Source organism: Perognathus longimembris, chromosome 1 (genome assembly GCF_023159225.1).
Source record: "Perognathus longimembris pacificus isolate PPM17 chromosome 1, ASM2315922v1, whole genome shotgun sequence".
NCBI classification, from domain to species: domain Eukaryota; kingdom Metazoa; phylum Chordata; class Mammalia; order Rodentia; family Heteromyidae; genus Perognathus; species Perognathus longimembris.
Genome location: NC_063161.1, coordinates 159,811,656 through 159,913,310, shown reverse-complemented (window position 1 = coordinate 159,913,310; position 101,655 = coordinate 159,811,656). Strand labels below are relative to the sequence as shown.

Sequence of the window (101,655 nt, the reverse complement as noted above, 5' to 3'; positions counted from 1 at the left end):
GAATCGGGCTCGTCTGATTTACACCCCACCAATCAAACTCCCGCGTAATGAGGGACAGGGAGGTGACAGGCTCTGCGGGGGGAGGAGGGGAGGGGCGGGCAGAGAGAGCGAGTGAGGATGCACACAGCCATGCGGTTCAGTTACACGCACGCACATGGAACAACGAAACACGCTGAAATTATCCTAACAGGAAGTGGGGACCGGGCACACTGGTGGCTCACACCTGCGATCCCAGCTTCTCAGGAGGCCGAGATCTGAAGATCATGGTTCGAAGCCAGTCCGTCTGGACAGAAAAGCCTGCGGCTCTTATCTCCACATGATCACCAGGAAGCCAGAAATGGAGCCTCGAGTCAAGTGGCAGAGCAACGGCCTTGAGTGAAGAAAGCTAAGGGCACAGCACCCGGGCCCTGAGTTCAAACCCCAGTGCCAGCACACGAAAGGAAAAACGAGAACGAGAGCAGGAAGGAGGGGAAGGGGAGTGGACGAGGAGAGTGATGGGGAGACAAGAGGGTAACCGCCTGCATCCTTTACGTGTGGAAACATCACAATGAAACACCCCCCCCCTTGCACAACCAATGACAAAGACAGGCGGGCCATCACCCACCCAGGAAGCCGTTCAGATCAGTCTCCCGGGCTCACGGGACACGCAGTGTTCTAACAGGAAGGCGGGAAAGGTACGTGAGTTTCTGGGAGTATGTGGCTCACATCTGTAACCTGTAATCCTAGGTACTCAGGGGGCTGAGATCTGAGGATTGAGGTTGGAAGCCAGGCTGGGCAGGAAGGTCGATGGGACTCTTATCTCCAACAAACTACTCAGAGAAAAAGGTGGAAGTGGCGCTGTGGCTCAAGTGGTAGAGTGCCAGCCTTGAGCAAAATAGATCGGGGACAGTGCTCAGGCGCTGAGTTCAAGCCCAGGACCAGCACTGAAGAAACGTGTGCAAGTTTGTATTTTTAGTGTGCCATAAAAATGGAAGGCAACCAGCTTTTGACACTAGAGTTGTGCACTGTTGGATGGAGTGGCTGGACTAAGGGTCTGCAAATGTCTGCAAGCTATCTCTCATTTTGAAAAGGTGTATTTTATCCTTGTTAGGGTTGTAATAAGTGAAGAAACTCATACAACGTCCAAGAAAACTGCTGTCAGCGCCAGCGAAGAAGCTGACGGGTCACAGGAGACAGCGTGTAAGCACATGAAGAAACCTACAGGTGTGGTACGTTGATTTTTTTGTGCCAGTACTGAGGCCTGAACTCAGGGCCTCAGGCTTGAACTCAGGGTTTTGGCCTTTCCACTCAAGGCTAGCAGTCTGTAGCACTCCAGCCACACTGCCTCCACTTCTAGCTTTCAGGTGGTTAATTGGAGATAGGGGTCTTGCCCAGACTGGCTTTGCACCTTGCTCCTCAGATCTCAGCCTCCTGAGTAGCTAGGATTACAGGCTGAGCCACCAATGCCCAGCTTAAACCTGTATTTTTAATTGCATACCAGGCTTAAATACTCCTAGTGCTATCAGTCTTGAATTTATAAATAAGCCATGTCTTGTGTCCGGTCTGGATAGCCTCTGGAAACATGCCTAAAATAGCTTAATAAGATCTCTTGTTAACTGGCAAAAAATTAAAACTGTAGCATATTTGTAATGGCTTTTAGTGCGTTGTCAAGGAATGTTTGTTCCTTTGTTCAAATAACTGCTGTAAAACTCAGTGGCTTTTTTTGTGTTTATTTTGCTACTGGGGTTATAATTTTATTTATTTACTTATTTGCCAGTCCTGCCTGAGCACTGGTCCCTGGCTTTTTTCTTGCTCAAGGCTAGCACTCTACCACTTGAGCCACAGCGCCACTTCTGGCCGTTTTCTGTATATGTGGTGCTGGGGAATCGAACCCAGGGCTTCATGTATATGAGGCGAGTGCTCTTGCCACTAGGCCATATCCCCAGCCCCTGCTGTAAAACTCAGACTGAGTAGTTGTTTAAAATGTTTTAACTTTATGGGGTATATTTAAACTAATTTCAAAAATGAGTTGCAGGGCTGGGGATATGGCCTAGTGGCAAGAGTGCTTGCCTCCTATACATGAAGCCTTGGGTTCGATTCCCCAGCACCACATATACAGAAAACGGCCAGAAGTGGCGCTGTAGCTCAAGTGGCAGAGTGCTAGCCTTGAGCAAAAAGAAGCCAGGGACAGTGCTCAGGCCCTGAGTCCAAGCCCAGGACTGGCAAAAAAAAAAAAAAAAAAAGAGTTGCAGCCAGGATCTGAAGCTGTCATTTCAAAGCCAGCCTGGGCAGAAAAAGTCTATGACACTCTTATCTGCTGCAATTCAAGCAAAGAGCCAGAGAGGTGAGGTTCAAGTCACAGAACCCCATCCTTGAGGGGAAAAGCTACAGGACAGCACCCAGAGCCTGAGCTCCAGCCCTCAGGACTGGCGTGAGTGAATGAGTGGCTTAATGCGAGTTAGCCTATGACAAGATCCCTGGGCTTTTCATTTCTGACATGTCCTTATGCTAATGATACAATTAGAGCATCGGGTTGAAATTGACAGTCTTTTTTGATCAGCTTTATTTTAGGTATTCTTCAGTTTCATGCTTTTTTTTTTCTTTCTTCCAGTCCTGGGGCTTGACCTCAGGGTTGGGCACTGTCCCTGAGCTTCTCTGTACTCAAGGCTAGCACTCTACCACTTGAGCCACAATGCAATTTCTGGCTTTTTCTGTGTATGTGGTACTCAGGAATTGAACCCAGGGCTTCATGCATGCTAGGCAAGCGCTCTACCACTACCACTTAGCCACATCCCCAGCCCAGTTACATGCTTTAATTTAAAAAAAATATTCTATCACTTGTAATTTTTGAAAACACTTCGTAAAAATAGATTTCATGTAAATCCATCACTGTTTTTCTGATTCCTTTCCTCTCTCTTGGATGAAGGCATCATTGAATGTACTAGATGGGTCCTGGGTAATTCCATGTTTGGTAGTGTCTAGCGATGTACCACCGGGATCCTCACACGTCCTGAGAGTTACACTCAGAAAATGATCATATTGGCATACTGGAGTCAATTCAAGGGATCTGGGGAACATCTTACACGGGCTTTGGTGAAAGAATAATTTTTGTCTTCTTAATATAACAACCGTTGTCAATTGAAAAGGAACATATTTAATTTCTATAAAACTTCCAAATAGGAAACAACTTTAATTCACTGGAGAGCCCCAGGATCTTGAGAAACAAAAGGAACCAAAACAAGTCAAAGAAGAAAGAAAGGGGAAGGAAAAGAAGGGAAGAAGAAAGGTAGAAGGAAAGAAAAGGAAAGGAGAAAAGAAACTTCTGGGTGTCACTAAAACCAGTGGTGTGCCAGAGGTGATCTCCAAAGGGCAGGTGGATTCTGCCTTGTCCTTGGGTAACAACTTTATGGTAGACACCAAGGAAGTCTGTTAGTGAAGCAAAGAAAATCAGAGAGAGAGAGACAGCGCATGACTCACACAGATACTGCGGGGCTGATAAGCTGCAGCGATCTTGCATGCACAGGGAGTATCTGTGATGAGCTAGGAGGTGAGTTTGGCTCAAATTCACCAAGTGCTACTCTTTAACAACTGTGTGTGTGTGTGCGTGCGCGTGTGTCATTCTTTTATTTACTTATTATTTTTTTGCCAGTCCTGGGCCTTGGACTCAGGGCCTGAGCACTGTCCCTGGCTTCTTTTTGCTCAAGGCTAGCACTCTGCCACTTGAGCCACAGCGCCACTTCTGGCCACTTTCTGTATATGTGGTGCTGGGGAATCGAACCCAGGGCTTCAAGTATACGAGGCAAGCGCTCTTGCCACTAGGCCATATCCCCAGCCCCGCGCGTGTGTGTCATTTTTGTGGTTAGAGTGTTTGGTCAACTAGACCCAGGGAGTTCAAGGTTGGTTCCCTTGCTCAATTTGGATCATTACAACACAGATGTCTGAGTATACCTTTAGATAAAGGATGGATTGTACTTCCTTCAACACAGGTGTCCATCCTTATAAAAAGTATTTTCCGGGGCTGGGGATATAGCCTAGTGGCAAGAGTGCCTGCCTCGGATACACGAGGCCCTAGGTTCGATTCCCCAGCACCACATATACAGAAAACGGCCAGAAGCGGCGCTGTGGCTCAAGTGGCAGAGTGCTAGCCTTGAGCAAAAAGAAGCCAGGGACAGTGCTCAGGCCCTGAGTCCAAGGCCCAGGACTGGCCAAAAAAAAAAAAAAAAAGTATTTTCCGGGGCTGGGGATATGGCCTAGTGGCAAGAGAGCTTGCCTCGTATACATGAGGCCCTGGGTTCGATTCCCCAGCACCACATATGCAGAAAACGGCCAGAAGTGGCGCTGTGACTCAAGTGGCAGAGTGCTACCCTTAAGCAAAAAGAAGCCAGGGACAGTGCTCAGGCCCTGAGTCCAAGCCCCAGGACTGGCCAAAAAAAAAAAAAAAAAAGTATTTTCCTTGCTTTTTTTTGTTTTTGTTTAACCAGAAGCATCCTTTTCTCAAGTTTTTCGTTTTGTTTAGTTTAGGGTATCCTGGCTCAGTTCCCAGCACACACTAATTATTTGGACAAACAGCCAAGGTCAAAAGGAATCGGGCTGCTTTTTTCCTTTCCTTTTAAATAAAATCAAATGTCGCAACTTTTTGAGAAAGTGTAAGACTTAATGAGGCCTGGGAACCAGAGTCAGGAACGCAGCGATAAACACCGTGTTACGAGAAACCCCTGTGCCCTCTCCTCTCGCTCTGGAGTTGGAATTCAGGGCCTTGAACTTACTGGCTCAGCTTGCTCCCTTCAATTCCCCTCTGCTTCTAGCTCAAATCCCTGCCATTTAGATTCTAGCTCAAATCCCTGCCGTTTAGATTCGGAGCCTCTTGGACTTTTCTACCCAAGCTGGCTTTGAACCTCTGCTCAGACTCTGGGTAGCTACGATGACAGGCAGAAGCCATAGGCTCCCAGCTGCCTGTGTGCTTTTAACCGGGATATTACTCCTTTACTATGGTGTTGACCTCATTTCCCCGCTCTACCTGCCGCATTAGTTGATGAGACTCTGCTTTGTTCTTATACCTCCATGTTGCTCCCAATGGTCCACCGACCACCCTCCTGGGCCCCCCTCCTGGGTCTCAGTCAAACCTCGCCCCCGTTCTTATCTGAAAGCACAGGACTGTCCAATCAGGAGGATACCCCACCATAAAACCCCAACCAGGTCAGTCTGCAACACAAACTGCAAACAGGACAGTTTGCACAGTGAGTCCCAAACAGGACGGGACAAAGATATGTCAGAGATCTCACCCTCCTAAAAACCTACAACCCCACTGTCTCCCCGGCTCTCCTCTGTGGTACACGGAGTCCCTCTGCAGCCAGGATCAAAGGCTGTCCTGGCCTGCTGCGCTCTCTGCCTTCTGCTCTCCTCTGTCCACTTGACCTTTCCTGACCCTCATGACTCAGTTGCCTAACGTGGGGTAAGAGGTACTTGGAAGCTGCTCCACTGACCTGTACTTGGGATGGCAAATTAACTGAAAACAGGAGAAAAGCTGTTCATCTCTGCCTGCCTCCATGCCCCTCCCCCATTATCCTACATCTCACTCCTCGGCAATTACCTGCAAATACTAGATTTGAGCAAGGAAAGGCTGATCAATAACATCTTTATTACCGAAACCACCTCCTCCCAAGGGAAAGTGCAGTAGAACCTCACCCCACCCCATGTCCCACCCCCCGGCCCCCTCAAAAGGAGGTCATTATCTCCAATGACGTTACAGCACCCTGGAGCAGGAGGAAATGGCTCACGCTTACCAGAACCAGATTGCGCCCATAAAGTAATTAATGACAGTGGTAACGCAGGTGACGCGCCAGGCCACACCTGTGACTGGGATGCTATGCATACCGGTCATCCTGTTTCCAATTCTTCCTCTACTTAAACTTAACACTGTGTGTGTGTGTGTGTGTGTGTGTGTGTGTGTGTGTGTGTGTGTGTGTGTTCCATCCTGGGGCTTGAACTCAGGACCTGGGTGCTGTCCCTGACCTCCTTTTGCTCCAAGACAGCACTCTACCACTTGAGCTGTAGCACTACTTCCTACCTTTTGGGGGTTAATTGGAAAGAAGAGTCTCACAGATTTTCTTGCCCGAGCTTGATTTGAACCACCATCCTCAGATTTCAACCTCCCAAGTAGCTAAGATGACAGGCGGGAGCCACCAACACCCAGCTAAACCTAACAGATCTAATGTCCCGCAGCCTGAAGATGATTCTGAAGTACTTTTCTGCTCAGACCAATAAAACCTCCTTTCTCCAACCTTCAGCACCTCAGGGCCGGACCTGACATGTGAAGGACGCCTGAGTTAGGCCACTGGCCTAGCACCCTGGCTCCACGCTGGGAGGAACCTCGGGAAGGCCTTGGCCGGTGAGGGTGGGGTGGGGTCTGGGGTGAGGGGGGTCTGGAGTGGTTTCCCCCCCCCACCCGCTCCCCCTTCCTCTCCGGATGCTCCCCGACCCCCAGGCGTGTCCCTCCAAACGGCCGGGCACACACAGACCACATCTACCCCGGGCCCACGCGGGTTCTCGCGGTGACTTCCGTCCTCGGGCCCCCCCCGGGGCTGATGACGGCACCCTGGCCGCCGTTCCCAGGGCGCCCGTTCTCTCGGTGAGCGGCTCCCGGGTCCCCGCGACGCGCGCTCCGCTTCGGCCGCGTGCGGAGCCCGCCGGCGCCCCCTTCCGGCCAGGGGCGGTCCGCGCCGGTGCCACCTCGATGGCGGTCCCCCCCACATCCCTTCCGGAGTCCCCGCTTCTGGAGACCCCCCCCACCCGACACACACACACACACACACTCCCGGTGTCGGGGGCCCCCGGGACTGTCCCGCGCGCGTCCTCGGTCGCCGGCCCCGGCGTCGCCCACGAGCGCGGCAGCCCCTCCCCGTGCCCACGGCTTCGCCTCGCGCCCCGCCGCGGCGAGCGCAGCCGGCGCGGGCCCGGTTTCCGGCGGGCCGCGGGGAGGGCACTTCCGGCGCGAGCGCGCGGCGCACGTGGGGCCACTTCCGGGGTCGCCGCCGGGTCTCCCGGCCGCGTCGAGCCGCGGCATGCGGGCCAGGGCCCCGACGGCCGAGCGCGCCCCGCGCCCGGCCGCCCGGACGGCCCCTCGGAAGAAGCCCCGGACGCGGTTCCGGAAGAAGAAGGCGCCGGGCGCGAGCGGGGCCGCGGGGGCACCGCCCAGGGCTCCGGAAGACTTTTCCCGGAACTGGAAGGCGCTGCGGGAGGTGAGAGCGGAGCGGGCCGGCGCGGGCGCCGCCTCGCGGGCGGGCCGGGTCCCGGGAGCTGGGGGTGGAGGCCAGGCTGCGCGGGGTCTCCGGTTCCCCCGTCACCGCGGTCTGCGAGGGAGAAAAGGCCGCCTGAGCCGTCCAGGATTTGAACCCGGGTAGTCTGGCCCTGAGGTCCGGGCCGTGGGCGCCTGCCAAGGGTGCCTCGGTTTCCTGTCCCCCTCAGACTTGGAAGCTGTTCCTAGTCCTTTTTCCTGGGTGAGGAAGCCGAGGCCGGGAGAGCTTGAGGAACTTGGCTCGTAAAGAAAGGCAGAACCCCCTGAGGGTACCGGCTCCTCCTTTCTGACGTGAGCTGCACTCTGTGCTGTTCCAAAAGCAAACGGTCGAAGCTGGGTGAAGAAGAGTGAGAGAATAAAGAACTTCCCGAGTCCCCTAGCACGCTGCCTTGGCATCTTAGTGGGGACATTCCCGATAGTTTCCCCGTCTTGATAGAGAGGAGCAGTCGGACCCCCCCCCCCCCCCGCCCCAGTCCCAGGTTCCGTGTGATTTCCTAAGCACTGGCTCCTCAGTAAAGCCAAATTAAATGAATGTTAAGAGCCAGATTTCCGGGTGCATGCCTGTAACACTAGCATTGGAGAGGCAGGAGGATCACTACTGGATGCAAGCAAGACTTCTCTAGAAGTAAAGAATGGAGGCCTACTATAAGGGAAACTCGCGATTTCTGCAACAACAACAACAACAAAAAAACATCATTTAAGTCCTTTAACCATACTGGGAACGGTGGGAACCCACTTCATCATCTCAGCTGGCCGCGTTGTGCCAGAGCCTCACGCTGGGTCCAGAACAGCGGGGCTGGGGATTTGAGCACAGGGAGGAGGTTGAGCTCCAAGACCTCAGAGAGCCCCTGCTGGAGCGAAGTGGGAGCTGTGGCTGCTGGAAGCTCACCAGCCACCTCCGGTGGGACAGGCACCTTCTAGCCATCCAATGTCACACGTCTGCCCCCCCAGGGACGCTGAGCAACAGCGAACACAGAGGTGGTGTGAAGGAAGTGGTGATTGTGTTCCACAAAAGAACAAACTGGACTGAACGCTCAAGTTACTTAAGTGAAAAGGAGCTGCTGATCTTCCACCCTCTCCCCCCTCCTGCCTCCACGCCACCCTCCCCACTCACAGTCGGGTGTTCTGGGGCGTTTGGTCACCCAGCAGGCACTTATAGGGTAGAACGTGATTGGCGTTTTGTTAGGAATGAAGGAGCATGCGGAAAGTAATGCATTGCGATAAGCAAAGAAAAAAGCGTCTCATCACCAGTGGTTAAGAGTGAAAAGGGGTTTCTCAAACCTTGAAAACTCACATTACCAGGCGCTGGTGCCTCACACCTGCTGTCCTAGCTGCTCAGGAGGCTGAGATCTGAGGAGTGTGGTTTGTAGTTAGCCTAGGCAGAAAAGTTCATGAGACTCCAGTTAGCTACTAATAGCCAGAAGGCAGACTGTGGCTCAAGTTAGAGAGCGCTAGCCTTGAGCAGAAAAGGCTCACAGACAGTGCCCAGGACTGACACCAAAAACAATATTCAAAAAAGGGTGGGGGCTGGGAATATTGTCTAGTGGTAAAGTGTTTGCCTTGTATACATGAAGCCCTGGGTTCAGCCAGAAGTGGCGCTGTGGCTCAAGTGGTAGAGTGCTAGCCTTGAGTCAAAAGAAGCCAGGGACAGTGCTCAGGCCCTGAGTCCAAGCCCCAGGACTGGCAAAAAACAAAACAAAAATCCATGATGCTGACAGGAAGTGTCTATAGACACGATAGATGTGTGTGTGTGTGCGTGCGTGCGTGCATACACATATTCATACATATGCTTATGCACAAGGTTTCAGTCTATTGTATGTCTTTTCCAAATTGTAACATGGCTTATGTTTTTCGTTCCACTAGCTGCTGAAACAAAAATCTCAGGCCCCCGAAGAACCTCTTGTCCGTCAGACAGATGTGAAAAAGCAGCCCCAAATCGTCCAGCGGAATGGAAAAGAGAGCTCAGATGCATCAAAGGGAGGCCACTCACCGCCTAGGAGAGCCCAGGCGGCCGCGGGGGTCTCCGTTGCCTCCGCCCGTAAGAAGGACAGGCTGTCACGGGCACCTTCCACCGAGGCAAGCGGGGCAGAGCGCCAGAAAGGAGCCAAGAGGAGGACAGATGGTGCTATCTTTTTGCAACAAGGGGCCGTGAAGCCTAAGAAGAGGAAAGCTGAGGAGGCAGCCGTGGCCCTGACCCCGGCCCCCCCCACTGAGTAAGCGTTAGTTAGTCATCCCTGCAGCCTCCTCTGTGGTGACTGACACAGGCTGCCTGCTGTGGCCCTAAGTGCTACTACGCCTGGCTGCCCGGCCTCCGGCATCCCCACAGCTGAAAGGTGCCGAGGCATGGGTGGCCCTGCCCGTCTCCCTTGCTGTGTCTGGAGTCTGTTCCCTGTTACTTGTTTCCTCTGGAGTGTGGGATCGGGAAGGCAGAACTTGGTTCACCGGCTGTCTCTGGGGCCTAGCACAGAGCTCAGCGCTTGGTAAGCACCAGCAAAAGCTGAGTTTGGAGGAGTGGCTTGGGTAGAGCACTAGCCAGTGAGCAAAGGTGTCAGATACTGAGCTCATGTCTCCATCTTGGACTCTTCCCCAAAAAGCTTGTGGCGTTAGGGCTCAGGCATGGCTCTGAGGGCCTGAGCTCGATCCTACTACAACCAAAACAGACACAGACTTGCATCACGAACAGAGGCCGGAGCCAGAAAGACCTGTGAAGCCTGGTGACTGGGTTCCCAGCATGCCCTGCTCCATGCTGGGCCTGGTGCCTGGCAACTACTTGACCGGAAGGGGTGGTCTCGTGTGGAGGGCGGGGAGCGGGCTCGCTGGCCCCCTGTTGGTTGCTGCAGGTGGAAGGGAGAGGGTCGGGTGCCCCCTGTGTTGTACGGGACGGGCTGTGGAGCGGAGCGGCTGGCCACCCCTGCCTCCTGTGCTGCCCTAAGCAGAGGCGCAGGCCCCTGCTGCAGTGACTGCGCGCGTGGGGTTGGGTGGGGATAAAGCCGGAGCGCGCCAGGCAGCCAGGTGGCAACGGTCAGTGCCCATCCGGGTCTCCTGCTCGATAATCCTCTGTGTCATTACAGAGGCGTCAGCTGTCATTCTGCTGAGGCAGGCCGCAGGGTTTTGTGTGTTCCGTGGCTTCTGGATCCTGGATACTGAGTGTGTTTGCTCACTGGGAAGGGTCAGCGGTGGGAAAGTGCCGAGATAATCCCACAAGTGGCACAGCCAGGCTGTGTGTGCGTGTGCTCGCTCGGGCAGGGCACAGTCCCTCTGGACAGCCCCGCACCCTCTCCCCCCCCCCCCCCCCCAGCTCACCGCAGCCTTTGCCTTCCAGGAAAGACATCTGGTTTGATGGTGTGGATCCCGTGGATATCGAGGCTGCCATGGGCCCCGAGGCGGCCAGGATAGCGCGGAGACAGCTGGGGCAGAAGGAGAGCAGCGTCTCTCTGGTGAAGGAGCAGGCCTTTAGTGGGTATGCCGGGCTCCGGCCGGGTCGCCCAGAATGTTCTTTTGGGGGTGGGAGTCTTTGCTGCATTTGAGCGGAGCAGGCAGAGCCCCACCCAGCCCCACGACTGTGCAGCTCGGCCGTGGCAGAGCCGTGGTGACAGTGGGACCTGGAGCCCCTCACCGGCGCCTCTGATCCCCCCAGCCTGACGAGAGCCTTGGCCATGGACTGTGAGATGGTGGGCGTTGGCCCCACGGGCGAGGACAGCATCGTGGCCCGGGTGTCCCTCGTGAACCAGTACGGGAAGTGTGTTTACGACAAGTACGTGAGGCCAACCGAGCCCGTGACGGACTACAGGACAGCCATCAGCGGGATCCGGCCCGAGGACCTCAAGCAGGGTGCGTCCCTCCCGGTGCTCCCCACGGGCCCCGAGGGGGAAGCACAGCACCCCGTCCCCCGGCTGCGAGGGTGTGGCCGGGGCTGTGTCGGTCGTGCGTCCCACCCTGCCCGCCCCAGGACTGAACTGTTGAGGGGCGCGTGGGCGGGGGTGAGGGGGACCGGTGGGGGGGGCACGGGGTCCCCCCGAGTGAGCCGGCCGGGCCTGGCTCTGGCCGTGTGGCTGTGGCACACAGCAGCGGGGGACAGGGCGGAGGGCCACTGCAGCCCAGCCCTACAGCGAGGCTGGGGGCGGGGGGGGGGGGGCAGGACAGGACAGGAGCCTCCGGAGGGACTGCTTCACCCTCAGAATGGTGGCTCAGAACTGCCGTGCTGGTTTGACTTTCAGGGGAGAAACTTGACGTTGTGAAGAGAGAAGTGGCCGAGATGCTGAAGGGCAGAATCCTGGTGGGGCACGCGCTACACAGCGACTTGAAGGTGCTGCGTGCTGTGCCCGCCCCCGCCCCCTCCCGCCTCCTCCCTACTGACCCCCCCCCCCCGTCCTCCCTGCCTCCTGCCTCCCCCCTCCCCGTCCCCCCTTCCCCCGCCCCCATCCTTCTGGCTCCAGAGCATCCTGCTGTGATGTCTCCCTCTCTCCCCCGCGCCGGGGTTTGGACTCAGCACCTTGCCTTCTCTGGGCTTGCTTGCTAGGCCGGTGCTCTTACCACCTGAGCTATGCTTTCAGGCCTGCATTTTGCTAGTTATCTTGGAAATAAGTTTCCTGGATTTTCCTGCCTGGGCTGGCGGCTTTGAACTGTGGTCCTCTGGATGTCAGGATTACAGGCACGAGCCACCAGCGCCCCGCACTGTGGTATCTTTAATTTTTAAATTTGTGTCTCATGTTGGAAATCTTATGTCCAGTGCCACTTACTGAACCCCTGCTGTGTTTGAAGGGCCACGCTAAGCCCTTGTTTGGGGCGTTCTGGCAACGTTAGGGCTCCAGAGCCAGCCCAGCCAGCGGCCCTGCCCTAAGGGGGGTGAAGGGCTGACTGTGAGCTCCCATGGGTTTCACCTGGCGGAAGGCCTGATACCCAGGTGTCAGCCGTGTGACCGGGGCTCCCTTACCCCAGAAACTCGCTTAGGCTGGCTGAGTCCTTGTGGTTCTAGGCCTGTGTCCGGTTTGTGCCTGCTGGAGCTTTGCTCTGATGCTGCGAGTCCGTCCTCGTGTTTTTCCCCAGACTCCCGGGGAATCCCAGCCTGCTCACGGGCCGTGGGTTATTGCCTGGGGGTGGGGGGAGACCAGTCTTTGAAGGCCATAAGCTGGAAATAGCAGCGGGGGCCTGTCATTAAAGCTGTGTGGACGGCCTGGAGGCAGGAGAATCAGAAATGAAAGATTTTTATCTGAAAAGTTAAGCCTTAAAAAGGGCTGGAGTGTGGTTCAAGTGGTAGGGTGTCTGCCTAGCAAGCATGAGGCCTTGTGTACAAACCCAGAATTGTCCCCCCCCCCCAAAAAAATGCAGAGAGAATAGTTTAGTAATAGAGGCTGGATTTCATTATCCTCAGCACCTGAAAGATAAAAGATAACAACATAAAGTAAGGGTTAAAACCATTGAATCCCCTTCCGATTCTACCAGTGGGTGGCGTCTCCTCCCACCCCCATCGGCAGGCGGTGTCTCTCTCATCTCCCCTTCTGCCCCCCCCCGCCCCCCAAAGAGCATTGCGTGTGTCTGCCGCTTGCTGAGCTTGCAGGATCGAGCCATTGAAATCTCTGCTTCCCACGGTGTGAAGGAAGCAGGGCCCGAGGTGTGGCCCACGTGCTGGAATGCTAACCTAGCCAGCACAGCCCTGGGCTCACACCTCCAGGCCCGGGGGCAGGGGCGATCCACGTCCGTCCCGCGTGTGCAGCACTGGGGGGCCGCAAGCCGCCGTGGAAATGGAAGATGGAAGGGCTTGTCGTTTCCTGCCCCTAGGTGCTGTTCCTCGATCATCCAAAAAAGAAGATCCGGGACACCCAGAAGTACAAGCCGTTCAAGGCTAGAGTGAAGGTACGGGCGAGTGCTGCACGCTGCGGCCCTGGTGAAGGGTTTTCCCTCCAGCCGCCCGGCAAAGGAGCCCCGGAGCAGGAAGCAGGGCGGGCACGGCGCCCTGACGGGGTGCGGCGTGCGGGCACGGGTCTGGGTGCGGTCCTCAGCACCGCAAGAAGAGAAAAAAGGAGCCTTGTAGTTGTTGCCAACCTGAAGGTGGGCGTGAGCGGCCGCGTGGCGCACACTCATCTCCGGGAGGGCACCAAGCCCCCCACTGCCACCCCCTCCCGTGCTGGAGCGGCCCCCCGGGAGTGACGGTGCTAAGTGCCGCCCCGCCGGGGGCCGGTGCACCACAGCCCACCCGCCCTCGCCCCTCCACTGGCGCGGGCAGGGGGCTTCACCAGCCGAGAGCGCCCCGGGGGAGCGCGGAGGACGCGCCCTCGGCCAGCGCCGGGCAGGCGGAGGCTCCACCCCCAGCTGACGCGGCCTCCCCTCTGCAGAGCGGAAGACCGTCTCTGAAGCTGCTCTCCGAGAAGATCCTGGGGCTCAGAGTCCAGCAGGCAGAGCACTGTTCCGTAAGTGTGTCCTCGGGGGGAACGGCCCTCGGGGGAACGGCCCTCGGGGGAACGGCCCTCGGGGGTGGGAGGAGAGGTGGGGTCCTCCCAGCTTCCGGCTTAGAAGAGACAGCAGAGTGGGCTTAGGAAATGACATTCCACTAACGTCCAAAAATGCGCCATAACCGTGTAATGAAATGCCTGGCTGAGCACTTTATAGACGGGACATCCTTGCAGTGAGGCCTTGAAGCAGTCACGCTGCTGCAGTGGTGGGATCTGTGGGAAGGGGGGGGATCTGCGGAGGAGAGGGGCGTCTTGATCATCACAGAAATGACGGGGACCTGGAGAACTAGCTACCTGGGCCTTCTGAAGTCTCTTCCCCACCCCCCCCCCCGCCCCCCAATGACCTGTTGTGCTTCAGTCTCAAAGGTCCCACACCCAACACTACCACGCTGGGGCCCCTGAGGGCCCCTCCTACCCCCCCTCTTCCCCCCCGCCCCCCACCCCTGCCACACATGGCCTAGTCTCCAGCGCATGAGCCCTGGATGCAGAGCGCATGTAGACCATGGCAGAGACCCAGACGCCAGCCCTGCCTGCTCCTACGGGCTCCGCGAGCCGCCTCTGCTGCGGGGGTGGGGGGTGGGGGTGGGGGTGGCCCCACGTGACCTGTGGCCAGCTGCTGGGTGGTTCCCATCACTGCCTGTCTCCAGGTCCAAGATGCCCAGGCAGCCATGCGGCTCTACATCATGGTGAGGAAAGAGTGGGAGAACACCGCCCGAGACAGGCGACCCCCGGCGGCCGCCCCCGCCCGCCGCAGGGACGCCGCCTAGCACCACCCTTCCCGCCTGTGGCATGGGGACCCGCCCCGACCAGCCAAGTGCCAGACGGTGACAGCGGTGAAACGTGGCTGCGGGTCATGGAGGTGAGCCGCCGGAACTTGTTCTCTGGCTCGGCCGTGGACCTGGTCTTGCGGCAGGCGGTGTCCTGGTGCGGCCCGGAGCTGGGCTGACGGAGGAGGGACGGGCTCTGCACGGCTGTGGCCGCGCTGGCAGAGGGCTCTGGAAGGATCCAGGTCCCCCCGAGGAGGAAGTGGACAAATGAGGCCAGGCCAGGCGCCCACGGGTCTCCTGACGCCCGGCAGGCCGGCAGTGTCTGCCTCACGGGGAACTTTGCCACGGCCCTTTCCCACTCGTGTTTATCTACTTTGTCTGGCTTTCTGGAGAGTCAGTACCTGCAAAGACTCCCCCGACCACAGTGGTCTGGAGGTTGTCTCCCCTCTGGCCCAAGCTTCGTGCGGACCTGAGGCTGTTGACCTGGAAGACTGAAATCTGGCCACCCTGTGGCTCTCTGGTCTGGCCAGCGTCAGGAGTGGCCAGTTACACTAGCCAGTGACTCCCGGGCTTGGGGAGTCCCCTGACCCCTGTAGGAGAGGGGCGTGCCCAGAGGATGTGACTCTCAGGCAGAGGGCTTGCCTGGCCTGAGGCCTGGCTCCCTCTAGTGCAAAATAAAGGAGATGGATCGTTGATGGAGGCCTGGCTTCTTTCAACATCTAGAACCTTCGGAAGCCCCATTTTGTCGGCCGGAAACAACTGGGCACGCCAGGGAGTGGCCTTGGAATCTTTATTAGTCCTAAACGGGGTGTGAGATGGGCGCACTGGCCCCGTGACCCTCCCCCCACCCCCAACACAGGGCGGTTCCGCTTCACGGGGGGAGCGGGTCCCCCGGCAGGCCCTTGGGGACCTCCATCTCCGCCAGTGCGGGACTGGGCTCCTCGGGTGGGACTGGGCCCAGTCTCTGCAGCACCTCGGTTGCGTAGGAAACCACCTCCTGGCAGGAGGAAGCAGGCGCCCTGATAGCTTCGGATAGGGGCGTGGGAGGGCAGTCTTGGGGACAGGGTGGCAGGCGGCAGGTGGGAAAGGGTGGCAGGAGGCCCTCCCTGCCAACCACTCACCGGGCTGGAGGTGAAGCGTTCCACCATCTCCTGGGCCAGGGCCCTGACGCCCCCGGACTCCAGCTCTGATACGACCTCCTCTGGGGGAGCAGAAAGCATCCTGAGGGCCCAGCCGGCGGGGTGGGGGGTGGCCTTCCAGGGCCACTGGGGGCCCCCACACTGCCCTGGGGGCCTGGGGGAAGGTGCATGGGGCTGGGCGGGAGGCGGGGGCCCTCACTGTAAGAGGCGAGGTCGGCCAGCAGCATGCCCAGGTTCTCCGCCACCTCGGGGTCGTCCTTGTGGTGCTGGTAGATGTCCCGCAGGATGGCGAGGCCACTGCCGTTGTCCTCCAGCACCGCCACCCGGAAGGCCACCAGCTCTGCGGGGGAGGCGGCCGCACGGTCAGCGCGCAGCCCCCGCTGGGCGGCAGGGGGGGTCCCTGTGCTGCCTGGAGAGCTGCGGGGGGCCCCCGGCGGGCTTTGCACACCCCTGGCCCTCGGCCTGTCGGCGGGCGGCTTCTCCGAGTGACCTCCTGTGCCCCGCCCGTGCCCTCGGCTGCCCTGGGCCTCGCGGGCCTCGTGTCCCGTGCCCACCGGCAGGTGCGGCTCGGAATGTTCTGTAGGTGGGTGGCAGCTGTGGTTCTCGCCCTGGCTGGCTCGAGCTCCTGCTCCCTTTTGTCTGGGGACCTTGGCCGCCCTCAGCTAAGTCACGTCTCTCCTTGCCCTTGGGCCTCAGGCTGGGACGCGGCTCTGGGTAGGAGGAGCTTGCTACCCAGGGAGAGAGCCCCACACAAGGCCCAGTCCGCAGGTGGGAGGCCGACAGGGGCCTCTCCAGCTCTGCACCCCCATCTAGAGTTGGCAAGGGGCCGGCTTTTCCCAGACTGAGGGAGAGGCTGCAGCGACAGCTTGGGCGGCCCACGACGCTGCCAGGAGCCAGCAGACAACCCCCCAGCACCTCGGGGTGGTTGCCCCCGGGAAGGCCACGGGGCCCACCCATGAGGAGGAAGGGCTGCAGCTTGGCCTCCACCCTGCACGGCCGCTGACCACGGCCTATCCCGGGCCCCAAGTGTCTACTGCAAGGCTGGAGGACACCCGGGCCTGGCTGCACAGGAGGGGGGCCTGGGGCGTGCCACCGAATGCTGCTGGGTTTGTGTTGTCGTGCACGAGCCACGTATTGCAGAACACGCGTGGTTGCACGGAGAAGATGGCCGCTAAACAGCGCTCGGGAAACGCTGACGGTTACCCACGGGGGTGCCTCCTGGATGCTGGGATTCGAACCATTTTGCTCTTCCTGCTTTTTTATGTTGCTTTTCTGATGCTGGGATTGGGACTAGAACTCAGAGCGTGAGTGCCGTCCCTTAGCTTTTCTGCTCCAGGCTGGCTTTCTACCCTTCCATCTCCACGTCTGACTTTTTTCTGGTTAGTGGGAGATGGGAGCCTCATGGGCTTTCCTGCCCGGGCTGGCCTCGAACCTTGGTCCTCCGGAGTGCGGGCGCCGCCCCGGGGCTCACCTGACATTTTGGTGAGGCAGGCCAGGCCTCGGCAGGCGTTGTTCACCAGCAGCACCCGGTCCCGGCACAGCCGCAGGCTCCGCAGGAACAGCGTCACCACGGGCTCAAACTGCGACTCCTTGACGCAGCCTGCAGAGTGCGGTGGGCCTCGGTGCCTGGCCTTGCCATGGGGTGGGGGGGCAGGGGGTTCCCCCCCACCCCCGCAGGCCACGGGCTGCTCACCCAGTAAGGACAGCAGCCAGAGCACCGCGCAGCCCGCCTCGGCCATCTCCCCGTCCGCGGGGCGGGCGGCCAGGTGCTGGATGACGAGGGCCGGGATCCTGTCCAGCAGGCCTTTGTCCACAATGACAGCTGGACGAGGGGCGGGGCGGGAGACGCGCAGACCCTGAGCGGGCAGGCCCAGGGCGCGGGCGCCACGCACCAGAGTGGGCGGGGCTCCCCAAAGCAAGAATCTGGGGGTAGGAATTCCCCCTAAGAAGCTTGGGGATTGTTTAGAGTGTCTGGGGCTTTTCTGGACTTGCTGGAACCTTCCTTTGGGGCACGAAAAGCCTTCAGGCATTAGAATGCCAGGTAGGACCTAGAGGAGGGGTTGACACGGCCCGGGGCTCCTGTCCTGTGGATCAGAGCCCGGGACAGACGTCGGGCTTCCTGGCTGGCCCCCAGAGCCAGGGCCCGCCACTGGACGCGGCCTACCGGGCCTCCCTCCCTCTCAGCCCTCTTCTCCCTCCGCTTCCCATCGGGCTCTGCACCGTGGGGGCTGTTTGCCATCGTGAGGACGGGCAGGCCATGGCGGGCGCGTCTCACCGTCCACGAGGAGGGCCCAGAGCAGGCCTAAGACGCCGAGGCAGATGTCCCTGTTCTCCGCATGGCGGTCCAGGTGCTCCAGGAGGAGCTCTATCCCTCCTGCCTTCTGCATCTCCTCAGAGGCCGCGCCTGCGGGCAGAGGGCACGCCTGGAAGGAGACACCCCAGGAGCCCCACCCTCCCCCGGCGCCCTCTGACTTGCTCCTGGGGGCCGGCCCTGGAGACGCTGCCCACCTCCTGGCCCCCGCCCAGCAGCCCTCAGCCATTTCCAGGCTGCGTGCGGCCGCTCCCCAGTGGGTCGGCAGATGCCCAGCGTGCCTGGCCGCTCTGGCCCGTGCCCGCTTCCAGAGCCCCCCTCATCCCCACGTGTGCTCCGTGATCAAGGGGGAAGCTTTGGGCGTGGGGTGAAGGGAGCAGACTGGGGCCCTGCCCGGCTGCCCCCCCCCCCCGCCCCCGGCCCCTGGGACTCTCGGCACGTGGCCTTGCGCTCCAGCTGCTGCTTTCTGAGGGGAGATCGGTGCCCGCTCACAGGCCGAGGAGAGGGCAGCCTGTGTGAAGCCCACGGCTGGGCCCGTCTGTGGAGGAGCCGGTGGCTATCAAAGTGGGGTGTCACTGAGAGAGCGCAGGAAAGTGCCCAGCATCAGAGCAGAGCCACCGAGCACTCGAGTCCTCGTGGAGAGCGGACGGGGGGGCACGCACACCTTGGCTGGAGATGATGGTGAGGATGCTGTAGCCCATGGTGATGAGCTGCATGGAGGTGGGGTGGCTCTGCATGACGCTCAGCAGGTAGGCGATGATGGAGCCGTTCCACTCGGTCGGCAGCAGCTGCCCCTCGGGGTCCTGCATCAGCGCTGCTCCGCCCGGAGGGGGAACCCGAGTTAACCCAGTGCCGGGAGGCTGGGAGGCAGCCGGGGCACGCGGGGCCCTCCCTGATGGGGTGCGGCACCTCCACTTTACTGTCGAGGAGCCAACCTCGCCACAGGCGGGGCCGCCCGGGACGGGGGGCCGGGGGGGACCCTGGCCTGGCCCTCCTGCGTCTGGAGCCCATGCTGGCATCGGGGGAACGTTTAGCAGGACTCGGGAGCCCAGAGAGCTTGCCAGTGTGCACACGGGCCCGGGGCCGATCCGTCACGACTACTGTCGAGACACCAAACCGCCGAGACATCCAAAAGTCCTGTGGAAGTTAATCCTCTCGTGTTTAAACGAGAAAGGTGGCTACTCAGCTGGGCACAGGTGGTTCACACCTGCAAGCCCGGTTACTTAGGAGGCTGAGATCTGAAGATGGCAGTTCAAAGCCAGGAAAGTCCACGAGACTTCTCTCCAGTTAGCCACCAGAAAACCGGAAGTGGCATTGTGCCTCAAAGTGGAAGAGCACAGGGGCAACAGGGGCAGCACCCCAGGCCCTGAGTTCAAGCCCCACAGCTTACCAAAAAAAAAAAAGATAACTAGGTTTAAAAATCAAAGTCGGGCTGGGAACATAGCTTAGCGGTAGAGCGCTGGCCTGGCATGCACAAAGTCCTGGGTTCGATTCCTCAGCAGCACAAAACCAGAAAAGGCTGGGAGTGGCACTGCGGCTTAAGAGGTAGAGTGCTAACCTTGATCCTTGAGAAGCCAGGGACAGTGCTCAGGCCCTGAGTTCAAGCCCCAGGGCTGGCAAAAAAAATAATAAAGTCAAAGGCAGTTTTGTAGAGAGCTACATGTGCACAGCTTAGTCACAACCGTACCTGCCGGTCGCCGTGCCGCCTCAGCTGCCCCCACACCGGCCGGGGTGCCCTGAGGCACAGCCCATGTGGGAGTCGAGGACCCCATCTTACCCAGCCCCTCACGGCGTAGCTGGGAAGCCAGCCAGGGGCAGAGGCCACGGCAGGCCCCGCACGTCCAGATACCTGGCCGGCACCTGCCATCTGGGCTGTTGGCATTCAGGTTCTTGGGGGTCACTGTTGGGGGGACCAGAGGCACCAAGGGTGTCCCCCACCCCACCCCCGGCCGGGCGGGCACCCACCTTTCCCCAGGATGTGCAGTAGCAGGGAGAAGGTGTACAGCTGCAGTTCCAGGATCCTCTGATGCTGCTTCATGGCGTCCACCACCACCATCACCAGCTCCATGGGCCACGGCATGCCTGGCAGGGCGGGAGGCACGGTGGGAGCCCGCGGGGCACCAGAGGGGACCCCAGTGGGAGGGCGCGGGCGGGGCTGGCCGCCGCCCACGAGTCTCACTGACGCTGCCTCCCCTTCTTAGAAGATGGGAGTCTACGGCCCGGGCTGCCCTCCAGTTCCCGGGCTCGGGAGGCCTTCCCCTCGGCCCCCTGCCGCCCCGCGTTGGGGGCTGGGACTACGCCCTCTTCCCGCGGCTCAGTGTGCAGGGCCTTACAGCCGGGGAAGCAGACGCCCAGTGGGAGGAGAGCCCTTGACCTGGAGCGGCAGTGTGGACCCGGCCTGACCTCAGGGCCCACCGCAGAGACGGCCTTGAGAGTGGGAGTCTGCGGGCTGGGCTGAGAAAGGGGCTAGGAGGGCCCGCGAGCCCTTCTGGGGATGGAAGCGGCCTCCAAGGAGTAAGAAGGGCCCCGGGTCTGTCGTAGAAGCAGCCTGGGCAGGCATGGGGGGGCGGGGGGGGGGGACGGGGGGGCGGTTTCTACCTTGCTCATCCTTGGACATTGTCATCAGTCTCTTTATGGCTCTGAACTGGACTTCGGGGCTGCTGGAGAAGTTCTGTATGACCTCTGCGGGGACAGGAGGCATGGGGGAGACGTGCTGAGGGCCAGGCCATCGGGGACCCCCCCCTCCATGCCCGGCTCCTGGCTACGCCACCCCTCCCCAGACCCACATGATCAGACCACATGCTGCCTCACCCGGCCCACGAGAGGCACGGGCTGAGTGGCGGCGGCGGAGGGCCAGCCGCGCTGGGGTGCCAGGCACGGGGCTGGGCCGTGGCGATGAGCTCTGCTACGGGGAACCGGCAGCCACGGAGGGGGTCTGGGCAGGGCCGTGGCCTGAGCAAAACAGCCTGGAAACTACCCCTGCCCCGGGCCAGGCACGAGGAGGGGGAAGCCAGCCCTCCAAAAGGGAGCCCCAGAGGTGGAGGCCCCGCGGTCACCTAGAATGCTGCCCAGGTTGCCTTGGAGGAGCGTGTCGGTGATGGCCGTGGGCGCCACTTGCTGGTACAGGGTCAACATGACGGAGGAGGGCCTGGCCGAGCTGCCCCCGGCGAAGGTGATGTATATGACCTGCCTGGCAGAGGAGGAGCGTGGCGGCCCCCCCTTCCCCCCCAGCCCCGAGCTTGGGGACGCCCGGCCTCTATGATGCCCCTGTGTGCCCAGCAAGTGCCCTTCCGGTTCCCCTCCCAGAGCGCCGGCTGTGGAGGCCCTCGGTGCTCTTGGACCCTGTCCCTTCGTATAAAAACACACAGAGTCAGGCTGGACGACTCTGTTGCTGTAGAGACTCCCCTAAGCCAATATGCGTTCATGACTTTCTTCTGTTTTTCCATGAACCCCTAAAAGTGTTGGGAGTTCTCTGGGGCCATGCCTCCTGTGCGTGATGGAGTTGAGGGGATGTCTGCTTCAGTGTCCAGAGACCAGCGCTCAAGGGCTCCGCTGGGCACTGCTTGGGGTGTCCGAGCTGTATCCATAAACCAGGATGTAGTCAGGATGGTGGCAAAAAAAGTGGGGGGGCTGGGGATATGGCCTAGTGGCAAGAGTGCTTGCCTCCTATACATGAAGCCCTGGGTTCGATTCCCCAGTACCATGTATACAGAAGTGGCGCTGTGGCTCAAGTGGTAGAGTGCTAGCCTTGAGCAAAAAGAAGTCAGGGACAGTGCTCAGGCGCTGAGTCCAAGGCCCAGGACTGGCAAAAGAAAAAAAAAAGAGCCAGCCATCATATTTATGCTAAGGCGCAGACACTGAAAAATAAATTCATCATTAAAATAAAAACTCAACCCTGCCAGGCATCCGCAGCTAACACCTGTCGTCCTAGCTGCACAGGAGAGATCAGAGAATCGTGGTTCAAAGCCAGCCTGGACAGACTCCAATCAACTACCAAAAAGCCCCAAGTGTCAGTCTTGCTGGAGTGGTGGAGCTCTAGCCTTGAGCAAAAAAGCCCTGAGTTCAAGACCCAGCACCAGCGCACCAAAAGCAAAGACAAAAGCCCTATGAGCTCACCTGATAGGTATGCGGCTGGCTGGGTTGATCTGCAGCATGAGGGGCAGCAGCAAGCAGAAGGTGTCGGCGTCGGGGACCTGCCTGTCCACCATGGCCCTGAGCACGTCCTTCAGGCCGCCCATGTGCTTGTGCAGGGACTTCCGCAGGTGCATGGCCTCGGTGCTCTACAAGGACCCGGGACCCCGGTTTGTGCGTTTTCGTGACTGAGTGGAAGTCACGCACAGAGGAGAGTCTGGGGACCAGAGGGAGGACCAGAGGGGAGCTGGAGGGCACTGGAGCCCCCGAGCTCTTCTAGGAGGATGTGCTCAGAGAAGCAAGCGGCCATGTCTCTGGGCAGAGGGTGGCCAGGGGCCAATGTGTCGCCTCCGGTCCTGCCAAGAAGGCCCCTGATCTGAGAACCCTAGGAATGGGGGGGGGGGGAATCCACCCCTGTGCCTGGCACTATTGCGTGTCTCTCTCTCTCTCTTTCTCTCACTTCAGGGCTCAGCTGCCCGCCTGCCTCCTCTCAGGTGAGGGGGATGACAGGGACAGGAAAAGGCACCTCGCGCCAGCCTGGCCCGTGTGGCAGACAGCCCTGGAGCATTTAGGTCCAGTCCACTCCAGCCAGCGGTCTCGGGTGGGGGGATGGCAGCCATCAGGGGCAGAGCTGATGGCAGATGCCAGGACCGTGGCCCCTGCTGCCCTGCCCCCCCCTCCCGCTAGAATGGTGGGGCGGCCGTGGGAGGGCAGGCCCTGTCCCCAGCACACAGCTCACATCCAGGAAGGAGCAGCTGGTCAGATCAAGGATGATGCAGCCCAGGGCCCAGATGTCAGCTTTCTGGCTGAAGGAGAATTTGCGGGCTTCTGGGGCCATCCACGATTTCTGACAGGGGTCTGTGGGCAGGAGAGAGGCGAGGACACTGAGTCCCAGGCTCCCCAAGGGTGGAGGCAGGACAGGGCCCTCCGAGCCCACAACTCTCTCCTTCTTAGTGGCCTCACGGAACGGGCATGAACTGCCAGCCCCTCCTGGGAGAGGCAGGAAGTTCTGGCTGAGGGCGGTAGAAGCCATGGCCTAACTAGACCTCTGCCTTGGCAGTGCCAGGGGGCCATGGTCCTGGCACGCTGGCTCGGGTGTGAAGGAGCCATGTGCCAGGAAGACCCAATGTGCGCCTCCTCCAGCAGCTTGTCCCTCTCACTGTCAGGACCTTGGGGGGGGGGGGGTTCTGGCTGCCATACCCTATTTCTAAACTGGCACTCCAGAGGAGGGTTCTAGTCCAGCTCCATTAGTCTCTGCTTGTCCACTAGTCTGGACCTCCACTAGCCTTTGAGCCTGCATTCCCCCAGGCAAACGGCAAAGGGCAGCCCTCGAAGATACCCGTGCCCTCTCCACCTCCAAGCAACCTACCCGGGTACCCACCCACCTACCATTCACCCAGCCATCTGTCCCTCCACCCACCCATCTATCCACCCATCCAGCTATGCATCTAATCACCCACTCATCCATTCACCCACCCACCTGACCCATTTATCCATCCGTCTACCCATCTATCCATTCACTCATCCATTTATCCACCCATCCACCCGTATAGCAAAGGTGAAGTGCCACTAGCCACCTCGGCACTGAAAACACCGGGGGGCTGTTAAGGCTTGAAGCCTGCCTTCTTTGCCCTGCCGTCCTTTCAAAGGAAGAGACCCCATCTTCCCCCCCCCCCCCAATCCCTGGGCTACTTCGGGACTCCAGCAACACATGAAACCAGCGCCCGCCCCCCACGTTCTGCTTCCTTCCGCCTGGGTCTTCCTTTGCACACACAAGCACTAACATTTACAGGGTGCCCCGGAGCTGACTGCTCCTGGGGGTGCTTTCTTGCACGCCTTGGTGGTCTTGTGGAGTCTGCGCGTACACCCGCAGGGCCACGCCCGCGCAGCCCCAGCCCCGGCAGGAGCCACCCAGCGCAGGCCTGCGGGGACCTTCTGAACAGGAAGCCCAGCCCCCAATGCGGCCCTGGCCCTGCGGACACCACGAGGCCCGCCGCCCCCCCCCTGGCGGCTGGTCGCCCCTCCTCGCAGCCACCTTCCTCCGCACGAATGTTCCACTTGGCCTCGTGGGTCATCAGCGTGTGGGAGCTGAGGTCCTCAAGTTTGCACTGGGTGCTGCCGACGAGGATGATGTTGGAGGGTTTGAGGTTCCTGTGGCCCAAAGAGGGGCCCTTAGGACTCTCGGGGCTGCCAGTGGACCCGCACATGCCCTGAACCTTACTCCCCTCCTGGCCCAGTTCTGACCCTCCCCTCTCCTCAAGAAAATGCTCCTGTTACACCATCGCTTCCTAAACGTGCAGGCTGCTCCGTTCTTTGGCATCCAGGAAAAGCTCCCAGCTATAAGCAGGAATGCCCCAGCCGCCGAGGGCCTGCGGCTGGCCGGCCTCCCCCAGGCGGAGTAGCTACTCACGGGACTGAAGACCGACTGCCCACCTCCCACCACACCGGGAGCCTTGAGCGGGGCTGTGCACATTCCCTTCCCACCACGCCCACGGCGGGGGGGGGGTGTTCTCTCCCTCTTTAAGACACGGACTGGGCACCAGCAGCTCACACCCGCAGCCTTAGCTACTCAGGGCACTGAGATCTGAGGATCCGTGTTTGAAGCAGGCCAGGGGGAGGCCCCAAGTGGCAGAGTGCCATCCTTGAGAGGAAAAAGCTAAAGGACAGGGTCCAGGCCCTGAGTTCAAGCACAAAATAGAGGGAGGGAGGGGGGAAAGGAAGAAGGAAGAAAGGAAGAAAAGGGGGAAGGAAGGAAGGAAGGAAGGAAGGAAGGAAGGAAGGAAGGAAGGGCAAACATCAATGTCTCGATGCCAAACACGGAAGCCTTTTCCCAGCTCCTTTGGAGCCGGAAGCTGGGAGCTGGCAGGTCGAAGGCTGGGCCTGGGGTACGGCACCCACGCTGGCCTGTCCCTTGTCCCCTGTCCCGAGGCCAGGGCACTGCAGGTGGCCTGGCCTCCTCTCCCTTCCCTTATCTCCACTTCTCTTGCACTTTAGAACCACCTGATGCGCGATGCCTGTCTGCACACTCCCAAAGCCGGGCACACTGAGAGTGAGTCAGGCAGGCTGCTCTAAGCCTGGGAGGGGGAGGAGGGGGAGGGGGAGGGGGAGGAGGGGGAACCAGATCACACCCCACCCCCCAGGCCCCGCCCATCACCTGTGCATGATGCCCAGCTGGTGCAGGTAATCCAGGGCGTCCATTGCCTGGCCCAGAATGCTCTGCATCCACTGAGGGAGAAGCGGGGAGGCCAGCCTGGGAAGGGGCCCCAAGTGCCCACTCTGGCCCATACTGCCCAGCGCTTCATGGCAGATGGCCTTGTGGGTACCCGAGATGTGCAGGCTTGGGATGTGTCCCTTTATGTCATTAGAGAGAACATTCTGGAAGCATTCTCCGTAAGGAACAAGAGTCCCACTACTGTCACGGGCAGTGACTTTCCGAGTGCTCCCAGGATACCCAGACTCCACACGGGGGCTTCAGAGCCACTCCAGGGGTCAGGGAGCAGCGGGGTGGCAGGCCCTTCCACTTCCTCCCACAATCCAGCGGCGGTAGCCCTGCCTCACTCTCTGGGTCCTGGGGACATTTCTGCTTCCGAGGAGTGTTCTGCCCAGGAGAGAAAGTCTGCACTCCTCTCCAGAGTCTTCCTCTGAGGCCCAGGTCATGAAAGGACCTTTGTCCCCACTGACTCCCTTTGGGGGGGAGATGGGGCCTGGCCCAGTGAGCAGAGCAATTCTTAGGGAACAGAATTCTTTTGGGGGAGAAGCCTAGCCCCAAGGGTGAGAGTGAAGAATGAAGCTTCTACAAGAAAGCAGAAGAGAATTGACCTCTCAGTGGAATACAACAGCTCAAAAGCTAGGTATGTACGTTCATATAAGACTACTGTCGACATACTGTCTAATGTCGACATTACATTTAAAGTCCTAGGCAAATTTCCTTTGGCGTAGGCCACGTGGCTACTGTATATGTTCTTGGTACATTGGGTATTGTATATATGTCTGCCTGACCTAGGGAAGGGAAAGAAAACAGGGTGTAAGATATCACAAGAAATGTACACACTGCCCTACTATGTAACTGTACCCTTTTTGCACAACACCTTATCAAAAAATTTTTGTTTAATAAATAAATTTAAATTAAAAAAAAAGAAAGCAGAAGAGGGCTGGGAAGGTGGCCTAGTGGTAGAGTGCTCGCCTAGCATGCATGAAGCCCTGGGTTCGATTCCTCAGCAACACATACACAGGAAAAACCGGAAGTGGTGCTGTGGCTCAAGTGGTAGGTAGGGCGCTAGCCTTCAACAAAAGAAGCTTGAGGTCAGTGCCCAGGCCCTGAGTTCAAGCCCCAGGCCTGGCAACAGAAAAAATTAAAAGGAAATCAGAAGAGCATCCTGACCCAGGGTGGAGAGGACTGAAAGGTGCTGGCCACGAGGGAAGACATGAGTCAGCTTGACTTTGTGACGACAGAGACCTTTGCCCATCACAAGATGTCCGGACGGATGGGTCCCCGTAGCTCATGCCTTTGAGTCCAGCTACTGGGGAAGCTGAGGTCAGGGGAAATCCTGGCTTCAGGGCAGCCTGTGCAGAAACTTCTGCAAGTGCACTTTCTCAGCCAGTAGCTGGGTGCGGTGGCCTCGCTGCTCACCCTGGCCCACGGGAGGCCGAGGTGAGGGCACGGCAGCTCAGGGCGGCCTGGGCAGAAGAGTCCATACAACTCCATCTCCGCATGAGAAGCTGGGTGTGACCGTGTGAACCGTTGTCTCTGCCACAATGGGAAGCCTAAAATAGGCGGATCACAGTCCAGGGACGTGTCCAGGAAGGAAGTGGGATGCTATCTCAAAATTAAGCAGGGCAAACCAGGCCTGGCTCAGCAGTGGAAGACCAGATGAGTAAGACTGGTCCTGAGTTCAAACTCCAGGACTGTCAAAAAAGAAAAGAAAGAAAGAGGGGCTGGGAATGTGGCCTAGTGGTAGAGTGTTTGCCTCGTATACATGAAGCCCTGGGTTCGATTCCTCAACAACAACAACAACAACAACACACACACACACACACACACACACACACACACACACAGCCAGAAGTGGTGCTGTGCTAGCCTTGAGCAAAAAGAGCCAGGGGCAGTGCTGAGGCCCTGAGTTCAAGCCCCGGTGGGCTGAGTGCTGGTGGCTCTTGCCTGTAATTTTGGCTACTCAGGAGGCTGCGATCTGGGGAGCGTGGTTCAAAGCATGGGCAGGAAAGTCCATGAAGCTCATGTTTCCAATTACCCACCAGAAAACCAGAAGTGGCACTATGGCTCAAGTGGGAGAGAGCCAACCTTGAGCACAAAAGCTAAGTGATAGCACCCAGGCCCCAAGTTGAAGTCCCAGTTAACAGCACACACACAAATGTGCAAGCACATGTACATACATATACACACACACACACAATCACTATCCCCTGAATAGCTATCATGAACAAGACACACAATGAGGGCTGGGAATGTGGCCTAGTGGCAAGAGTGCTCGTCTCGTGTACATGAAGCCCAGGGTTCGATTCCTCAGCACCACATATATAGAAGAAAAAGGCAGAAGTGGCGCTGTGGCTCAAGGGGCAGAGTGCTAGCTTTGAACAAAAAGAAGCCAGGGACAGTGCTCAGGCCCTGAGTTCAAGCCCCAGGACTGGCAAAAAAAAAAAAAAAAAAGACTCAGAATGACACTGAAGTTCTGTTCTGGCCGCCATGAGGAAGGGGGACGGACCCTCATTGCTCACTGGGAAGGCAAATGACGGCCAACAAGACCTCCCCAGAAACGTCCGGCACACCTGCTGAGGGCGCCTCCCATCTTTCACCCTCTCCCGAGGAGTGGGTCTGAGGAAAACTGCCCCCCAGCAGTGCTCCTCACGGCCTCCTGGCCAGGCGCTCTGCAGCCCGCGTGGCACCCGACCTGAGCCCCCACCGCCCGCCCGCCCCGCACGGGGCTGCTGCCCTTCAGGAAGCACCACACATGCTCAGCAGGCAGACGCATGTTGGGGCCACTGCCTGGGAACCTTCTGGAGTCCTAGGAATGGTGCCGTCCAGGCCCACATAGTTGAGAAAACTCTAGGGACTGGGCATGACGGTGCACACCTGTATTCCCAGCTGCTGGGCGCTCATGGTCGGAGCCAGCCTTGAGACCCCCATCTCCATTAACAAAACAAAAAGCTGGGTGTGGTGGCTCATGCCTGTGATCCCACTTACTCAGGGGCGTCAAGAGGGGGATGGAGATCTGAGACCAGTCCCTGTGAAAACACAACTAAAGCCCCCCCAAGAGGCCAGGGGCCTGGCTCTAATGGCAGAGTGCCTGCCTAGGGAGCTTGCAGTCCTGAGTTCCAACACCAGTACTCCTAAGGAGGGAGGGAGGGAGGCAGGGAGGGAGGGAGGCAGGGAGGGAGGGAGGCAGGGAGGGAGGGAGGGAGGGAGGGAGGGAGGGAGGGAGGGAGGCAGGGAGGCAGAGAGGGAGGCAGGGAGGGAAGAAAAGGTAGGAAAGAGGACGACCAGGAAGAGAGCAAAGCCCCAGCAGGCCTGGGTGTGTGTGTGTGTGTGTGTGTGTGCCGGGCCCCTGTCCCTCCCTCCCTCCCCCCCCCCCCCCGCAGGGCCTGTGGGGTCTCTGCGCCCCTGCTGCCGGGCTTGCTGACCCAGAGGGCCTCTTACCTCAGAGTCAATGAATGCTTTTTCCTTCCTCTTGTTTTCGATGACATCCTGGAGGGTTTCCTTGCTGTACTCCATCACGAGGCAGAGGAACAGCGAGGAGATCTGCGGGGACACCAGGGCCCTGAACCCGCCTGGGTGCCCTGTGGGCCCAGTGGGGGGGGCCCTCTGCAGTAGGGTGCTGCCCAGGGGCTCCTGGCCTCCCCGCCAGCTCAGCCAGGCTCTGGCTAGACTCAGCTCCCTGGACTTTGCCAGAAGCTACAGTTGCTCTGATTGCTGCATGTGGGGGTTCCTCCTGCAGATCCACCCTCTTCCCTTTTTTGGGGTAACTGCTCCTTCAGGGCTCAGGGGAGTGCCTTTCCTGGAGGAGCCCACGCCGCCCCGGGGCCGGCACATAGCTAGGGTCAGCACTGCCCCCACCATAGGGAACTGGCGTGATTTGGGGGGCTCAGGAAATACTTGGGGGTGCATGCAATGAGGGCTCCTCCCAAGCTTCCTCAGGACTCGGCGGTTGGGGAAAGGGTGTGTAAGGAGTCTCGGCCTAGGCAGGGACACTGGCTGACGTGGAGACGTGACACGGGCCTCCGGGCCCCCCATCCCCTCAGCCTCTGTGTCCCCCTCTCCGCCTCCGGCCTCCCCCTCGGTCCCCGCGGGGGCAACAGGAGCACTCTTGGCTCCATGGAAAGACAAGCCCTGAAGCTGGGGCAGTCCAGAAGCCCCATGCGAAGGCGGCTGGGGTCAGGGCCACCACTCTGGGCCCTGCCTCCGCCTGCTAGCTTGGGAAGCTGGAGGACCTGTTGCTGGTGCTAGGGTTTGAACTCGGGGCACTGTCCCTGAGCTCTTGCACTCGAGGCTGGTGCTCTTCCACTGGAGCCGTGTGCAGCTTTTTGGTGGTTCACTGGAGAGGACTCTCAAGGACTTGCCTCCCCTGGGCTGACGGTGAGCCTCCTGAGCAGCTGGGGTCAGGGCCCTGGGGGCCTGGCCGCGGGGGGCCGTGGGGACCCACCTTGCTGTCCCACATGATGAAGAGCTCCTGGTACACAGCGATGTTGGCGTGCTGGAGCTTCAGCAGGGGCATCAGCTGCGGAGACCAGAGCGGAGGGCCGGGGTGAGGGAGGCACAGCGCTAGCTGGGGCTGTTCCGCCACGGATCCCAACACAAACGTCAGCTGCGGGCTCATCTCCCGCACATGCTGGCATTGCTGTGTGACTGACACCCACTCCTCAACTTCTCTGAGCCCCACGTGCTCGTGCGAAGACGAGGTGGGCGGGAGGCATGAACCCCAAGGGAGAACACTTTCCTAGGACGTGTAAGACCTGGGCTCGATTGCAGCATTGCAAAACAAAAACGAGATAAAAGGACCCACGGTGGAGGCGGTGGACTCTGCTCCCGGACAGGTAAAGGGCGGACGGGGAGGGGCTGGGCCGGTCACCCGACCAGAAACTTCTGCAGCACCTTCTCTCCCCCAGGGAAAGGACTCGGGCAAGAAGGCCGGGCACCTGACACCGAGGGCGCTGCCCGGGATGCCTGCCTGCAGACGCGGGAGGAACAGGACGGCGGTCCGCACGCCGCGCCCGGGCCTTCGCCTCCCTCCGGCTACGCTGTCGAGGAGCAGGGCCGGGCGTGCCCGTAGGACTCACACCACAGAAACCCCCGCAGGGCACGGCTCAGGGGCTCCGCGGGCCACCCTGGTGACCATCACTACTGTCTGCACACCACGAGGACACTAGTCAGTCAGGAGTGGCAGAATGAAGGATAACGCCCATCTACCTTGCTCTCCTCTCTCCGCCCCCCCCATCCCTTTCCAGTGTTGGGGATAGAACCAAAGGCCGTATACATGTTAGGCAAACAAGGGTCCCATCGTTGAGCTACATGAGCAGCCCTGAAGGAAAAAAAAACCACATTTTATTATTATTGAAGGGCTGATTCCTGCCTTATTCCCCTAGGTCAGGCAAGACACCGACACCAGGTGCACACCCACAGGCCTGACCACAGGCAGTTGTTCCAACCTGGGCCTGGGCCTGTCCCCAGGGGACAACAGCCCCGCACCCCGGTGGGGCATTCCACTGTGGGCCTGGCCAAGGACATCGCCCTGGGCCCCCAAGACACCATAACCCATTTTCTGTTTTCTAGTTCCTTGTTAAGCCCTACATAAGCCCACCCCAAAATCCATTCCCAGGAACAACCTCCAATCCCACGGGAAGGTCTGTGCCCCTCGCTGCTCCTCAATAAATAGTCTGGCCTATTCTTTTTCCATTTTCCTCCATTTTCCTCACACATGGTGCCAAAGACCCGGGAGGAACAGCATCTGGAGTGACTGGGTCCCCTCCTGGCCGCCTCTTATCCAGCCACGGTCCACCCCAACATGGACTCAGGAACTCTGGGGGTCCCCCCTTCCTGCCTGTGGGGTCCCCAGAGATTCCGGGAATCTCTCACGCTTTGCTGACCTCCTGACACCCTTTAATTAGGACTTTGGGGATTCCCTCTCCTAATTATTGGGGTCCATCCACCTTCCCAAAGCACGGGGGACACCTGGAGCAGGGAGACAGGCTCTGTAGTCCTGCCAAATTTTCCAAATTGTCTTCCAGAGAGATCCCATTGGCACGCCCGCCCTATGACCTTAAGACTCGGTAAGGTTCGCCAGAAAGGAAACCCGCCACATGGTGCAGGCAGCGTAGAGTTTATTGGGGAGAGAGCAAACTGCCAGCCCACACAGGATGGAGGCGTGGGGAGACGGAGGGGAAGGAAGAAGGGAGAAAGAGAAAAGGAAAGAGCAAGGACTCGTTGAGTCCTTGAGCTGGATGAGCTGAGTTGTTGAGCTGGATCATACAGGAAAGGCCGGAGGTATGGCCAGGTGGATTGGAAGTGACCTCAGAGAAGGGGTGGTAACTGCCTCCAGGTGTGCGTAACGCAGATACTGAGCGAAGACATAAACAGGTGTGGGGCATCTGCATGGAGCCCTCCCAGGGGTGGATCTTACTCTCCAGCTGACTGATTTACCGAAAACAGACCCGTTTATCTACCAGAATCTGGCCACTATCATATAAACAATGGATGCAGGCGGCCTGAGGTTCAGAACTTTTGATTTTACTGTCTTAAACAATTCTCCGAGGAAACAGAGAGAGGTCTGGGGTCCCCTACACCCAAATCCTCCTTTACCTCCAACTCCAGAGGCCCCCTTCTGCCCATCCTGTCCTGTCCACCAAGTCTTTCTCTGACCTCCACTCCCAAGGGCCCCTCCTCCCTCCCCTGCTTTCCCGCCCAGATAATCAAGTCCTTTTCTTCCATAAGCCTTCCAGCCATCTCCTCTACAAAGGTAACTTTCTTTGCCTGGTGGCAAGCTCCATCTCTCCCTCCCCTCCCCCCCCCCATGACCTACAGACTGGAGATCATTTATTATTACATGGCCTCCATTCCCCATGACAGCCCTTCAAGTTGTGCCCTTGAGAGTGAGATGCAAACTGGGTCCTGGGGACCCCCTCTAGGTTCCCTCTTAAAGGCTACCTGTCCTGGAGCAGCGGTTCCATAAGCCCAAGTCGTTCCCCATCCTTTATTCCTCCTCTCAGCAGCCAGTCTGGATTCTCTAAGTGAAAACTCTGTGCTCCAAGCCCGGGAGCAGTTAGAGACAGCATACTCCAAACAAACCCATCTTTTCTGCCTCCAGCCACACTAATCCGTTCCTTTACTCTTTCCTGAGCCTACTCACTTCAGAATCTGAATTCTTAATTTCTCCCTTAAGGCAACACTCCTCTATGAAGTTGCTCTAGGCCCCAGGAGGAACCCCTTCCTCCCCCATTTCCCTGCAGGCCCCGGAGGGCACCCACCTAGGAAGAGACAAAGGCCTTGCCCTGGGATTTCAGGTGACCTACCCTCTCCCTTGGAGCTTAGCCAAATTGCCCTTTAAAGGTTTTCTGTTCTTGTAATCAGTGTTTAAGCATGGAGATTCTGTTAAGTTCTGTTTGTTAGCTAAATCTTAAGTGTGCCCTTGTATTTTGCTTGGTATTGCCTGTTTTCCTAGCATAGACTATGAGGTTCTATCCTATAGTGGGAAAAAATGTCTTTTGCCATTGCAATTCCAAAAAAATTATGGCCAATTTTCATTAAAAACAACAACAACAAAAACCCTAAGGGGGCTAGAAATATGGCCTAGTGGTAGAGTGCTCGCCTTGTATACATGAAGCTCAGCGTTCGATTCCTCAGCACCACATATATAGAAAAAAAAGCCAGAAGTGGCACTGTGGCTCAAGTGGCAGAGTGCTAGCCTTGAGCAAAAAGAAGCCAGGGACAGTGCTCAGGCCCTGAGTTCAAACCCCAGGGCTGGCAAAGTAAATAAATAAATAAACCTAAGTGTGCCTTAAAACTTTTGTGTAGACTGTGTGTGTGTGTACATATGCAAATCTCATTGTAATACATAAAAACTGTCATCTTGGTATAAAAATTATTTGCTTTCTGACTAAGATTGTTTATTTTATTTGTTTTTGTTGCCAGTCCTGGGGCGTGGACTCAGGGCCTGAGCTCTGTCCCTGGCTTCTTTTTGCTCAAGGCTAGCACTCTGCCACTTGAGCCACAGCACCACTTCTGGCCTTTTCTATATATGTGGTGCTGAGGAATCAAACCCAGGGCTTCATGTATACAAGGTGAGCACTTTACCACCAGGCCATATCCACAGCCCTCTGACTAAGATTGTTAAAAGGAAAAATCTTTACCAATGGAAATATTAAACGGAATGAGACCCAGTCCTGCTCTTGGCCAGTTGGGATAAAAGCATAAATCTAACACACTGCTCTGTCCCCCTTTGCCCCCCAGCCTGACTGGGTAGAGTCACAGTTAATGACCTTGAAGCAGTCCAGAAGATAAACTAGCCCCACAGGCCAAAGGCAAAAGCAGACCATTTTAAACTTAAGCTTCAAAGAAGCTCATCAGATTTGGGTGCAACAAATATGTCTAAGAGTTAATCCAAGACACAAATTAAGGAAAAAAAACCAATAAGGAAATGTAAAGAAAGAAGAAAGTTAGTAAAGAAAACCTTGGGAAAGGAATTGAGGAAACAAAAATGGTTTCCTCCAGATAAGAAAGGATTTGGAAAGTAAGAATTATCTTTAAATTTTTGTTCCAAAATGGAAAAGGGGAGGAAGACAAAGTCCAGAAAGTTTGACTATGTAGCAGATGGTATGAGTATGTCTTAAAAGACAGCTTAAGTTGGTATGTAATTCAGTTGGCTGTGATTTACACTGAAAACTAGCATCACATTCTTTATGTCCCATCTGTGAAAGTAATTGTGTAAACCAAAGTTCACTCAGGTGTTTGTTTATGTCAAGGTCCTTCAAAGGAACACCTTTTAACTCAAATGCCATTTTCTCCTGTTTAATAGTAAGCTGCCTTAAATATAGATCTAGCAGGACACCAACTCCTGCAGTCTTCATTGTAATCACAAAGGCTTAGTAACACCTACAATGTCTTAATCTCAATTACTATCCTAAAGTGTTATATGCAATTAAGAATAAGAATAACTGTATCTCTATTTGACCTCCTTGTTGCTTTAACAGGGAGTAAGGGGTAATCTGGAGATCACAGTTCAAAGCAAGCCCTGGAAGAGAAATCCCTCTGAGACTCTATTTCCCAACTAGCCAGGAAAGGGACAGGCTGGAAGCATGGCTCAATTAACCAGCCAAAGGCTGGAAGTGGCACTGTGGCTCAAAGTAGTAGATGGCTAGCCTGAGCAGAAGTGCTCAGGGACAGTGCCCAGGCCTTGAGTTCAAACCCTGTGATTGCCGAAAGAGATAAAACCGGGAAAAGCCATCCTATCAACAAGCACCGAGACACACACCCCCACCTGCCCCCCCAAAAAGCTAGTCCTGGAGTAAGAGGGGATGGTGTCACACCCTAAATGGAGTCACCCTTTCAAAATTAACCAGGGCTTGGAGATCAAAAGAAAACAGTAATGAGCTCCCCCATCTCATGTCCATACCTGCCTGCCTGCCTTCCCACTGGGCAGGAACTTACATTCTTGCCTTTGTTACCTGCTATTTGCAGGAAGTGATCAAGGCCTCTCACTGGGCCCTTAACCCCTCCAATCCAGCCCTAGCTTCTAACAGGTTAGTGGCTCATGCTCCAAATGAAACTTCTCAGGCTGTGGCCAGGGGTTCTCCTCCTGGGTCATTCTTGTCACCTGGTCCTGCCACCTTGTCAGCCTTTTGCTTGGTCTCGCCTTTTTCAAGTTTCTCTTTAGCAGGGTGACCGCCTGCACTCAGGACGCTACCTAGGAGCACGTGGAGGCCGTGCTGTTGCTGCAGGCCACAGAGGCCTCGCTTACACCACCCTGCCCTGCCCAGAGCAGACCCGGACCCTGAAGACCCCAGCCCCAGGGACTCCTCGACGCCCCCATGTCAGCAGGAAGTAACCAGAAAGACAACCGCCAGCCCCTTCCCCGGTCTCCCCCTGCAGCCTATGTGTCCAAAGACCCTATAGGAAGGACTCTCCCCTGCCGGCCCAATCTTTTAATGTGTCTAAGGATGGAATATGAAGGGCTGATTGCTGCCTTATTCCCCCAGGTCAGGCAAGACACCAGGTGCAGGCGCAGGCAGGTGCAGGCAGTTGTTCCAATTGGGGCCTGGCCAAGGACCCCACCCTGGGTCCCCAGGGGACAACAGCCCCGCACCCCGGCGGAGCATTCCACTGTGGGCCTGGCCAAGGACATCGCCCTGGGCCCCCAAGACACCATAACCCATTTTCTGTTTCCTGTTTTCTCATTAAGCCCTACATAAGCCCACCCCAAAATCCATTCCCAGGCACAACCTCCAATCCCATGGAAAGGTCTGTGCCCCTTGCTGGCAATTAACAATTCTTGCCTGTTGAGGATCGAGTCCGGCCTATTCCTTTTCCATTCTCCTTCATTTTCCTAACATTGTGTTGCTCTTGTTCTTGTTTTTCATGGGGCTTTGAATTCAGAGTGTGGGCACTGTCCCTGAGCTTTTGTGCTCAAAGCTAGCATTCTACCACTATAAGCCATAGCACTACTCCCGGTTTTAACCACTGGTGGTTAATTGGAGATGAGCCTCACAAGCTTTCCTGGCTTCAAATCGTGATCCTCAGATCTCAGACCCTTGAGTAACTAGGATTAGAAGTGTGAGCCATCAGAGCCTGGCCAAAAAAAAAGCTTAAAACATAGTTATTGGTAGATTAGCCTATGGACTGAGCCAATAGGTAAATTTCATCTCCTCTAGAAGCAAGTGTGCTACATGGTAGCACTTAGGTAGGGTTTAGGAGTGGCATTGGGACATGGGCACCTTTAGTGGTCTGGACAAGAGCAAGCTGACCCCCCCCCCCCCCCCCCGCTAGGCTGCCCTTCACCTGGTACTCAACAAGGCACAGACCAGTTCCTCTAGAGAGGAAGTCACCCAGACAGTTACCTCCTCCAGGGCCTCGTTGGCGTGATGCTCATCGATGCATTCCACCTGCAGGGGTATAAGAGCTCCGGCTCGGTCCATGTCCACTGAACCACCACCATCGTTACTATTACCACCACCACCACAACCACCACCACCACCAACATCACCACCTCCACCACCATCACCACCATCATCACCACCACCACCATCACCACCATCACCACCCTCACTACCACCACCATTACCACTACCATCACCACCACCAACAATATCACCATTACCACCACCCTCACACCACCACCACCACCACCACCACTACAATCACCACCTCCTCCTCCTCCTCCACCACCACCACCACCAACATCATCACCACCATCACCATCACCACCTCCACCACCATCACCACCATCATCACCACCACCACCACCACCATCACCACCATCACCACCCTCACTACCACCAACAATATCACCATTACCACCACCCTCACCACCACCACCACCACCACCACCACCACAATCACCACCTCCTCCTCCTCCTCCACCACCACCACCACCACCACCTCCACCACTCTCACTACCACCACCATTACCACTACCACCACCACCACCACCACCACAACCACCACCACCACCAACATCACCACCACCATCACCATCACCACCTCCACCACCATCACCACCATCACCACCACCACCACCACCCCAATGACCACTACCAACATCATCACCATCACCCCCCACCATCACCACCATCATCGTCATCACTACCCCCATGTGAGTACAAATCAGCCAAATATACTGAAAGCCTACAAAATACCCAGAAATCCCACTCCAGGAATTTTCCCTAAGGAAATCATGGGTGCTCAATTAAAAAAAAACAAGGGCTGGGAATGTGGCTCAGAGGTAGAGCGCTTGCCCCTGCATGCACGAGGCCCTGGGTTCGATTCCTCAGCACCACATAAACAGAAAAAGCCAGAAGTGGCGTTGTGGCTCAAGTGGTAGAGTGCTAGCCTTGAGCAAAAGCTCAGGGACAGTGCTCAGGCCCTGAGTTCAAGCCCCAGGACTGGGGGAAAACAAACAAACAAAAACCCAAGGATGTTTATCAGAGTTGTTTGTATGAGTACAAAACTGAAAGTTAAACACTCATCGCACATGAGGGATTGGGTATCGCCACCTCTAGCTCCTGGTGCAATATGGGATAGGAGGCTAGACAGTCACTACACTAGGAGGAAAGGCACGGTAGTGACTTGAGACAATCTGCAATGTACAGTGGAAAACCGACAACCTCTATACCACTCTTGTGAAAACCTGAGTTTATGAGTGCTTAGGAAAAGATGGGGGCTGGTGGCTCATACCGGTCACCCTAGCTACTCAGCAGGCTGACACTTGAGGATTGCAATTCAAAGCCAACTGGGGCAGAAAAGTCCACGAGACTCTTACCTCAGGCCAAAAAAAAAAAAAAAAAAAAAAAAAAAAAAAGCCAGAAGCAGAGGTGGGGCTTAAACGACAGTCTCAGCCTGGAGTGAGAAAGCCAAGCAAGAGCTGGGAATGTGACGAGTCGTAGAGTGCTTGCCTACCATGCATGAAACCCTTGGTTCAACTCCTCAGTACCACATACACAGAAAAAGCCAGGAGTGGCACTGTGGCTCAAGGGGTAGAGTGCTAGCCTTGAGCAAAAATAAAGTGTTCAGGCCCTGAGTTTAAGCCCCAGTGCTGGCACACAAGCTCAGTGTTGTGGTTGGTGGAGTAAGATAAGGATCGATTCCCCATCTAGACAAGGGGGGGGGGGGCGTGCCGCAGCAGGAAGCCTGAGATGTCCTGCCTCATATCTGTCCTAGCAAAGTTTGTCCTCAGCTGCTGGTACAGAGCCATCCATACCCCTTAGCCACAGGGCTTCACGCCTTACCTGTTTTATCAAGTGCTTGTCTTGAGTTTTTGTTTCTTCTACTACCAGGTTCACTCCTAAGGCTCCGGGACTCAATTGGTCCAAAATCTACCAACAAGTAAGATGTTTTCAGGAAATGCTGTACACTGCTGCGGTTCCCTAGGAGCCCACCTCCCACGCCGGGTCTGTCTCTGCCCCATTGCACAGGAGAGGAAACTGCCCAAGAAGGTTCCCCTTTGTGCCCTACCTCCTCAAGCCAATTCTCAGAGTCTCTACAACTTCCTGACCCCCAGGACCCCCAGACATCTAAGAACAAGCTGCCCTGGGGCATAAGGGTGTTGGGCCTTATTACCTCCTGTGCAGCCCCCTTTCACCCTCGAGCTTAAGCCGCCCATCCTGCAGGCGGCAAAGCTGGAGTGAGGGCTACCTGCAAGCCTTGGCGTGTGTGGCTGCGAGACACCCCCCACTCCCTAAGAATAAGGAGGCAGGACAAGCCCGCTGTCTGGGGGAAAACTTCTGGGACTTCCACCCGTTTACTCAGGGGAGGGGTTTATATGACAGTAATGGCACCAGGAAGGGGAGGGATCTGGAGTCACTAGGGATAGGCTGATCTGGGCTGTCCATCACAGTGATGTCACGGAACTTCCCCCAGAGGCGGAGATCACAGCCCACAGGACCGCCCCCTTGGGCTCCGCTGGCTGGGCGCCATTATGATATCCGAGACGGGAGGCGGGGCTGGACCCCGGGAAAAGGTAGGAGTGGCTAACAGCCTCTGAAGCCCCAGGGTGGGAGAAGAGGCAGGCTTCTCGGGACTTCCCCTTAAAGGAATAGCCAGAGCCCAACATAAGGGATCTCAGCTTGAGCACTCACCTCCAAGCGACTACCCTAGGGAGGAAGTAACCTGCGATCAGAGCTGACCCAGTGCCCGGGCTGACCTGGGGTTACCTCCTGTTTATAGTGGAGGAAACGGGCGCAGGAGCAAGGTCCGTGCCTAAGGCCAGGGCAGTAATAAGCGGTGTGGGGGCGTGGGTCAGATTTGAGCCGCAGGGTCTGAGTCCTGAGCCTGTGATCTGAACCAAGCCCACCGAGATGGCCCCGGAGCCTGAACTCAGCAGCGGGGTGGCCGGCGGGGTATGGACCAGGCGGAAGGATGCGGGTGGAACCCTGGATCTGAGACCTCTCGAGGGTCGTGGGGCCCGGCCCTGCTGGGTGGCCTTGCCTCTGCTCTGCGGGCAGGCCCAGCGGGTACACCGAGGCTTAGCATTCCAGGCAGCAGGTCAGGGCACAGAATATACCGGGGCCCGGAGGTGGCTTCCGCCCGCCCGGCCGGGTGCGGTTGGGGTCGGTCCCCCGTCCTTGCACTTCCAGGCCTCGGCCGGCCGGCGGGAGCCGTCCCCACCCTCGCCGGGCACTGCGAGCCCTTCCACTTCACTACTGCGTGGGGTGGGGAGTAAACTGAGGCCCCGGGAGGCGACGGGCACCGGAGACGCCAGTGCCTCCACGCGATGCAGGCCGCCCCGGGCCAGGAGGCAGGGCCTCCCCCGAAGGCCCCGCCCGGCCGGCCGGCCCCGCGCCCAGCGAGGGGCCTCTGGGCACCTGGTACTTCTCCATGGTCTCCGGATCCGGGCAGTGGGCCTCGCCGTCCGCTAAGGCGCGGCGCCCGCCCCTCCCGCGCGCGGCCGAGCATGCTCAGTCGGGACCGCGCCCGGCGCCGCTCCCTCCCCCCACCTCCACGCCCTCTCCTCAGCCCCACCGCCCTCCACCTGGGCTCAGCACCACGCCCTCCAAGGGGAGCGGCGGCGGCGCGGACCACAGGGCGGGGGCGGGGCCTTGCAGGCAGGGGGCGGGGCCTCGACGGGGACCCGACTCGCGAAGGGCGGGGCGACGGGAGAACGGGCGGGGCATGAGCCAGGGGGGCGGGGCCGGAGTCGAACGACGGGTGGGGCCTCGAGGGCCAGAGGACGCGGTGGGCGGAGCCTCAGGCGGGGGGCCCCGTGCATAAAGACAGTGGGCGTTGCCTCAGCGAGGTGGGCGGGGCCTCGTGATGACGAGACGCTCGGGGGCGGAGGCTGGGGATGGCAGGCCGAGCCCGGAGCGCGGAGGGCGGGGCTTTGTGCGTGCGGGGGCGGCCCCGAGCGAAAGGGCGCGCGGCGGGCGGGGCGGAGCCCAGCGGGCGGCGCGGCCCCTTTAAGGCTCGGCCTACGTGGCAGCCGCTGGAGCCGCCGCGGCGCAGCGAGGCCGGCCGCCGGGCACTTCCTGTGGAGGCCGCAGCGGGCGAGCGCCGAGGAGCCGCGGAGCCGCCAGCGACCCGCCGCCGCCATGGGCCAGAACGACCTGATGGGCACGGCCGAGGACTTCGCCGACCAGGTGCGGCCCGCCGCCCGCACGCCGGGCCCCGGGCCCCGGTCCCCGGGCGCGGCCCGGGCCCGCTCTCCCGCCGCCCTCCCTCCCTCCCGGCCCGGTCCGCGGCGCGGCCTCCCTCCGCCGGGGGCGCCCGGGGGGGGGTGGCCGGTGCCCCCCGGGGCCGGGCGGGCTGGGGTCAGGGCCGGGGCCCCGGGGGCGGGGGGCTCCCGGGCGCCGTGCTGGGGGCGGGCGCCCTCTGCCCTTTGAACCGCGGGCGGCCGGTGCGGGGCGCCCTGGAGGGCGGGCGGGCGGGCGAGCGGGCGGGGCTGGGCCCGGGGCCTTCGCTGGGCTGCGCCCGGTCCCGGGAGCCCCCCGGGAGCCCCCCGGCCCCTTTCTGGCCCGGCGCGCCGGACGCGGGGTCGCCCGCCCGTCCCCTCCCTCCCTCCCACCCTCCGCGGCCCGGACTCTGCCCGGCTGCGGTGAACGGGCGTCCGGGCCGCCGGCAGGAGGGGAAGCCCGCGCGCCCCGCGTCCTTCCAGAAGCGCACAGGTGGCATGGGCACCCGGGGAGGCCCAAGGCCACCGCGGGCAGGACGGGCCGACCCGACCCCGGAGGAGCCGCAGCCCCGGCCCGGCCCGGGGTGTGCGCCCGGGGGGCGGGGATGGGGTGGGTAGAGGGGAGCCCTTCCCCTGGAGAAGCCGGCGCCCCGTTATGTCTGCAGGTTCGCAGCCTGGGCTGGCTTCAGCCCTCCTGCGGGTTCACTTAGCCTATTTGTGGCAGTGCCCGCGGTGAAAGTGACGCCGGCACCGACGTCGGGAGGCTTTGTGTGTGCGGGCGTGTGCGGGCGTGTGTAAAGGAGTGAGCCTCCTCGGGCCAGGTGGGTTGCTCTCGGACGGGTGGCCTCTTTCCACCCCTGTTCTGTCGTGTCACTTTCGGTGAGCCGGTATTTCAAAACCAACTTGGAGGAAATACTTTTTCCTAAGGTCAGGCAGGGGTTGGTTGCTTAAAGACACAACTTTACAGTTGCATCCCCCACAAAGACAGCTCCCAAGGTTCAGGTGGGCCAGGTTAGTTTTCATTGACGTGATTTTGTGTGTGCGTGCGTGCGTGCACACACATTCCTTGGGCTTGAACTCAGGGCTGGGGCACTGCCCCTGAGCATTTCCGCTCAAGGCTAGCCCTCGACCATTTGAGCCACAGCTCCACTTCCAGCTTTTTTTTTTGTTTTTTTTGTTAAATGGAGGTAAAAGTCTCACAGACTTTCTTGCCCTAGCTGGCTTCAAACAGCAATCCTCAGATCTCAGCCTCCTGAATAGCTAGGATTACACGGGTGAGCCACCAGCACCCAGCATTGGTATGATTTTCTAGTGACCCAGTTTTATTTCCTTAAGTAGCAGCTCACTAAGTAGATGGCTGGGTTAGCTGAGGGAATAGAGAGGTATGTATACGCACTTTGCTCTTCAGCCTGGAAAACCCTCAGTTTTGCAGATGAATTTCATAACCAAACCCAGATAAAATGTCTCCAATCAAGCTGCTGCCAACTATCAAATGTTAGATTTTCTACTGAGGAAAGTTCTGGAGCTCTTTACGTAATCTTTTTCTCCCTGTGTTTTGTTTTGCTTGAAGCATAAAGAATCATGGGACTTAAAAGGCCCAGGTGGGGACACAGGACTGACTACAGCCAAGTTACTGAGAAAGGTTCTACCTGCCTGGGCTCCTGGACTTGTCAGTGGCATCAGTCCAGGGGAAATCCTGGGTCTCCAGCTCCCAGGCTAATCCCTGTGCCCCTTGCTTCCAGGGTCTGGCACTCTGGCTGGTGTGGCAGGAGGCCCTGCTGCTTAGAAAACATGCCAGGTGCAGAAGGGCTCCTACCTCCAGCACAGGAGTCCAGCTGGGGTGGCACAGGATGTCTCAGGAGCGTCTGTAAGGCTGCTGGCAGAGGGCGGTGGCCACTGGGGGGGCAAGGCATGACTGACTCCTCATCTTCTGAACCAGGATCAAGACCCTCTGTGCCACCTGTGAGTGGGGAATGGGGTACAAAGCCACTTGACATGGTTTTGTCACCAAACTCTGACCCAGCTGTGGGGGGAGGGGCTGCTTTTGTCTTGAATATTCACCTGTAATTTTTAAAACTGTCTTCCAGTAAAGAAGGTTCTGAGAGTCCAGGCTTCTAAATGAGAGGCTGTAATTTGCAGAGAGAGAGAATAAAGACTTATCACTGAGATCACTGTCAGATAATGTCCTGGGTCCATTCTATCTAACCTTGTCTGCAGGAAACAAAAGCAAGAGTGAAGTGATGGGATTTGCCCAGAAAGTCTGGGCTGCTCCAGCGGAGACCTGAGTACTCTGGTAGCAGTAACAGTACTGAGTAGACCAGGCCCCCCGTGCACACCGCGCTGTTACCTCCTCACTGTGGGAGGCGGGCCCTGGCCTCATCCTCCCAGCAGAGGAAGGCCAGCCACGGCCTGCACTGCCCTCCTGTCACCCAGGTGCCAGCATCCTCCCTGCCTGGTGGAACTGTGACCTTTCCTTCTGATGTGGGAAGGCCAGTCCACAGAGAACACAGTGGTTGGCTTCTGCTGGCAGAGTCCTCCGAGCTTCATCTCTGCCCCTGGCATCAAGCTCCTTGCCCTTGGCAGCCAGGGACGGTGTCCTCTTGCCTCCCTAGAAGCCAAGCTCTGGAGAAAGTGCTGAGATGTGCTCTCCACAGGAGCTGGGTGCGCAGAGGGAAGCCATTGGAGACCAGATCAGAAGGGACCAGAAACTCAAGAAATCAGCAATTCAAGATAACATCAGTGCCCTACAGCTGCTGCTTGCTAGGCTGCAGTGTAGCCTCTCAGCCCATTTGTACCAACCAGTAACCAGGAACGTTAGCACTTAATGGGTTCTACTTAGTGGCTGTCACCAAGGTGACGAGGAAAGCTGCAGGGGGCCCTACTCCCTGCTGTGCCTTCTGGTGGTTTACCTGTCCTTAAGGGTGGCAGAGCTACCCTAGCTCTGGGAGCTAGGAGATGGCCAGGGCCTTTGTTTAACTAGGGGCACCAGGACAACAGTCCTTTTCAAGGTCCCCTGGACCCTGTGTCTAGCATTCGTTGGCTTGTTAACAGTGTCCCCAGCTGTTGTACATTTTGCTGATGGGGGTGGGGTGGGGGTTCTGAGCATTTTCCTCCTGAGCGCTGTCATCCCTGCTAAGGGGCTTCCAGCCCTGTCCCATGAAAGATTGGGGAGCTGACTCCTTTGCTTTCCGGTCTTGACTAGAGGTTCAAAAACCAGCGCCCCCTTCTGGGGAGCATTGGGAGGCAAAGGGGAGCCCAGTTAGTAGAGGCTTTTCTCGGAAGGTGATTCACGCCGTTCCTCTTTGTGAGGATTCTGTCAAACTTGTATTAGTTATTTCTTGCTTATTTGGTACTGAGGAATCAAACTGAGGGCTGCACGCATGCTCGGCAAGCATTCTACCACTAAGCCACATGCCCAACCTCTGTCAAGCTTTATCACACCCAGGTCCTTGGGAGGGAAATCAGGCTGTTGTGAGGCCGAGGGCCCTTGACCCCATCGCCCCCCACGCCACCTCTGCCACAGCGGCACGGGAAGGGCCCACGCACAGGCGGTGGGCCACGGAATCCCGCGATCCCAAAGCTGCCTTTTCCTCTAAGTTCTCATGAGCCGAGGACTGTGTTCTCAGTTACTTTTTGTCTGGCACACGGACAGGATGTTGGTGCTTGTGTGCCGTGTTGCTTCAGGTGACTATGGGGTTGTGATCCCTGTGTTCTAGTCCTGTCTGGGTCACGTCTGACTCTGTTTCTCACCCCTTCAGGTCTCTTTGTTGGTAACCCTGTGAGACCAACAGATTTCCTCATAGGTGTGCGTGTGCGCGCGGGCATTGGGGTTTGAACTCAGGGCTCTTTACACTCTTGCTTTAGGTTTCTTAAGCTAAAGGCTGAGCTCTACTGTTTGCTGGTTAATTGCGCTGCTTCAGACTGTGATCCTAGGTCTCACAGTCAGGGTTGCAGTTGTAAGCTTTCAGCTCCTGGTCTCGTTTCCTCAGCCACTTGGGTGCTTTGCTGTAAGCCACATCCTTCCTGGTTGTGAGGCTCAAGGTGGACTGACGCGCCTCCTCCTGCAGGCCGTGCAGTTGTGTGGTGAGAGCCGTGTGCACAGGCAGGCTCAGCTGCTCATGGCCAGCATGGGCCGATGTGTGGGACACTGGCAGTGGCCTGCAGCCCTGCATGATGGCTGCTCCCCTACCTCGTGCTGCTGCCCTGCCTGTGTGAGAGGATGGGCCACGAGACGCTTTCGAGAGCGGCACCTTGTAAGTCGGGGGACCAAATCGGAAGGGTGTGTGGCCAGCACGCGTATAAAATGGGCCTGATCGGCTCACAGGCACCTTGTGCCCACTTGACTTAGGGACCAGTCAGCCCCTTCTTGCTTGCTTTTGAAATCAGAGCTGCCTAAGCGGCAGACATGCTTATTTCAGTGCACAATTCTGCAGCTCTGCAAATCACTGTGTTGATCTCCCACCCATACTGGTAGGGAAAGGAGGTGTGACCTGCCCCTCTTTGCCCCCCATCCTCCCCTCCTCTTGCTCTTTAATCCTATTGACCCAGACACTCCAATTAAGAGGAGCAGACTCATCAGGAGGCTTTGAACACGTCCTCAGTCTTGAGACTGGTGGCAAATGAGCATGCTCAGTGAAAGTCCTTACGCTGAGGCGGATCCGGCGTTACTGGGTGGGGCTGGTTTGCTCACCGGGGTGGGCACACACAGCCCCTGTGTAATCATGTTGGCCACAGCAGCTTACTGCTCATTTGGAAGCAAGTCAGAACGCCTCTGGTGTCTGCTCCTGGTGTCTTGGGGTCCACCCCCTGGAGGTCCTGCTGCCACCTGCCTAGCTTCTGCTGAACACTTCTTGGTGTGGTGGCTTTTGCCCAGGTGTAGACAAGGTGTAGTCCCATGTCGTTGCCAGGGCTGCTCCATGGGGACACAGAGCGCAGGTCAGTCCTCAGAGCAGTGCTGAATCGTTTATCTTCACAGAAGGGGAAAGGAATTGTAACCTGTGCTCCTACTCCCAAAGTGCTTAGTTGGCTCTTGGTGTCTCTCATTGATTTCCTCTACCTCTTCGGTAGGGGTACCGGATGCTAATGGCTCACACCTGTAATCCTGGCTACTCAGGAGGCTGGGATCCGAGGATCCTGGTTTGAAGCCAGTCAAGGGAGAAAAGTTCACAAGAGTTCTCTCCAATTGACCATCAAAAAGCTGGAGGTAGAACTGTGGCTAAAATGGTAGAGTACCAGCCTTGAGAAAAAAGGCTAAGGGGCAGTCAGTGTCCATGCCCTGAATTTAAGCCCAGTACTAGCATGTACTCGCGCGCGCGCACACACACACACACACACACACACACACACACACACACACAGAAAGGTGAAAGGAAAGGAAAAAGAGTAAATGTGTAGATCAACAAAGACTCAGGTCTGGTCAGTCTGAAGCCAGGACTGTGGCTTCTCCTCCCTGCCCGCACGGTACCCTCCGCATACTGAAGGCTTACCTAAATACCCAGGTGCTTCTTAGCTGAGATGGCAGCTCTGCCGTCCTTGAGAGTTTTTTGCTCAAGGTGAGCACTCTACCACTGAGGCCATAACTCTGCTTCCAGCTTTTTGGTGGTTAGTTGGAGGTAAGAGTCTCACAGACTTTCCTGCCAAGGCTGGCTTCAGTCCTCAGATCTCCACCTCCTGAGTAGCTAGGATTATAGGTGTGAGCCACCAGTGCCTGCCTCTGGTTTTGGTTTTGAGGCTTTGAAACAATTTGTTTTGTTTTGTGCCAGTCCTGGGGCTTGAACTCAGGGCCTGAGCACTGTCCCTGGCTTCTTTTTGCTCAAGGCTAGCGCTCTACCTACCACTTGAGCCACAGCGCCACTTCCGGCTTTTTTCTATATATGTGGTGCTGAGGAATCGAACCCAGGGCTTCATGTATCTGAGGCAAGCACTCTACCAGTAGGCCATATTCCTAGCCGTTGAAACAATATTACAAAAAAATTTTTTTTTTAATTTTGCTGATCCTGGGGTTTGAACTCAGGGTCTGAGTGCTGTCCCTGGGCCTATTTTTGCTCAAGGCTAGCGCTCTATCACTTGAGCCACAGCTGTACTTAACAGCTTTTTTGGCAGCTTATTGAAGATAAGTCTCACAGACCTTTTTGCCTGGCTTTGAACCGTGATCCTCAGATCTCAGCCTCCTGAGTAGCTGGGATTACAGGTGCGAGCCCCCAGCACCTGGCCTGAAACTACTTTTTAAAATGCTGTAATTGGGGAACTGGTATGTGCTATCTCCATTCCTGTGATGGCCCAGTCAGCCCTAAGAAGGCCTGTGTGACTGACCTTCACTCGCCTGCTCCTGGGACAGATTCTGCCCTGTGGACTCTGCCTGACACGTCATCCCATGGGTGGGTCCCCTGTCCTTTGTTGGTTGTGGGGCTTGAACTCTAGGCCTGGGTGCTGTCTCTAAGCTCCTCAGCTCAAGGCTAGCGCTCTACCACTTGAGCCACAGCACCACTTCCAGTTTTCTGGTGGTTAATTGGAGATCAGTGTTTCACGGCCTTCCCTGCCCTGACTGGTTCTGAATCGACATCCTCAGATCTCAGCCTCCTGAGTAGCTAGGGTTATAGGTGTGAGCCACCGTGCCCAGCCCTCATCCTTTTTGAGCTTCACTTTGCCCTTAGCATAACACAAGGAGCTGGATTCTGGCAGTGAAGGAGGCATTTTGGTACCATGGTTGCGGGGGGGGGGGTCTGTCATGGCATCTGTGGGTGAAGGTCAGGGGTGTTAGCTGCTGAACATCCCCCAGTGCCCAGGACAGCTGTGGACACCAGGGTGCTGAGGCGGAGGACCCTGGTGCTTTTCCAGATGTTCATCTGGGGGGCTGGGAATGTGGCTTAGCGGTAGAGTGCTCGCCTAGCATGCTTGGAGCCCTGGGTTCGATTCCTCAGCACCATATAAACAGAAAAAGCCGGAAGTGGCGCTGTGGCTCAAGTGGCGGAGTGCTAGCCTTGAGCAAAAGGAAGCCAGGGACAGTGCTCAGGCCCCAACTTCAAGCCCCAGGACTGGCAAAACAACAACAAGAGTTGATCTGCTCTGCTTTTAACTGAACATGGAAGCTGCAGCTGTGGTCCTGACTGGGGCATTGCCCCATGGGGTCTGTGCTCTGGGACAGAGGTGTGGATTCTTGTGTATCCACACTTGCCGGGGAGCCCCTGGAGGAGGTGACCTGTGCACTGCCTGCCTGCCTGCCGTGGGGAGGGCTGTCACCATGCGCGAGGGTTCTGGCCCAGTGCTGGCTTGTCCCTCACCTGCCCCGGGAAGGGCCCGTGTGGTCCTTGGCTCTGGGCTGCAGCCACCTCACCAGCACATTCTGTGGCCCCCATAGTTCCTGCGAGTCACCAAGCAGTACCTGCCTCACGTGGCGCGCCTCTGCCTGATCAGCACCTTCCTGGAGGACAGCATCCGTATGTGGTTCCAGTGGAGTGAGCAGCGGGACTACATCGACACCACCTGGAGCTGTGGCTACCTGCTGGCCTCCTCCTTCGTGTTCCTCAACCTGCTCGGACAGCTGAGTAAGTGGCTCTGGAGCTTGTTCCCCCAGTAATGCCGTGCGAGAGCACAGGGTCGGTGGTCAGGGGGACAATGCCTGTGGACTTGAGGGTCTCCAGCGCAGGTGGGTCCACACTGGTTCTGCCAGGTGTGTGTGTGTGTGCGTGCGTGTGTGTGTGCGTGTGTGTGTGCGTGTGTGTGTGTGTGTGTGTGTGTGTGATGGGCCTTAAACGTGGGGCCCGGGCTCTGTCCCTGAGCTCTTTTGCTCAAGGCTAGCACTCTACCACTTTGAGCCACAGCACCACTTCTGGTTTTCTGGTGGCTAACTGGAGATAAGATCTCAGCCTCCTGAGTAGCTAGGATTACAGGCGTGAGCTACCAGGCTGTGTGTGGATATTTTGTACCTAGTTCTGGGCTCATTGCTTTGGGGTTGGCTAAAGAAGTCGGACACAGTCCTCGATGGAGTCCAGTGGCTAAAGAAGTCAAAGTGTCTGGAAAGGAGATGATTTAGGTCAGCACGAAGGGGGCCTGAGAGCCGCCTCCTCCTCCTGATAGACAGGCTTTGGGCAGCAGCTTTCCTGCCTTGGGATGAGAGGAGACTTGCACTTTCCAGCCTGGTCAAAGCTGTCCATGGAAGCCGGGTGCTGGTGGCTCACAACTCAGGAGACTGAGATCCGAGCATCACAATTCGAAGCCAGTCTGGGCAGGAAAGTCCGTGAGACTCTTATCTTCAGTGAATAACCAGAAAGCTGGAAGTGGAGGAGCCGTGGGCCACCTGGTAGAACACTAGTGTTTAGGAAGAAAGCTCAGGGACAGCAATCAGGCTGAGTTCAAGCTCCAGGACTGGCACAAAAGAAAAGCTGTCCATGGTCGAGCAGTGTCCTGTTCCTGGTGGGACACTGATGCGGGAGGCGGCCTGCCCTCTGCTCCAGCAAGGCACCCATGTTTTGGACAGTTCAAGTCCAGATAACATGTTTGTGTGCCTTGCTTATCATTCAGCCTCCCAGAAGTTACCTTTGGCTTGGGGAGGGGTGCTTTGTCTGCAGCTAGACCAGAGGGCCAGGTGGGGTGGCGGTATGGCTTTGCCAGAACCCGTGTGCAGTTGTCCTAACCCTTGCTGCCCTCTTTCCAGCTGGCTGCATTCTGGTGTTGAGCAGGAACTTCGTACAGTATGCCTGCTTCGGGCTTTTTGGAATCATAGCACTGCAGGTATGAGGGGCACAGGTGGCTCTCGTTGTAGAGTCCGCTTAGGCTCACGAAGCGCATGGCTGGCTGTCGTTTTCCTTCGCTCCCGCGGAGCTGAGCATCCAGCCAGCTCTTTCATCCACCCTCTGCAGGTGTGACTGCCTCCAGCTCCTTTTCCCCGTGGAGAGGTGACCAGCATTTCCTCCTTACAGGCTCTAGAGGCTGGTCCCAAGGAGGTGCCAGCTCTGGCACTGGGCTGTCTTTTCCTGAATTTTCTGCAAGCAGAAATGCCTTGTTAAAAGGAATAAAACACACTTAAAGCAGATTTTCAGTCCAGGCTGGTGGTGTCAGAATCACTTTTTTTTTTTTTTTTTTTGCCAGTCCTGGGCCTTGAACTCAGGGCCTGAGCACTGTCCCTGGCTTCTCTTTGCTCAAGGCTAGCACTCTGCCACTTGAGCCACAGCGCCACTTCTGGCTGTTTTCTATATATGTGGTGCTGGGGAATCAAATCCAGGGCACGCTTGCCACTAGACCCTATTCCCAGCCCCTCAGAATCACTTTCTCCAGGAAGTCCTAGGCATAGCTCTGATGGTTAGGTTCAAGGGCCGTGCCTCACTCTGAGACATATGGAATCAAATTGTTGCACTCCTGTCTGCCCTCCATGTCCTAACATGATTATGTATTTCATATTCTCTACGTTGCACCAACTGGCTAATGTTACTAACAGAAGTTTGTTTCTCTTTCATCCCCTCAGACGATTGCCTACAGCATTTTGTGGGACTTGAAGTTTTTGATGAGGTAGGTGCTTCCCAGGTGGGAGTTCTCCCCCTTTCACCTCTGTCTCTGGCGCCCTGGTCACCTCCCCCAGGGTGGTAGTGGGTGCAGCAGAGCCTTTGCCGCAGCTGGAGCCCTAGCACTGTTGTGAGAGAGAGTCCTCTCTCCTGACCCGACGGAGGTTCTGTGAGAATGGAGACCAGGACTGGGTTCTGAGTACCTGCACGTGGCTCCTCACTGACAGTTCAACTGGAGGCTGACACGTGGCTTGGACCTGGCTGTACGCAGGCCAGATCTGCCTTGGTCTTGGCCTGTTGGCCAGGTGCCCCAGGAGCTTTAGCTTCTAGCTGGCATTTTTGTTCCTCAGGAACCTGGCCCTGGGAGGAGGCTTGTTGCTGCTCTTAGCGGAGTCCCGTTCTGAAGGGAAGAGCATGTTCGCGGGCGTCCCCACCATGCGCGAGAGCTCCCCCAAGCAGTACATGCAGCTTGGAGGCAGAGTCCTGCTGGTCTTGATGTTCATGACGCTCCTTCACTTTGATGCCAGCTTCTTTTCTGTGAGTACTCCTGCCTGCTCAAAGGGCCCCATTCTCCCGTGCCCACCTGCCAGCTCACTTCTGCCAGGGAGCCGCCTCTCAACAGATCTAAGTCTGAATCTCCCACCTTCGCCAGAGGTCCGCTCCTGACTTCTCTCCTGCCTCTGCTGAATACGCTTTGTTTTGCATGCCAGCTCTCGGGAACACAGCCAGCTTGGAACTTTGGCCAGGCAAAGTTCCATGACGGGTGGCTGGGTGGGGTGGGTCACACCGATCATCTCCCTTGTGACAGACCCACTGCACTGACACACACGGTCCTCTTGGTAAATGAGTCTGTTCTTGCCGGGAGACTTCGAGTCTTCCCCAAACCTTTCACACTAAACACAGTGCTTGGCTGGATGTGGGGAGACATGCCTGTGAGCTCAGTACTCAGCAGGCCGAGGCAGGAGGATCGTGAATTCCAGGCTACCCTATGCTACATAGCCAGACCGTGTTTAGAAAAAAGAATTCAGCCCCCGTTAGAAAAAAAATCAGCCTCCACTTGCTTTCTTTGTTTGAATGTGAGTGTGTGTGTGTGTGTGTTCGTGTTAGTGTTCTAAAGCTTAAACTCAGCGCCTAGGCGCTGTCCTTAAGCTCTTTTGCTCAAGGCTGGCATTCTACCACTTGAGCCACAGCTCCATTTCCAGCTATTTGGAGAAAAGAGTCCCACAGACTTTCCTGTCTCATCTGGGCCTCCTGGGTGGCTGGCTGGCTGATAGGATCTTTTATCCTCCACCATGTGCCCAAGCAGAGACTATTTCAAATTCCATTGTTTCTTTTCATCATAAATTGAATCTGTGTGTGTGTGTGTTCGTGCGCGTGCGTGCGTGCCAGTAGTATATAACCTTTCAGGATCTTGCGCTCTTCTCTTGGCTTTTTTGACCATGGCTAGCACTTTTATTACTTGAGGCATGCCTCCAGTTTGGGGTTTTGTTGGTTAATTGGAAGTGAGAGTCTTAACAAGCTGAGTACCAGTGGCTCACGCCTGTAATCCTAGCTACTCAGGAGGCTGAGATCTGAGGATTGTGGTTCAAAGCCAGACTGGACAGAAGTCAAAAGCCAGGCAAAAGTGCAACATCCCAAGTTCAAGTCCTAGTACTGGTGTGTGCACAGGCACGCACGCATGCATGCATGCTTACACATACAAAGACTTGTTTTTTCCGCCCTTGCTGGTTTCAAGCGTTGACCCCTCAGACCCCAGCCGCCTGAGGAGCCAGGATTACAGGTGTGAACCACTGGTGTCTAGTTTACACATCCAGGCTTAAGTCCTCTCTACTCCCCCATTTCACTGGAAGCAATCCAGAAGTAGCCAGTCTTGAGCACTTTACTTCTAAATTTCTTCTGCCAAGTGAAGATGTACATTCTGCTAAGTGGTAGGCCTGGCCATCGTGCAGCCAAGTTCTTTGTATCTTTTGCTGTCCTTCTCGTGGTGCTTTGTCCACATTTTCACAGGGCCTCACTACTCCTGCTTTTATCAGCCTTCCAGTCACTAAGGAAGTTAGAAGTTCCAGACTGTCTTCTTAGCTCCTGAGCCCTTGCCACGATTGCCCTGAATGCCCTGTTCCTACAGTGTAGCTTCTTACCTACTGACCACCCAAGCTTAAAAATGACATTTCCAGGTATTTGAGTAACAGCCTACTTCTTGGTACATATTTTATTCTCAGCCGGTTTTCTTTTTTTTGGCCAGTCCTGGGCTTGGACTCAGGGCCTGAGCACTGTCCCTGGCTTCTTCCCGCTCAAGGCTAGCACTCTGCCACCTGAGCCACAGCGCCCCTTCTGGCCGTTTTCCATATATGTGGTGCTGGGGAATTGAACTGAGAGCTTCATGTGTAGGAGGCAAGCACTCTTGCCACTAGGCCATATTCCCAGCCCCGTCAGCCTGTTTTCTTACTGCTTAGCTGAATATCACAGACAGGGAAACTTACAAAATATAATTAGTAGAGCATAATGTTTGGTTTGATCATGGATCTGGAATCCAGGAAGTTGAAGGCCCATAGGTAGGTCCTAACTGATGAGGGTCATCTTGCTGGTGAGAACTCTGCAGGGTCCCGAGGTAATGCAGAGTGACACAAGTGAGAGCCAAGCAAGCCTGAGAGTCTACTTTGAAAACAAAGCTGCTCCAGTGACTGAACTTGTTCTTCAAGGGCTGTGTCCCCCGCAAAGTCCTCCCCCCAGTGCCACTGGGAGAGGTGCACCAAAATCACGTCATCCCATCTTTAATAGACACAAGATTGGTTGCAAGTTTAGTAAGTAGTATTTAGAAACCGCCACCACTCCTGGTTCATAGTATTATAGAAGCATCGCTTTACTTCCCCCCAGCTTGTCATTCCCACTCTTTGTGCCCTACTCATTGGGCCATGTGCACAAAAAGAACGGCCCAGCTCTCCTCCTGACCTTTCATCTGAGTGACTTTATTTCCTACCTCTGCAGATCATCCAGAACATTGTGGGCACGACTCTAATGATCTTAGTGGCCATTGGTTTCAAAACCAAGCTGGCAGCTTTGACTCTTGTCGTCTGGCTGTTTGCTATCAACGTGTATTTCAACGCCTTCTGGACCATTCCAGTCTACAAGCCCATGCATGACTTCCTGAAATACGACTTCTTCCAGACCATGTCTGTGATCGGAGGCCTGCTCCTGGTGGTGGCCCTGGGCCCAGGGGGTGTCTCCATGGATGAAAAGAAGAAAGAGTGGTAACAGACAGCTCCCTCCTCTCCCTGGTCAGGGCCCGCAGCGTGTGGAGGACTGGTTCAGGGGAGTGTCACCAGCTGCCAGCATTTATGTGTCCTTTTCCCTTCCCCTCCCTTGGTAAAGGCACCCATGTTTTGAGAACTTTATTTGCAGACATTTGAAAATTGATGAAGTCTGCTCTGGAACCACAGTTTGGAAGCTGACCAACCAGGCTGGCTGGCCTGCTGGCACCCCTAAGCCAGGGCTTACGGGTGAGCAGCTTGGTGGGCTGTGGTCTCTCCATTTGGCTTTGCGTTCTTTGGGGGGAGGTTGAGGGCCTTCAAGCTGTATGGACTGTGAGCAGACACATCTGTGTAACACTCAAAAGTCTTTTTTTTTTTTTTTTTTTGTAAGTTTACACCCTTAGCTTAAACCTACTAAATGGTAGGTTTGTATGGTCCAGCCAAACATCAAACATACTGTTAAACCCCTTGGTTTAGAATCTCACCAGTGGTTCCAACATTGTTTTGGTCTCTACATTAGACATTTTAGAATCACTGATGACATTTAGAAAACCCCCAAATGTAGAGAATGGTGCAGTATTGAAGGGGCAACCGAGGCTGCTGGTGACAGCAAAGTCGTTGACTTTGGCTGACCACGTGCCCTGGGTCGGTGGGTGGAGACCACCCTGAGAGACTCAGCGGCTCAAGGCAGGGACTATCTGGAGCCCAGCCTGGGGGGAGCTGGTGAGCGAGCTGCACAGGGGATGCTTGGCCCTCCACAGAACCAGGCTGGGAGGAGCGGCAGCTGGGGCATGGCAGTGACAGGAGCCCTAGCACGGGAGCCCCAGGGCTCAACCCAGTCACCTCAACCTCAGAGCAATGCCTGGAGCCTGCAGGCTGTGCTCCACCCCAGTCGGCACTGCTCCTCCAGGCCAGGCTGTGTGCTGGGCCACCCCGATACCACTTCCCCAAGGCCGTCGCTTGCTCTTTGTCATCCTGTATGCCGAATGCAGCCCAGGTTACTTTTTACAATCTGTGATGCCTTACCGATTTGATCTTGATCCTGTATTTAAAGTTTTCTAACATTGCCTTACACTGTGTTTCTCTTTTTGGGGGTGAGTGGGAGTCTCCTGCTCCTGTGCATGGCAGTGAAATGCCACGACGGCGGTCCCAATCTCTCTGATCTCCCCCAGACTTGTGGGGACAAACCCATACAACCTGCGAGGTGGGGGGGTATGGTGGCGGCCATCTCTGGACTTCCCCTTAGTCCACTGGCATAGCACCCTAGATCCACCTGCCCCAGTGGTGCTGGCCTTTCCAGCACCCTACCCACATCCCATTCAGCCTCAGAGGTAGTAGATTCTGGCCACATGGCCTCCCTCATCCTGCAGAAATGCCCGTGTGGGATGCCTCCAGCTCCTGTCAGCCACAGCAAGACTGCCTCAGCAGACACCTCTCTGTGGGTGCACTGCCACCGCCCTGCTGCGTGACCCGTGATTGGCGGAGTGGGGATGAGCCTGGGAGCAAGTGTTTGGCCCACACCTGCCAGGCCTGTCTAGGGGCCCACTGCTCCATCGGGCAGTTTTCAGTGGGCTGCCAGGTGGGGAGAAAAAAAACAAGTCTACCCATTGGTTTAGAAAAGTAAACTGCCTTTTGCTTTATGTGGGGATAGGTATAAACCTCATTTTATGCTGTATTTTATATCTTAGTTGTGTTTGAAATGTTTTGATTTTTGGAAACATCAAAATAAATAATGGCATTTGTGGTATGCAGTGTGGTCCTGGGAGCGCCCAGCCTGGGCGGGCCTGGCCGGGCCTCGGAAGGGAGCTCTGCAGCCCAGAGCAGCTCCACCCCCGGGCAGCCTTGGCGGCGGCCAGGCCACTGCCTGCGTTGTCGGGAGACAGTGACAGAAGACACCGGGACACGTGGGTCGGTCTCCGCAGACTGCATTACTCCACCTGCTTGAAGGAACTGAAGCTCCTTGGCTTCTTGGTCAACGAGCCAAGCTGCTTCTGTGGCAGAGCAGAGAAAGCTAGGTTACTCGGTTACCAGGCCTTCCTGGGCCCCACGAGGAAGAGGTTCTGCATGCCGAGGACATGCCGCCAGGCCCAACAGGGCTCCGTAGTTCCACTCAAAACACCTTGACCTTTAAGCCCTAGCCCCGTTTCCCACCCTGCAACAGACGAAAGGTGGTGTTCAGGAGTTAAGCCCCTCCCGCGGGTATGCCCAAGGCCCCCAGCTCAGAACCGCTCCTGGAGACTGTGGCTTCCACGTTCTGTGTTGTCAGTTGAAACACTAAGGGGAAGCTCTGCCTGGCATATACTGGTGGCCAGGTAGGGGCTCACCTTTCTCCGCTTACACAGCTGCCTGCAGTCCACTTCCACCTTCTTCCTGTCTTCAGCGTCCTCCTCTCCCGGGGGCCTTGGCTTCTCCTCTTCTTCGTCTGTCAGAAAATCATCGGAGCCATCCTCATTCTCGGGGCCTTCCAGGTCCTTTTTGGCAAACAGCTCAGCTGGAAGGAACAGACGGCGTTTCAGGCTCGCTGGGGGTATGCCACTTGAGGGCGGGGCCAGGTGCCTGGAGGGGGAAGTGCCCAGGGAGCACCGGGCCTGCTTACGTGGATACAGGTCTGTCATGCTGTCGTCACTCAGGGTCCCCCCTTCATCACTGGAGGCTGGCTCCCAGAATGCACTCGGGCCACACCTGTCCCCATCTGTATGATCTTCCCTCTTCCTCCTCTTGTGCAGCAGGCAGGCGGGGACAAACTCCACTCCTTGTTCCTGGCACTCCTCATCTGGGGGACAAGCCGGCTCACACTGGCACTCGGTGCCCTCCGGGCCTCTGGACATGGAGCTGACCCAGGGACGCTGCCCTGTCGGGGCCCCGGGTCTCTACCCCACCAGACGTCAACCAGCGCTGTAGCAAGTGGGCAGCTGGGCTCAGCACTGGGCTCAGGTCCTGCCCAGGGCCCAGAGGGTGGTGCAGGCCCACCAGGCCTGGGCACAAGAAGCTGACTGCAAGGGCACTGTGCATGCCCATGGTGAGGCCCCATGGCAAGACAGCAGCCCATCACGGCTGACGGGAGTCTCCCCCTCAGCACTGTGGGGACAGGCCTGAGGGGGCCCTGGAGGCTGTCTGCCTGACCCTTCTGGGCTTGGAGCTAGGAGGGCAGGCAGAAAGGCTTCACAGAAGGCCCTTACCCCACGGGGTGGCCTCTGCTGCGCCCTCACACAGAGGGTCCGCTGGAAGCAGCACCTCAGCCTAGCTCGCTCCTCTCCCGGCATGGGGTACCTGCCCTACTGTCCTCTGGGTCCCACCAGAGTCTGGCCAGGCTCCCCATCACGCCTTGGTCGGGGTGCCACAGGCCTGCGGTGTCGACTCCCAGTCACTTTCCTGCTCCTGTCTCCTGTGGCTTTATAGTGCTCAAGACTGCCTAGTCCTCTGCAAACTCTAGCCAGGGCAGGGCAGGCCCCCCCCCACCCCCCCCAGTTCCAGCAAGGCTCTGCAGTGCCTGAGCACTGACTGACCTTCCTAAGCGGCCCTGAATTAAAAACCCGACTAAAGCAGCCCTCCGGGGGCTGGGAATGTGGCCTAGTGGCAAGAGCACTTGCCTCGTATACTTGAAGCCCTGGGTTTAATTCCCAAGCACCACATATATAGAAAATGGCCAGAAATGGTGCTGTGGCTCAAGTGGCAGAGTGCTAGCCTTGAGCAAAAGGAAGCCAGGGACAGTGCTCAGGCCCTGAGTTCAAGCCCCAGGACTGGCCACACACACACACAAAAAAGCAGCTCTCCATGCTCCCCTGAACACCAAGCACTGCCTGTGCTCAGTCTTGAACTGATGCACAGGCGGTGCCTCCCAGCACACCTCCCTTCACAGGAGCAGCAGCGAGTCCAGGCCATGTGTTCCTGCCAGACCCAGTCCTGACCTCGGCCGCCAAGGTCCCCGTGCGTGCTGGCGAGCCTGTCAGTCCCCCCAGCTTCAGAGGACCACGGCTGGTCCCCGGGGAGTAACTCTGGGAGACATTCTCCCCTCAGCAGTTCCTGTCCCGCCCACCACTTACAAGCTCCTCCCCAGCCTGCTTCTTGCTTTGAACCCACCTATGTTAGAAAGTCCGTGAGGCACCAAGCCACCTCCCCTTTCCTTACAGTGCCCGGACTGTCAGGTGTAACCAAGGGCAACCGAGGTGCCCCTCTGCCCTGACAGTGCTCTGCCTCGGGGGAGGTGGCTGCGCCTCGGGCTCCCAGCAACTTACACCGTCGCCGCGCGCGCTGGTACCGGCGGCCGCGGGTGTGCCTCAGCACGTGTTCTGGGGCCTTGTTGATGTGCCGCAGGGTGAGTTTGCAGAACAGCTGGTGCCTAGGAGGCGAAAAAGTTGGTTCGCAGGGGCAGCTGGAGCCAAAGATGCAGATCCGAAGGCTCCACGAGGCTGTCGGGTTGGGGGCGGGGTGGGAGGAAGGTCTGCCACGTGACCTGAACTTGGCAGGTTGGAGGGGTGGGGTGCTAGGGCTTGAACTCGGGGCCTAGGCGCTGTCCCTGAGCTTCCTCACTCAAGGCGACCTCTCCACCTCTCGAGCCACTGCCCCGCCCACCCCCGGGCTTTCTGGGAGTGAACTGGAGATAGGGTCTCGCTGGCTTCCCTACCCGATCCTCGGATCGCGGCCTCCTGAGTAGCTGGGGTCGGAGGCGTGACCGCCGACGCCCCGCTAGAAGCCTCCCCAGGCAACTTCACCCGGCAGCTGCGGCCACCGGGGGCCCAGGGGCCTCGCCCCGCGCCCGCCCGCCCCGCCCCGCCCCGCGGACGCCGGTGGGACTCGCGGGGACCCCTCCGCCCGCGCGCCCCGGCCACCCACGGGTTCTTGGTGCTGGGCACGATGTGCGGCTCGAAGGCGGCGTAGTCGAAGGCCGGGCCGGCGCGCGCCAGGCGCTGGTACTTCCTGCCGCGGGTGTAGGCCTGCAGCTCGGCCAGGCGGCAGGGCAGCTCGTGGCCGGTCAGGGCGCACCGCACCTGCGGGCGGGCGGGCGGCGGGCGGCGGGGTCAGAGGCGGCCCCCTCCCCTCCCCGCCCCGCCGCCCGCGCCCTCCCTCCCCGCGCCCCGGGGCGGACCCTGCCGCCGCCCGTCAGCAGGCGCAGGTTCGGGTGCTGCTGGAGGAAAGCCCTCACGTCTTCGGGTGGCTCTTCCATGGCGCGAGCGCGGCGCCCCGGAAGTACAACCCCCTCCCCGGAAGCCAGGGCGCCGACCCGGAAGTGCTCGCGGCGGCGGCCATGGCTGCGGCGGCGGCGGCGGCGGCGCGGTGGCTGGGGCCGCGGGCGGCGGCGTGGCTGCGCGGGGCGCGGTGTTCGGGCTGCGGGGTCCCCGGCCCCGCCCCGCGCGCCGGCTTCGCGGTTCCTCCCCGCGCGGGTGAGGCCCGGGCCGGGCCGCGGGGCTGTGCGGGCGGCGGGCGCCCGGCTCGGCCACCGGCGCGCCTTTGGGCCGAGTGAACTCACGCCTGTCGGCGCGGAGCGCACCTCGACACGCCCGGGGGGGCCAAAGGGCGCGGCTGGGGGCCCACGCTGCACCCAGCCGAAGGCGTACTGCGCGGGGCACTCGGGCCGGAGACCGCGCACACCCGTAGCTAGTTGGCTAGTGACGTGAGGCTTTCTCTTAGGTCGGATCGGTGGAGTCGTCTTTATCTTTTTTGTCATGGGGCTTGAACTCAGGGCCTGGGCAATGTCCCTTAACTCTTACTCAAGCCTGGTGGCTCTCTATTTCTGGTTTGGGGTGGTTACTTGGAGATAAAGAGTTTCGTGTACTCTCCTGCCTGGGCCTTGAACCGGGATCCTCAGACATCAGCCTCCTGAGCAGCTAGGACTGCAGGTGTGAGTCACACGCGCCCCAGCGGCCTGGTGGACTCTTCTCGAGGAATTGGCTGCCTCCGTGCTGTTTGTTTTAGGGCTTCTGACCCTATGCCGGTGTTGTGAATCTTCTCCAGGTGTGGCCCAGACGCCCAGCAGGTGTGGCAGTTCAGCCGCAGAGGCACCTGCCGCAAAAACAGAAGATGATTCCTTTCTCCAGTGGTTTCTGCTTCTCATTCCTGCAACCGCCTTTGGCCTGGGAACTTGGCAGGTAAAGTTCTGGCATCCGGTTTGGGCTTCTCTGTTGTCCCCGCTACTGTCTGCTTGGCTCATCTTCTTGTTTCTGTAGGTCCAGCGTCGGAAGTGGAAGCTGAAACTGATTGAGGAATTAGAGGCTCGAGTCATGGCGGAGCCCATCCCTCTGCCAGCAGAGTGAGTGTGGGTGGGTATACACGAGGCTGGTCTCGCTTGGGGTTAGCATCGGAACCCTGGCCTCACAGGAGCTCTGATGATCCATCAGTCATCCTCATCAGGTGTCTTTTGCTGTTGACTACCTACTTGCCTCCTGACTTTGCCTGAGGCCACCAGATAGATGACAGAAATGTCTTATTCTTTATGCTGGTTTTCACAGCTTTTCAGGTCTAGGGGTATTTGTCCACGGTGCTGACCACAGTAAGCACTGTAGCAATAATTCTTAGCCACTAGGTGAGGGCACCTGAGGTTGGTATTTTGAAAAAGTGCCCGGAATGCAAAAAGCGGTTTTGGAAAGACAAAACCCACAAAGGTGAATTGTGGGCAAATAATGGTGTGCTTTCGTGTGTGTTACACAGCTGAGTTCACACCTGTGTGGGCTACAGCTCTTCTACCCTTTCCTTATAGCCCAGTGGAACTGAAAAGTCTGGAGTATAGGCCAGTGAGGGTCAGGGGACACTTTGACCACTCCAAGGAGTTGTACATGATGCCACGAACCATGGTGGACCCTGCTCGTGAGGCTCAAGAGGCTGGCCGGCTCTCCTCATCAGCTGAGAGTGGGGCCCATGTGGTCACCCCCTTCCACTGCACGGACCTGGGGTGAGTGGGCCACACAGGGCTCTGGCTGGCTTGGCAGGGGTACTCAGGTCATACTTTCCTGCTGCGTAGGTTCTGTGTTAGCCCCTGGATAGAAAGGAGGGTTTGCTCAGAAAGGCTCCGCTTTTTAGAGAAGCTTCTGATAGCTACATTAGGCCACTGTGATGCAGCATGAGCAGCTCAGCAGAACCACCCCCCCCCCCCAGCTGCCTGGATGGGGGCTCTGTAGGCCTAGTCTTGAAATTAAGAGTGGAAGAACAGGAGTTGTGGTAGAGGGCTTCAAGCAGAAAAAGCCACCTAGCAGGAGTTGGTACGTAAGTTCAAACTCCACTACTGGAACGAAACCAAGAGATGGGAAGAGCATCCTAGGAAAAAATGGGAGCAGCTGGGGCTCCTTTTAGTCTCGAGATCTTAGGTGAGGCCCAAATGCTGCTGCTTGTGCTGCCTCAGCTGCCCAGAAGAGGCAGACACAGCACACTGCTGTAGATGGGTGTGAAAGCAGAGACTTTGGACACCAGGTTGGTGAAGGGCAGTAGTTGGCAGGGACAATGCAGCCTAGTAGTGAAATATAAGACTAAGCTCTCGGTTGATTCCACTGTAGGTACCTAAGGCATTTCAATTAAACTGCCCCACCTGACGTGCCACTTTTGTCACTCTAGAGTTACCATTCTGGTAAACCGAGGGTTTGTTCCCAGGAAGAAAGTAGATCCAGAGACCCGCCAGAAAGGCCAGGTAAGGGACCTGAGGGGCCCTGGCTCTGCCCTGCTTGGGGGCAGGGCTCCTGTCAATGGCAGTCTCATGCCTTCCTTTGTAGACTGCAGAAGAAGTGGACCTAGTTGGGATAGTAAGGCTGACAGAAACCAGGAAGCCCTTTGTTCCTGAGAACAATCCAGAAAGGAACCGCTGGCATTATCGAGACCTGGACGCCATGGCCAAGATAACTGGCGCTGAGCCTGTGTTCATAGATGCTGACTTCAGTACGTTGTGATCAGGCCACCCCAGGAGAGCAAGCAGCTGTTGTAAATACCCTGCTCTATTTCCTTGGCCAAGTGGTTCTTGCCTCCTCCCTAGCATGTAGTGAGGGGAGAGCCGCCTGGTGGGCTACAGGAAGCAAAAGGTTGTCTAGTGGCAACAGAGGTGGACGTGAGCCCACTGTTTCTACAGAGAGCACAGTCCCTGGAGGCCCTGTCGGAGGACAGACAAGGGTCACCTTGCGGAACGAGCACATGCAGTACATCCTCACCTGGTAAGCCTCAGCCACCTCCCCTCCCCCGCACCACCTAGCTCAAGGCTCACCAGCCTGCTTCCTCCCAAAGGTACGGACTGTGTGCGGCCACGTCATACCTGTGGGTCAAAAAGTTCCTACGCCGGACTCCTGCCATTTGAAGTTGATGCAAACTTGTCCTCAAGTTTCCCAGGGATCCCTCAGGGACTGTGACCAAGTATGCCTCCAAAGCGAGGCCACTCCACCCACACTGGCATAAATAAAGCTCCTGGGCTCACTTTTGTGTCTTTGCATGTACTGGCTTGCCCTGGCTGGTTTCAGAATTCTTGACCAGTTGGAAGATAGGGGTTGAGGAGGAAGGGGTCCTGGTTTTAGGCCAACTTGGATTTAAGTAAAATGGCTGTCAACGAATAGCTGAGCACAATAGTGCGCTCTTCCCCCGCCACCCCCCCCCAACACAAGGGAGGACTGTAGCACCCCAGTACCCCGTGTCCATAAGCTCCATCCGGAGACACATTTAGGTGGCATGCCCCTGGTGCTTATGGCCCCCATGCCTTTGATTCAGAATGCCCAGACACTGGAGGAAGAATAGTTTTATTATCTTCATGTACAGAGAAATCAACATTGCACACTTAACCCAGCTTGGTGGCCAGCTCCTTAGCCTTTGCCTTTTCCAGCTTTGCAATTCGTGCCACGGATTTTGGACCCAGGACATTGCCTCCCCAGTGACGCCGGATCTGAAATGAAAGGACAGTCAGTTTGGCCTGTCCCGACACACAAAATGGACCACCACCAAGTAGAGCAGCTCAGAGCCCCTTGCGAATAAGCTCCTTACCTCATCATATCTGTCATTGTAATTGGTCCTGATGGCCTCCACCAGCTTTGCCAGAGATCCTTTGTCTTCCCTAAGCAGGAGGGGTGGGGGGTAGAGTTTCAGTCTGTTACTTGAGAAAGCAGGACTGCATTTTGCAGCCAGCAGGCTTTTTTTTTTTTTTGCCTCAGATACAGTATGGCCACATAGGTTATTCAGGTGAAGAAATTCTTAGCCATCATTGGCAAAGGCTCCTCAGCCTTCCTTAAGCTAGAGCAGCCTGTGAATGCCCAAGGCACGGTCTGGATGGACTGAGGGACTCTGGGGCCAGACTGCCCACCACTTACGAGTTAACTTGAGTGAAGGCAACGGTGGTGCACGTCTTCCTGTGCACGAGGCGCCCCAGCCTGGCCTTCCCCTTAATGATGCAGTAGGGAACACCCATCTTGCGGCACAAGGCGGGCAGGAACACAACCAGCTGCAAGAAAAGACCCCCTATTGAAGTGCCTTGCAGGCGCCTACCCAAAGCATCTCAAGGGCTAGCTTGCTGGCAATTGCTCAGGGTTAAAAAGCTCATGAATTTAGACACATCAAGATTCGGTTTAGTTCAGCGAGAGATTCACATCACAGCAAGAGCCACACAAATTGGGTCCTTCATTGGTGCTGCCCTCAAACATCCCAGGCTCAGCACTAAATCTTCCAGTACCAGATACTAGCTCTGCCATCAATGACTAAGAACAAGCACACCCACCTCGATGGGATCCACGTCATGGGCGATCACTACAAGCTGAGCCTTCTTGTTCTCCACCAGTGTGGTGACAGTGTTAACCCCTGGAACACAACCATTCTCAATCACTGCTCAGGTGGCTTGGCAAGCAGCAAGCAACCTTGCTCAGCTGTGACTCAGTGTTAAAAAGCTCGGATTTCACTCTCCACGGGGACCTCAGGTGAAGAAATTCACACATCACTGCACAGCTTCTGCTACGCACCCCCAGGGAGGCACCACCAACCTGCTCGGAGGACTGGAGGTCTCTTAGTGGGGACGTCTCCTTTGCCAGCAGCTTTCTTCTCAGCTCGGGCCAACAGTCTCTGCTTCTTCTCCTGCTTTGTCTCTGGCCTATACTTGTGGGCCAGCTTGAGTAACTGTGTAGCTGTGTAAACATCCTATAGTTAGGCTCCTGGGTGAGGGGCACGGGAGGCTTGAAGATGCAGACCCATTGAAACTGAGTTACATACATGCCAAGCGCCAACAGCTGGCTTAAATTCCTAATTTTTGATGCTGATAGTAAATTTTAGGGGCTGGGAAGGTGGCTTAGTGGTAGAATGCTTGCCTTATATACATAAAGCCCTGGGTTCAATTTCTCAGCACCACATATACAGAAAAAGCCACAAGTGGTGCTGTGGCTCAGGTGGCAGAGTGCTAGCCTTGAGCAAAAAGAAGCCAGGGACAGTGCTCAGGCCCTGAGTTCAAGCTCCAGGACTGACAAAAAAAAAATAGAAAAATACAGCCACCAGTCAAGAAATCAAGACTGTTGCAGCATGCTGGTGGCTCACACCTATAATCCTAGTTACGCAGGAAACAAGTCTGAGGATTGCGGTTCAAAACCAGCCCAGACAAGTGAAGCCTGTCAAGCTGTTATCTTCCAGTTACCCACCGAGAAACAGGAGGTGGAGTTGTGGCTCAAGTATGCTTAGAGACAGTGCCCAGGCCGACTCTAAGCCCCATGAATGACCAAAAGAAAACCAAGGCCAAACATAGCACCTTTTCAAGTGAGGCCAGCCTCAGGTACCTAACCCAAGGCTAGGGGGCCCACCCAGAACCTCACCTGTCTGGCGGTCCAAGGCCTGGGTAAACTGGTTAATTGCAGGAGGCACTTTCAGCCGTTTGTACAGGATCGCCCTCTGTCTTTGCAGCCGGATGTATCGGGGCCATTTGACAAAGCGGGTGAGGTCCCTCTTGGGCTGGATGTCCTGTCCTGAGAAGAGGACCCCGTGTGAGGCTCAATGGCAAATGGCATTTCTGAAGGCACTAGGAGGGGTGTTGGTGCATCAGCGATCTTGGTGGTTTCAAGTGTCATCACTATCTTTCCGATAGCAAATATCCTTTTACATCATCTGCACGCAACACTGCCACCGGGCAGGGGAGACCAGCAAGCCCTTCCCTCTTCGGTAAGAGGCCAGGAGGGCTCCTAAAGGCCCCGCCCCACTCTTGAACCTCAACTGGTCATCTCAGGACACTTGGCCGAGTGCTGCCGCCGCCAACATTTCGAGGACAGGGTTCCAGAACGGCGTGCGCTCTCTAGGAAGCCGCGGCAGCGCTGCCAACGCGCACGTGTTGGGCCACCAACTCCCTGAGTCCTACCGGGCGACTGGTCCCCGAGCCACACAATCGGGAGCGAGCGCGTGTCCGCCCCTCCACTTGGTACTCACCAATGCCAAAGTTCTTAGGCCTCTTTTCGAACAGAGGATTCACCACCTTCTTGGCCTCCTGCTTTTTCACGACAGCAGGGGCCGGGGCCACCTTCTTCCCCTTGGCCTTCTTCCCTTTCGGCTGGGCAGAGAAAGAGAAGCAGTTACGCACTGCCCTTCCTCCTCCCGGCGAGGGCTCAGGACGGGGGCGCCTGCGGGCTCGCGGGGCGCAGCCGGGCACCGGCCGAGCCCGCACCCGCCTTCCTCCTCCCGGCGAGGACCCAGGCCGGGGGCGCCTGCGGGCTCGCGGGGCGCAGCCGGGCACCGGCCGAGCCCGGCTCCGGCCCCAGCGCGGACGCGGGGTCGCCGCCCACGGCCGGGCCCCCGGGGCCCCCCCGGGCCCCGCACTGCGGCACGCAGCGCCGGCCCCGTCCCGCACGGAGGCTCGCCGTGCCCGGGGCCAGGCCCCGCAGGGCGCCGGGTGTCGCCGGGGACCCCGCAAGGACGCATCCGGAGGAGGATGGCAAAGGATTGGGTCCCGGCGCGGGTCCGGCGCAGCCGGGCGCCACTCACCATCTTGGGTGGCTGGAGAGAGAAAGGGAAGGGGATTGTGGGTAATTTGTAATCGCCTCGGAGATCGCGAGAGTTGGCGCCCGCGCGGGATTCCGGGTTTACAGCGACAGGGCGGGGCCTAGCGCGGCGGCTCCCGGGCGACGCGGCCGCGGGGAGGCGGGGCGGGGCGCAGACCTCGGCGGCCGCCCTTGCGCGGTGAGCGCGGCCCGCGCCGGCCCGGCTCCGCGGTGGGGGGCGGGGGGTGGAACCCGAGGGCCGAGGCCGCCCGGGGCGCGGCGGGGAAGCGGGGCCGGGGTTGTGGAGGGTCCGGGGTCCTTGGGGCCGCGCGGCCGGACCCGAGGCTGGGGCGCCGGCCCGCGGAGCTCGGCTCCCCTCCGCCCCACCGCGCTCGGTCGGGGGCCCCCAGCCAGGCGGCCGGGGCCGGGAGGGGGCGCGCGGGGGGCCCCGCCCAGGCGTCTCCGGCCGGCCGGCGGCTGAGGCTGTCGGTCCGCTCACCCCCAGACCCCGAGGCTGACCCGCGCTCGGCGCCCCGGGCCCCCCGCGCCGCGCCATGGCCCAGCAGAGAGCCCTGCCCCAGAGCAAGGAGACGCTGCTGCAGTCCTACAACAAGCGGCTCAAAGATGACATCAAGTCCATCATGGACAACTTCACCGAGATCATCAAGACCGCCAAGGTGGGTGGGCCGCGCCGGGCCTCCCAGGCCGCCGCGCAGGGGCGCGTGCACGAACCCACCCCTCTGGCAATGGGGGTGGAAACACTTGGGGAGGATCAACAGGTGACTGAATGAACCAAACAATCACAAACTCTGGTGGAGCCGAGTAGCTGAGACTCTGTGCTGATGGCCACAGCAGCAAGCCCACCACTTCCTATTGGCAAGGAGTTGTGGAGACTTCACTCCTCGCTGCCTCAGTTTCCCGTAGGCCCTCCTAATTACTCGTGAGCTTGCCTGTATGTAGCAGGTGTCCTAGGGCCTGGCACAGGGGGAGTGACCCAACCCTCGTAAGTACCCCAAGTGTGAACCAGAGAGGAACAAGGGGGAGATGGGTTAGGCCAGGAGGCTGGGGAGACCTCTGTGGACAGGCAGAGTGGTCAGGACTTGGTCACATCTGGGCAAGCACTCTGCTGCAGCCCAGAGCCTCCTTCAACCTGGGGGCCTCAGACTTGGCAATCCTGGTTGACCAATACTAGTAATGATAAGAGCCAGTATAAATCTAGCACTTGCAGCATGGCAGGAGCTATCTGTGCTCCGTTTAATCTTCACAAGAACTTTGTGAAACAAGTATCATTGCCTCTCCACATTCAGAGGAAGAAATTGAACCCCAGAAGTTTTGGAAACTTGCCCATATTCACTCTGCTAGTAACTGGCAGAGTGAAGACTTTAGTCCATTAAGAGAGCCTGAGACCTTTCCAGCCCACTGAGGTCTGTCCTACACTAAGTGACCCGTCTGTAAGCTAGGGGCAGCAATCCAGGCTTGTTTGAGAAGAATCTCATCATTTTCAAGAGAATGGTGGCTAGGCATTGGTGCTTACGCCTAACACCCAGGAGAGCCTGGGAAAGGATTGTTCAAAAAAGACTTTGTAAGTGATCTCGTTGCCCAATGTTGCTGCTCATATCTGTAATCTAAAGGTCTTCAGGAAGCTGAGATCTGAGGATTGCTGTTCAAAGCCAGCCTGGGCAGGAAAGTCCATGAATGAAACTCCTTATCTCCAACTAACCACTAAAAAGACAAAAGTGGAGCTGTGGCTCAAGTGGTAGAGCACTAGAATTGAGTGCTAAGGGACAGCTCCTAGGCTCTGAGTTCGACCTGGTACGCGTGCGCACACACACATGCACACACAGTCATACTATATAGAATCTGGGGGGTTGAGAATATGGCCTAGTGGCAAGAGTGCTTGCCTCCTATACATGAAGCCCTGGGTTCGATTCCTCAGCACCACATATATAGAGAATGGCCAGAAGTGGCTCTGCGGCTCAAGTGGCAGAGTGCTAGCCTTGAGCAAAAAGAAGCCAGGGACAGTGCTCAGGCCCTGAGTCTAAGCCCCAGGACTGGCAAAAAAAAAAAAAAAAATGGGGATGGGGGAAAGGTTGGCTCACACCTGTAGCTACTCCGAAGATGGAGAGGATTGTGTTTCTAGGCCAGCCTAGGCAAAAAGTTAATGAGACCTTATCAGCTGGTAAAAAATAAAACAAAACCCCAAACCTGGATGCAGTGGCATATACCTGCTATCCCAGCTATTCTGGAGGTGGAGTCTTTATCCAGATTGGCCTTGGTAAGGAGTGAGACTCTATTTAAAAGTAACAAAAGCAAGCAAGAGCTGCGGGAGTAGTATGGAAGAAGACTCCCCTAGCAAGTACAAGCCCTGGGTTCAAACCCCAGGACCTCCAAGAAAGACACATCATTGTTTTGTTCACCCAGCTAAGCAGAGTGTCTGGGTTCCTGCCAGATGGCGAGACTAGCGCAGGCCGCGGGCAGCACAGGCAGCTTCGCCTTTGTCCTGAAGAAGGAGCCCCTTGAACAGAACAAGAGAGAGAGAGTAGACTGAACTTGACCGTCAGGGTGGCCAGGCACCAGCTCCTCCGCATGCACGATTGTTGTGGCTGTACAAGTGCTGGGCAGGCGGTTGTTCTGTGAGCCAGGCTGGGCCAGGGGTGGGAACTCATGGCTGGGAGAGCTGGAGCACCGGGCTGACTCTAGGCTTCTTGTTTGCTCCCAGATTGAGGAAGAGACACAGGTGTCGAGGGCCACTCAGGGCGAACAGGACAATTACGAGATGCACGTGCGAGCTGCCAACATCGTGAGTTGCCAGGGCGGGGCGGGGGGTGGGCTTGCTGCTGGGGTTTTGTGGTTGGCATACAGGCCCTCTGCCCGCCTCATCCTCCTGTGAGCAGTAATGGAGGACAGAGTGTGGTGAGGGGGGAACCGCTTCTCGGGGTGTGCTCCCCAAGGCGGCCAGGCCAGGGGCCAGCCTGCAGCTGTGGAGTGCTCAGGAAGAGGGCAGTCTTCCTGCTGACGCACAAGTCCCGAGAGTCATCGTGAACTGTGTGTGCACCGTGAACCCTGCTGCTGTCACAGGAGAACCCCGGCAGCCGGGTGTGGACTCGCAGGTGTAAGGAAAGAGGCCTGAACCACATGGAGAAGTGCGTGCACCGTCTGGGGGTGGAGGGGGGGTGGGGTGCACAGTAACCCCTGTGATTGGCGCTCCAGGCCCGGAGGCCTGGAAGCCAGAGGCTGGAGTGCTCTGGAGCAAGCTGAGTAGTGAACTAGCTTATTCCACCTGCTGGGTGGGGCGTGGCCAGATCTGCCGCCCCAGCATCCGCGCTAGTGTCCTCATCCTTGCAAATGGCCCCATGCAGGTTTGTGATCCCATCTTGTACACCAGGAAGCTGAGGCTCCCAGAGAGGTCCCTGCCCGCCTGTCTCCAGCAGCTGGGAGCAGGCCGCCATCCTCCCCGTCCTTCCCCTCACCCACTGCCCGCCCTGCTTCTGATGGCTGCAGGTCCGAGCTGGCGAGTCCCTGATGAAGCTGGTGTCTGACCTCAAGCAGTTCCTGATCCTCAACGACTTCCCGTCGGTGAACGAGGCCATCGACCAGCGCAACCAGCAGCTGCGCGCCCTGCAGGAGGAATGCGACCGCAAGCTCGTCACCCTGCGGGACGAGGTCTCCATCGACCTGTACGAGCTCGAGGAGGAGTACTACTCGTCCAGGTACAAATAGGGCTGGACTCCCTGCCCACCCGCGCCTGCCCGGCGGGGCAGGGCCACCCGGGCCTGGAAGGTGCTTCTGTTTCTCAGACCCTTCCTGGTCTTGGCAGCAAAGCTGATGCTGATTCCTGGGCTCCAGAGCGTTTGATGGACAGACAGTGCACAGCCGCCACCAGGCTGAGCCTTGCCCTCTGCAGGGGGGTGAAAGTCATAGGACATCGGGTGTGGAGGAGGCTGAGTCTGGAGAATGGTGCCCCCAGGACAGGAGAGCTCTCCTCCAGGCAGAACTTTCTGGGCCTTGATTCTGGATCTTGAATCCGTCCCCAGGTGTTCAGGCCCGGGCCACACCCCTGTCTAGGATACTGCTGCGTGCCCAGGGAGGCAATACCGTGTACATGTGGCCAAACCCCATGGTGTGGATGAGGGGCAGCCCCGGGGGGAGGACATAGGGTGTCTGGATGCTGGTGTGGGCCCCCCTCTGTTGGCACTGGGTGCCCGCAGTACAGCTCTCACAGGGCCACTTAAAATCCCGAGGCAAGGACGGAGCCGGAGGGGTCTGGGAAACAGAGGCCTTACACCCTTCCCCGACAGCCTTGAAAGTGTCAGTTGTGGAGTCCAGCCCCTCCCCCCTCGGGGCAGACGGGAGGTTTTCCTTTCTGACTCACAGAGGCCACACCAGCGGGCTGCAGACATCCAGAATGGACTGTGGTCTGGGGCTTTGTTTCCTTGCACTGGGCTTAGCATCACTGCCCAGCTAGAGCAGTTCTAGGTGTTTCTCAGGGCTCTGGGGCTGTCATTGGTGCCTGGAAATGCGCCGGCTCTGTGCAGCACCGCCTGCACCCCGGGGTATCACCTGCTGTCCTCTAGGCAGCCACTGCCCCAAGGGCACCCAGGGCACAGCAAGTCCCGCCCTAGCCCTTGCCTTGAGGGGCTGAGGGCCCCAAGGAGTTGGGGACAGTCGTAAGGTTGTGCACCAGAGCTGGGGTGGGAACCCAAAGGCCCCAGCGTCAGTCTTTCCCCCTTGGTCCCTCTCTTCCTCTAGCGGGACCAGTCTGTCCCATCTACCCCAGCTCCCTCTCCCACAGACCCTGGGGAGAAGCCACTGCCCTTTTTGCCTGTGGACTCCCTTAAGCCTTCAGGGCCAGAGCTGGCTGGTTTGATCTCCTCCCTGCCTTGGCTGCCCCTGCCTGCACTGTCCACTCCTGCTTCTCTTTCTGCCTCTCCTTTCCATTCTCCTGTGCTCGGGTGCTGCTGAGAATGAGCATGGAGAGCAGGCCAGGGGGAAGTGGTTAGACACCGGGGACGGCCTGCGGCCAGGCCGAGCTCCTTGCCTGCATCCTCTCTGGCCCTCTACGGGAGGAAGAAATGGAGTGCATGGAGTCTGGGGGAGGGTGGGGGTGTCACAAAGCCAGAGGGGCGGTACAGGGAGGTGCCAGGGCCTGGGTTTCTATCACACCCCCCCCCCCCAGGAAAGGACCCAGCAGTAAGAGAGGGTCTCTGAATGGGGGTGTGCGTGGGGGTAACCTCTGCAAAGGTTCATGGCCACCTCAGCTGGTGAGGGGTTAGTGCCGGGTTGGGGTAGGACAAGGAGAGCCCGAAGGGACTTGGAGAGGCCCGAACTGGCATCCAGCAAGAACACCAGCTTGGTCCCTGGGAGGACTTGCCAGGGCCACACAGCCCGTTAGAGGGCGGCCCCCACGGCCCCTCCCTGCCAGGAATGCTTGAAAGGGCCTGGCACCCAGGAGAGGAAGGGGAGGCAGCCCAGGTGGTGGTGGTTTCTTAACTCTGCTTCCGTCTTGCTTTCCCCTCCCTGCTTCCCTCTGTCTGCTCCTGTCCCTCCCGGGGTTTCTGGTGGTGGAAAAGCTCCAGTCTTTGCGAAGCTAATGACCTGCCTCTATGTGAAGCTTACTGGAGGCTGGACCTCGACACCGACTCTGCTGATGGCCTCCCAGCCCCTCTTCTGGCGTCCCCGGAGCCGGGCCCTGGCTCCCTGCCGGCTGCAGCCCCCTCCCACTCCCATGCTGGTGGCCCTGGCCCCACAGAGCACACCTGAGCCTCCAGTATCAGGAGCGAAATCCTGGGCTCCCTCTTGAGCTTGCTCACCACAGCCCATCTCGTGTCAGCCTTGGACCCCCTGGAGGCCCCAGAGTCCAGGAGCTGCTGTGCCTTAGGAAGCTGACCAGGCTCCGCCCCTAGGACAGTTAAGGAAAGTGGTTAGAGCCATTCTGGAATGGCCCATTATCTCTAGCCTCTGCCCCCAGGTCACGGGGCGGAAAGAAGTTTGTCCCATTGAGCTCCGTGCCATCAGGAGTCTGCTTGCAGTGGGGACAGTCACGTGTTACCAAGTCCATTCCCATGTTGGCGAGGGCTACTGCCTCTTGCCGAAAGCACCAATGTCCATGCCACGGGCTGACCACCCTGTGGGAGATGGGTGGCACACTCCCACGGAAGCCAGCTGGGGCTTACTGACTAATGTTGCCATATCCATTCTACTTTTGTCATGAGACTTTAATAAAAAAAACAACCCCCTTGCCAGGCACTGGTGGCTCACACCTGTAATCTAGCTACGCAGGAGGCCGAGCTCCAAGGATCGCAGTTCATAGCCAGCCAGGGCTGGCAGGCCTGTGCGACTTTCACCTCCAGTTAACCACTAGAGAACCAGAAGTGGTGCTGTGGCTCAGAGTAGTAGAAAGGCTGGCCCCGAGTTCAAGTCCCATGACTGGCAAAAAGAAAAAAAGTCAAGCACCCTTTCCCATTGGTCCCCTTTCTTCATCCCTGGTCAGTCTAGGACCGCCCTCAGCACCGGTGGCTCCTGAGCCAAGACGGGCTCTGCCAGCACAGCCTTGGGTTCAGGTCCAGTGTCTGACAGGCCCTTACCTGCCACGACTGCACCTTCCGTGGCTTGGCACCTGCGTGCCTGGTGTCCTCTGGTTCTCGCTGCCACCTTGATCCAGCGTTCGGCCTGCACTTGGGGAGGAGTCACGCTCAGGCCCAGAGCTGGACGTGAACTGGCAGCATCAAGATTTGAACCTCAGGATGTCAGATCCACTGCTCCTTGGCACCAGGCTCACAGACTCACTGAAACCAGTGCTAGGGGATGGGGTGAGGTTCTCCAGAACTACTGCCATTAGAGTCCGTCCCCCATGCTGTCCTCTCTCCTTGGAGGGACATGCCCACAACACTGGCTACTTCTAGAGGGCTCTAGATCTTCATAGTCAAGTAGAAGGGAAGGGACAGCTAGGAGCCTGGGGCATGGCTCCAACCCTGGTTTCTTGGGGGGGGGGGGGTGGGTGTGGCAAAGGAAGGTCACTTTTGTGAGTTTCCCATAGATAAATCGCTGACGTTTGTAAAAGGCCAGAAGGATTGTGCTGTTGAGCTTTAGAAAGTATCTGAACAATAAAATCTTGTATCATCAGTTTATTCCCTGCTTGACCAGTACCATCATTCTCACTCAGAAGTGAAGCGGTTTCTCCCCCAGACCAGTGCAGCCCTCCTTCCTCTCCCGCTCTCACCCCTGGTTCCCAGGAGAGACTCTGAGTTCACTTTTCTTGAGTCTGTCAAGCAGGCTTTATCTGCGACGCTACGTGTACCAAAAGGACCTGCGGCCACATTTCCAAGCTTGGTTATTCACGGTCTTGATCAGTTTTTCCCCCAGTCCTAGGGACTGAACTCGGGGCCTGAGCACTGTCCCTGGCTTCTTTCTGCTCAAGGCTAGCACTCTACCACTTGAGCCACAGCGCCACTTCTGGCCTTTTCTATATATGTGGTACGGAGGAATCGAGCCCAGGGCTTCATGCATACAAGACAAGCACTCTATCACTAGGCCACATTCCCAGGCCTTTGATCACCTTTTTATCTCAATATTTTATTGTGGCAGTCTGAACTGGTGGGGGAGTACTACACTGTACGTACCAAGAACACCCATCTAGACCGATCCTGCTGGAGACACACCTTTGTTTGCATTCAAATTCGTCTGGAAACCTTGTGGTTTCCTCTAGAAAAGTGCTCCTAGCCAGGCCTGGAGATGCATATCTGCAAACCCAGCCTACTTAAACTGGAGCAGGAAGATGGGCTACACACCAAGACAGTCTCTATTGAAACTAGAGTTGGAGGCTAGCCATCAGGCGGGGAAGACTCAGTGCCATCATCACATCCAGAATGCTTGCCGGCTCCACACCACTCCGGAACCAGCCTTTTGTTCGCCAACATACAGTCCCCGGGACATGGGTGTGGAGGTGAGCTTAGCTTGCGGGGTGCTGGCGGTTGGAGGCTCTGGGGGAGGTAGCTCGGCAACTACAGGAGGCCCGGGGTTAAGATACCAATTGGGGGCTGGGAGTGTGGCCTAGTGGCAAGAGTGCTTGCCTCCTGTACTTGAAGCTCTGGATTCAATTCCCCAGCACCACATATCTAGAAAATGGCCCCGAGTCCAAGGCCCAGGACTGGCAAAAAAATAAAAATAAAAATTGGTGAAAACTATCTGGAGGTGGGTGTCACAGTGTACACAGTGCATACATTGTAAATCACACATTTAGAAGGGGGGGGGGAAGTTCAGGGTCAGCCTGGAAACAGAATAAGTTAAATACCAACCTGAATTGTAATATAGCACAACTCTGTCTCAAGAAGCCAAAAGAAAAGAGGGCAGAGAGAGAGAGAGCAGGAGAGAGAACATGCTGTGCTTCTAGCTTGAAAACTGATCAAAAGGCTGGGAATATGGCCGAGTGGTAGAGTGTTCCCCTCGTGTACATGAAGCCCTGGGTTCGATTCCCCAGCACCACATATGTAGAAATAAAAGCCTGAAGTGGCGCTGTGGCTCAAGGGGCAGAGTGCTGTACTCGGGGCTCGAACCTCGCGTCCGGACGCAGAACCCGGGGCGGAACCTGGCCGGGGTGCAGCCTCGCGCGCCCGGGCTCCACGGCCGGCCGTCTCCCACAATGCCTGGCGCTGGCCCGCACGCACGCCCTTTCCGGCGCGGCCAGGCCTGGCTAATCGAGCGCCGCTCGGCGGTCGGCTTCCGGCGCGCGGCCTGGCGTGTGGCGTCGCGGCCCCCGTGCGCCCGCCGCCATGGCCTCCCTCCTCGCCAAGGACACCTACCTGCAGGACCTGGCCCGGAAGATCTGCGCCCAGCCGGGCCCGGAGCCGCCGCGGCGCGGGCGGGGTAACGCGGGGCGCGGGGCGGGCAGGAAGAGCGGGCGCCGGGCCGGGCGCGGGCGCCGCGGGGCCTCCGGAAGCTGGAGCGTTGGAACAACTTTGCTCACCGGGTGGCCGCGGCGAGCACTCCGCGACTTGATTCCGGCCCTGGCGGCGCCGTGTGGGCGCCCCCGGCGTCCCACCCCCGAGCTGTACCGGACGCCCTTGCTTTGCCTTGGGGGTGGGCGGCTGCCCTGCCTCGTACCCTTCCCTGCTCGAGCCTGGCGCTCCGCCTTTTGCTGGTTAATTGGGATTCCAGACATGAGTCGCCAATGCTCGGTTTAACGCTGCTTTTCTTCTTTTTTTTCTGCCAGTCCTGGGGCTCGAACTCAGGGCCTGAGCACTGTCCCTGGCTTCTTTTTGCTCAAGGCTAGCACTCTGCCACCTGAGCCACAGCGCCGCTTCTGGCCGTTTTCTGTATATGTGGTGCTGGGGAATCGAACCCAGGGCTTCATGTATACGAGGCAAGCACTCTTGCCACTAGGCCATATTCCCAGCCCCCGGCCTTTTTTTTTTTTGCTTAAGGTTAGCACCCTACCTCTTGGGCCACAGCACCACTTCTGGCTTGTTCTGTCCACATCCCCCCAGCCCAGCTAAACAGAATCGAGTATGGTTTGCATTCCAGATGATTTGGGGTTGTGAGGTGGGCGGATTCTCCATCCTCATAACTTTGGGGCATCCTTATGGAATTAAAACCATTGCAAGACCTTCCTGCCTGCTGAAGTCACAGAGGTTGAGGTGCGCCTCTGTCCTTTTGTATTCTAGTTGGCAAAGTTCGAGGCTCAGAAGCGACTGGGCCTCCAAAAAAGAAAAGGAAGAAAGCACAGAAGAAACCCCAGGAGCGGGAACAGAAGGCTACACAAAAGGCCAAGTCCCTGAAAGAGAAGACTCCAGCTGCTTCTGGAGTCAAGAAACAGGCAGCACCCAGAGAGGAGCCTTCCCCCTTCTCAGGATCTCCTGCAGGTGAGGGCTCGGGGAGCTGAGATGGGGCTGGGTTGGGAATGTGATCACCCCTGTTCACAAGGAAATGGCGTGAGAAAGCAGGCAGGGGTCATGTAAGCCTCCCTGTTCAGGTCATGGGTTCAGGGCCCTGCGTGAAGTGTTGTGCTTCCAGGCCATGTGGGACAGGGTGGCAAGGAACAAGATCTCTGAGATCTTCTTTCCTAAGTGTCCTTTCATATTCATTCTCTCTCTCTCTCTCTCTCTCTGTCTCTCTACCCCTCCCTCCCTCTTTCTCCTCCCTCCCTCTCCCTCTCCCTTATTGGTGCTCTTTGGTACTGGGGCTTGAACTCAGGGCCTGGGCACTGTCTCGTAGCATTTTTGCTCAAGGCTCGTGCTCTACCACTTGAGCCACTGCTTCACTTGAGGCCATTTGGTGGTTAAATGAAGATAAGAGCCTCACAGACTTCCTGCCCACACTGGCTTCAAACCACGCTCCTCCGAACGCAAACCCCTGAGTAGCTAGGTTTACAAGCATGAGCTACTGGTGCCAGGCTGGGAAGTGTTATCTTGTATTTCAATAAAACTTACAAGGCAGTCAGTTGCCAGTCTTGAAGGCGGTTGAAGGCGCACGTCCAAGTTGAACAAGTGAAGAGGAACCAACTGGGTTGGCCTGCAGATCCCAAAGTGGCTGCGGAGGGAGGCTGGGAAGGCGGCCTTTAAGTCCTGTCTCCTTTGCAGGTGACCAAGCCACGGGGTCCGACTCTGTGTTTGCCTTGGAAGTGCTGCGGCAGCGACTGCACCAGAAGATCCAGGAGGCCCGGGGCCAGGTGGGTGGGTAGGCCTTGCCGAGCGCCTGGAGGAGGACGCGCGTGCGTGAGGTGGCTTCCCACTCCCCCTCCTTGCTCTCCTGGGTCAGTTCTCAGCAGGACCACAGCGCTGGCTGGGGTGGGGGGCAGATGCTGTCGCCGGTCTCTGGCCTGCTTGCTGTCTCTCCCATGGCCTGCTGACCCCATGGGGACTGGGTGGGCCCAGGGCTGTCCATCTAAGGGTCAGTACCTTGAGATGAGCCGCCCAGCCCTGAGGACTGACCAGCCTGTGCTTCCTGTTGCACGGTGCGATCTCTGCCCCCACCCCTGGCCTGGCGGCCCCCTTTCCCTGGAGCCCTCCCCTCGGGCCTCTGCGGTTTGAGGGCAGCTCCGCCGCTTCTCGCCCTCCCAGGTCATACCAGCACCCATCCTCAGACCCTTAAGGCGTTACCCGCTCTGATGTGACGCCACCGCGCAGCTGGGTGGGTAGGTCAGGCACAATGCCTCTGGCTGGCCGAGGGACAGGAAGGTAGGGGGGGGCTTGGGGGGGTCATGAGCAGGATACCCTCAGTCATGCCTGGAACATGGGAGGTAGATAACAGTGCAAGGCGGAACTGTCCGCCGAGTGCCCGGTCGCACAGAAGGACCTGCGAGCAAGGCCGGTTCTTGTCTGGCGCTTTCCTTTTCCCCACTGGGGCCATCGTGGGTGACAGGTCAAGTCCTTATAAAATAGGAGTGCAGGGAGGAGGGCACAGAATGAGTGGAAAGCTGGTGGGGAAAAAATGAAGCAGAGGGGCCCAGCAGCCATGTCAGCCATGGATGGAAGCGGACCAAGCCACTCCAGGGCCGTGATGGGAGGGGGGATGGGGGGAACAGATGATCCTAAACAAAAGGAAAGAAGTGTGCATGTCACCCCATCTGCGGGAAGTGGCTTTAATTGCTACAGTTCATAGAGTCCATGAGCGTTATAGAGCAGGATGACGGTGGTCCTCATTGTGAAGGTTAAAATGTGTACTGTGAAATATATGCGGATGCTTAAGCTAATGGCCTCCCAGCCGCACGCTGGGGCCCCTTAATGCCCGGAGCTGTGTTGAGTGGACCCCGCTTTCCCCCAGGGAGGTGCCCCGGCGCTGTCCGCCGCCGCCCTGGAGAAACGGCAGCGGAGGAGGCAGGAGCGGGAGCGGAAGAAGCGGAAGCGGAAGGAGCTGCGCGCGCAGGAGAAGGCGGCCAAGGCGGCCCAGGTGGAGGCCGCCGCCGAGGCCCCCCGGGAGGCGGCCCCCGAGGAGCCCCAGGAGCCGGGGCTGATGTTCAACAAGGTGAGGAGCACGGCGGCCGCGGGGGGGGGGGGGGGTGGGGGGGAGGAGGCGGGGCCGCGGGGAAGGGGGAGGGGCCGCGGGGAAGGGGCGGGACCTCGGGGAGGGGGGCCGAGGGGAAGGGGCGGGGCCGCGGGGAGGGGGTGGGGCCGAGGGGAAGGGGCGGGGCTGCGGGGAGGGGCGGGTCCGCGGGGAGGGGTGGGGCCGCGGGGAGGGGAGGGGGGCGCGGGGAGGGGCGGGACCTGAGGGAGGGGGCGGGGCCGCGGGAGGGGTGGGGCCGAGGGGAAGGGGCGGGGCCGCGGGGAGGGGGTGGGGCCGAGGGGGAGGGGCGGGACCTGAGGGAGGGGCGGGTCCGCGGGGAGGGGCGGGCCGCTCCAGGCGTCTCCCGTCCCCAGGTGGAGGTGACCGAGGACGAGCCGGCCAGCAAGGCCCAGCGGCGGAGGGAGAAGCGGCAGAAGGTGAAGGGGAACCTGACCCCGCTGACGGGCAGGAACTACCGGCAGCTGCTGGAGCGCCTGCAGGCGCGGCAGGGCCGGCTGGAGGAGCTGCGGGAGCAGGACGCGGGCAAGGCCCAGGAGCTGGAGGCCAAGATGAAGTGGACCAACCTGCTGTACAAGGCGGAGGGCGTGAAGATCCGCGACAACGAGCAGCTGCTGCAGGAGGCGCTGAAGCGCAAGGAGAAGCGCCGGGCCCAGCGGCAGCGCCGGTGGGAGAAGCGCTCGGCCCAGGTGGTGGAGAAGATGCAGCAGCGGCAGGACAAGCGGCGGCAGAACGTGCGCAAGAAGAAGGCGGCCCGGGCCGAGCGCCGCCTGCAGAAGGCCCGCAAGAAGGGCCGGGTGCTGCCCCAGGACCTGGAGCGGGCCGGCCTGGCCTGAGGGGCCCCCGGGGTTCCCGGCCTCGGGTCCCCATGCGAGGTGAACCCGGCTTTGCCTCTCAGGCTGGCATGAGGCACCAGAGGGGCTGGTGGTGGCCCCACCAAACCCTGGCAGGGGCCGGTGGCAGCTTCTGCTTCCTCACCTCCCCAGCGGCCATGTGCAGGAGGAAGAAAGCACCTAGAAACCCCCCTGGGAAGGGCCCGAGCCCACAGGGGTTCGGTGGGCTCCTGCTATTTGGAAAAGGCCAGAGCGCTGCCCTGGCTCTGCCCGGTCCTCCGCCATCCCTGCTCCAAACCCAGACCCGGTCACAGCGCCCTCTGCCGGCCAGTCACTGGCGGAGCACCGCAGAGCTTCCTTCAGGGCCCCCTAACCAAGGCCCTGCGACTGACTGACTATCTGTGTGTGCAGGGGCTGGGCCGGCAGTCCACTGCTAGGGGGTGACGGGTGGGAGGGAGTGGGGGCGCTCCCGCGTCAGCTTGGTGAAGCAGTGGTTGTGTGGAGCTGGTGTCTGGAAACATCACACTGGGCAGCTCTTGTGAAATGAGCTTTTGTCTAGGGGGAAAAATCCATTAATAAAATGGGCGATGCTTTCCTCCACCATGCGGTGAGAGTGGACAGACTGCTCTCTGGCAGGGCTGGGCTAGATGCACCCACACTCACAGTGGCAGTGTGGAGCTTTATGGGACCTGACTTCCTTGTGCTGGACTGGGCTCTCAGCTGAGAGGCCAGGCCTGAGACCCGGGAGGGAAGGGAAGCCTGTGGCAGCCCCAGAGGCGCACTTCTTGCATCTCCTTTGAGAAATGACTTGGGTCCAGGTACAAGAAGTGTAGCTAGCTGGTATCCTCTGTCCATTGCTTGCTTTCTTTTGTGGGGCTTGAACTCTGGGCTTAGGCCCTGACCCTGAGCTCTTCAGCTCAAGGCTAATGCTCTACCACTTGAGCCACAGCACCACTTCAGGTTTCCTGGTGGTTAATTGGAGATAAGAGTCTCACAGACTTTCCTGCCCAGGCTGGCTTTGAACCGGGCTCCTCAGTGGCGAGGATTCCAGGCCCGAGCTACCCGGGCGCCTGGCTGCCCATTGCTTTCTGGCGCTGTGTCTGAGCTTTCCAGGCAGGTTGCTGCCCCAGCAGTCTGGTGGGTCTTAGGGCCCGAGCGGCACTGCCTTAGCTGGACCCCTCTCGGCTGGTAGCAGCAGAGCTCCTGCTGGCTGCCTGGGCTTTGCAGCTCAGCGCAATAATCAGGTTTTGTAGATTCCCCCCCCCCCCAGGTGTGACCCCAGTAAATCTCCAGTTCCTGTCTTGGTCTCTGTGAGGGGTGAAAAGACACCCAACTCCCAATAAGTTCCAAGTGAGCCCTGGACGCATAAGCAGCAGCCAGGAAGAAAGACGGCCCCTGCACGCAGAGGCCGCTGAGCTTGGACAGGAGCATGGAAGTAGCAGGAAGCGCATCTAGAGTTCACAGCTCACCTTAGTGTCCCGCAAAACTCATTTCGCCCTAGCTCTGGAACATCAACCTGCAGGGAGCAAAATGGTTTTCAAAAAGAAGAGTAAAGCTGGACCTTGTGGTCCAGGCAGAGACAGAATCACGAGATTGAGGCCAAGGGGCTGGGGATATGGCCTAGTGGCAAGAGTGCCTGCCTCGTATACATGAAGCCCTGGGTTCGATTCCCCAGCACCACATATATAGAAAAAAAACGGCCAGAAGTGGCGCTGTGGCTCAAGTGGCAGAGTGCTAGCCTTGAGCAAAAAGAAGCCAGGGACAGTGCTCAGGCCCTGAATCCAAGCCCCAGGACTGGCCAAAAAAAAAAAAAGTGAGGCCAGCTTGGGCCACATACTGATAATCCTGTGCTCAAAAGCAAGAACTGACTGGAGGCAAGAGTGTCCCGAATCTAAGCACATGCCCGTGCCGTAAGATAGGCAGCCAGTACCTGAAGTTGTTTATTTAGTGCTGGTACTGGAGCTTGATCACCAGGCCTTCGGTTCTTTTTTACTTATGGCTGGTATTTTCCCACTTGAGCCACTCCAGTTTGGCATTTTGCTGGTTAATCAGGTAAGAATCTTAGGTGTTTTTTTTTTTTCTTGGTTTTTTTTTTTTTTTTTTTTTTTTTGGCCAGTCCTGGGCCTTGGACTCAGGGCCTGAGCACTGTCCCTGGCTTCTTCCTGCTCAAGGCTAGCACTCTGCCACCTGAGCCACAGCGCCCCTTCTGACTGTTTTCCATATATGTGGTGCTGGGGAATCGAACCGAGAGCTTCATGGGTAGGAGGCAAGTGCTCTTGCTGCTAGCCCATATTCCCAGCCCTTTTTTTTGATCCTTAAACCTTATAATTTCTGAGATCTCAGCCCCCTAAGTAGCTGGGATTGCAGAAATGAGCCACCAGTGCAGGGCTGGCTACTTGAATTTTAAACATTCAGTTCCTTGGCTGTATTGGCCACATTCCAAATTCTCATGGGTCCTAATGATTGTGAGCTGCTACGTGTTGAATAGGAGCCAGGCTTGGGGTACAGTGGGACCCTCAGGTGAAAATTCACAAAGTAGCAGTGTTGTATTTATATTTATTTTGTTATGTATATTTTAAGGCTCTATAAACCCCATTCTCCTATAAACCTTTCCCATTCTTGCTAACCTTTCCCACACTCATATAAACACTTCATAGGCTTTTTTTCTTGGCCAGTCCTGGGGCTTGAACTCAGGGCCTGAGCACTGTTCTTGAGATTCTGTTGCTCAAGGCTAGCGCTTTACCACTTGAGTCCCAGTACCACTTACAGCTTTTTCTATGCGTGGTACTGAGGAATCGAACCCAGGGCTTCATGCACGCTAGGCAAGCGCTCTACCCCGAAGCCACATTCCCTGGCCTTCACATGCTCTTGAACATTTTCTACACGCTTACACCTATGTAATTTTAACAAATAAAATTCTAAATGGAGACTGGGAATGTGGCTTCGGGGTAGAGCGCTTGCCTAGCATGCATGAAGCCCTGGGTTCGATTCCTCGGCACCACATACACAGAAAAAGCCAGAAGTGGCGCCGTGGCTTAGATGGTAGAGCGCTGGCCTTGAGTTCAAGCCCCAGGACTGGCCAAAGAAAATTCTACATGGTGCGCAGCAGTGAAGTGTGCCACGGCTCGGATGATGACGATCACGGGGTGCGTAGGGGGTGCCGATGGCGATGGAGGTGGCGACGGTTCGATGAGCCGAGCGCCGCAGCTCTTCCGGAGGCGCCGCCACTTCCATCAGCGCTCTGTCGGGTGGCGCGGTGGTGGCTTCCCCGGGGCCGGGACTCGTTTCCCCTACGGGGGTAGAGGCACAGCTGACCTCCTGGTCCAGTGCTGATGGTCGTTACGGGGCGTGGCTGGTGCTGCTTGTTCTCCCGAGTGGGAAAGTTTGCAAGCGGACGTGCCACTCGCCACCGCGTCGGTGAAGCGCCACGCACCTGGGGGTGCGCCTGGGGGCCCCTCCGGCCACTCGCTGAAGGTCTCTGGCCGCCTGACCGTGGCTGCAAGGGGGTCGGTGCTCGGCCAGCCTCCTCCTCCTCTCCGCTTGCTGACCCGCCCTCGCCACCGCGCGACGTGTTCTGGTCGAGGGTTCCCGCACTCCTCGGCTCCAGCCGCGTCTGCAGAGCGGCTTTTCCACGCAGAGAGGAGCTGGCGCCCAGTGCGGGGTCCGGGGGGAGAAGCACCGTGCTTCCTGCAAACCCCTCACCTTCAGGAACTTTCCACGAAGCTCGCGTGGAGTTTCTTGGCCTTGGTCCCGATGGGGTTGGTGTCCAGCGAGATCTTCCTGCAGACCGCCGTCCAGAGGCCCAGGGCAGCGTCCATCCTCACAAAGCCGTCCTGCTGGGGTGGCCGCCACCCCCCCCCCCCTCCCCGCAGCCTCCGTCCCCCATCCCAGCCTCCGCCTCCCCCTCCCCGGTGTTTCTGTAGATTTAAAGAGTACTTCTTGCTTTATCTCAGGTTTTCTCTCATCCGCTCCCTGATCATGTTTCAAGGTTTTCGGTATGTGTTTCTTTCAAGTTTGGCCTCAGCCTGAGTTTGAGGATTAGGTGTTTGTTCGTCTCCATGACATCCGAAGGATTGACCACCCACCCTGTCATCTCACACGGGGGCACCCGAGGTCAGGCGGAGCCCCAGGTGAGTGTGGACATGCTTGAGGTGCGGGCAGGGCAGTCCAGCCTGAGCCTGGCCGCAAATCCTGGGCCCACACCCGACAGGCTCTGCCTTCCCAGCCCCAGCAGCCTTTTCCATGACCGCAGGCCCCACAAAAGCCTAACTCCAGCCCCACCTCCCTGCACAGCCTCCATCCAGCAGAAGGGCCGCCGCCCCTTGCTGCTGTACTTTAATGAGCAGTGAGCCCTGACAGGGAAGATGTTACTCAAACCTTGCACAGTTACCCACCTCCCCCGACCCCCAAGGAAAATGCCAGAAGTAGAGCTGTGGCTCAAGTGGTAGAGCCCTAGCCTTGCACACAAAAGCCTAGAGACTTGTTAGCATTTCCCTAGCCTCAGGTCCTCAGCTCCTCCCACTAGCCCCCAGATCCACCCATACCTAATGAGCCACTCCTAATCACTACCTACCTACTTCCCCTTTACCCCAGAGAGAGAGAGAGAGAGAAGCTGCCACCTGGATAAGGGGCAGATGCCATGTAGCTCCCTCTCCCATGGGAACGATGGCCCCATTAATAAACCTCCTTTGAACCTTCTCCTCCTGTCTGTGATGATCTCCACATGGTCTCCTGGGATGGTCAGGACACATCCTTTCAGAGACAGTGCCCAAACCATGAGTTCAAGCCTCAGGACTGGCACCTGCACACAAAAAAACGTCAAAATCTAGAGTATGGGGTAGGTACAGTATGTAAGTTATGGAGGTGGCTGGAGTTGAGTTATTCCAAGGTTCTTTATGTGTAAGATGTAGAAGTCAAGGGCTATTGAAAGATAGGCACTCAGTCCATTCGCATGGCTATTCTGTACCTTATAATGTGACAAGCAGGAACTGGCAGGTACTAGAGCCTTGCGGGTATATAACCGGACGGAAGGCAAGGACCCACACCAGAGTCATGGGACAACTTGATGGACTCACCCAGATGATCCGCTTCCCGATAACAGGCTTTATCCATTCACGTGGTGGGGCTTTCCTGGTCTAATTACTTTTTTGATCAGTCATGGGGCTTCAACTCTGTCCCTGAGCTCTTCAGCTTAAAGATAGCACTCTAGCACTTTGAGCAACAGGACCATTTCCTGTTTTCTGGTGGCTATTGGAGATAAGGGTCTCATGGACTTTCTTGCCCAGGCTGGCTTTGAACCATGATCCTCAAATCTCAGCCTCCTTAGTAACTAGGATTAAGGTGTGAGCCACCAGCACCTGACCCTAATTACTTCCGAAAGGTCTACTTCCTTCTACTGTTGTGGAGGCCACTAAATCCTCAGCTGAGTTTGGGAGTTCAAACCACAGCAGATAAGAGATGTTGAATGCTTTGCTCAGAGAAAGGAGGAAACGGAAAGGAGTGGGAAGACCAGAAGGGAAGAAAGGAGAAGGCAGGCTAAACCTATACGCAGGTGGAAGGTTAAAATCAGGGGTAGGCCTATGAGATGAACTGAAATTGAATTTTAATGCCATAAATGGCTATTAAAATTATTTTTGCCAAACTGTCCAGCTTTTTTGTTTGTTTGTTTTGTACCAGTCCTGGGCCACTGTCCTTGAGCTTTTGTGCTCTAAACTCGAGTTGTACCACTTGAACCAAAGTTCTATGTACAGCTTTTTGGTGGTTAATTAGATATAAGAGTCTCATGGACTTTCTTGCCCAGGCTGGCTTCGAGCTGTGATTCTCACATCTCAGCCTCCTGAGTAGCTGGGATTACAGGCGTGAGCCACTGGTACCTGGCCAGACTGTCTAGTTAAGAGACAGTGAACAAAGCCCATGTAGCTCTTAGGAGCCAGTGCACTAATAAATCAAGGTGAGGTATGCCAGGGCATGGTGCAATTCCCAGGAGGGAGGAGGGGTTCTTGGCACCACAGGAATAGCAAAGTTTCTGAACTGACCATGCTATGGGCAGAAGTGATTCTGCAGCCAAAGGGCCAGATGCTTGGGGTCTCGGGGTGCACTGCTCAGAATCCAGTAGGTGTGTATGCTTGCATGATGGATCATGAAGCCTGTTCTCATGGACATGGTTGTCGCGAACACAGGAGTCTGCATTGTAGTGGGGGCAGATGGGTCTCTGCCAAGAACCCACCACCACCCAGCAAGTCTCCAAAGAACCGGTGCTGCTCAGCCTCCTGTCCACATTACTTCCACAGAACGTAAGAGTACCCCAGGAAGGTGGGCCTTTTTTTTTTTTTTTTGCCAGGTTTTGGATTTTAGTACTGGAGTGGGACCCGGGCATTTTGTGCATTGACAAGTTCTCCATTGAGCTATATCCCCCAGCCCTCAGTTTCCTATCTTGAAGATGTATGGTGTTCCCCCATTCCTGGGGCTTCCCCACCCCTGTCCCCACAGCTCTGTGAACCTTCCATGGATACAGAGGTCAGTCAGGCACAGGGCTGACAGGGCAGGCTTGCTTCCTATTTATTTACTGATTCGCTTTTTCCAGTCCTGGGCTTGAACTTAGGGCGTGGGCACTGTCCCTGAGCTTCTTTTGCTCAAGGCTGGCATTCTACCACTTGAGCCATAGCACCACTTCCAGCCTTGCTAGTGGTATCAGAGCACAGCCCCACTGGGGTCCTGACTGACTACATTCAGCCACTGAAGAAAAGCCACTAAATCTCTGACATAAAGAACAAGATATACCCCAAACACAATGGGAGATTTTTTTTGCGGGGGGAGTGGTCAGTCATGGGGCTTGAACTCTGGGTGTGGACGTTATCCTTGAGCTCTTCAGCTCAAGGCTAACATTCTACCTCTAGAGCCATAGTGCCACTTCTGGTTTTCTGGTGGTTAATTGGAGATGACAGTCTCATAGACTTCCTACCCAGGCTGGCTTGAAACCGTGATCCTCAGATCTCAGCCTCCTGAGTGGCTAGGATGACAGGCGTGAGCCGCTGGCACCTAGCTAGCAAGAAACTTTAACACCCCACTCTCACCAAAGGACAGGTCAACCAAGCAAAGAAGCCTCTGAACTAAATGGCACCATAACCCAAATGGACTTAACAGACATGTACAGAGTATTCCATCCAACAATGATGCAATACACACTCTTCTCAGCAGAACATTCTCCAAAACTGACTGTGTCATAAGACACACAAAGAACCTAAGAAAATACAAGAAGATGGACATAATCCCTTGCATCCTATCTAACTATAGTGGAATCAAACTAGCTATTTTTTGTTGTTGTTTTGTTTTGTTTTTGCCGGTCCTGGGACTTGAACTCAGGGCCTGGGCACTATTCTTGAGTCTCTCTGTGCTCAAGGTTAGCACTCTACTCTTTTTGAGCCACAGTGCTATTTCTGGCTTTATCTGTTTGTGTACTGAGGAATCGAACCCAGGGCTTCATGCATGCTAGGCAAGCACTCTGCCACTATGCCACATTACCAGCCTCAAACTAGTTTTTAACCACAAAGCATACAGTAGATATTACTCAAATACATGGAGGCTGAACAGCATTGAATATTGAACAACACCTGGGGCACAGGAGGAATTAGAATGTGTAAGGTTCACCAGAAAGGAAACCTGCCACACGGTTCAGGCAGAGAAGAGTTTATTGGGGGGGGCCAGCCCACACACAAGACAGAGGCGTGGGGAGACATGGGGATCCAGAGGGGAAGGAAGAAGGAAGAAGGAAGGAAGGAAGAAGAGAAAAAGAGAGAAAGAGAGCAAGAGAGAAAAGAAAGAGCAGGGACTCCTGTTAAGCTGAATTATATAGGGAAAGGTGGGAGGTGGATTGGATGTGACCTCAGAGAAGGAGTATCCAGGTGTGTCAGTTACCTAGGTAACACGGTACTAGGTGCAGATGTAAACAGGAATGGGGGGGGGCATCTGCCTGGAGCCTTCCCCAGGGTGGACCTTACAGACTGTTCTTACAATTCAAAGAAAAGGAAAGCACATCGCAATGGAACCCCTGGGACACAGCAAAGGCAGTGCTGAGGGGAAAGTTCATAGCTCGAAGTGCACATAAAGAAAACAGAAACAGCTCAAGCAAATACCTCATGATGGAATTAAAACTTCTAGAAAAGGAAGAAAAAAATTAAATCTAAAGCTACTAGGTGGAGAGAGAGAACAAAGATTAGGGCAGAAATCAACAAGATAGAAAATTTTAAAAATACATAAAATAATGAAACGGGCTGGGAAGGTGGCCTAGTGGTAGAGTGCTTGCCTAGCAATGCATGAAGCCCTGGGTTCAATTCCTCAGCACCACATACACAGAAAAAGCCAGAAGTGGTGCTGTGGCTCAAGTTGTAGAGTGCTAGCCTTGAGCAAAAAGAAGCCAGGGACAGTGCTCAGGCCCGGAGTTCAAGCCCCAGGACCGGCAAAAAGAAAAACAAAATGAAATAAAAGGCTGTTGTTTTGAAAAAAAAAATAAAATTGACAGACTACTTGTGAGATTAATGAAGAAAGAAGAGAGGAGATTCAAGATCAGTAATGCCATAGGAATAATGACAACAAACATCCAAGAAATCCAAATGATCATTAAAAAACTATCTCCAAAATCTATACTCACTCAAGAAGGAAAACCCAGCAGAAATGGACAAACTTCTAGAAACATGTAGAGTGCCTACACTGAGCCAAATATAAATCAACTAAATAAACCAATAAGATACAGCGAGATAGAAGAATTCATCAAAAGTCTTCCAACAAGGAAAAGCCCAGGCCCAGATGGATTCACCATGGAATTCTATAAGACTTTTAAAGAGGAGATAATACCAATACTCCTCAAGCTTTTCCATGAAACAGAAGCAGAGGGAACACTGAACATCAGACCTGAAACCCTGAAGCTACTGCAGGACAGAGAGGAGAGACATTAGAATTTATAGGCACAGGCAGGAACTTTATGAATAGAGTCCTAGGGGCACAACAGATTGGAGAGAAGCTTGACAAACGGGACTACATGAAAACAAAAAGGTTCTGCACAGCTAAAGACATAGGTACTAAACTAGAAAGACAGACAACCAGTTGGGAAACGATCTTCACCAGCAATGCAATAGACAAAGGCCTACTATCCGTCATACACAGGGAGCTCAAGAAACGAACCCCTTCCAAACCTAGTAAATCAATCAGCCTCTCTCCGGAGGGCGCTGGGGGAAGTCAGGGACCTCTCATTCACTCACCGAGCTGCCTCCCTCCCGAGCTGTAATGGGTTTTGCGTCACAGTCACACCCAAGCCGGACACTGCTAGCACGCCTCTTGCCAGTGCAATGAGGCCTGCTCGAAACACTCGCACAGACACAGTTCTGCAGCTGCAGTGGTAAATGATCAGAAGTCGCTTATATTCAGGCTCTCTTTGCTCTCTCTCTCCGCTTTCCTCTTCCCCTTTCTTCCTCTCTCCCTCTGTCTCATTTGCCTGTTTGCTTACTTACTTTATAGTACTCCAGCTTATCCCATCCTGCAAATGTGCCTTGCTCACCAAGCTGCCTCTTTCCACAGGCCTTCGAAACTGAGGCTCGACCACCAGTGTGCTTTGTCAGCAAGGATACCTAAAAGTTCTTTTCTGCAGCACTGACCGCATGGCGGATATCGGGTTTAGCAGGCACCATCATGGCCCAGCCCAGGTGCCATTACGCCATGCCACGGGTTCTCTGTCAGTGTGTTTGTGTCCTCCTGGCCCCTCCGCTCACTGTGGCATCCCACTTGAGCTGAATTGGTTTATCAAAATATAGTCTCTCTATTTTATAATCTGAAATCTTTTGTTGGCTAGCAAAGTTTTTGTTTTTCTAACTGACCATGTGGTTCTAAAATATTGGGCAAAATAATGTCATTCACTAAAATTTCAAGAGTCTACAGCCAAAATTCATCTTTGCATGCTGTAAAACCTAGCTATGTGCACAGTGTGTGTGTGTGTGTGTGTGTTCCATGAGTGTTTGTCTATGTCTGTGTCAAGGTAGTTTGTTAGTGAAGAAAGCCTTGGAAAAGGGAATTGAAGAAACAAAGTGTAGGGAAAAGATGTGCCGGGCTAGATTTACCTCCCCCGGTGCGGGGATGCTCAGCTTACTCCCTTATCAGTGCTCCGCTTTCCACCCTCTCCCCTGGGCACCTGACCAGCAGGCAGCCAAGGTGGAGTGAAGGGATATGGGCTAGCCTAAGGTGCACGCGGCCAAACGGGATCCCCTTTCCTCCCTCCTTACCCACGAAGGAAGCCAGGCACATGGAGTCTCGGAGACAGCTTCAAGAGCAAATCTGATTTAATAAGGGAGTGGCTCACAGTTGACATAGTAGGGGTGATGAGAAAAGGGGTGATAGACCAGGAGCTGGTGATAGGCTGGCGAGCTTGTCATAAGACCCCCTCATGAGCTAACGTCACCTGCATAGCACCACCCCATGGGCAAAGCCCACGAAAATGGGGAGCACATGGGCTGGCGAGAAAGTTGGGGGCTGGTCGCAAAGCCAGTTCTTCTGGTTCCGGACCCAGAGAATTGTGGCCTGCTTCTGCATTTCCCCAGGGCTGGGGGAAGGGCGGCGTCTCGGGAGCGCTCTCCTCTGCCCTTCCCCCTCAAGGCCAAAGCTGAACCCCAACAAAGATGGTATCAGTTTGTCTTAAATTCTTACAGAATAAAGCTTCTTAAATTGGTATGTAATTAAGTTAGCTGTGATTTAAACACTGTAAAATCAGCATGTCATCATTTATGTCCATCTAGCTATAAATCTGTGCTAAAACGCTCATCACATCAACTGAGTTTTGTCATCGCAGAATTCTGAAGTAGTATTTTTTTTTTATTTTTTGCCAGTCCTGGGGCTTGAACTCAGGGCCTGAGCACTGTCCATGGCTTCTTTTTTACTCAAGGCTAGCACTCTACCAACTTGAGCCACAGCACCACCTCTGGCCTTTTCTGAATATGTGGTGCTGAGGAATCAAACCTAGGGTTTCTTGTATGCGAGGCAAGCACTCTTGCCACTAGGCCCTATTCTCAGTCCTGTTGGTCAATTCTTGACAAGGTGCAGGTAAACTCTAGTCCTCTTGATCTTCTTGTTGCTTTAATTGGGAATAAAAAAGAGCTTTTTGTGGCAAAGACTCCTTTGGTTGCAGTTCAAAGCCAGCCCGGGCAGAAAAATCCCTCTAAAACTCCATCTCCCAACTAACCAGCAAAGAGCCAGGTTGGAATTAGCCAGCCAAATGCACGGAGTGGCACGGCGCTAGCCTCGAGCAGAAGTGCTCAGGGACAGGGCGCAGGCCTTGAGATCAAAGCCCTGTGAATGCCAACTGGGGTGAGCCATCCCAGCAACAAACACGCAGACCCCTGGGACTCAGCCAGTTCAGGGAACAAGGATCATGGAGAGGAGTGAGAGAATGATGGCACATCCTAAAATGGAGTCACTTTACACTCAACCTTTCAAAATTAATCAGAGCGGGGGATCAAGCGACAGTAGCTCGTCTAGCTAGTGCCCACACCCGTCTCACTTCTAACTGGACAGGAGTTTGCACTCTCCAATCCAGCCCCAGTCCAGCACACTCTCCCCGACCTAGGTATCAGATGTCAGAAGTAGCCAGGCACATGTCCACCAACTCCAGGACAGCCTGGAATGCAGGAGGTAAATATAAGAACTAGCCAAGTCATCCAATTTTTCATTTTCTGCCCTAAACCCTTCCTTTTGCTTTTTGTGTGCTTTCTTAATGTTTATTTATTGATCTTTATTGTCCAGCCCCTGCCTCGCGAGGCTTCGTCCAGGCTTCATTCAAGGACTGGGATCTGCTAGCAAGGGACAGCGGTGGCTCGCCTTCTCCCAGAGGGGCCCCACTTCAGCCTTTTATCCCTAATGTGGACGCTGCCGTGTCAGGATGCCCGGTCCCGGTCCCACGGCTGTGTCTAGTGTCCAGATACAGAAGTGTGGGGCGCACCGACTGGCCCCCGCCTGTCCGTGCCCCGGAGGTATGTGGAGGTGTGAGGCCCTGAAGAGCCCCGCCTGCCTCAGTCCCTGGGGGCGTGCTTGCTTGCACCGCCTCCCGGAAGAGGGATCCCGGTTAGCCCCGCCTGCCTTCCGGTCCGGAACTGGAAAGGCGGCTCTAGCTGGCCACGCCCCCCCAGCCTAAGACCATGTGTAGCAAGATGGCTGCCGGCAGTAACCTGGAGGCGGTCCTGCTAGTACTTAGGCGGCCCCTTAGGGAGGTCCCATGGCCTACCGCCCTTGACTGACAGCTCAGACCACCAATCATTGCCCCTGGCTAGGTATGTTACACCCTCCTCTTCCTGCTGCCATTGCCCATACTTAAGATCCGGTCCGCCCCACTAAACTGAACAGTCTTGAACTTCTCCCTAGTCGACTGACTGTTTAACCACTGCTGCCTGTGAGCGACTCGCGGCTCATTACCTATTCTGGGTTCGCCCTCGGTGGGGTGCACTTTCTCGCCTCTCCCGCTGGTTGGGAGAGCACCTGGGGTGCAGGGACCCCTGCACAGAAGGTATTGTGCCAGCTGTGGGCCAGATGGAGGATGTTTTCCCCGGCCACAAGTCACCTGTAGAGTGTTCCGCCCGGCTGTCTGATCGCTCCAGTGCCTAGCTGTGACTGCAGATTCCCGCTCCCAGCCCCTCTCTGCCTTCGACCTGCTGGATGCTATATAATGACCACCCTACCTGAGGGAGGCTGTTCCCCTCCCCCCCTCCCCCCCGCCGAGAGCTGGCCTGGAAGCTTTGGCCGACACTGAAATGGTTTCTGGGCTGAGGCTTACCTTAAAATCTTGTCCTCTGGCTGTAGACATGGTTTTTACTACTTCCTTTCCAATTTGAATGCCCATTCCCCCTCCCCCTTCCCCTTCCCCTCCCCCTCCTCCCTTTCCTCCCCCCTCCTCCCCTTCCTCTTCCTCCTCCTCTACCCCCTCCTCCCCCTTCCCCCCATCTTCCTTTTCCCCTTTTTGGTGCGGGTCCTTGGGTTTGAACTCAGGGCCTGGGTGCTGTCCCTGAGCTTTTGGGCTCAAGGAGAGCGCTCTACCATTTGAGCCACAGCGCCACTTCTGGCTCCCCCCTCCCCCACCCCTCCCCCTCGAGTGGTTAATTGGAAGTAACAGTCCCGTGCAGTCTCCTGTTCAAGCTGGGTTTGCTCGGTGATCCTTGGATCTCAGCCTCCGGAGGAGTTAGGATTGCAGGCGTGGGCCATGGGCACCCCGGCTGCTGCTTCTTTTCTTGCCTAACTTCCTGGGCTGGGATTTCCAGGACAGGGTTGAGCACAAGCGGCAAGAGCAAACAGCTTCCTCTTGAGGCTGATGTCAGAGAAAAGCTCCTAGGGCTTCACCCCTGCGTGTCATGTTGGCTGTGGGATTTTTCCAGATGCCCTTCAACAAGTTAAGGAATGGAGAGCCAGGGGCAGTTGGCCTAGTTGGCGGGCCAGGGCTGCCCAGGCAGCGCAGAGGGGAGAAGACGCGGGCCACGGGTCCTGCAGAGGGTGGAACTCTCTTGGCAGGTGAGTGGAGAGGCCTTGTGGGGGCTCGTGGGTGGGTCATTCTGAAGGCGGTGGGCATGAGCTGAGAAGGTTCTCCAGTAGGCCGTGGCGTGTTCAGCAGGACGGCAGCCGGGAGCCACTGTGCCTGGCTTTGGTTTCACTTTTTGAGAAACTGCTGAGCTGTTTCCCACAGAGCTGCATCGTTGCACATTTCTACTACAATCCTAATTTCTTCATTTCCTCCCTCCCTCCCTACTTCCCTCCCTCCCGTTCCTCTTCTCTCTCTTTCCCTCTCTCTCTATCTCTCTCTGTGTCTCTCTTTCTTGTTATTGATATCTAATTGTGGTGTTTGTTGTTGTTTTGTTTTGTGCCAGTCTTAGGGCTTGAACTCCGGGCCTGAGCACTGTCCCTGAGCTTCTTTTGCTCAAGGCCAGCACGGTACCAGTTGAGCCACAGCGCCATTTCTAGCTTGTTTGGAGCCATTAATTGGAGATGAGAGTCTCAGGGCTTTTCCTGCCGAGACTGGCTTTGAACTGCAGTCCTCAGATCTCACCGCCCAAGCGGCTAGGATGACAGGCGTGCGTGGTGCCTGCCCTCTCGTGAGCTTGGTGGTCACTGGCGTTTCTTAAGTGGAGAAGCGCCTGGTAAAGGCCGTTGTCTTGTTAAGCTTCTTTTCTGAGCGCTGGGAGTCCTTTGTGTATTCTGCACGTCAGACCTCAGCACACAGGCAGCTTGTGGGCAGTTTTCCTCATTCTGTGGCTCGTCCTTTCATTTTCTTGACAGTGTCATTAGGTACACGGGGTCTTCAATTTGGATGATGTGTGTGTGTGTGTGTGCGCGCGTGCGCGTGTACATGTATATGTGTGTGAGCCCGCATTTATGTGTGTTACTCTTAAAAATACATCACCAAATCAAAGTCAAGAAATCCTTGTGTTTGCTGGGCACCAGTGGCTCACACCTGTCATCCTAGCTACTCAGGAGGCTGAGCTCTGAGGACCACAGTTCAAAGCCAGCCCAGGCAGGAAAGTCCATGAGACTCTTTTCTCCAACTGATCACCAGAAAACGGGAAGTGGCGCTGTGGCTCAAAGTGGGAAGAGTGCTAGCCTTGAGTTGAAGAGCTCAGAGACAGCGCGCAAGCCCAGAATTCAAGCCCCACACCTGACCAAAGAAAAGAAAAGGAGAAAGACATCCTTGTGCTTTCTCCTTTGGGTTTTGGAGTGGAGGGCAGGCGAAGACTAGAAGAGGGGGTTGGCTCACTGCAATCACACAGGTGGACTCTTGGTCTGGGCTTTCGGTTCCCCAGCCTGGCCTGGTCTCCACCTCTGCCAGGTGGGAGGCTGCACAGGACTCATGAGCTCAGGGCCAGAGAGAGACTGGGCTCTACCTCCTCATGTGCCAGCTGCACGTGCCCACAGATGGGGCCCAAAGAACCCCAAGATGGGGCCCACAGAACCCCAAGTGTCTGCCCACGATGGGCGCATAGGCCTGCAGAGGCAGGGCAGATCGGTGGGAGTGAGGCATGGCTGTGTATGTAGGTAAGAATGTAGTATGTATGTATGTATGTATGTATGCATGTATGTATGTATGCATGTATTGCCAGTTCTGGGGCTTGAACTCAGGGCCTGAGCACTGTCCCTGAGCTTCTTTTTCTCAAGGCTAGCACTATACCACTTAAGCCACAGTGCCACACTGGCTTTTTCTGTGTATGTGGTACTGAGGAATCAAACTCAGGGCTTCATGCATGCTAGGCAAGCACTCTACCACTAGGCCGCATTCCCAGCCCCTGAGTACATTTATTATCAAACTTGGTACCTCCTCCCTCATTTTTCTCCGACCTCTCCCCCTAATTCTTTCCTCCCCTGCAAGTTGTACAGTTGGTTTACAGCATATAGTCTTGTAAGTATTGCTGTTGCATTGGTTCACCTTTAACCCTTTGTCTCTCCATTCTGATGTTCCCCTTCCCTTCCCTAGTTCCGATAAATGCACATACAATACCCAGTGTATCAAAATCAGTTACAGTGACATCAGGGGTAAAGCCATGGGGAAGAATAAAGAAAAAGGCAGAATTTCACCTGGAACATTAAAAACAACAACAATGATAAACTACTTATTTCCATAACTTGGAGTTCATTTTGCTTAGCATCATCTTATGTGTTCTTATGGGCTAGCTATTGAGCTATTGTGATCTTCTGCTAGGACTATCCTAGACATATACTAATTATTCCCAATGAGGGAAACCATAGGGTCCATGTTTCTTTGGGTCTGGCTCACTTCACTTAATATGATTTTTTTCCCAAGTCCTTTCATTTCCTTACAAATGGGGCAGTGTCGTTCTTTTCTGATAGAAGCATAGAATTCCATTGTGTATATGTACCACAGTTTCTTTTTTCTTTCTTTCTTTTTTTTTTTTTTTTGCCAGTCCTGGGCCTTGGACTCAGGGCTTCAGCACTGTCCCTGGCTTCTTCCCGCTCAAGGCTAGCACTCTGCCACCTGAGCCACAGCGCCCCTTCTGGCTGTTTACCATATATGTGGTGCTGGGGAATCGAACTGAGAGCTTCATGTGTAGGAGGCAAGTGCTCTTGCCACTAGGCCATATTCCCAGCCCCCATACCACAGTTTCTTAAAAAAATCAACAACTGGGTTTAAGTTACTACATATATTTTACAATACACATTTTAACTTTTACAATGATGAAAATTATCATTCTACTCTACATAGCTTATGAAGTAGATGAACTTTAGCACTAAAAGCATTTCCTCCATTTCTGATGAAATGTACATTACTTTCCTTTTGTTCAGTAACATCTGTTCCCTCCTTCACTCATTCCCTCCTTTCCATCCCACCCATGAGTTGCATAGCTCACTTTCATCAGTGTCTGATGTAGCTAATGGTCCCCTCTGCTATATTATTATTATTATTATTATTATTAGTAGTAGTAGTAGTAGTAGTAGTAGTTTCACAACTTTCCACTCATTCCATATCCTCTTTTCTTTTTACTGTATTTTGCTATCTTGAGCCCTGTTTACTTTATTCGATCTCCTTGCATTTTAGTGTTAACACCCACATATGAGGGAAACCATGCTCCTTTTGTCTCTCTGTTCTTGGCTTATCTCTCAACAAGATTTGTTCTAGTCTGGTCAATTTCCCATCGGATGCCATTATTTTATCCTTTCTAATGGCTGTGTAAAATTCCATTGTATATACACACCACTTTTTTTTTTAATCCATTCATCTGTAGTGTGGCATCTGGGTTGCTTCCGCATCTTGGCTAGTGTGAATTGTGCAGCAATGAACGTGGAGGTGCAGGTGTCCTTGTTGTATCCTGGTTCCTGTTGCTCAGGGGAGATGCCCTGGAGTGGTACGGCCGGGTCATAGGAAGGTCTGTGTTTAGTGTTCTGAGGAACCTCCAGACTGCTGTCCAGGGTGGTGTACTAGTTGACATTCCCACCAGCAGTGCACTAGGGTTCATCTTTCTCTGCATTCTCACCCACATTTGTTGTTGTCTGAATTCAGAAGATTGGCCATTCTGACTGGGGTAAGGTGGTATCTCAGGGTTGTTTTTATTTGCAAATGCTGCTGTATTGATGGACAGCTCCATTAAAAGCATATAAGAGTTGGGTGCTGCTAGCTCACGCCTGCAATCCTAGCTACTCAGGAGGCTGAGGTCTGAGGATCAGGTTTAAAGCCAGCCCAGGCAGGAAAGTCCATGAGACACTTATCTCCAATGAACCACCAGCTCCAACAGAAATGGAGCTGTGGCTCCAAGTGGTAGAGCAAAAAGAGCTCAGGGACCATGCCAGGCCTTGAGTTCAAGCCTCCAACTGACAGGAAGAAAGAAAGAAAGAAAGAAAGAAAGAAAGAAAGAAAGAAAGAAAGAAAGAAAGAAAGAAAGAAAGAAAGACAGACAGGAAGGAAGTGTTGGGGGGCTCTGGACCCTCTTTATCTCCCGGGGGAAATGCCTGAACCCAAACTATGAAAGACACTCAGCCCTACCCCTCCCACCAGCAGAAGGAGTAAGGTGTATCTTGGTGGACTTTGCTGAGTTGAGGAGAAATGCCAAAATCCCCTTCCCCGTCAGCCCCCTCACATGTCTGACGCAGGAAGGAAATTCGGGGGGGGCAGCCTGATGGTTGAACGGGTAGAAGAATTTATTACGGTGACAAAGGCGGAATGGGAGGGACTTGGGGTGATCAACTGACTGGTTGAGCTGGGCTGCCCATCAGGTGATGTCATGAACCTTCTCTATGGGCGGAGGCTACAGCCCCCCAAGAGCTGGGTCTCTGTAGAAGTCCCTGCCATGATAGCACGCACGTGTTTGCCCCCCAGGGGCGGGGGCTTCTCTTCCTATTAAAGGTGGAAGGGGAGGGGACAGGCTAAAGCCAGCTGTGGCCTCTTAAAGCCACAGCTGTCCCCAACATCTGCTCCTTTTTTGTTGTTTAAATTAGCAGGGGATGTTGTAAACATATGGCATATGTAGGCATAAGGCAAATGCTGACATATGATATATAAGGGGTAGGTAAAGTGGCCATCCATCTGGCTTTGTCCAGAGAAGCTGGAGTCCTTAGCTGGTTTTCGCGCCAAGTGCGGACATTCCTCTTTTGGCGGTGGGGTAGAAGCAGGCTTAAGTTCTGGCATCTCTGGTAGTTCACAGTAGCTGATAACTTAAACATAAGTGATTAGTAAAACATTTCTTTTTCTTTATAAACATTGAAGCGAAGGTGCTAAACCTTTGCGCTTTTTTCAAAACATTTCTATCATGAAACATTGGGGTTGAGTGTCAAAACCCTCAGCTCCTATTTTGTAAACATTATCACAAATATTAAGACAAGGTGTCAGAACCCTCAGCTCTGATTTTCTTTCCAATGGGACTCCTCAAGCAGCAGGGGGAGCGGAAAGGAAGAAACACAGTGCAAAATTTCTTTAGTCTTGTGTGATGCTGTGGGCAGTATCGCCACGGCAAAACATTGTGCCATGAGACGCTCAAGAAAGAATCTAGAAAGCAAACAAACAAGGAAGGGAAGCTGGCTGCCCTTTTACCGCTACCACTGTGGCATGCAGGCAGGTTTTCTGTATTCTCTTAGAAGAGCAGGAGAGGGCTGGGGATATGGCCTAGTGGCAAGAGTGCCTGCCTCATATACATGAGGCCCTGGGTTCGATTCCCCAGCACCACATATACAGAAAATGGCCAGAAGTGGTGCTGTGGCTCAAGTGGCAGAGTGCTAGCCTTGAGCGGGAAGAAGCCAGGGACAGTGCTCAGGCCCTGAATCCAAGGCCCAGGACTGGCCAAAAAAAAAAAGAAACAAAAAAAAGAAGAGCAGGAGAAATCCAGTGTGTTCCTTGTTTTCCTGAAGAGAACAAGAAGAGACATTTCTCCAGAGCGAGTGCTCTGGGTTTAGTTTTCCAATCTGGCAAAACACATATATAGTATACCCCATCCCACACTGATTTGGGATGATTTAAATTTTTTTTATATTTAACATAAGCATAACTATCTTTAATGAATCCTGGGGGCTACCCCCCTTTTGTTTTTTAAAATTATGACACCGGCGGGCACCAGGCAGGGAGTATGGGTGGAGGTCTCTTCTTCTGTAGCTACTTCCTGCTGCCAAGGGGGCAACGTAATCAAGGGCCTGGCACCGTCCAGTGTGGCTGGCAAAAGTTCCCATCATTACCACGAGAATGGTCACTGGGGCCAGAGAGTGCTATGGTTTCCTCTGGCCACTCCTGCATCTTGGGCATACCCAGAAGTTTCCAGGGGTGGGGCCTCCAGGGTTCAGGTCTGTGTTAGGGTGACGGCTATGAACGGCAAATTCCCAGGTGGTGATCTCAGCAAGAGATTTCATTCTGTTAAAAGAAGCTTTTGAAAAGGTCAGGCAAAGTATTGACAAGTTCTCAGAGCTGGTTGGCATGAATGACGTAGAACATACCCTGGGCATAAGCCAGAAAAGTTTCATTTGGAGCATAAACTCAATTGTAAAATGAACAGGTAAGGAGAAATGACTGAAAGAAGTGTTTAGTGATAGAAAACAGGTTTGGCGTAGCCAGTCAGAGGCAAAAAATAAATAAATAAATAAATATATATACACATATACAACTGGCAGAAAAAAGAAAAATGGACAAGTATTACCTCTCTCGATTTCCTGGCTCTGATCCGTTTTGAAAGGGTGAGACAAGGCAGCTCTGTTTAGGATATGACACCATTCTCCTCTCACTCCACTCCACATTCCATCTCCTGGACTGGCTAAGTCCCAGAACTTCCAGCGTTTGTTGCTGGAATGGCATTTTCCCATCCGCACTTACAGGTTTTGAATTCGGGGCCTGAGCACTGTCCCTGAGCGCTTCTGTTGGTGTCTAGTGCTCTACCACTTGAGTCACAGTGCTGCTTTCAGCATTTTTCTGGTTCTCTTGAACCAAGCTCTCAATCTGGCTCTTTGCTGGTTAACTGGGAGGTGGAGTTTTAGAGAGATTTTTCTTTTGCCCAGGCTGGCTTTGAACTGCATCCAAGGAGTCTTAGTCATACAAGCCCCTTTTATCTCCAATTGAGCAACGAGGAAAACAACAGAGATAATCCATTTATAACTTGTTGAGAACTGACCAAAACTGCTTGTTAAGGTTTTGCTGTAACACTTAGAGAACATGAGACCTATGCGCCATCAACCTGAATCACGCCATTTAATCTTACTGGCAAGAGAGAGAGAACACAGATAATTGACAACCGAGGGCAAAGGGTTAAAGCAGTGTGGAATCCTCAGTCCCAGCAGTGGCTGCGTTCCTCATCCCAAATTGGCAGGTTCCATGCCATGCGATGGAGAGATCTGGGCAAGGCTGTAGTGGCATCTCTGGATAGACTGTCACATCTTGTCCTGGGTTACCTGTAAGATTTCTCCACAGACTGGTTGATATTTAAAATCCCCCCAGCATTCCTGGCTTTTGTAGGCTGATGCCCTTCTGGTTTAAGCAGGGTAAAGGGATTTTTTTTAAATTTGTTTTTTTATTAATTAAACACAAAATTTTTGACAAGGTGTTGTGCAAAAAGGGTACAGTTACATAGTAGGGCAGTGTGTACATTTCTTGTGATATCTTACGTCCTGTTTTTCTATCTCTTCTCTAGGTCCGGTAGACATATATACAATATACAATGTATCAAGAACATATACAGTAGCCACATGGCCACGCCCAAGAAAGTTCGCCTATGGCTTTAAATGTAATGTCGATATCAGACCATATGTCGACAGTTGTCTTATATGAACATACATACATAGCTTTTGAGCTATTGTATTCCCCTGAAAGGTCAATTTTTGACCTTTATATGTTGAGTAATTGTTTGGTTTTAGTTACATACTGTTGGGTCGCTGCCCCAATCCTGTGGGGAATACTATTTGACAAGCAGTTTTTGGTTTCACACACTTGGTCTCTACTGTCTCTCCGTCTCCCTTTCTTAACAGTCATATATCAGGGAGATCATGCCCCTTTGTTTTCTGTGTTCTAGGCTTGTCTCGCTCAACATTATTTGTTCGAGTTCTGACCATTTCCCTGCGAATAACAATATTTCACCATTCCTAATCGCTATGTAGTATTCCATTGTGTATAAGTACCATATTTTTTGGATCCATTCGACTGTGGAGGGGCATCTGGGTTGTTTCCATATTTTGGCTATTGTGAATTGTGCCGCGATAAACATGGAAGTATAATTGTCTTTTTGGTATCTTGGGTTTTGCTGTTTAGGGTAGATGCCTAGGAGTGGTATGGCTGGGTCATAGGGTAGGTCTATATTGAGCTTTTTTTTTTTTTTTTTTTTTTTTTGGCCAGTCCTGGGCCTTGGACTCAGGGCCTAAGCACTGTCCCTGGCTTCTTCCCGCTCAAGGCTAGCACTCTGCCACTTGAGCCATAGAGCTGCTTCTGGCCGTTTTCCATATATGTGGTGCTGGGGAATCGAACCTAGGGCCTCGGGTATCCGAGGCAGGCACTCTTGCCACTAGGCTATATCCCCAGCCCTATATTGAGCTTTTTGAGAAACCTCCATACTGTTCTCCAAAGTGGTTGTATTAATTTGCACTCCCAACAATAATGGAGAAGGGTTCCTCTTTCCCTGCACCCCCTCCAGCATTTGTTGTTGCCTGAGTTCAGAGTATAGGCCATTCTAACTGGGGTGAGGTGGTATCTCAGGGTTGTTTTTATTTGCATTTCCTTTACTAGCAGGGATGTTGAGCATTTCCTCATGTGTTTCTTTGCCATTTTTATATCTTCTCTTGTGAAGTCTCTCTTTAGCTCTTTTGCCCATTTCCTAATAGGTTTATTGGGCTTGGAGGGGCTTAGTTTTTTGAGTTCTCTGTAGATGACCGATATCAGGCCTTTGTCTGTTGCTGTGCTGGTAAATATCCTTTCCCATATTGTTGGCTGTCTTTCTATTTTGGTGGCTATGTCCTTAGCTGTGCAGAAACTTCTTAGTTTGTAGTCGTCCCATTTGTTGAGTCTTTCCCCTATTTGTTGTGCCCCTGGAACTCTATTCAGGAAGTTCCTTCCTGTGCCTATAAGTTCTAGCGTCTTTCCTACTCTGTCCTTCAGTAGTTTCAAGGATTCAGGTCTGATGTTGAGGTCCTTGATCCATTTTGAGTTGATCTTGGTGCATGGTGATAGGCTTGGGTCTACTTTGAGTTTTCTGCATATGGCTGCCCAGTTCTCCCAGCACCAGTAGTTGAAGAGGCTATGTTTATTCCATTGTATGTCTTTAGCTCCTTTGTCGAATATCAGTTGGCTGTAAGAGTGCGGTTTTATTTCTGGGTCTTCAATTCTAATCCACTGGTCTTCCGATCTGTTTTTATACCAATACCATGCTATTTTTGTTATGATGGCCTTGTAGTAGAGCTTGAAGTCTGGTATTCTGATACCTCCTGCACTGCTTTTTTTTTTTGCCTAGAATTACTTTGGCTATTCTCGGTTTTTTGCTGTTCCATATGAATTTATGGATTGGTTTCTCTATTTCAGTGAAGAATGTGGCTGGGTTTTTTTTAGGTATTGCATTGAATTTGTATAACAATTTGGGCAATATGGCCATTTTCACTATATTGATTCTGCCTACCCATGAGCATGGGAGGTCTTTCCATCTCCTTGTGTCTTCTTTGATTTCCCTTATTAGATTTTTATAGTTTTCATTAAATAGGTCCGTCACGTCCTTGGTTAAGTTGATCCCTAGATACGTTATTCTTTTTTTGGCTACTGTAAATGGAATTGTTTCCATAATTTCCTTTTCTGTTTGTATATTGCTGGTGTACAGAAAAGCTGCTGACTTTTGTGGATTGATTTTGTATCCTGCTACTTTGCCAAATTGGTTTATTAGGTGTAGGAGTTTGGGTACTGAGTTTTTTGGGTCCTTCAGATATAAGATCATGTCGTCTGCAAATAGGGATAACTTGATTTCTTCCTTGCCGATGTGGATCCCTTTGATGTCCTCCTCTTGCCTTATTGCTGTGGCTAGGGATTCCAGCACTATGTTGAAAAGAAGTGGGGAGAGTGGGCATCCTTGTCTTGGTCCTGAATTTAGGGCGAATGCTTTAAGTTTCTCTCCATTTAATATGATATTAGCAGTTGGTCTGTTGTATATGGCTTTTATTGTTTTGAGGAATGTTCCATCTATTCCTGTTCTCTCCAAAGCTTTTAATAGGTATGGATGTTGTATTTTGTCAAAGGCTTTTTGGGCATCGACTGAGATAACAATGTAATTCTTAATTTTAGATCTGTTTATGTGGTGAATTACGTTGATTGATTTACGGATGTTGAACCATCCTTGTGACTGTGGGATGAAGCCTACTTGGTCATGATGTATGATTTTCTTGATCAGTTTCTGGATCCTGTTAGCTAATATTTTATTGAGGAGCTTTGCGTGTGTGTTCATTATTGATATTGGTCTGTAGTTCTCTTTTTTTGTTGGGTCTTTGCCTGGTTTGGGAATGAGTATGATATTAGCTTCGTAGAATGAGTTTGGGATTTCTCCCTCTGTTTCTATTTCGCGGAAGAGTTTGAGCAGTATTGGAATTAGCGCCTCACTAAAGGTTTTGTAGAATTTGTTGGTGAATCCATCTGGGCATGGGCTTTTCTTTGTTGGGAGGCTCTTGATTACCCCCTGTATCTCACTGTAAGTTATTGGTTTATTTAGTTGATTTATTTCTTCTTGGTTCAGTTTGGGCAGTTTGTACTTCTCTAAGAATTGATCCATTTCTGTAAAATTATTGTTTTTTGCTGAGTAGAGGTTTTGGAAATAGCACCTTATGATTGTTTGAATA

At 55.8% G+C, this 101,655-nt stretch overlaps 8 protein-coding genes and 4 non-coding genes across 13 annotated transcripts; 5 read left to right on the top strand and 7 right to left on the bottom strand.

The window, feature by feature from the left end:
* The first annotated feature begins 7,004 nt into the window (after positions 1-7,004).
* On the top strand, positions 7,005-15,182 carry Rexo4 (REX4 homolog, 3'-5' exonuclease). Its single transcript, XM_048345707.1, has 8 exons — positions 7,005-7,217; positions 9,137-9,486; positions 10,596-10,733; positions 10,911-11,104; positions 11,491-11,579; positions 13,052-13,126; positions 13,606-13,680; positions 14,370-15,182. Exons 1-8 carry the CDS (start codon positions 7,041-7,043, stop codon positions 14,487-14,489), a joined length of 1,218 nt encoding a protein of 405 aa, XP_048201664.1. The 5' UTR covers positions 7,005-7,040; the 3' UTR covers positions 14,490-15,182.
* A 178-nt stretch (positions 15,183-15,360) lies between these two features.
* Positions 15,361-39,720, bottom strand: Stkld1 (serine/threonine kinase like domain containing 1). Its single transcript, XM_048348815.1, has 19 exons — positions 39,591-39,720; positions 38,016-38,102; positions 36,129-36,173; positions 29,726-29,800; positions 28,723-28,824; positions 25,225-25,295; positions 24,106-24,221; positions 22,810-22,928; positions 22,056-22,219; positions 20,996-21,129; positions 20,538-20,621; positions 19,905-20,021; positions 18,604-18,753; positions 17,904-18,032; positions 17,322-17,450; positions 17,100-17,228; positions 15,828-15,968; positions 15,611-15,690; positions 15,361-15,486 (listed from the first exon to the last, which is right to left on the bottom strand). The coding sequence occupies exons 1-19, from the start codon at positions 39,603-39,605 to the stop codon at positions 15,361-15,363; spliced, it is 2,013 nt and encodes a 670-aa protein (XP_048204772.1). The 5' UTR covers positions 39,606-39,720.
* Positions 39,721-40,207: 487 nt separating this feature from the next.
* Surf4 (surfeit 4) lies at positions 40,208-54,210 on the top strand. The gene is made up of 6 exons (XM_048345730.1): positions 40,208-40,361; positions 47,751-47,937; positions 49,047-49,123; positions 49,854-49,897; positions 50,241-50,427; positions 52,876-54,210. The coding sequence occupies exons 1-6, from the start codon at positions 40,314-40,316 to the stop codon at positions 53,140-53,142; spliced, it is 810 nt and encodes a 269-aa protein (XP_048201687.1). The 5' UTR covers positions 40,208-40,313; the 3' UTR covers positions 53,143-54,210.
* Positions 54,211-54,749: 539 nt separating this feature from the next.
* Positions 54,750-58,313, bottom strand: Surf2 (surfeit 2). The gene is made up of 6 exons (XM_048345743.1): positions 58,225-58,313; positions 57,972-58,126; positions 57,374-57,477; positions 55,735-55,911; positions 55,463-55,629; positions 54,750-55,129 (listed from the first exon to the last, which is right to left on the bottom strand). The coding sequence occupies exons 1-6, from the start codon at positions 58,300-58,302 to the stop codon at positions 55,067-55,069; spliced, it is 744 nt and encodes a 247-aa protein (XP_048201700.1). The 5' UTR covers positions 58,303-58,313; the 3' UTR covers positions 54,750-55,066.
* A 70-nt stretch (positions 58,314-58,383) lies between these two features.
* On the top strand, positions 58,384-61,521 carry LOC125353260 (surfeit locus protein 1). The gene is made up of 8 exons (XM_048348802.1): positions 58,384-58,519; positions 59,091-59,224; positions 59,303-59,385; positions 59,833-60,024; positions 60,681-60,753; positions 60,836-60,998; positions 61,186-61,267; positions 61,338-61,521. The coding sequence occupies exons 1-8, from the start codon at positions 58,384-58,386 to the stop codon at positions 61,405-61,407; spliced, it is 933 nt and encodes a 310-aa protein (XP_048204759.1). The 3' UTR covers positions 61,408-61,521.
* Positions 61,522-61,823: 302 nt separating this feature from the next.
* Positions 61,824-65,107, bottom strand: Rpl7a (ribosomal protein L7a). The gene is made up of 8 exons (XM_048345737.1): positions 65,040-65,107; positions 64,488-64,608; positions 63,884-64,033; positions 63,068-63,208; positions 62,809-62,888; positions 62,405-62,535; positions 62,082-62,151; positions 61,824-61,983 (listed from the first exon to the last, which is right to left on the bottom strand). The coding sequence occupies exons 1-8, from the start codon at positions 65,040-65,042 to the stop codon at positions 61,879-61,881; spliced, it is 801 nt and encodes a 266-aa protein (XP_048201694.1). The 5' UTR covers positions 65,043-65,107; the 3' UTR covers positions 61,824-61,878.
* On the bottom strand, positions 62,239-62,305 carry LOC125341422. The gene has a single exon (XR_007208975.1). It is a non-coding gene; the product is annotated as a small nucleolar RNA SNORD36 (small nucleolar RNA).
* Positions 62,611-62,690, bottom strand: LOC125341417. Its single transcript, XR_007208973.1, has one exon. It is a non-coding gene; the product is annotated as a small nucleolar RNA SNORD36 (small nucleolar RNA).
* LOC125341411 lies at positions 62,955-63,030 on the bottom strand. The gene has a single exon (XR_007208971.1). It is a non-coding gene; the product is annotated as a small nucleolar RNA SNORD36 (small nucleolar RNA).
* Positions 64,103-64,177, bottom strand: LOC125341428. Its single transcript, XR_007208977.1, has one exon. It is a non-coding gene; the product is annotated as a small nucleolar RNA SNORD24 (small nucleolar RNA).
* A 431-nt stretch (positions 65,108-65,538) lies between the features above and the next one.
* Med22 (mediator complex subunit 22) lies at positions 65,539-78,627 on the top strand. 2 transcript variants are annotated; one of them, XR_007210822.1, is made up of 4 exons: positions 65,539-65,712; positions 67,755-67,835; positions 68,537-71,162; positions 78,616-78,627. XR_007210822.1 is itself a non-coding variant. In XM_048345757.1 (3 exons), the coding sequence occupies exons 1-3, from the start codon at positions 65,590-65,592 to the stop codon at positions 68,753-68,755; spliced, it is 423 nt and encodes a 140-aa protein (XP_048201714.1). In that variant the 5' UTR covers positions 65,539-65,589; the 3' UTR covers positions 68,756-71,369. The 2 variants fall into 2 exon arrangements, 1 of the variants encoding a protein (XP_048201714.1); XM_048345757.1 differs by lacking the exon at positions 78,616-78,627 and having other exon boundaries at positions 68,537-71,369.
* Surf6 (surfeit 6) lies at positions 73,775-78,319 on the top strand. The gene is made up of 5 exons (XM_048345721.1): positions 73,775-73,897; positions 74,695-74,892; positions 75,610-75,698; positions 76,793-76,993; positions 77,386-78,319. The coding sequence occupies exons 1-5, from the start codon at positions 73,804-73,806 to the stop codon at positions 77,863-77,865; spliced, it is 1,062 nt and encodes a 353-aa protein (XP_048201678.1). The 5' UTR covers positions 73,775-73,803; the 3' UTR covers positions 77,866-78,319.
* Positions 78,628-101,655: the final 23,028 nt, after the last annotated feature.

Coding starts and splice junctions, on each gene's coding strand:
- Rexo4 (XM_048345707.1), top strand. CDS start 7,041: ATGCGGGCCAGGGCCCCGACGGCCGAGCGCGCCCCGCGCCCGGCCGCC. Junction 7,218..9,136: donor ACTGGAAGGCGCTGCGGGAG/GTGAGAGCGGAG, acceptor TCGTTCCACTAG/CTGCTGAAACAAAAATCTCA. Junction 11,105..11,490: donor GCCCGAGGACCTCAAGCAGG/GTGCGTCCCTCC, acceptor TTTGACTTTCAG/GGGAGAAACTTGACGTTGTG.
- Stkld1 (XM_048348815.1), bottom strand. Junction 20,622..20,995: donor CAACCTGGGCAGCATTCTAG/GTGACCGCGGGG, acceptor CTGTCCCCGCAG/AGGTCATACAGAACTTCTCC. Junction 20,022..20,537: donor AATGTCCAAGGATGAGCAAG/GTAGAAACCGCC, acceptor CCGCCCTGCCAG/GCATGCCGTGGCCCATGGAG.
- Surf4 (XM_048345730.1), top strand. CDS start 40,314: ATGGGCCAGAACGACCTGATGGGCACGGCCGAGGACTTCGCCGACCAG. Junction 47,938..49,046: donor CAACCTGCTCGGACAGCTGA/GTAAGTGGCTCT, acceptor CCCTCTTTCCAG/CTGGCTGCATTCTGGTGTTG. Junction 50,428..52,875: donor TTGATGCCAGCTTCTTTTCT/GTGAGTACTCCT, acceptor CTACCTCTGCAG/ATCATCCAGAACATTGTGGG.
- Surf2 (XM_048345743.1), bottom strand. CDS start 58,302: ATGGAAGAGCCACCCGAAGACGTGAGGGCTTTCCTCCAGCAGCACCCG. Junction 57,478..57,971: donor GTGCCCAGCACCAAGAACCC/GTGGGTGGCCGG, acceptor TTCGCCTCCTAG/GCACCAGCTGTTCTGCAAAC. Junction 55,912..57,373: donor CCAGCGCGCGCGGCGACGGT/GTAAGTTGCTGG, acceptor CTTGTCCCCCAG/ATGAGGAGTGCCAGGAACAA.
- LOC125353260 (XM_048348802.1), top strand. CDS start 58,384: ATGGCTGCGGCGGCGGCGGCGGCGGCGCGGTGGCTGGGGCCGCGGGCG. Junction 59,225..59,302: donor TTGGCCTGGGAACTTGGCAG/GTAAAGTTCTGG, acceptor TTGTTTCTGTAG/GTCCAGCGTCGGAAGTGGAA. Junction 60,025..60,680: donor TTCCACTGCACGGACCTGGG/GTGAGTGGGCCA, acceptor TTGTCACTCTAG/AGTTACCATTCTGGTAAACC.
- Rpl7a (XM_048345737.1), bottom strand. Junction 64,034..64,487: donor GCCTAAGAACTTTGGCATTG/GTGAGTACCAAG, acceptor TCCTCTTCTCAG/GACAGGACATCCAGCCCAAG. Junction 62,536..62,808: donor ATGACGTGGATCCCATCGAG/GTGGGTGTGCTT, acceptor CTTTTCTTGCAG/CTGGTTGTGTTCCTGCCCGC.
- Med22 (XM_048345757.1), top strand. CDS start 65,590: ATGGCCCAGCAGAGAGCCCTGCCCCAGAGCAAGGAGACGCTGCTGCAG. Junction 65,713..67,754: donor AGATCATCAAGACCGCCAAG/GTGGGTGGGCCG, acceptor GTTTGCTCCCAG/ATTGAGGAAGAGACACAGGT. Junction 67,836..68,536: donor ACGTGCGAGCTGCCAACATC/GTGAGTTGCCAG, acceptor TGATGGCTGCAG/GTCCGAGCTGGCGAGTCCCT.
- Surf6 (XM_048345721.1), top strand. CDS start 73,804: ATGGCCTCCCTCCTCGCCAAGGACACCTACCTGCAGGACCTGGCCCGG. Junction 73,898..74,694: donor GCCGCCGCGGCGCGGGCGGG/GTAACGCGGGGC, acceptor TTTGTATTCTAG/TTGGCAAAGTTCGAGGCTCA. Junction 74,893..75,609: donor CTTCTCAGGATCTCCTGCAG/GTGAGGGCTCGG, acceptor TCTCCTTTGCAG/GTGACCAAGCCACGGGGTCC.